The 144,179-nt window shown below is 39.5% G+C and overlaps 1 long non-coding RNA gene across 1 annotated transcript; it reads left to right on the plus strand.

Annotated features, from left to right (window-relative positions):
• The first annotated feature begins 20,856 nt into the window (after positions 1-20,856).
• Positions 20,857-68,661, plus strand: LOC138224043 (uncharacterized). The gene is made up of 4 exons (XR_011182394.1): positions 20,857-20,947; positions 38,786-38,880; positions 65,850-66,354; positions 68,214-68,661. It is a non-coding gene; the product is annotated as an uncharacterized lncRNA (long non-coding RNA).
• The last annotated feature ends 75,518 nt before the right edge of the window (positions 68,662-144,179 follow it).

Consider the following 144,179-nt stretch of genomic DNA (forward strand, 5'->3'; position numbering starts at 1 on the left):
TATACCGAAAAATAACCATATTATGTACCCTATATCATTCTATGTGGGACTGTGACAGGAGAATACACGTTGTATTTATTAGTGTTGTTGTTGTTGCTGCTGCACCCACTGAGCTTCGAGCTTTGAGTTGCCTACTTCTTCTTCTTCTAGCTTACAGAGAAAGTAATTGCCCTGCTTTTTGTCTATCACTTAATAAAAACTTACATAGTACAATTGGAAACAAATATGTGATCAGATAAATAAAATGCTTTGAAGAAAGAGAGCTCTTTTCCTCTGGTTTTACACTCGGTGCAGCAATAAAACAATCATATTAAACAAGAGACTGTGACATTATTTTTTGTCAATGAAAAGTATTTTCGTGTTAATTTAAGTGTCAGTTGGAAATGCATTATTAGCATGAAACATCTCAGGGTTTTTATTATAATTTATTATTATCCAATCTCTCAATTCGTTCACTTGTGGTTATTTTGGAAAAATTTGGACATGTTTTTTTTAATACATTGCTGTTGATACTGTCACAATAGACAATTAAATGCTGTTTGTAATGTCGTTCGCTCTGAACAAGTTAATCTTTGATACAGTACAAATAAATTGATTTTCCACAAGCTATTTCCCACATCGCACTGTATGTATTTGGCACGTCTTTGTTCAAGTTCTACAACTACAGTATGAAAACTGTGTTTTTAGAAAAAAACAGGACATTTGATTGCTGATTACCTTATTGACCTTATTTTTTAATGACAACAAAGGGTGTGCTACTGAAAATTCATCCCAAAACTGGGAGTTTAGGAGTCCACATTCTACTTATGGTCCAGTGGGTATTCTTAAAGATGTTGTCCCACCTTTCGGCTATTTCTATGGTGTCACGTAAAACAGGAGGTGTCCGTTCTAAAATTCTCTCATGCCAGGTCTGGAGACCAAGTCAGTGACCTTAGGCCAGAGCAGCATATTTACAAAATCAATTAAAAAAAGTGAGTGGGACTATTTTACAAAAATAACTTTACACAATTCAACATATGAAAAATAGTTTATTATTCTACTGTAGCATGTTGTGAACTGATGTGCAACTTCCAGGCTTACATCCACATTAAGATCATCAATATTGTGCCTTAATGTGAATTTCAGCAATGAGTAATCAGGATAATTTAACTTTAAATTTTGATTATGAAAAATATATTTCAGAATATGGTACTGGCTTTTAAGCCATATAGTCTCACCCATAATATGTACCTGATGTACATACAATAGATGGTATTAGTAGCTAAATATAAAAAGTACAATGTACACACAGCATTCCACCGTCTTCATAAACATTTTATGCATCAAAATCTTTAACTTGGTAAAAAGGATATTTTTTTATCCTTTTTGAAGAATATGTAATAAGAACACTTGCTGTTATTATTGTAAAAAATAACTGATTTATTTTGTTGTAATACTGATCTAATACCACATGATAGAGAATAGTAATGTAAGCTTAGGTCCCGTTTTTTTGTTCAGTTGAGCAGTTTGAAATGTTTTAAGTTGTGTGGAGATCTTCTTCACTTTATGGTGTCATCACAGTAATGTAAACCGAGAGTTGGAACTGTGTTACCTTAAAAATCAAATAAAAAATATAAATGTCTCTAAATTATGTAAAAATAAAAAACAAAACATTTGTTTATATAAGTAACCAAAATATCAATTATTATATTATTCAGGTGGGTAGCTGCGTCAGCATGCATAGGCTGCAAAGGAACAAGTAATAGGTTTATTCCATGCTGAAAAAAAGAAGAGAGAAAACACAACGGAGCCTTCTTCAGGTGACACCTGAAGAAGGCTCCATGGCTGAAACGTTGTGTTTTCTCACCTGAAGAAGGCTCCACGGCCGAAACGTTGTGTTTTCTCTCTTCTTTTTTTCAGCATGGAATAAACCTTGCATTATATTATTCAAGTTTGTCTTAAACATTCAGGGAACATAGAACTTAGCTACATGCAGTCAGTTGATAAAAATGTTATTATCAACAAACTAGTAATGCTAACAACAATACCAACAGGATCAGTACCTCTAACAAGTACTACTTCAAAGATACTCAATTACGTATTAGTGTAGAAAAAAGGAAGTTTTACTTCACATTTTCGATTAACTATGCCATTGTCAATTAACTACACCAACTGCAGAGAGAAAGCCTGGTTTTCAGCGACCGGCTTAGGCATTCGGCGTCTTCCTGCAAAACAAACTCCAAAACCAGACGACTAACCACCTGGCTTGGGCAGGATAAGGACATTCTCCAACAGTGCATCTTACAAAGGGTGAGTGATGATTATGTCTTCCACCGAGAGCACTCCTGTGTTTTGCGAGTCCTGCGGCATGTACAGCATAGACTGTTCCACCAGCAATATACAGTAGATCATTTTAAATGCCAGAAATGTTTAGTTAAAGTTGGAGGAGAGAATTTGTGTTGGAGAGGCGCATTAGCACACTATTAGATATTAAACAGATTGAGGGATGGGATTCAGCTCAGTCGGAGCACTCAGTCAATTCAGAATTGGCTGCAGTCCCTCCCGGCCCAGCCGTCTCCAGCTTGGCGCCGGCACCGGCAGCAACCACACACGAGCCCTGGGTCACGGTCAGACGGGGGTCTAAGAACTCAAAGACTAGACCTCCTGCACACCAGTCACCAAGCCGACTCAGCAACAGGTTCTCTGCTTTAGGCAGCGCATATTTCGATGCGGATAAGGTGCTCATAATTAGCAACTCGATAATCAGGAATGCTAGAATTCCTAACCATCAAAAAGCAGCAGTCTCTGTAAAATGCCTCCCTGGGGCCAGAGTTTCTGACATTGAGGTGAATCTAGACACATTTTCCAGCAATGAAGTCTCCATCTTGGTTGTTCATGCTGGAACTAATGATATAAAGTACCAACAATCCAATGTGTTAAAGAGCAACTTCATTTCTATGTGCAAAAGAGCACAAAGAAAATGTTGGAATGTAATTGTGTCTGGTCCCTATACAATCCTATACAGAGAGGATGTACCTTATAGTAGGCTATACTCCCTAAATCACTGGTTAGAGACTTGGTCTGCATCCAATAGAATAACCTTTATTAATAATTCTGACATTTTTTGGGAACAGCCTGGCTTTCATAAACGGGATGGTCTCCACTTTAACCACAGGGTATTATTAATTTTATCCCAAAATATAGCAGAGAAGTTGCTTGCTTGACTACTAAGAGCACCACCCAGGTCTCAGGCGTGTGATCTTAAATCACGTGCTGTCTGTACTCTCACCTCTAGTTCACCTCCTTTACCAACCCAGGTTCTCTACCACACAGCATATTACTATTACTGTTACTATTCAGAACCAGGCATGAGTGTGAATAGTATTGCAGCTATCACTAGACCTAGATTAAAATTCAGATTCCCTTAGGGGCTCCTGTGTTGACAATTTAATCTTCATTCCACTGGTAAACCTAAATCAGTTAAAAATGAAAACAACCATAAAATGCTCACTGTTAAATGTTTGCTCACTAGGCAACAAATCAGTTCTGGTTAATGATATGGTGCTTGACACCAACTCTGACCTGTGCCTACTAACAGAAACCTGGGTTAGACCCACTGATACTATTCCTTTAGTTGAAGCCTCACCTAATGGCTATACTTTTTTACAGAAAGCTCATTGCCCAGGACGTGGAGGTGGCCTAGCAGCCATCTTCAATGAGTCTCTGAGAATTGGATTAAAAGCTACTAATACACATTTGAAGCGATGATTCTTAAAATAGCGCCCGAATCATCTACATACAGTACATTATTTTAGTGTACAGACCCCCAGGACCACATGCATTGTTTCTTGCCAAATTTGGTTAACATTCATTCATATGCTTATGACACTCAAATATACAGTACATTTTGTTAACACCAAACGACAACTATTCTATTATCACTTCAGTTAATTTTACACACTTCAATGAAGTAACTTGGATGTGTGAAAACTTTTTGTTACTCAACTCTGATAAAACTGAGGTTCTGTTGTTTGGAGTAAAAAATACTGATAGGACTACAAAGGAACAAGTAATAGGTTTATTCCATGCTGAAAAAAAAGAAGAAAGAAAACACAACGTTTCAGCCTGAAGAAGGCTCCACGGCCGAAACATTGTGTTTTCTTTCTTCTTTTTTTACTTGTTACCTATTACTTGTTCCTTTGCAGCCTACCCATGCTGACGCAGATACCCACCTGAACTGATAGGACAACTATAACTTCAGGACTTAACTGGGAGGATTTAAAAATTTGCCTCAAAGACTCAGCACGTAACCTAGGCGTCAAATTAGACAAAGCGCTCATTTAACTCTCATGTTAAAATAGTATCTAAAACATGCTTCCTACAGTTATTCCAAAACTATGGCAGTTTCTCTCCACTCAAGACACAGAGAAATTAATACATACTCTTGCACACAGTAGGTTAGACTACTGCAATGCCCTACTATCAGGGAGCACCCACCACTCTTTCAATACCTTACAGCGAATTCAGAATGCAGCAGCTAAAATTGTTACTAGGAGCAGAAAATACTACCATTTAACCCCCATACTTAGCTTTCTTCATTGGCTTCCTGTCAGGTACAGGGCGGACTTCAAAATCCTTCTACTTACTTACAAGTCTCTCAGAGGTCAGGCACCTGTCTATCTAATGGAGCTTATTAATGTTTACCATTCAAGTCACCTGCTTAGATCACAGAATGCAGGTCTTCTTCAAATTCCATGAATTAATAAAATAACGGTTGGCGGTAAAGCTTTTAGTTACAGGGACCCTAGCTTATGGAACAGTCTCCCACCCCATATTTGGGATGATCAATCTCAGTATTCAAATCCAGACTGATGACCTACATGTATCACTTCAGCCTAGCCTACTCACACCTTACATTATAGCCTGCTGCAACCATGGCTGCTGGTGCTGCTGTACATGTCATTGTGTGTCTCTATGTTGGTCCACCAAGAAGATGAATCTGTTCTGACAAAATTATTCTATTCTCCTCCCCACATGTCCAGATGGTGCCCGGGCTGGGTACCATCTGAGTTGGATGCTGCATCACTGCCATGGATCCAAGAGGGACATAGTAGACATAGCTATCTTTTAGGAGGAATTTACTGGTCTAGAGATCTGCATGGAGTACTAACACTTCGGCCAGCAGCCATATCACCCTGCAACTCACAATTAGCAGCCCACTGAAGCTAAGCAGGTGTGAGCCTGGTGTGAGCCTGGTCAGTACCTGGATGGGAGACCTCCAGTGGGGTCAGCAGGGGGTGCTCACCCTGTGGTCTGTGTGGATCCTAATGCCTCAGTATGGTGACGGAGACACTATATCGTAAATAGACGCTGTCCTTTGGATGAGACGTAAAACCAAGGTTCTGACTCTCTGTGGTCATTAAAAATCCCAGGGCGTTTCTCAAAAAGAGTAGGGGTGTAACCCCGGCATCCTGGCCAAATTTCCCATTGGCCCTTACCAATCACGGCCTAATAATCCCCATTACTTCGTTACTCTACTCTCCTCCCCACAAATGGCTGATGTGTGGTGAGCGTTCTGGTGCACTTTGGCTTCTATCGCATCATCCAGGTGGGGCTGCACATTGGTGGGGTGGAGGGGAGTCCCCATTACCTGTAGAGCGCTTTGAGTGAAGTGTCCAGAAAAGCACTATATAAGTGTAAGCAATGAATTAACACACAGAAGACATGATGGATGGATGGATTAATACCCTTATTCATTTATTTCCTTTTTTAAAATATATAATGTTAGCATGCCCAAGGGGGTTGGGCAACCAGTTGACCTTGGACCCCTAGAGGTTTTCTCTCCTCCATTGTCTTCTGGTCTTCTCTGGTCTTCTCTTCTGTATGGACAAAATGTATGTTTCTTGCATTGTTAAGCACCTTGAGGCAACCCTGTTGTGAAAGGCGCTAAATGAAAATACATTGAATTTAATTGAATACAGAAATGACACAGAGTACCAGTGCGATTCAAAGTATGAGTTGAGGTTATATAGACACACAGTTACAGAAGATGAAAGGGTTTCCTGGTAAGTAGCTCCAGCACCCTCCCCAATTGACACATTTGTACATCAAAGGAGAACACCTGGGAAAACAGACTGTTTGTTTATGACCACCCTACCAGTCCTGGAGCATCTTGTTATGTTTGTGTTTCTGTCCTGCTGGCCACTGCCAGAGGGTATGCCTAATTTTACATGTTATTTCTCAAACAGCCCAGCAACAGTTAAGGGCTCCTGGGAGGACTTAACCCTTTTCTTCATTAGTTATCAGTTAAACTACTTTGGCAGACATTTCAAGGACTTTCTAGTCATGTGCTGTTGATGCAAAAAGGGTAAAAAGTTTTGCCCATTCACATTTTAGTAATCCTCTTACAATGTTACTTTTCACAATGTGACATCCAGGGCTACTAAAAACTGGACACAATTTGCATTCCCAGCAACTGTTAGACAGGAGGTGTATTACAGGTAACATAATTTATGACACTGCAATTGGATACAAACATCCTACAGATGTTGCAAAGAGATGTTTTTCTCTGCTAACAGGCCACATTGAGACAATGCCCCAAGTTTTAGCCTGCAATGCTATAAGGTGCACTATCCAATTGCAACTTAGCTTTACTTTTGCCAACATCACTACCAAATTAAATGTCATAACTAAGCTAGAATTCACAATGACATACCCGACAGAACTGCACAGAGGAAACTTGAACACAATGAAGTCACTGAAGCACTTTCCAACCCATCATGCTACACTCCTTTCCACTGTAAATTGGGACTAGGAGGAGTTAATAGATATGTAGCCAAATTCATAGAACATATCTCTAACAAACACTTTCATAAATTAGGACTTTAACAGGGTTCATAATGTCCATACCCAACTCCCCCAAGGGCAGTATTGAGGAAAACCATTCTAAATGTCTGTATGAGATGCTTGGACTCAGAACATAGGGAGCATGTATCGATAGTGAAAAGCTTTTAAGATAAATGTGTTATGAATATCTACCTTTGAAAATATTTTTGATTTACTGGAATGATTATGTAAATTGTTAAAAAGAGCATTAGTTTCTCCTTATTTTATTTACATATAAATAAGAAAGTCAGGTGTTAGCATAAACTATTAGTAATCAATAATAATACATTTGCAATGTAATAATTTGTTGCACTTCTTCCACATCTTGTAAGAACATTAATTTACAAGATTTTGTTCAAATATACATTGAATCTGACTGTCAGAAAATAAGCAAAATACAAATTTATAAAGTAAAAAAATGAAGACATTAAGGTAAAATATAATTTGAAATTAAGACAGGATACACTTTTTTCTGTGTCTCTTACTTCTCTCTCTCTCACCTGCTTTGATTCGGACACAAAATGATTTCAAAATGGAAGGGAATGTTTTATGCTAGCCAGCGCATTATCATCATATGGAAGCCCGATTCTGTCAGGGAGTAAAAAAAAATGCGCTATGGTATCTCAGAATTGCGACTTAGTAAATCAGAATTCCAACTTTATATCTCGCAATTGCGACTTTTTATCTCACATTTGCGAATTCGAAATCCCACATTTCATTGTCTGTCCTTTTGTTATTGTAACGAATTCGGTTTCTAGGGCTTGTGCCCTCGCCGCTCCCACACTACTTCATGCCTCACTGCAAGTGAGGACACAGGCCCTAGAACCCGAATCGGTTACAATAACAAAAGGACAGACAATGAAATGTGGGCTATTTCGAAGTTGCAAATGTGAGATATAAAGTTGCAATTACGAGATATAAAGTCGTAATTCTGAATTTTTAAATTGCAATTCTGAGATATTATGTTGGAATTCTGAGTTACTTAGTCACAATTCCAAGATACTAAGTCACAATTCTGAGATAATAAGTCGCAATTCTGAGTTACTAAGTTGCAATTCTGAGATACTAAGTCACAATTCTGAGTTACTAAGTTGGAATTCTGAGATACCAAGTTGCAATTCTGAGATACAAAGTCGCAATTCTGAGTTACCATAGCATGTTTTTTTTTTACTCCTTGGCGGAAACGGGCTTCCATAGTAACAACTTGTCACATTTCACTTCCTTGCATAAAAATCATGAGGTTCTCATCCAATCAAAGGTTTGATGTTTTTTCAGTTCGAAACCATGATGTGTGAAGCAGATTTAACAGCAAAAATGTTATTAATAATATCTTAGTTCGCATTAACATTGGAATGTTCTTACAAGTGTAAAAATAGGCGATACACAATGTGTCTCCTCTAAACTAAACAGTTGCAGGCTGTTGCTGTCCAATCCGCGCTCTCTGGCTCGGTGCCAGGCTGTGCTGTGCGGCTTGCGACAGTGCGCTGCTGATGCTCACTGACCGGCTAGTTAGTGTTGGCTTTAACTAGCAAATTTTGCACACAGGAGAAAAGATGACTGTGGGTCCCAGAAAGTCAGGGAGAAGACCGGTTCGTTCCTGATGAAGAGCTAGTTCTGAATAGTGATTCAGCTGTCTACAGTTCCGACCTGTTCACGAGGCCTGCTGCTGGTGCTAACCTCGGGTGGATCCTTTGGTTACTCTCTGGCAACCTCCGCTCTAGACTCTTAGAACAAAGGAAAGTTCTGGCACTTGGACACACTGGCCGTTCCGTGGTTGTCCGGGCTGAGTCTCAGGATGGTCAGGAGGCGCGCTGCGAGAATGTCCTGCCCTTGGGAGCCTTCTGCTCCTGGGCTGTCCTGCCCTGGAATTCTCCTTTGAATTCCCTTTAGAATAGTCCACAGAAGTCCACTGAATCTCCTCTCAGGCCCTCTGTGTTGCCTGTTTATACCTGGAGGAACTTCAGCTCGTTGACTGGCTGAAAGTTCCATGGGCATCAGAGTGCCACGTGGGTTACTCGGCCCTACCAGTCCCTGATTGGTTGATCAAGGTGAGATATGAGTCACTTACTCCTGACACTTAGGAATGCAGTCCAGATGTCCATCTGGCACTCCCTAGACAGATAGGCGCCAATGGATGACCATTGATCATGATAGCCAGGCTTAGCTAAGTGCATCCCCCTGTGGGAGCTGTCCTTATCAAAATAAAACATCTTGCATGAATAGTTTCTCTGTGGCTGCACCACAGAGATGAACAGAGAAATGGGGCCTCATTTGGGAAGCTCAGAAACACTTAATTCTGCCTTATTATTAAGCCTCACCGCTACATATCCCCCCTTTTTGAAGGCCACGAGGTCCCGAGGCATTGTTGCCTTCAAAACAAAACAGAGTTAAGTGATGTCCCTTGCCATTAGAACATTAACCTTAAATGTCCACATTACTCCTCGAGAATTCATACCGGAACCAGCATTGGATACAAACAGGATGAATAACATCTGGAGTATGTATAAACACGGTAGGAGACATTATCTCAGTCTAGGAATTACACATGAGGAAGTTCACTGTCAATATCTGATACCTCTGTAGTAGATATTTGGGGAGAAGTCACTTCCTTTCTTTTGACATGCTACCTTTGACTCATTCATGCTACCCAGAGTACATTTTGATGCAAGAGTACTGCATTCAGAGTACACTGTCAGTCATGATCCAGCTACTCGGCAGTAGTGCTACAATAACAACAGTTCCTGTTCCCAGCCCCCGATAAACCACAACACCTGTGTTGGGTATCTGCTAGGGTCGTTTGGAGGTTTGTTCCATTAAAGCAAACTCAACTACCTGTACCTCCTCAGGGCTTACTGTTTCTTGGATTTCTATCCAATTCAATAATGTGGCACCTGAAGGCATCCAAGACCTCAAGTTTGGTCTTATATTGTCTGGTTCCAGACCGTACAGTATTAAGTCACCATGCTGTACTATGGCCTCCTCGGGAACTTACAGGAAAACTATTGGTTAGGTAGCTGCATTGCGGTAGCTGTATCATGCCTGTCACAAGTCATAGTGTCAGTTAAATGTGGTGTGCTGACCAGCCATTTACTTCCCACCTGCTTAGCTAAGTGCATCCCCCTGTGGGAGCTGTCCTTATCAAAAGAAAATATCTTGCATGAATAGTTTCTCTGTGGCTGCACCACAGAGATGAACAGAGAAAAGGGGCCTCATTTGGGAAGCTCAGAAACACTTAATTCTGCCTTATTATTAAGCCTCACCGCTACACTTTCTATAGTGTATCTATAAAAGTTAGCGATTGTTACGAAGTGTCTTTCAGGACATATGCAGACGACACAATCCGGAAGGGAGTGAACACACACAGGGAGGAGACAAGGAACAGGGCTGGTAGACGAACATGGGGGGGCGTGCCAAAGGTGCTACGAGGGGCGTGGTCCAGGCGAACTGTCCAAAAAGGGAGTCTGCAGGAAAGTCGTGCAGGCAGATGTCCAGAGCCGGGTGATCGATCCAAGACGAACTAGACAAAGTTAAAAGCCGAAGCGGGATCCGGCGAGGGGTTGTAGACAGACGAGACAAAGTTAAAAACCGGAGCGGGATCCGACGGAGGCTCGGGGGGAAAAAGAGGGAACGGAACCAGGCACTCCAGGTCCCGGACTCGGCTGGTTCAGGACACCTAAGAGGCGAAAGCCACCCGAGCCGCGGATGTAGGGCGACTCGGTGGAAGGCGAGGCTCCGGGCGTCCGTGTTCCAATGATTGTTTTATTGCTGTACTGATTGTTAAACCAGAGGAAAAGAGCTCTCTTTCTTCAAAGCATTTCATTTATCTGATCACATATTTGTTTCCAATTGTACTATGTAAGTTTCTATTAAGTGATAGACAAAAAGCAGGGCAATTACTTTCTCTGTAAGCTAGAAGAAGAAGAAGTAGGCAAGTCAAAGCTCGAAGCCCAGTGGGTACAGCAGCAGCAACAGCACTAATAAATACCATGTGTATTCTCCTGTCACTGTCCCACATAGAATGATATAGGGTACATAACATGGTTATTTTTCGGTAAAGTTTGTAAATGTTCCGATAATTGTATAGGCTTTTGGGAACACTTTCGTTTTCGAGCGGGTAATGGCTCACTTCTGCTGTTGTACAGTGTGATGGAATCCACATGCACTCCCCGCATAGTTATTGACAAAATGTCTATGAAATACGCATACTTCTGTAGCACATTAAAATTGGAACATTTTTACAAGTGTAAAAAGAGGCAATAAACAATGTGTTTATTAAACAACAGCTTTTTAAAAACAGCACCCATGATGTTCAAACTGATTTGTTTACACAGAAGACTGACACAGTTTTGCATTGTGAATCTCTTTTTCTCATGGTTTTATTTAATGTGGCACTATGACACAGGCAATGCACTGGGATATAGGGATGCTGTTCACGAGCCAATAGCATTTAAACCACAACACCCACAATGCTGCAACTAAGTGTTTTACACACTAGGCTTTGGTTTCTGAAAGTGCATCTCCGTCTGGGGGCTTGTTCCTTATCAAAAGAAAACATCTTAAATCAGCCTGCATGAATACTTTCTCTGTGGCTGCACCACAGAGATGGAGGGTGAGATGGGGCCTCCTTTAGGAAAGCATACCAACGCTTAATTCTTTCTTATTAATAAGCCTCGCCGCTACACCTCTAAGGCCAGGTTTGTCTTGGCAACATATTTCTGACTGGTGAGTAACTGCAGAAAACTGCACTAAACAACATCACAGCCTCCCTTGGGGCTCTTCAGCTTGCATACCTCTCTAGACATAGTGAAGACCCTGGGTGCCCAACCTTTTTTAATGTAAGATCTACTTTTTAATTCCAGTCCAGTACGATCTACCTGCGTGAATTTGGAGCTCTGATATGGGAAAAACAGACTATGGGCACATCAGTACAATAATGATACCCATCACTAAAATGACAGCAAATACAAGCAAGTGACTAATGCTACAGTGAACATGTTCCCCATTTTAGGACAAAGAATATCCTACTTTAATGTGATCATTGGCACTGAGAAGCAACTGCTAGTTTTTCATAGTCAGGGCAGTAGCAGCTGGATGCGAATCTCAGGCAGACCAGAAGGGTTTCATCTGTCATAGTAGATCTGTACTTTGATGTAATCATTTTAATGTGAGAGAATGCAGACTCACACAAATAAGGTGATTCCAAAAAAGCAGACAAGTAAAAGGCATATCTTCTTATGTTGAGATATTTCTCCTCCATCAGCAGCTCCCAGAACTCCCTCTTCATCTCAGTAGTTGCCCTGGCTTTCATCTAACTGGCATTTTGCAGAGTGAGAATCTACTTCTCCACTGCTGTTGTGTCGAGGTGAAAGAGTGATCCCACTTTGAGAGGCTATATCATCCACATCTAAATCTGGGCATAATGGGAAGCACATGTGTGAGGCAACAGGCTCCAGAAATGTCAGTGAAATGTGTGTGGAACTCGGATGAGAGCTCCTGAACTTGTTCAATGTAACGTGCTGTCAAGCTGTGCTGTATCTTTGCCCTGATGCTCAAGCTCTGAATGCACATGATTAGTGTAGCACAGGTCTTGGCACTGTTGCTTACTGGAGAACACTTGTAATTTTCTATTGAACGTGTTGACACTGTTGATTATGTCGATGGCATTTTTATTTTGTCCCTGCAGCTCAACATTCAGCTCATTCAGGCCAGCATGTTTAGACGACTTGAGAAACAGTTCTCTGAACCTCATCAAAAATTTACCTCTGCTGAGACATTGCATGTCAGTGTGCAGCAACAAGTCTATGTGGTCTGCGTCTGCCTCCTCCAGGTGGAAATCACAATGTCCATTATGTCTCTCATAAAATCTTCCCACACAATGTTTGCTGATGAATTATGCAGTGATAATGAATAAAATCCAGAAAAGTTTCACTGTTTGCACAGTGCAATGAATCCACTGGTGCGGCCAGCCATCGCCGGTGCTCTTTCACCATTGCTTCACATCGCCTTGTTACAGTATTTCTTCACAATTGAATGTCCTTGATGGCAGCTGAGATTTCATTTTTTTTAATCTCCAAACAGCAAGTCAGCTGCCTCAGCACATGCTTCTTTTATGACCTCTCCATCGCTAAATTACTTTTTGTGTTTATCACAGAGCGATGCAATGATTTCCGCTTTTCACTCTTGTATTGGACCTTGTGAAAACCGACTCCTGTGCTGCTAGTTGAGATTGTAACACTTCCACTTTTCTTTTCCGTAACTCACTTTTAGCAGGAAAGTCCACATCATACATTTTGTGTGAAGTTTTGAAATGTTGTTTTATGTTTCCCTTTCTTTCGTGTAGATGCTAGCATTGCAGATTAGACACACAAACTTTGAATGCAAAAGTACAAAAAATAATCATGCTCCCATTCCCTGTGGTAATGGTAAGTTTCCGTTCTTTATTATTATTACTTATTTTTGCTCAAACACAACAACTATCAAATAGGCAACAAACTTATCAAACTGTTGGTGAATTTATCATTGCCAGACTGTTTCGCTCCTTATGCACTGTAGCAGATGTAGGGTGCATTTGGAAGTAACACTTTTTTTATTTATAGATGCAGCCATTCAAAGTTCGTGGTACAGACACGTACCGGAGGTAATTGGCTACGGCGTCGCGCATTGTGATGCAAGATGACGCGCGGTACTGCGGTACGTGATTGGTTGACCGACAGGGGCACTCGTGGTTTACAGTAAACGTCTTTACTGTGCCCGTTGTAGTATTGAATATTCGTATGGAATTTTACCACTGAAGGGAAATCTTAGTAGCTGAGCATAAAAAGAATAGGAGCATACTGTAACGAGTGTGAAGGCCATAAACGATATTAATTTTGGAACATAAACATACAGTATATGGCTGGTCTTGGTACTTTAAAGAAAAAATACACACCAGTATTCCATTTCTCCCTAAACATTTTAAGCATCGAAGTCTTTAACTAAAGAGATACTGGAGTCAACAAGCATACTTTTAGAATTTGATTAAAAGGGAATATAATATGGAATCACGTATCTAAAGAAATGAATAACGATACAATTCTATTCATGTACCACAACACAAGAATAGTACACGCTTTACATTGTCTGTCAATAATGTTTCTGTAGTGCTTTTTCAGCATTCTGCACGTGACCGCACTGGTGGTGCTGTGGGTTAGGTTCTTGACTCCCATATCACATGGTCTGTGATCAAATCCCACTGGAACTATGACCTCACTTGCACCAAACAAATGTATATTTCTAAATATCACAACATGATAGAATTTAAGTCTTTTTAATAACAATGAATAGTCACCTATGCGTTTCAAGATTTAAATCGTAAACGCGTGTTTAAATATATGTGTTTAAAGGCGATATATAAAAGTGCTGATTCTTATGGAATGTGTTCCGCCGGGGATTCAAAAAATTTATTTTTTTTAATCGCGTATCTAAGGAAAATTGCAGTATAACTTTGTTCATGCACAAACAGTGGCATGTTACATTATTAATTTGGGTGTCTCCTCTTGCCAGAAAGCTCTAAATTGCATTTTGAGTGCGGTTTTTTACCTTTTCTAAATTGCAACCCATAAATAAAGCCGATACAGTTTAGACTTACTGTATTTTAAACTGTATTACAGCAGCACATTGGACAATGCAACGTAAATTGCAAAAATGCACTTGGAATGTCCAAGCCTTACTTTATCAGGCATCTTCTTTTACTGCAACGGACATAAAAACTCTCTTGCTTTTAACAAAGCGTTTCATAATTTCTAACTACAAAAATTATTTAAACTGCTACACTTATCATTCATTCCATTCCATTATCAGTCTTCCATTTCTCCCTAAACATCATTATATCTTACATATGAAAAATACATAATATAGCTCCCAAACAAACGCAAACATGTTTTTAATAAGATGCTTTTATTCGTTCATAATCCGACGATTTCAGGAAGCTTTCTGGAGCAGCACTGTCAGACCTGAGCGCTGACAGTCAATCTGGACAAGACCAGAGTTATGGTTTTCCAGAAAAAAAGCCAGACCTCCAGAAAGCTTCCTGAAATAATATATATATTATATATAGAAAGATATAATGATCTGTTCCTGCTTACACATCGCACGACTTAGCCAGAAAAACAGGTTTCGATTCATATTATCTGGTGAGCCTTGTTTTGTAAAAAAAAAAAACAGACATTGTGTGGTACAGCACGGAGCTCAGTCAATTCAAACAAATTCAGTTTAAAAAAACTGCAACGGACATAAAAACTCCCTTGCTTTTAACAGAGTGTTTCATTATTGCCAACTACGAAATTTATTTAAACTTTATTTAAACTGCGACACTTATCATTCAACTTTAAATAAACTTTATTTTATATAGCGTTTTAAACGAATAAGTAATTAGATTGCTCATAAACCTAATCGCCTTTTCTACATAAAAAGAATGCCACTTTTAAAGGTGATATGTAAAATAATGTTTTTTTTATTATTGTTATAGAGAAACATGATCAGATTTTCCCCGGTTCAGAAAAAAAGATCTAAAGTATACTAGTTAAGGAAAATAAATCTAAACAGGGAGAAAGCTATGCTGAAAGTTTATTAAGATACTTAGAAGACAAAGATATCAATTTATTTTAGTTAAAATTTTATATATCACCTTTAAAAGTGGAATCTCAAAGCAAAGTAAATACCCAACACTGATTGTACCCATCTGTCATGCTAAAAAAACACCTTGAATTGAATTGAATTGAGGGAGAGAGGGGGGGTGGGCGAGCGAGATAACCACGACGTAAGGCAAATAAGATACACTCCACAGACATTCACAACAGCGACATATGAAACATTTGCACATACAGTTAAGTTATTACTTGGTTTTCAAAGTGCAATGAAATACAATATTGTTGTTGTTGCTGTTCTTGTTGTTTTTATCCTGTAAAGCGTTTTGAGAAGCCACCTTTAAAGGCGATATATACTGTAAAAGCGCTGATTCTTATGGAATGTGTTTTATTTATTTTTTAATCGCGTATCTAAGGAAATCTCAGTATAACTTTGTTCATGCACAAACAGTGGCATGTTACATTATTAATGTGGGTGTCTCCTCTTGCCAGAAAGCTCTAAATTGCATTTTGAGTGCGGTTTTTTACTTTTTCTAAATTGCAACCCATAAATAAACTGTGACATTTTAAACTGCGACACTTATCATTCAACCAGAGCTCGAAATATCACAAGGACCCTCAAGAGCACAGCAAAGACTGTATTAAAAGAATCGCGTATCTAAAGAATATAATAAGATATAATTATATTGTACGTTACACCTAAGCAAGACCGCTACGCCGCCCTCGTGTTTCGAAATCTTGTGACTTTTGAAATTTACTGGGGGTGGACCACGCCTGTAAATTTCGATGGGTCCAGAGGCAAAAGTGCCTTGCAATCTCCGGGAAACCATTAGTAGCATGGTGAATTGGAGATTCTCAACCCTTACTTCGTGCGACTGGAAAATAATTCGTGATCGGATCAACGAAATGCTTCGTAGAAGGAGGCGCTCTTTTCCTCTAGCCTAACAGTCTGTCCACAAACAAAACATTCCTGTTAGACAAGAGGAATTGAAAAAAAACAATTACTTTTGTCAATGGAAACCAGTGTGTGTGTCTCTCTCTGCTGGATGTCCCTCTCATTCTCTGCTGAATGAATAAAAGCATTTTATTAAAAACGCATTTGCGTTTGTCTGGTATTTACTTTGGTCCCTTTTAACTGTTTTTCCATCTACTGTATTGCTTTGAGATGCCACTTTTAAAGGTGATCTAAAGATCTAAAGTGCTACACCTAACTTTCTTAATTCGATGTATTTAAAGCGGTGAACTACTGTAGGTGTAACATAACATTCAGAAATACAATCGAGAATAGTTTTGTGGTGTTTGTTTAGATGAAACGTTCCTAAAACGTATAACGTAACAAAATTAAAGACGATTAAAATCTGTAATCTTTCAACTTGTACTGTATGTCAACAGAAAATACAAGAAGTTTCTGCTTTGTGTAAGGATGGTATCAAAAAGTAATCTTAAGTGGTGAGAAAGCTGTGCTCAATGTATTTAAGGGACTTTAAAGTAAAAGGAGATGCTTCATATTGCTTGACTAATTTTAAAAAATAAGTTATAAATGCAGACGCTCCCTCGGTGCTGCACCGGGTGTAAATATCAAAATATACATTCGTCACGGGCAGAGGCCGAAGAGCGCCCGGCTGGGGTGCGCGGGGAAGAGCAGGACAGGGGTGAAAGTGGTCAGGGCGGGGTTTAGGAAGGCATACAGTCTGGGCAGGTATAGATTACACTTTTCTAAAACGTATTTGAAAAATAAAAACGATTACAATCTAATCCTTCCACGTTTGATCCCAAAATCCCAAGAAAAATAAATCTAAACGGGTAGAAAGCTATGCTGAAAGTTTATGAAGATACTTAGAAGACAAAGATACTGTATCAATTTATGTTGTATTAGTCTGATTATGATTTAAAAAAACACATATAATTAATCACGCGTTTGCGATTTAAATCAAAACACGATTTAAAACAATATAAATGTTTATATTGTAACTTATACTGTCCAGCCTCCATTACTCTAGAAAAAATTACTCTATTACACACACACAATAGAAGCAGGAAGCAGAAGCAGGGACCATTTCAGAAGGGAAGAAGGTGACTATTCATTGTCATCAAAAATGACTTAGAATCTATCTTGTTGCGATATATTGAAATATAAAAGTCAATTAATTGTCCATAATATTACTATTCTATTCTATTCTAGAAATGTTTGTTAAAAGAGAAATCCAGCACCAGCTGGATTTGAACACACAACCCATGAAATGGTAATCGGGCACGTAGTCCAGTGAGCTACAAGTGAAGTCACATGAAGAGAGAGGCGAAATAGCCCTACACAGCCCTGTCGCAGTACACGAATATAATCATATCGTTATTAAATTCTTTAGATACGCAATTCCATATTATATTAGCAGAAAAGCTTAAAACTACCACTTTTTCACACGCTATTTCACATGTTAGTTAAATACTTCGATGCTTAAAATGTTTAGGGAGAAATGGAATATCGGTGTGTATTTTTCCTTTAAAGTACCGATTCCTGGAATCTGACTGGCTGACACCCTTCTGAAGTGGTTCCATAATATCTGGTATACGGAAAAGAAAGCGTTGATAAAAAAGCCTGGATTCTCATGTATCTCAAACAAGTATCTTTTAATAAAGTCTTTGCTGTGCTCTTGTGGATCCTTGTGATATTTTGAGCTCTAGTTGAATGATAAGTGTTGCATTTTAAATCATTTTCGTAGTTATAAATTATGGAACGCTCTGTTAAAAGCAAGGGAGTTTTTATGCCCGTTGAAGTAAAAGAAAATGCCTGACAAAGTATGGCTTGGACAGATTCCAAGTGCTTTTTACAAATGTGCTAAAGAAATTATACTTTGAGTATACAGCTTGTCCAAAGTCATTCATTATTAATACTATTAGTAATATCTTCGGTAAAGGCTTTGATGCATAAATATTTCTGATAAAGGTAGGTTGTGTACTTTTGTCCAACTGAGCAATCTTGCTTTCATAAAATATACCAACATTTTAATGATTGATGATTAACATGCTGTAATACACAGTTCAAATTTAAAAGCTCAAATGCTGTACATGAGAGGTTAAGCCCCCCCTGGCGGTTTTACAAGGTGATGCCAGTTACTTTCCGGCATGACATCAAATGACGCGATTAACCGCGTGATACTGCATGATACTGCGTGATACCGTGACACGCCCACCGGGGTATGCCGCGAAATACCCCACCCATTTTGAATGGCTGCATCTGTATGGGTCTATTAAATGAATGATTCGTGTAAGGTAGGGGTGTCAGCTGACTGCTGCAACTTACTGAAGTTTAACTTTTATATTTTTTACACTGTTAGTGGAGTGAAATACTGTAGATGTTAACTTGGTTGGTTTATGATACACCCTGCTAGCAGGCTGTGAACCCTAACTATAGGTAACTATAGGTATAAAAATCAAGGAAACGACAACATGAAGTGTATTAATAAGGTGTAGGGCCACAATGTGACACCAGAACAGCTTCAATGTGCCTTGGCATAGATTCTACAAAGATCTGGAACTCCACTGGAGAGATCTGACAGTTATTCAGCATGATTTTGTAATTATTGTAATAATTGGCATTTATCTTGTCCTTTTGTCCTCTAGGGGGATTGAGTGGCCCTTAACCATGTCTGGAAAAAGCACCCCACACAATACCAGAGCCACCAGAATCCTTCACCATGGAAAACAAGCACTTTGGCCTGTTGACTTCTTTTGGAGTAATCTTCTTTTCAGTAATTCATTGTTTATCCTTTAAGATTTATTTTTAGATTTAAGAATTATTGTTAGGTGTAGTTAAACACTTCATATCCCTGACATAATTCAAATATACGAGATTGTTCACAGATTACAACATAAAAAAACTTTTACTGCTTATTTTCCAACATGCATCATTACATTAACTTTCACCATTTGGTTTTGTATTGCAGCTGCAACAGTCACAGATTTTTGCACAGGGACTATTCTAGCTATTATTTTAGCATTCACAGCCACCTCTTGGACTGTTGACAATAACAATAGAAGATTTGGTGCACAGTTCCAGTAGTCCATTAGATATAGTCAGTTAAGTAAAATAGTTTACAAGGAAAAACTACAATAACAACTCAAATTTACAAAGTGTTGGGTATGTATTTTACTAACAATCAGTGCATTTCTCAGATTAAAAAAAATGTTTTCTCTGACAATTAAATCATTATGCTTACCTTTGTTAACACTGTTAACAAACATGTGTTTTCCTGCACCACATGAGTTCTGGGAAGAGAAGAGATTTTAAATATATAATTGTGTTTATTCTTCATTTATTGGTCTCACTTTGTAACAAAGGAATGTGAAACTGGTTAATGTTTAAGCTCTTTCCTCTAAAATGTTCAGTTTGCTTCTTAGCAGAATCAGGAAATCATGTGAACATTGAAAGAATTCCATTCCATTCTTGGGAAAGAAACTCAAAAGGATATCAAATTTCGATAGAGTTAGGAACACTCAGATGCTGTAAAAAAACAGTACAGATAGGGAAACAGAACATACAGTATAAATAATGAAGAGATACAATATGCAATTCAGACCTGCTCATATAAAAGCAAACATATCAAGCATGCATTCAAACTGCCTGATAGTGATAGACAGACAATAGCAATCCATTGCTGCGCAAGACTTCTGTGTTACTGTACTTTTACACTGTACATTGGTCTTCTTTTTATCTATAAAACTTTATATATACTTTATCATTGTTCTGTGATTCAAACACAATATCGATAAGCTGTTGACATCAATTACTGACTGAATCATGCAGTATTCATCCTGTCCTTTTCTACACTTCTTTACAATCTACAGTTCTTTACGGTCTGCTTTCCTGACTTTGTAAACCTTTAATATGGGCTGTATCTCAGATTCAAAACATACTGTATTTTAATTACTTTTATCTTAATGTTTCTCCAAGCTCGGTTTCCCCCCATAGATAGAATATTCTGTATATTTAAAAAGGAGAAGTCTCAAGGAAGTTTAAGTAAAATGTTCATTAATGTAAAAATAGTAAAGTACAGCATCAGCCCTTAGCTAGAAATCATTCCCTGCTTTATAAATTGTATTAAATGTACAGTCATAAATAAAAATCTAATTGTATTAAGTTTATAATTACATATTGCAACTTAAGAAATGTTTTTAGGTAACTTAAAAGTGTATTCTTCTTTCCAAATGCTACAGTTAAACATTAAACATTAAATCAAAATAAATTCTTAAAAGTTAAAAGTCATGGAATATGTAAGTTAATACACAGCTCCTATTACAGGAAATTGAAAGTGAAAGTGCATCTCTCTAATATAAAAGCTCTGCAGCTTTGTATCGGCATTGTGTGCAGTACTGGGAACTGAATCACTCAGCCAGAAGGCCACAGAAGCACAAGACCTATCTACAGATTACACTACTCACAGATCTTTACAGTGTTAACAAAGGTAAGCAACAACAATTCAATTGTCAGAGAAAACTTTTTTTTTTAATTTGAGAAATGCACTGATTGTTAGTAAAATACATACCCAACACTTTTTGAGTAAATTTGAGTTGTTATTGTAGTTTTCCTTGTAAACTATTTTACTTAACTGACTATATCTAATGAACTACTGGAACTGTGCACCAAATCTTCTCCTGTTATTGTCGACAGTCCAAGAGGTGGCTGTGAATGCTAAAATAATAGTGTAATGCTACAGGGTTCAGGTGGACGCCCTTGCCACTGCTGCATCAGGTCAGCTCCCAACCATCAGGGACTCAAACCCAGGCCATCGGCGTCACTCGACAGGGACCCTGCCTCTTGAGCCAAAGGGAGATCTCCCTTCAGCCCAGTGGCTGCGGTCCCTGCTATTCACAGGTGAGGGCGGTGATATCACCGCTCTGGTAAGCCAGCTCAGCTCAGCTTAGCTTAGCTCTCACAAGCAATGGAGGCCATATGCGTTACAATAGCTAGAACAGTCCTTGTGCAAAAATCTGTGACTTGCAGCTGCAATACAAAATCAAATGGTGAAAGTTAAAGCAATGATGCATGTTGGAAAATAAGCAGTAAAAGTTTTTTATGTCGTAATCTGTGAACAATCTTGTATATTTTAATTATGTCAGGGATATGAAGTGTTTAACTACACCTAACAATAATTCTTAAATTTAAAAATAAATCTTAAAGGGTAAACAATGAATTACTGAAGTGTTTATCAGGCTAGAACTCAACAGGTATCCTATATCTTGTCAATTAAGGTAGCTAGAAGAGTCCAGGCTGCCTGGAAATTATTATTATTAAGTTTGAGCCAGAATCAGAATCAATCGTTCTTTTTGGACAATCATTTTGATTGCATTATATTCTAACAAAAATACATATTGGATAATTTTCTTATAAAATATTTTTTTTCAGAATGTGCAAATTGTTAGTACAGTGTTTGGTAAAAGGGAAATACAGAATTCCTTCCATTCTAATGCCCCCCAAAACGGGTAGAAGACACACAAAAAAACGGAATAGCAAAATACTCACTATGTTGAACAGTTTCTAAGCATGAAAAATAGTGTAAAGTCAGCCCTACCAGGTTTCATCTGCATAACAGACTGGGTGTAGAAAGGAGACTGAAATGTTCATAGTTTTTCTAGCAATAGATTTACAGTAGATGTATGTAAGAGCTGTATTATCAACAGATGCAGCCATTCAAAATGCACGGATAAACCCGTACCACACGCAACTACCCACAAGCCACTGCGTTGTACCACGGTACGTGATTGGCTGGCCAAAATGACTGAAAGGGGCACTTGTGGTGCATTGGTCATTAGTGAAAAGATTTAATCATTTAATCTCTTTCCTGTGCATGTTTTAATCCACTTAGTATTGAATATTTATATGGAATTTTACAACTAAAGGGAAATTTTAGTAGCTGTGCATAAAAAGAAGAGAAGCATAATGATGGCCATAAACGATATTAATTTACAAGCATAAATTAGTATTCCATTTTCTTCCTAAACATTTTAAGCCTCAAAGTCTTGCATTCAGTTACATACTGAGGTTATTTTGGAAAAGTTTTTACGTGCTCCTTCTGACCATATTAAGTTTATATACTTTGTAAAAAATTATAATGTTTTAACCTTTTCTGCAAATACGCTTATTATTGCAGTAAACAAAAGCTTACTTTTCAGAATTTGATTAATAGGGAATATAATGTGGAATCGCGTATCTAAAGAAATTAATAACGATAAAGTTATATTCATGTACTGTAGCTCAACTAGTAGTATAATACACTTTTTATGTGTGCTTCAGTTTCAGTACTACCCATGTGAGTATGTCTGTGGTGTGATGGCTTAAGTGTGTGACTTATAAGCTTGAGGTCTGGTGGTCTGTTGCCGTGAGTTTTCTCTTAAATAAACATTTCTTTGAAAAACTAAAATAACAAATGTTATGGAGACAACTGTATATTGACATTTTTTATATTTCTAAATATCACAACATGTTCAAAGCTAAGTCATTTATTTATAACAACGAATAATTTGAAGCTGTGCCTACTGTCTTTATTACTGATAATAAATATTATTGACACTATATTGAATTTGTTTGTCTTTCTAAATATCACAAAACGTTCAAAGTTAAGTGAGTTAAGTGATTACCATTTTCCATGAATACTTTCGCTCGTTATCACAGTAAAAGTAACTCATACTTTTCAGAATTTAATTATTTAAGCAATAAGTCACAAGAGGCTGTGCTATATTGTGGATATAGTCACAGTTAAAAGGTGTTGTTAGGCCCGACGTGATGCGGAGGGCTGGCAACCCTTTTAACTGTGGCTATATCCATGATATAGCACAGGCCTCGAGTGTCTTATTGCTTTTATAAAATGGTCCCCAAATATGCGATTGCTGTATAGAATGAATTTTAATTTAAAAAAATGTATTTAAATAGCTTTTAAAATCATGCAATGTCTAAGTTAAGCAAGAACACATCATTTTATCTCATTTATTATAAATGAGCTTGTCAGCGTGGTGACGTCACCGACTTTGCCTCTGAATAGCTAGCAGGGACCTCAGCCGCCAGAGTAAGGAGAGATTGTCCTTTAGCTCAGCTGGCTGATACAGCTGGTAGTGATATTAAAGGCCCGGGTTTGAGTCCCCGGCTGATTACTGTATTCTACTTTCTTTGTAAACATGTTATATTTTTAATTTGACTCATTCACGCATGATGAACCATGATCTTGATATGCAGATGTGGAGGTATGTAGGTCTGAAGTAAAGTTAACAGCTTCAGATTTAAAAGGTTATTAATAATATCTTCAGTGTCGCATTAACATTGGAATGTTCTTCCAAGTGTAAAAAGAGGTGATACACTATGAGTCTCCTCTATAAATTTTCAGTTTACAGACCATCCAAGATCATTTATTATGAATAATGTCTTCTGTATTGCATTAAAATTGGAATGCTTTTCAGAGGTGTAAATCCACCTATTTTCTAACAGCTTTATCCAGGGCAGGTAACATTTTCACCCCTCCCCTTCCCTCTTTTTACCCCTTCTGTGCCTGAATCGCAGTGGGTGAGAAAAGAGGAAAAAAGGGAAGCCTGTTTTTTTATGGTCTGTAGGACAGGCTGTGCTCCCAATACCAGGGATATTGAACCCGCCCGTCATCCCAGGGAACCAGCCAGTATTATTAATCCCTAATAACTGTAATGTTGGCCATACGGTGTACACGTTACTGAAGCTGAAAGTTTAGCCTTTGTCACTAATGAAACCACTAAATAAAGACATAAATATAGAAATCCCTACATTGTAAACTCAAAGTGCATCATTCTGTCTACTGCTTAAATATCGACAGCAGTGCAGCAGTTACAGCAGTTACAAGGGACACATCAAAATGTTTCCAAAATAACCAAATTTTAACGATTTGAGGGTTTTGATAATAATAGTAAAAAGTTATAATGTTTTAACCTTTTCTGCGAATACGCTCATTATCGGAGTAAACCAAAGCATGCTTTTAGAATTTGATTAATAGTGAATAAAATATGGAATAGTGTATCTAAAGAATTGAATAACGATATAATTATATTCATGTACTGTAGCTCAAATAATAGGCAGTGAATAGGCAGTGAAAACATTTGTCAGTCTGTCCATGGGGGGAAGTGGGACTGTCTTTCATTGGAAGGTTCGCCTATTCTACTCTGAGAATTAGAGGGGGAGGAAAAGTGCCCACGGTCATTTTTTTTCACTGACAAAGTTGTGTGAACAAAAACTACAGTATGCTTAAGAGCTGTTAAACTGGTTTAATTCAAAACACTTTATTCAGTGGGGCAATTTAACAGACACCTCAAGCCTTTGAAAGGCTTCCTTGAAAAACTAAAATAGCAAATATTATGGACACAATATTGACATTTTTAGAATTTGATTAATAGGGAATATAATATGGAATCGCATATCTAAAGAAATTAATAACGATATAATTATATTCATATACTGTAGCTCAAATCCTGTTAAACTAAAAATTAGACACAAGAAGAGTATTATTGGACAATGTTGTGAGGCTCTGGTGGAATTTCTCTGTAAACTGAAGAGTTAAAGAGGAGACACATTGTGTATCGCCTCTTTTTACACTTGTAAATAGGAACATTCCAATGTTAATGCGACACAGAAGATATTATTAATAATGTAGCACTTTCAGGGTCACGTGGGTTTGCGCTCTACACCCTGTGGGACCGCTGTGTACATACATTCACAATGCGAGAAATACTGCTCAATACAAGTTCATGCGAACAACCCGCATAGGTGATATTTAGAAATATTTATTGTAGTATTTTCGGGTTCGGCGAGGACGGGCACAGTGATTCAGACGGCGCTTTTATTTTTCGGCACAGCCAGCCCTCCCGAGCCACACAGACACCAGCTAGCCTCAAGACAGCACTGCTAGAGCACCACAACTCACATTCAACCACATTATAGATCACAGATCAGTCCCAGAGTGTGTGATATTGCTGTTTGATCTGTGCTTGATCTTTGATCTGAGCTTTAATAGAGAGCTTATCTCTATTAATATAACTATCAAGTGGTATTAAATGCAACTTTTTTGTATAGATGACACTTTTCTAAAATGTATTTAAAAATAAAAACGATCACAATTGGCACGCCTGTAGCTTTTTCACGAAACTGTCTAGAGTTACGAAAACACTTGCTGTGTGTACAAAGTACATTGTGACTGTTTTCACAGCCTTCACTATGTCGTTTTTATATTTTTCTGTCCATATCTTTGGAAGGGAAATTTTAATACTAATTAAATGACCGCGGGCACTTTCCACCCCCACGACTTTCCATGACTTGTGAAAATTTTCACAGCCTCCACATAAAACTATCAGTGAACTAATTCGATTTTTTTAAACCTCCGGTTTTTCATCAATGCGTAATTACGCACTCACTGGAACCTTTGGGGACTGCTGTGTACACACGTTCACAACGTGGGAAATACTGCTCAATACGGCTTTGTGCGAAAAACCCGTATATCACCAGGGAATAAAGCTTTGTTTGATTTCTGAAACCCTTTATTTATGTCCTATTTTCATTCAAGTAAGGGTCAACTATATACACAATACTGCTGAGAGCAGGAAAATTCAAACATGCTTTACTCAGCAGCTTATTAGCACCTGCACAATGCTGCAAGTGTTTTACACATTAAGCAGATCCTCTGACCTTTCCAAATCTTGCTTGGGGTTGTGAAACTGTTTTTGTTATCTTTTTTAGGATTTTTTTGAAGATGACACTACAGGTAATACACTGGAATAGGGGGGTCTTCTTCATGACTCAATAGCATTTACACTCCAGACAACCCCCCTCACCTTATACAACCTTGCTTTGGGTTTTGAAATTGTTCTTTATGTTTTAAGATTAGACGTTTTTTTTTATTTTTAAGATAACACTGCAGGTAATACACTGGGATTTCCAGTAATCTCTGGGTTTCCTGTGTTTTATTTCAGTTTTGCATTGGTTCTGAAAGTTAACACTTATGCAAGACATACTGTTTTGGGTCATATTGAAACTGTTACTTTGCTTTCTTTGTGATGGGGAGTTATCCTAAGAAAAGATGTACTTTTCTTTACTGTTTTCTTGATTTTCAAACATAGATATTATGCTATACTGTGCAGTATGTGGTGGCTGTTTACTTATCAATAGTGCCTGGAATCTAAAACCATTAGAAGGGTAACAAACAACAGGAGGCCATTCACTCAATCTAGCTAATGTAGTAGTTAATAATATATTAATCTGAGGACCTTATCCTGCTTTTTTTTTAAGGAAGCCCAAGTAAAACTTCAGTTGTTCTTCTGTATTAAACCTAGTTCACTCAGAAGTTTAAACTAAGTGTAAAGTGCTATGAAGAAGAATGTATGAAGATACTCTCACATTTTTATGAAAGCTATAGTTTTTTTTAATCTTTTAAATAATGGGTGCTCCTACAGTTGAGAGGATTGCATAAAGGACCAAAAGAATCTAAAAGCTTTACAGCTCAAGGGCAAAGTATCCATAGATTTTGAATCAAATGGCTTTTTTATTCCTTTTAGGAACATACTTATAGCAAACAAATTATGCCTAGGGATGTTTTTTTACAGGAGGAAATTATGTTATATCTGTACAACTGAACACATTTTGGAGTACTTTCACAATGCTTTCCTATTTTAATTAATCCAAACATTTCTGGCTCCAGCATGCCAAACAACATGGTCTTTAACATCATCCCTGAAGATATGGTCTTCCCCCCTTTGTTTTAATATTACTGGATAGAACACTGAATTGCATACATATTTTATCATCAAATCTGTCGCATCTGATTTCCATCATTGCAGTGGTTGTGCTTGCATGTAATAAGAAATACAACAATTAAAAAAAGATTTGATTTATCGATAAACACTTCTGTGTTTCCTTTTTGTAATGCTGTTGGATTCCTTTTCCCTAGTTTACAGAACCAATACTCCTGCAGATAAACTTATAGTCCTTCCACTGAACTATGCTTTATTTCTTTCAAATCTATCACTACATTTCCTGCTTGCAAAATCTACTACTGTAACATTATGCATACCACACCCTCATCAGACCAGGGTTTGAAAAATGTACATATCCAGGTATCTGAAGCAATAGCCAGGTATCTGACAGGAAGGCTTTACATATCAAAGCAAGCTTGTGATGGGTCAGTGGGCATGCCTAGTGTGTAAAACCCTTGGTTGCAACATATTGAGTATGGTTGTGCAAAAGCAATTGACTTGTAAAGAGCACCCCCCTATCCTCATGTACTGTCTGTCTAATGGTGAAATTTATATGTATTGAAAAAATCTTAAAAAAATAAAGAAAAGTTTCACAACCTAAAGCAAGGTTGTATAAGGTGAGGGGGCCTGCTTAGTGTGTAAAACGCTTTCAGCATTGTGAATGTTGTGCTTGAAAAGCTATTGACTTGTGAATAGCACCCCCCTATCCCCATGCACTGTCTGTCTAATGGTGCCTTATGAAAAAAAATAAGGAAAAGTTTCACAACCCAAAGCAATGCTGTGAAAGGTGAGACGGCCTGCCTAATGTGTAAAACACTTGGTTGCAACATTGTGAAAGTTATGCTTAAAAAGCTATTGAGTCATTAAGAAGACCCTCCCCCCTCATTCCAGTGCATTACCTGTGGTGTTATCTTCAAAAAATCATTAAAAAATAAAGAACAGTTTCACAACCCAAAATAAAGCTGGGAAAGGTCAAAGGACCTGCCTAGTGTGTAATACACTTGGTTGCTGCATTGTGGGTGCTGTGGTTTAAATGCTATTGGCTCATAAACAGCATCCCCCTATCCCAGAACATAGTGCCACATTCAATAAAACTACGAGAAAAAGAGATTCACAACCCAAAGCTGTGTCAGTCTTCTGTGTAAAAAAAATCATGGACATCATTATTTGAACATCATGGGTGCTGTTTTTAAAAAGCTGTTGAGTAAAGAATAGGAATTTTCCTGCTGAATGAAAACAGGAAATAAAGAAAGGGTGTCAGAAATAAAACACAGCTTTATTCATGTGCTTACAGTCTGCGTAATTGGAGACTGTGCTGTTCTGCTTCCTATGGTCATAAAAGGGTTTTTCACATGAAACTCTATTGAGCAGTATTTCTCGTGCTGTGAAACCCTGATTGTCCAAAAAAAAAAACAATAGTTCACTGATACATTCCTGTAGGGGTTGTGAAAACTTTCACAAGTCGTGGTCTTTAAAATGCATTTAGTTTGAAGGCTTTCTGTGTTTTCCTCATGAAGATATGGACATAAGAATATGGTGGTAAAAAAGTGGTCATAAAAATTGCATAAAAATGACAAAGTGAAGGCTGTGAAAATATTCACAATATACTTTTCACACAAAGCAAGTGTTCTCCCAACTCTAGGAGGTTTCATGAAAACGATACAGGCATGCCAAAATCGTTTTCGAACTTCAAGCTAACTTTACCCCGGTGGCTGCAGGTTTCTCTATCATCAGAGACTGTGAATAAACCTGACGATTGATAGTAGAGAACAGTGCACACAGGATACCCATTATTCTCACCAGACCGTCTAATTTTGTTTTAGTAAGGACTCAATCTATTTTACCGTTTTGTTGCAGGCAAACCTGTTTTTTTTACTGACTTTACTTTTACCATCCAGTATTTCTTTGAAAAAAAAGATTGTGAAATAACTAAATTTTGGGAATTCATCGTTTCTCCACTTAACAAGTGCACCAACGATTTTTTTGGTTTAAGAGACTCAGTAAGTTTCTTTATAGTGAATATTGTTTTTGGTTTCTCTAATGGTTATTTATATATACAGTATATATGTTTTTGTTTTGTGAGAAATTTCACAATGCAGGGTGGTCTATACAGTTTGTGTTTTTCAAGTTTAAATTACAGAAAGTAAGGAGGATATTTGTTTATTGTAATATACTGCACAGTAAAGGTTAAAACAGGGCAACAAGCCTTGTGAAGTCATTTTGTGATCACTGGTAGGATTACGGTTGAAATTCCTGAAAAGCTTAACAGAGTCACAGATTGATTCAGGGCTGTTTCAGGTGGAGGCACTGCCAAATTAAAAGTGTCATTTTGTTGTGCAATTGACCGAAGTGGGACACAATATCGACCACATTAAGAACCTAGATCATCTCATGTATTATATTCTGTATGAATTTACTGTTATACCTCTGGTTATGGTTACAATTCTGTGCTGAGAAACAGGCACACTTTCTCTGCTATAGCACCTGCTCCAGCCTGACACCCATGTTGAGTCTCTTCTCTAACCTTAGTCTGGCCTTCAGCAGCCCTGCTGTTGTGTTCAGGGTGAGTTATGTCAAGAAGAAGAGAATTGTATCCAGTGCACTTTCTTCTGGGCCAGACCCAACTCCTCTTCAACAAGAGCAGGATAAACACAGTCTCAGGTGGGGGATCAGTAGAGGAGGAGAGTGAGGGATTGATGAAGAGCAGGATCTCTCTTGAATTCCTCAAGTAAAACTGTAGAGATTCTTATGTGAAGGTGTCAGTGTGTTGTGACCATGTGAGAGTCTCTGTAGAGAGTCTTTCATGTGTAAAAAGTGTGCAGTGTTGTATATTTTTGGGAGGAGTGGGGTTTGTTAAGTTTCATTATCATTTTCTTTATTTTTAGGGGGTTCAGTATAGTATGTACTGTAGGGTTTGTCTGTATGCCAGTTATTGCTTCATATTATTATTATTATTATTATTATTATTATTTTATTTTATTTTATGTGTTGTTATAAAACCCCTGCTTGTTTTTTTTCTTCAAATAGTTTATTTTCTTCAAATGGTAATGTTGTTTTTTTCAACATATCTACAAATAACAATAAAAAGTCTCCAGTTGACTTACTCCAGTGTTGCTAATTTACATTGGGATTAATAAACCATTTGAATAAAAAAAAAAAAACAACAACAACCAGTGCTATAATCATAAGAAGATGACATAATAATAAAATATAATAATACATGTGAAGCAATTTTGTTATAGTCAAAATCTCTTTCCTTTTTCCACTCGCTGTAGCTCCATTTGTCTCCGTTTCCCTTCCTGACAGTTTCTTCTCATTATTCTTCTTCCTTCTGGAACCCAAAATTTCTGGTGTTTGTCCCAGAATGAAAAGGACTGCTATGGAGGAATTTTTTTATATTTCTTCAAGAATCTTTCCCCAATTTATTTTCATACCATAAAATGTTTAGGATATGCCAGGTGTCCTTGGCCATTTTTCCAACTGTTTGTGCTCCCAGAAGTATCATATTTGGCTTGTAATTGGTGTTTTTACAATATTGAATATGAATGTTTTACTCACATTCTCTCCATGAATGTGAATTGGTGGATTTATGCAGATTTGAATGGTTTTAGATTCTTCAATTGCTTTGGAAGTGCCAACCTCCTTTTCTCATTTGCATTTTACTCTTAACTCATATATTCATCCTGTTATTTCTAATATTCTTTATACACCTGAAAGGATGTAGCTGTGGAAGTAAGTTAGTTATGTAAAATTTGTCAATTTGTTAATCTCTCATCTTAGAATCTGATGTACTTTTTCTAACCTTTCCCCAGTGTTTTCTCTTTGTCTCTGTGCTTTGACCTTGCCTGTTTGACCATGTCTTGGACTGATCCCTGTGCTTTGAACCCTGCATGTTAAACGACTCTCCTTCCCAGTTGTGAGTTGCAGGGTGATATGGCTGCTGGCTGCCATTGAGACAACATTGAGACAAATATGAAAAAAAATCTATATAATTTTTGTAAAGAGAGGACCTGAAATGATAATGTTCACATACCCAGAAATTGTTTTTAAAAATATTGAAGAAAATTAAAAGCTATAATAGCTATTGCAATTACTATATAATCCTCTAGGGAGTGCTTGAGGAGTTTTAATTTTTTTTTTAACTGTCAGCTTATCAGCAGGAGTGAGGTGTTGACAATAAATGACCCCTGGTTGCTAAGTAAACAAACTGTAAACAAAGTGGTTGATATATAAAAAAGCCTGGCTGAGAGCTTGTTTTTCTTTCATGAGTTACAGAGACAGTGACATCTCCTAGGTCTCTGAATGGTCAATAATGAATGACAGCACTTTGAACCAATTAGACCCTCTTTTTTCAGACTTGTTCATAGAATTAGCCAAACAAATTTACTCTTTCAGTTTCTAGGTATGTAACCTGTTTTTCAGTGCATATTACATCATCCTGACCAAATTTGCCATTGGCCTTTACCAATCATGGCCTCATAATGAATTGGTTTAATCATTCTGCTCTCCTCCCCACAAAGAGCTGGTGTGTGGGGAGTGTACTGGTGCACTCTGGCTGCCGGTGTATCATCCAGGTGGGGCTGCACACTGCTGGGGTTGGAGGGGATCCCCATTACCTGTAAAGTGCTCTGAGTGTAGTGTCCAGAAAAGTGCTATACTGTATAAGTATAAGCAATTATTATTATCTAATTTTATGGTTTTCTAAGCTTTAGATTTTTAGGTTGTATTTTGGTGTGTAAGATTGCTGTTAATATCAGTTTATGATGACAGCATGTGTACATCTGTAGTAAACATGCTTTTTATGTCTGTTCTGGTCTCGCGGTTTGTTTTAGAAGATATTGAAGATCACTTGTAAGTTGTAAAAACTAACCTGCTTAATTATGATTAAGATTAATTTTTGTTTTAGTGTGCAGCAGGGGCCCTAGCACCCTGAACTGATAAAGCATCTTATTCAGTATATAACATGAAGGTTTTCAGGAAGGATGAGGCCTTCCGTTTGACTTCGGTCCTGCTTCGCTTTGCTTCACTTTGCGTGTGTGTGTTCGTATAGCTTCGGCTTTGTTGTTTTGTCGGTTTGTGTTTGTCTCTTTGTACTTTTTTTTTTGTGTGTTTATCCTTGTTTCTCCATTACCTTGCCGTAACGTGTTATGTTCAACATTTGTGTTCGTTTGTACCCTGTTCCTGTTGATTACTCTCGTTTTCCATTATTTGTATTCCTAGTTCACTTGTGTTTTTTGTGAACTTTTGTGTATAAGGTTAGTTTAGGTTGTTGGGTACATTTTGCACACGTAGTTGATTTTGTATTAGTCACACTAGTTTAGTACGGGTGAAGTCTTTTTTTCTTGTATGGTTTTGGGTAGTCAGTGAAGGTTAACTAGGGTGTCTGCAGATGCCGAAGACCGTGTGTTTCGGGTTTTCTTTTGTAGTTAGGTCAGCTTCCCCTCACTTTATTAGCCAGCTCCATTTTGTTGTTGTTTTCTTTTCTTTGGCACCGCTCAAGTTCCCTCTTCCTGTGTGTTATTGTGTCTTATTTCATACTAGTCACTTATTCACCTTAAAGTGATTTGCACCAACACTTGTTGTAACGCTTCATAAGTCCCTCACCAGAACCCACCTGCATCCAAAAATTATTCTAAATGTTACACCCCTTTACCTCTAGACACTTTGGGTCATAACAGTAGGCCATTGATTACAGATGCAGCCATTCAAAGTGCGCGGTACAGACACGTACCACAGGTAATTAGCTGCGGTGTCGCGTATCATGACGCAAGATGACGCGGTACGTGATTGGTTGACCGACAGGGGCACTCGTGGTCCGTTGGTCTGTCGTAGAAAGACTTACTGTAAACATCTTTACTGTGCCCGTTGTAGATATTGAATTTTATCACTGAAGGGAAATCTTAGTAGCTGAGCATAAAAAGAATAGGAGCATACTGTAACGCGTGTGAAGGCCATAAACGATATTAATTTTGGACCATAAACATACAGTATATAGCTGGTCTTGGTACTTTAAAGAAAAAAATACACACCAGTATTCCATTTCTCCCTAAACATTTTAAGCTTCGAAGTCTTTAACTAACGTGATACCGGAGTCAACAAGCATACTTTTAGAATTTGATTAAAAGGGAATATAATATGGAATCGCGTATCTAAAGAATTTAATAATGGTATGATTATATTCATGTACTGCGACAGGGCTGTGTAAGGCTGTTTCGCCTCCCTGTTCATGCGAGCTGTCTTGTAGCCTACTCGTCTAGGTGTGTGACTAACAATGCACAGGTTGTGTGTTCTAATCCAGCTGGTGCTGGACTTTTCTTTTAACAAACATTTCTTCGACAAAATAGAATAGCGATATTATGGACAATCAATTGACTTTTATATTTCAAAATATCGCAACATGATCGATATTTGCGATATTTTGAACATATCTTCCCTTCTGACAGCGGTTCCTGCTTCTATTGTGTGTGTGTGTGCAACAGAGTAAATTTTTATAGAGAAATGGAGGCTGGACAGTATGCATTACAATATAAACATTTATATTGATTTAAATCGTGTTCTGATTTAAATCGCAAACGCGTGTTTAATTATGTGTTTTTTAATCATAATCAGACTAATGCATTTCTACATTTTCTGTATGAACCAGCTTAGAGGTTCATACAGAAAGACAGCTTGTGTTTAAATTGAGTGTAAGGTAATTTATGCTTCTAAAGTCATGGTCAGCATTTATTATTGTACTGTGCTGTAAACTTCTTCTGTGCCTAGGCACATTATTTTATAGCGTTTTTATTGCGTTATTAAATCCGGTGGTGCTGTGTGTTAGTTTCCTGACTCCCATCTCACATGGTCTGTGATTGAATCCCATGGAACTATGACTTTATTTTTTAACAAACATTTCTTATTCTCAGTGAGATGCTGCCATTTCATAGTGGGTTTCTAACACTGTGTATAGTTCCATCCACACAGTGCCTTTACTTTTATCCATTTCTAATCTCTTTATCCAGTACAGAGGATTTGGAGCCTATCCCAGTAAGCGACGGACACAAGGCAGAATCCACCCTGGACATAGCGCCAGTCCATCACAGGAGAGACAGACACAAACACACACACACCAGGGCAGTTTTCCCATAAACCAATTAACTTACCAGTATGTTTTGGAGTGCGAGAGGGAGTCATATCACACATATGGAGAAAAACCATGTAACCCAGAGAGAACATGCAAACCCCACACACACAGGATGGCAGGAATTGAACCTAGGACCCCAGTGCTGCAAGATAGCAATGCTAACCACTTTGCCACCATTATAAATGGATGGATATCTTAGTTATCTTTCTAGTTCACAGGTTTGCATGCATAATTTAATTTTGAAAGCCACTGAGACATCAGGTACTATTGTATTTATGAAAAACAAAACAAAACAAAAAGCATACTAACAACTGTGCCATCCTACTCTTTAGTTAATACAATGTATTATTTATAAACAGTTAACATTGTTAGCAAAATATTTTGAATTATATTTAACCCTATTTTTTCTTTAGTTTTGTATTTAACTTATTATATGATAGTCAGATTGAATGTATATTTGAACAATGAAAATATATTTTTACAAGATGCGGGGGAAAGTGCAACAACTTATTACAGTGCTAAATTTAATATTATTGCTAATAGTTTATGCTAACATCTAACTTTCTTAATTAGATGTATTTAAAACAGTGAACTAAGTGTAACATATCATTCAGAAATACAATAGAGAATAGTTTTGTGGTGTTTGTATGGATGAAACTTTTCTAAAATGTATAAATCTGATTGAATCCCATGGAACTATGACTTTATTTTTTAACAAACATTTCTTTGAAAAAATGAAACGTTTCCCTTGGTCAGAGATTAAATAAAACCTCACTCGCACCAAACAAATTTATATTTCTAAATATCACATCGAATTTAAGTCTTTTTAATAACAATGAATAGTCACCTATGCGTTACAAAATATATATTTATATTGCTTTGAATCGCGTTTTGATTTAAATCGTAAACGCGTGTTTAAATATATGTGTTTAAAGGCGATATACTGTATAAAAGCGCTGATTCCTATGGAGTGTGTTCCGCCGGGGATTCAAAAATGTATGGAAAAATGTATTTTATGTAAACCATGTTTTCCCTGGTTCAGATAAAAAGATCTAAAGCATACTAGTTTGTCACTCTTCTCATTCCCTTTGCTAAATAACTTTTCATACTAATCTGATCAATCTAACTGCCTGTTTTCTGTGCTTTCTCTATCCTGCTAGATTTGCAATTATTCTGAAAATTTTAATCTTGAAATAACTCATTTCTAAATACTTTTTTTCACTGTTAACATCTTGCAGCAACCCTGCAACAAAATATACACTTAGCACAGTTCATCCTGCTACCAACATTGAATAAAAAAATCTTATGATTTCTATATTTATGTCTTTATTTAGTGGTTTCATTAGTGACAAAGGCTAAACTTTCTTGGAAAAATGTATTTTATGTGTTGCGGAAAAAACTGACTTGCTTTAACAAAGTATGGTTACAAATCCTTTCACCTGGCAATCTACCTGAATGCCCAACTATCTGAGAAGCCCTCCATGAAACCATGGTTGCTATTAATTCATTTAGGGCTCATTGACAGATTTGCTGTTTTTTATGCATGCTAATTCCTCACTCTGTTTCATGTTTATAGATAAGACTTTATTGATCGCGAAGGGAAATTGATGTACATGTTCATGTACATGATGAACATGTTTGCATGTTCTTGTGTAACATACACCTTTTTGTGATTTTTTTGTATATCTAAGCAAGTGTTCCTGCATCCCTCTTCTGCACTATAGGCATGGCTTTTTTTCTGTTTGCTCCATTTCTAAAACTTTTTGCTCATGTGCATTTTGGTATATTTTTTTACACCTCTAGCACTTTAACGTCCTGAATTTTCATTTGCCTTAATTTGTAGAATGAATTTGAGTTTTAGCGTTAAAAATCTTAAGTTTTCACTATCTTTTGTTTCTTGTCCTACAACTGTTATTATTGATCACCGAATTATTGTACTTGACATGAATTCATTCTGCCTTTCCTGAACGTCTATGACAGGCAGAGAGAGTGCTGTTTCTGGTGCGATCTTTTGCAGCTGACATTTCACTGTTTTAAACTAACAAGAAATTAGATTGCTCATAAATCCCTTATCTTATATAGAAACAGCGTAATTGCCCTCCGAAAATCCTCTTTTTCTTGTTCGTTTTAGAGACCTTGATCGAAACTGATTTTAGATGTCAGAAAGGATTTCTTTTCTCTGTATTTCCTACATTGCTTTGTCGAGATTTTAACTTTATATTTAGGCTCAGATTTCAACTATAAATCGTACACTAATTAATAGCAGTAAATACTGATGTTTTGCTCCCTCTTATCACAAAAATATATATGTTTTGTAGCTGGGATTAACTTTATTTCGTACGCGTAGCTACTACCATTCAGACACGAAGCGGTTAAAGATGGCGGCAAATCAGACACCCAGAGAGGGGGGGGGGCGTCTTCTCTCCTCCATAACTAAAATGCCAAATAGGAGTGGCTTAAGCGACATACACAGTCATGTAATTGACAGTTTGAGGTAGCCTATCGTGTAAATTTCGCTTTGTTGCTGATAGGTTAAGCTTTCGAAAAGTCATGTGACTGATTTATCGCCCTGTTTCGTTGGTTAAACGCAATGATCACAAGCACCACCATGGTAACTGGGATGTGTAGTTTTTAATTCCGTTTGAATTATAACTGTACGTACTGTCTTCATATTTGGCCAGGGCTTTTAAGAGAAGGCGCGCCAAAAACTTTCGGTGCCGTCGTCTCCGCTTTAAAGGTACCCCCGTGCTGGAAGAATTTGACCTCGGAACATTTGCCCAGCGTACTCCTAGGTACTGTAACTGTCGTGTGGATAGTTTCACAAGAATCAGACAAAGGTTTAAGCATCGCTTGTTCTAGGTAAAACTGCAAAAAAAACAAAACAACAACCCATAATGTACTTCTTTGCGGCTCTGTTTGCCCAAATCATATATTCACAACGTGAAATCTAGAAAATAATATTACGTAACCAAAATCCGCAATATGGAAACAGAACCTGTGTAATTGTTGATAGATGATGTACTCGTAACATTTTTACAAGACGAACTACAACATTTAAAAAATGACTTGTATGTACTTGATATCTCTAATCAATCCACGGGGACATTGTTAAAAGCAGAGTCCCAGCACAAAACGAAACTAAAACGCATACCGTTTCGCGCTTCTTATTAGTTGCACAAAAGTAATTTGACCGTATGAAATGCATAATATAAACCTACAAACATATACGTGAGCAGTATTTACGCACTGTAGTATCGGTGTTAAGACACACCTCTCAAATACTATAAATCAAGTTAAAAATATCTCAAGACCGATTCTGGTCATAATGAAACCATGTTTCGTGTATGTTTTCTTTAAAATACCGAGACCAGCCATATACTGTATGTTTATGTTCCAAAATTAATATCATTTATGGCCTTCACACGCGTTGCAGTATGCTCCTATTCTTTTTATGCTCAGTTACTAAGATTTCCCTTCAGTGGTAAAATTAGATATGAATATTCAATACTTAAACGGGCACAGTTAAGACATTAAATATACATATACATACTGTATACAGTACAGTTTGCATACGGTAATATGTTTATGTTCCTAAATCAATCTCTTTTATGAGCATGTGAAAGGCATGGTGAATCACTGTACTTTGCATGATTGGAAACAAATGCGTGATTGCGAAATGCTGTGGTGTTACTTTTACAAAGACGGTCAATGAAAACAAGAATGTTGACCAGGGCAATACTTTGAGTTTACACTTACAGCTTGTCCAAGGTCATTCATTATTAATACTATTAGTAATATCTTCGTTAAAGACTGATGGCCACAGCTCAAACATGAGAGGTTGAGCTTTATTAGCTCCACCTTGCGGAAATTCCGGATACTATTATTTTGCTTGTCGTATTATAGGAGAATTTACGGTAACTCGCGGTATTTACCGGTAACTCGCGGTATTTACCGGTAGCTTGCGGTAGACTGCATACAGCGTACCGGAAAATAATGCGGTATCGCCCGCGCATTTTGAATTACTTTTACAAATCATTTTATTGACTTGACATGATTGGCTTTTTTGAGAGTTCCGGCTGACAACAAGGTGAGCTGCGTGCTATAACTGAAAGTCTTTGACTTCCTTACTGAGCTTCCAAGACTATCAAAGAGGGCATAACCTTATTTTTCTAATATCTAATTATTGCTTTGTGACTGTATGTGCACATACTGTACAGCAGAACGCTCTTGTTCTTTAAATGTTAGTTTTTAATAAAGAAATGTATATACAGTATGCAAATACTTCAGATGAAGACGCATAACCAGCTGTGCATTATTCTATTAATTTTAATGTAATGAAATAAGTGCAGGTACACTTGAATTTGATCATGGATTTATTATTATTACATTTCCAACATTGTACTATTTTAAAATTATTTTTCAGATCTGCAAGATACCAGCACTCTGTGTGGGGAGAGACCATCCTCAACAAGACTTACATCTGCAATCATCTTTTTTTGTGTGGGGAAAAGACAAAATGTAAGTGTTTACTTACTGTAGATGCATTTGTCTTCAGGTTTCTGCTTTTATTCTGGATGTAATATTTTCTTACAGTGACATAATTTAATCATTTTGTTAATTAATTATGAATTAATAAACAGTAAAATAAAGTCCAGTATTTGTTTATCTTATTCCTCAGAAAAGTTTTAATATATACAGATTTTCATTGAAATGTGCGATTGGGGTTTTGCAGACTTTTGGATAAATACACCTCATAATTGATCTGGGCCTGGAGGTGAGCTTTCTGCTTCTTAACATTTAAAAAAAAACATATTAATGATACATGATAATGATATGAATTACCAATTTTCCAGGAGATATTAGAAAAAAAATGTAGATCTTGTATGTTGAGCAACACATAGAAAAATATTTTAACTTACTGTTGGGTGCTTGATTATTGACATTTTTTTTCTAATTTCCATTCAATACATTCTGTATCCACATCACAACTCTCATTTATAGCTGTAGATCTGTCTGTACAGTTTTTAGGAACACGGATGTTTCATCAGAGTGGAATGCCCTTCTCTTTCCCAATAAATGAAATATCTGCATATCCCTGCAACCCCTATACCCCACTCTCACTGGTGAACTTCCTGCTCTCTTTAAAGACCTCTGATGTGCTCTCCAAGGCTAGAATTATCATACTTTGTCTAAGGACAGTCAGAATTATCCTGATACAGGTTCTTTTTATTAGGCTGAATTTAATTTAATGAGGGATTTTTTTCTACCTTCCATCTCCTTTACTCTGGAGGTCATACCCACTACCACCTTTCATTAAAGTAGATTTTATACATCTTGCCTTTATCTCCTGTTTCTGCAGGATTGAGACATCTCCAGTACATTCTCTTTCCCATACTATCAGCTGCTAGATTTGTTAAAAATATGGTGTGTGTGAGAACTCTCGAATACTGAAATAAAGGGACAGGCAATATGCAAAATGTTCCTTGTATGTGACCACTAAGCTCTGGTGTGCTTTCCAAGTGTTTCTTCTGCTGTCCAGTATTAATTCTTGGTGATTTTAATACTGTTGCCTCCTTAGACTGTAAATTTGCTTCTGATTTTTTAACTGCTGTGGACTGATAAACTGTCCAACCAACACCTGTCATCACAGCCTTGATCTTCTTTGTGCTTCTGCCCAGACTGACTCAAAAATCATAAAGCTCTATTTGTTGTTTGTATCCCTCTTTCTTCAGTAAGAAGTTTGAAATTTTAAATCTGTGAACCACACTTATTTCTCCCCTTTTACTAGACAGTTCATCTTTGACTGCTGACCTATTCAGTGATTTAAACAATACATTGACTAGTACCTTGATTAAGATCTGCTCCCCTAAAACTTGCACATTTTCCTTCAAGTGCTGTTCTCCATGGTATACGCCTGAACTTCGTTCTTTGAAACTAACTGGATATTATCTGGAGCACTTAAGTAAAAAATCTGGTCTAGTGGTTCACAGTCAGGCTTATAAAGAACACCTGCAAATCTACAGCGCTGCTGTGGCACCTGCCAGATCCTCCTATATCTCAGATATAATCAACTCTGAACTAGTGTAGGAAATCAAATTGTTTTCTATTATTAACACAATCACTAACCTCCCTGAAAACTCTACTGTCTCTTATACCTCTGACCTCTGTCTCAATTTTTTGCTATTCTCTCAGTCCAAGATAGATGCTATAAATCTTTAATTATCTGTATCAAGCCTTTGTCCTAACATCTACCCATTAATTGTCAACAACATTAAACTGTCACCTTTCTATTAGTGTTGTTTGCAACAATCGCTCCAATAGTAAATAAGCCTGGATTAGATTCTTATATAATGATGAACTACAGACCAATTTCTAATTTACCATTCTATAGCACTGTGTTGTCAGGGTTGTGAATGATTTATGTATTGCATCTGATTTGGGGGCTGTAAGTATTGTGATGCCACTAGGGTTTTGGCTGCCACTCTGGGCATGGAATAGGCATGTCCACCACTCTGGACATGCAGGTTCTCGCTCTTTTTCTACTTTTTTTACATGCACACTCCTCTGAAACCCACTTATTGGATTAACAGGACACATGGCACACTCATTCCAAGATCTACCTGTAGATTAAGCCGGTTCAGGGACGCCAAATATGTAATCATAGTGGCTCTCTGAAGGCACCAGTTCTGTAGGGTTTGGGCATTTACTGAGACAATTATTAATTGTAGCAGTAAATCACAAAGTTGATTCTTTTGATGGCTTTAGAATCCAACCATGCGACATAACTCAAACAAGGCGCACACACAGGTACTAATACACGAGGATACATTTATTAATACATAGAATATGCATATAAACCTAACAGATCTTATCGAGAGGGTTATCAGAATACAAAAGATATATATTCAATCAGTTACAAAGAGTTACACATCAAGAGGACATACGTTCAGTATATCATTCATTAAGACCGTTTCGTAAAGTGAACTTGGTTACAACTTCTACATTAGATACTCAAACAAGTACATAACTCTTAGGAATTAAATTGATATCAACTGGTTGGGATAACAATTGAATTCTCGAGCTGTAATGCATTGAAGTTGAATACTCATCCAATCTTTGGGGATTCAGATCTCCTGCGGGCACAAAGAAACAGTTGCAGGCTGTTGCTGTCCAATCCGCGCTCTCTGGCTCCGTGCCAGGCTGTGCTGTGCGGCTTGCGACGGTGCGCTGCTGATGCTCACTGTTGGCTTTAACTAGCAAAGTTTGTGCACAGGAGAAAAGATGACTGTGGGTCCCAGCAAGTCAGGAAGAGGACCGGTTCGTTCCTGATGAAGAGCTAGTTCTGAATAGTAATTCAGCTGTCCACAGTTCCGACCTGTTCACGAGGCCTGCTGCTGGTTACTCTCTAGCAACCTCCACTCTAGACTCTTAGAACAAAGGAAAGTTCTGGCACTCGGACACACTGGCCGTTCCGTGGTTGTCCGGGCTGAGTCTCAGGATGGTCAGGAGGCGCGCTGCGAGAATGTCCTGCCCTTGGGATTCTCCTTTGAATTCCCTTTAGAATTGTTGAATCTGAATCTGAATCTTGTTGAATCTCTCAGGCTCTCTGTGTTGCCTGTTTTTACCTGGAAGAACTTCAGCTCATTGATTGGCTGAAAGTTCCATGGGCATCAGAGTCCCACGTGGGTTACTCGGCCCTACCGGTCCCTGATTGGTTGATCAAGGTGAGATATGAGTCACTTAGTCCTGACACTTAGGAATGCAATCCAGATGTCCAACTCGCACTCCCTAGACAGATAGGCGCCAATGGGTGACCATTGATCATGATAGCCAGGCTTAGCTAAGTGCATCCCCCTTTGGGAGCTGTCCTTGGACCTTAAATCACCATGCATGAATGGTTTCTCTGTGGCTGCACCACAGAGATGAACAGAGAAATGAGGCCTAATTTGGGAAAGCTCAGAAACACTTAATTCTGCCTTATTTTTAAGCCTCGCCGCTACATATCCCCCCTTTTTGAAGGTCACGAGGTCCTGAGGCGTTGTTGCCTTCAAAACAAAACAGAGTTAAGTGATGTCCCTTGCCATTAGAACATTAATCTTAAATGTCTACATTACTCCTCGAGAATTCATACCGGAACCAGCATTGGATACAAACAGGATGAATAACATCTGGAGTATGTATAAACACGGTAGGAGACATTATCTCAGTCTAGGAATTACACATCAGGAAGTTCACTGTCAATATCTGATACCTCTGTGGTAGATATTTGGGGAGAAGTCACTTCCTTTCTTTTGACATGCTACCTTTGACTCATTCATGCTACCCAGAGTACATCTTGATGTGAGAGTACATCATTCAGAGTACACTGTCAGTCATGATCCAGCTACCTGGCAGTAGTGTTACAATAAGAACAGTTCCTGTTCCCAGCCCCCGATAAACCACAACACCTGTGTTGGGTATCTGCTAGGGTGGTTTGGAGGTTTGTTCCATTAAAGCAAACTAACTACCTGTACCTCTTCAGGGCTTACTGTTTCTTGGATTTCTATCCAATTGAATAGTGTGGCACCTGAAGGCATCTTAGACCTCAAGTTTGGTCTTATATTGTCTGGTTCCAGACCGTACAGTGTTAAGTTACCATGCTGTACTATGGCCTCCTCGGGAACTTACAGGAAAACTATTGGTTAGATAGCTGCATTGTGGTAGCTGTATCATGCCCGTCACAAGTCATAGTGTCAGTTAAATGTGGTGTGCTGACCAGCCATTTACTTCCCACCTGCTCTTCATGGGGTTCATTAACCTCCCTCTGCTCGTTAGTAGCTTTACACCCTTCATTGGTGAATCGTTTAGACACAGCCAATGGATAGCTTTGGTAGCCATACCCATCTCAAGATTTGGAACCGAATTCAATCTTGGATTGCCTTCTGGGTGAGCTATGAGCGATGGGGTTAATGTCACACACTCCTCTACTGAGAAGAGTGGAATCAAGTGGGTTGGGATTTGTGCCGTGGTTAGACTGGCTACAGTGGCACTAAACTCCCATAACAGGTCTTGTGTCAACATTCTGGCCTGTTGCACACAAGCATAAACCCACTGTATAACACCAACAATCATGTCCACTGGTTGGGGAATAAGGTTTAACCCTGTTGCATAGGAAGTTGCCTGTAGGGTTTCCCCTAAGCTTTCCAACTTTTGCTGCTGTTGATACAGTCTGTCACTACCCTCTGGCATCTCTGACACCTGCCTTCTTGGGGCAGTCAGGGTGAGAGTGCCAGTAGCACACAAACCTACCAGAAATAGCAAATGCACAACAGTGGTGGCAGCAATCAGTCCTCCCAAAAGTCTTTTCGGGTGGCTGATCCCAGTCATCTCCTTCTGAGTGACTGTTGCCTTTCTAAGCTGGCGCAGCATGTACATGGTGTCTTTCTCAGTATGCCCTGTGGCATCTTGGGCACCAACATCCTGGAAATCTGGGGAGATCTGACGCAGCGGCTGATGCTGCTCCTCCGTTTCCAGGGCATCTGCTTTTTCGATTTGTTCATGCCTGTGCTCTAGGAACCCTGCAGGGGGCGGTGCAGCGGTGGAGCATGCCTGACCCTCGGCTGAGTGGTCAGCTGGAGCACCTGAGTGATCTGGGATTGTTACCCTATTCTCACTGTTCAGGTCCACCCTGCACACCTCCTGATTGAGGAATCCCTCTATCGGCATGTTTACAATCGTTCGCTGGGCATGGGTGTAGGACACCTGCTCGCTCCCCCCTTCCCTCGCTAGGGGTTCAGGGAGCTGCCCCAGCAGTGGGATAGCTAGTTCACTGTCTTTGAACTCACTATCACTCACCAGGCCCATGTCAGTGCAGGCGGGGATTCTGACACCCCTCTTTGCGATGTCCTGCACTGGCAGGCGGGTGACTTGACCATCCAGCTCCAGTCTGGCTGAACCACTGTTGGTCAGACTCAGACTGACAGACTGAGCTGGTGGCTGTAAGAAAACCGGCTCGGCTTTCATTCCCTGTCCCTTCTGGGGGACTGGGTGTTTTGGCAACCCTGCCGTTGAGGCAGGAACAATCAGGTCAGTCTCACTCACTACCTGGTAGTTGTGAGAAATAATGTTACCTGACTGCAGGTTCCCTGGGTCAAAGCAGAGGGAATCGGCATCTGGGATCAGGTGTGTCCACAGCGCAGTAGTCTCAGCGTCGAGCTGGACCTCCTGTCTAACCTGTGAATGTTGCACCAGGGGCACCTGGCGGTGGCCCTGTGACAGCTGCTCAAGCAGATCCTCACTAATAGAGGACCTCTCAGGGCTAAGGGTGAGGGCTACATCACCAACCTGCTCTCCTGCCATCTGGATCCCTTCCACCACTGCAGGGTGGTGGTCCTGACCCCTCTTGGGTGCCAGGGTGTACAGGGAAAGCTCCTTTTCATCGCCAGGTGGGGAGATCTGCTCCTCTTTAGGGATGTAAAAGGGGTGTGCTTTACCTGGTGGATCAGGCGGCTGCTCGGAGCAGCGCTCCTGTGGCAGGGAGGCTGTTGGGACCTCAGCCGGGACACGACTTCCCTGTATATCTGGGGAACAAGGAAATATTTTTATTTCTTGTCCAGAGGGAACAGAAGGAATCTCCGCATAGGCTTCTGTGTTCGGTGGGCACTGTGTGAGCACAGTCTGCCTCTTGGCCCCCCTTTCCTTCTGTACAGAAGGCTTAGGAGCCTTGACCTGTTTCCACACCTTGCCTTTCTGGTGATCCACCAAAGGTTCCTCTCTGAGTCGCATGCCCTTTTCTTTTTCTACCCGTTTGAGCTTGCCGTGTGACTTCAAACACCTTTCAACCTCAGTGTCAATCAGTGTCTCACTGGGTAAGACATCTCCCATGGCAGCCTTGAGGTAAAAGCTTCTTGCTTTTCCTCTGCGTTTTACTGCCTGCTCTGTGACTTCAGGGGTGGAGTCAGCACTTACTTGGGAGTGGCTGACCTTATCCAGGCAGGACCCCTTCCGCTCAATCAGATAGACTGAGGGAGGGAGAGGGGGCGGGTCTCCGCCTCCTCCAGTGGAGAGTATCAGCTCATTCACGCTTCCGGCAGCCTTGGGGAGCGGTTGTCCCTGTCCTAATAAAGCTTGTTCAAGCCTGGCCAGGCGGGCGGCTACTGAATCCTTTTGTTCAGCTTTTTCTAGCCCTTTCCCTCCCCCGGTGTTCTCATGGCACTTAGGACGCTGGGTGCGGTCCTGTGTGAGTGCTTTGGAACGGGGCTTAGCCAGCTCAGGAGCCTGTGCTCCTTCGAGCAGGGGGGAATTAACCCTGCTGGCTCTGACGGCGAACGCAGTCGCTTTAGCAACTTTTTGCTCAGAGCGACTTTGGACATCATACTCCCAGGCTTTCTGCACGAATCTCTTGATATCAGTCATTTTCATGGTCTGTGCATCTGTATGCATTAAGATCATCTTTCTGACTGACGGGTGGAGATTCGCAATGAATAAACCCTTGAAATGTGTGTTCTCTTCGCAACCCTCATCATTTCGCCCTGCAAAATAAGTTCGTCTAAGACTCTCGTAATATTCACGAGGGGACTCTGCTCTCTTGTGCTTAATGTTAAGAGCTGCGGCTATCGCAGTAGTCGGGTCAATAAACGCACTGTATTCTTCGATAAGTGCTTGACAAAGCTGCTCAAAATCATTACAGACTTCTTTCATCTGCCTAGCCATCCACTCATGTACAGCTCTGCTGGTAGTTTTCCTGACCAGAAACACTTTCTCCTGTTCTGTGGCGTTTGGCAGGTACTGCAGGTTATACCTGAGGTCCTGAATATAACTCTCGATATTATTCTCTGACACTGCGGGGTCAAATCTCTCTATGTCCTTCGCTAGCTCTCTCAGAGAATGGAGATTTATCCTAGCTTCTCCGCTGACGGAGATATGGAAGAGATCGTGGTCAGACCTGTCGCTGCTAGAGAGAGTGCTTAATAGCGACTCGAATTCAGACCTTTTAGCAACCATCGTTAAACTTAAAGAGTATTACTTTTAAGTACGAAATCACGGTTTTACCACAGAAAACCACAAGATCAAGTATGCAATCAACCCGGTAGATCGCAAAAGATCACAAAACAATCAAGCACTGCTTAAAGAGCAAAGGGAACTTTTTTTCTTTCTGCTTTCAGCACACTGTATTGTCGTGTATGAAACCCGCGGCGTTTTATATTGGATTATTCCGCTTGGTTGACTCATTTCAGTCTTGCCACGCCCACCCAGGGACGCCAAATAATGTAGATTAAGCCGGTTCAGGGACGCCAAATATGTAATCATAGTGGCTCTCTGAAGGCACCAGTTCTGTAGGGTTTGGGCATTTACTGAGACAATTATTAATTGTAGCAGTAAATCACAAAGTTGATTCTTTTGATGGCTTTAGAATCCAACCATGCGACATAACTCAAACAAGGCGCACACACAGGTACTAATACACGAGGATACATTTATTAATACATAGAATATGCATATAAACCTAACAGATCTTATCGAGAGGGTTATCAGAATACAAAAGATATATATTCAATCAGTTACAAAGAGTTACACATCAAGAGGACATACGTTCAGTATATCATTCATTAAGACCGTTTCGTAAAGTGAACTTGGTTACAACTTCTACATTAGATACTCAAACAAGTACATAACTCTTAGGAATTAAATTGATATCAACTGGTTGGGATAACAATTGAATTCTCGAGCTGTAATGCATTGAAGTTGAATACTCATCCAATCTGGGGATTCAGATCTCCTGCGGGCACAAAGAAACAGTTGCAGGCTGTTGCTGTCCAATCCGCGCTCTCTGGCTCCGTGCCAGGCTGTGCTGTGCGGCTTGCGACGGTGCGCTGCTGATGCTCACTGTTGGCTTTAACTAGCAAAGTTTGTGCACAGGAGAAAAGATGACTGTGGGTCCCAGCAAGTCAGGAAGAGGACCGGTTCGTTCCTGATGAAGAGTTAGTTCTGAATAGTAATTCAGCTGTCCACAGTTCCGACTTGTTCACGAGGCCTGCTGCTGGTTACTCTCTGGCAACCTCCACTCTAGACTCTTAGAACAAAGGAAAGTTCTGGCACTCGGACACACTGGCCGTTCCGTGGTTGTCCGGGCTGAGTCTCAGGATGGTCAGGAGGCGCGCTGCGAGAATGTCCTGCCCTTGGGATTCTCCTTTGAATTCCCTTTAGAATTGTTGAATCTGAATCTGAATCTTGTTGAATCTCTCAGGCTCTCTGTGTTGCCTGTTTTTACCTGGAGGAACTTCAGCTCATTGATTGGCTGAAAGTTCCATGGGCATCAGAGTCCCATGTGGGTTACTCGGCCCTACCGGTCCCTGATTGGTTGATCAAGGTGAGATATGAGTCACTTAGTCCTGACACTTAGGAATGCAATCCAGATGTCCAACTCGCACTCCCTAGACAGATAGGCGCCAATGGGTGACCATTGATCATGATAGCCAGGCTTAGCTAAGTGCATCCCCCTTTGGGAGCTGTCCTTGGACCTTAAATCACCTTGCATGAATGGTTTCTCTGTGGCTGCACCACAGAGATGAACAGAGAAATGAGGCCTAATTTGGGAAAGCTCAGAAACACTTAATTCTGCCTTATTATTAAGCCTCGCCGCTACATACCCATTCTGCCACCTTTACCTAACCAGCAGGTCGACAAAGCAATGACCAAGGCTCCTTGTCTTCAAATCCTTCAAATCCTTTCCTGCAATGATATTCCTGCTAGGATCTTGCTTTCTCCTAGCCAGCACTCATGGAGCCATCCCCAGAAGAGGGAGTTTTATTTTCACCGGCAGTCCAGGAGGGGATTATACCTGCGTAAGGTGTTTTTGTTGTTCTTTTCTTTTTGCCTGTCCCGTCACATATCTTAACCGGGGTAGGCAGAGTTTTTATTTCATTTTAGCCTTACGCACCCTGCTTTTCCAGACTGAACGCCGTTAAAATCCAGTCTGGTCGCAGCTGTGGCTAAGCAGCTTCTTTTTCCCAGGCTCAACCCCTGGTTGCACTTATTTTCACACAAAGATATTGAATTCTGGCTGATATATATTTTTAATAAATAATAAGTAGGTTTTTCTGTATTATTTGTCAAATGAAGTTAGTTTTAACTACTACCATTTTGTACAATTTTAGAATAATAGCGTTTTTGTGCTCTATCCCCCTATTTATATATGTATTGTGACAATTGAATGCCAAGTGTTTCTTGTTGGTCAGGTGCTTCCAGTATCATTGATTAGACATTCAAAGCTGTTTTATGTGTGATAGCATTGGATTTAACCTTTGCTCTTCACTTGTGTCTCTGGTGTTATCACTTTATGTGATATGTTTATGTTCTAGCTGCAATGAATTCAGTAGTAAATCAAGTGTTGGTAAAGGGGCAAATTAACTTGTACTGTATGAACAAAAAAATTGGTCACTTGAATTGATGTTTTTACTTTTGGCTTGTATTTGTTAAAAATTTAAGAAAGAAGACATTGCACAAATTTCAGTCATATATTTTCTATTTTTCTTGTATTTTGGGTGATATGTTGACCATGACATCTTACTTTCTCGTCTTGAGACTGTGTTTGGAGTTTCTGACACTGCTCTCAAATGGTTCCAGTCTTACTTCACCGATCGCTGTCACTTTGTCTCTTAATGGGTATAGGTCTGAAATTGGTCTTGTTAAGTCTGGTGTTCCTCAGGGCTCAATACTGGGTCCCTTGCTCTTCAGCATTTACATGTTTCCACTTGGTCAGCTTTTAAGATCACATGGTCTCAGCTATCATTTCTACGCTGATAATACTCACATATACAGTACATCCATACCAAACCTGACACTGATGTGGCTGTCTCCATTCTAATTGCATATCTGACATGATGACTCAGAATTTCCTTCATCTTAACTGTGACAAGACTGAAGTCATGCTTATTGGCAACCCCCGTCAACTTCGTAAAGCCAGTCCTGTAACCCTATCTGTAGATGGTTCTGTACTTGAGCTTCAGTCTAAATTGAAAAACCTTGGGGTTATATTCGATTCTGGCTTAACATTCGACCCATGTTTGCAGCATATTGTCAAAACATCTTTTTTTCACCACAGAAATATAGCTATACTACACCCTGTGCTATCACTAACTGTGGCTGAAAAGCTGATCAACACATTTGTGTTCTCTCGAATTGACTACTGAAATGCTCTACTCCCTGGGGTATCTAAATCTACTCTGAACAAACTGCAGTATGTCCAAAATTCAGCAGCCAGAATCCTGACTAGGTCTAGTGCAAATGATCACATTACTCCTATCCTGTCCTTGCACTGGCTTCCTGTCAAATTCCGTGTGGACTTTAAAATCCTCATGCTCACCTATAAGGCTCTGCATGGCTTGGCACCTCAGTACCTGTCTGAACTTTTATTGCTCTACTCACCACCTCGCAACCTTTGCTCTTCTAATTCTGGTCTCCTAACTGTCCCCCAAGTCCGTCTACACTCTGTGGGTGACAGGGCCTTCTCCTGTTATTTCCCCAAGCTCTGGAACTCTCTGCCCAAGAATATCAAAGAGTCACCTTCTCTAAACTCCTTCAAATCCAGACTCAAAACCCTCTTCTTCAGAAAAGCCTTTACTTAACTGGTGCCATTCTTCACCCCTCTGCTTTTCTTAGTACCACCATCCACGGTCTCCTCTGTATATTGTAATTGTGTTTTATCTTGTGTATTCTTTTTTTTTGTCATTCTGTAAAGCGCTTTGAGAAGCCACCTTTAAAGGCGCTATATAAAATCAAGTTTATTATTATAATATATTTAAGTGAATGTAAATTTTAATCCTAGATAACATTCAATATTGAATTTTAGTGTTAATAATGTATACAGTATAAATAGAATAAGTAGCATGACCTTTTATATAGTTGTAGGGGTTTTGTGCATGTACTGGGACAATTATTAATTGTAGCAGTAAATCACAAAATGATTCTTTGATGGCTATTAGAAAATCGACCTTGCGGAAAAACTCAGCAACGCACACACACGGATACTAATACACGAGAATACATTTATTGATACATAAAAAGTGCATATAAACATAACAGATCTTATAGTGAGGGTTAGCAGAATACAAAAGGTATATATTCAATCATGAAGAGTTACAAATTCTAAGAGACACACACATTCAGTATGCCATTCATTTATACCATTTGATACATAATGAGCTTTAATTACAACTTCTATACAAGATACTCAAAAGCAAGTACATAACTCATAGGAATTAAATTGACATCAACTGGGATTGAGGTAACAATTGAATTCTCGAGCTGTAATGCAGAATGGTGAATACTCATCCAATCTATGTGGATTCAGATCTCCCGCTGACACAAGGGAACAGCAATCGGTGTCCTCTGGCCCGGTGCCAGGCAGTGCTGGTCAGACGTGAGGTGTGGGAGAAGGAGGGAGAGATTGTTGCTGCGGCGCACTGGCAGTGACTCTCTGAAGACCGGCTAGTTAGTCCTGGCTGAACTAGCAGAGTTTGTGGACATGAAAAGTGACTGGGGATCCAAGTCACACTCTTTAGACGGGTAGAAGACCAGTTTGTTCACGATGTAGCGCTAGTTCTGAATACTGAGATTCAGCTGTTGACAGTTCCGACTGTAGTTCACTCGTTGATCAGGCAAGCATTCACGGTGGGTTAACGGTGGTTCACGAGGCTTGCTGCTGGGCTAACCTCGGGCGGATCCTTTGGTTACGCACGGGTGACCTCTGGTCTCAACTCTTAGAACAAATTAAAGTCCTGGCACTCGGACACACTGGCCGTCACGTGATTGTCCAAGATGAGTCTGAGAATGTCCTGGAGGGGCACCTTTTGGGCCCTGTGCTGCCTCTTTTATCTGGAGGAACTATGGTCGTTCATTGGTTGAAGGTTTCACGGGCATTCGAGACCCACGTGGCATTACCCTGCCCTACGAGTTCCTGATTGGCTGATCAAGGTGGAGGATGACTAACAATGTTCTTTAACCTCAGGGTTGTAAACACTTTGGGATGAGACTCCATTGGAATCTCCCAGACAGAAACGCGCCAGTGATGACCATCCATTAGGGTGGTTGGAGAATCTCAGCCTTGGGAGTTGTTCCTTATCAGGAAACTCCCAGACAGAAAAACACCTTAAATCTGTCCCACATGGAATGGCCTGTCTGTGTCCAGCGCCACTGAGATGAGACAGAGAGACTGGCAAGGGAGCAGGAAACTTAATTCCTGTATTATTAATAAGCCTTGCCGCTACATAGTTCTTGTATTGAAAACCCAAATAATAGTATGTAAATCACTGTGCTGTTTAGTTTTCATGTCAGTAGCTATGTGCCTATATCTGCTGCCTTTTACAAAACAGATCTTTGAAACAAGCAATACAAACTAAATTCCAAGTTTTAGCTCTTTGATCTAAAAGTGTTAAACATATGCAACATGGAAATCAGAAATATACAGAAAAACACAAAACAAATTCAGGAAGTATTTTTTTGTCTTCAAAGATCAATTTTTTGAAGTTGTTGCCCTGTCAAATAACTGAAAATGCTTGTAGGTTGAACAAAAATTAAAAGAAAATCTACATTATTTCAGGATAGGATATTACTCGCATACCCCAATTTTGTTTTTAATATAAAATTAAATATAAATTTGTAAAAGCCATTGCAATTACTATAGAAAGCCTCTAGGCACTGCTCGAAAGTCATTTTTTGCTCTAAGGCTGTGAAAACAACCTTAATTTGAGGAGTGAACTCATGACCACTGATAAGAATCTGATTGATTATCACCTGCTGTGTCAATAATTGATAGCTAGAATACAGCCAAAGCCCCATGGAGGAAGTCCTTTCCATAAAAGGCTTTGATTGGCTGAAAGCACAATGAATCACAGCAATTTCAAACAATTAGACCAGCTTTTTCAAGACAGTCAGTTTCAAAATACAGCTCCACTAGCCAATAAGTCTCGGTTTCCTCCATGCCTGGAGATGAGTAAGTTTAGCCACATGTGGGTTTATTTTGGTTCCTACAAAGAACAAGGTAAAAACATGGATAAAACAAGTATGTTTTTGCCAAGTTTTTTTTGCTTTTGCAGTCATGTTTTGCTGGTTATTGATTACTTATCGACACACTTTGGAACTTTGCTGAACTGTGTCATCTGATACAAACTGTAATTGCGACCAAGTGCTTTGTTGCATTATGGATGGAAAACAGTCAGTTCTGTGAAGCTCTGGTTGTCTTGATTCTTTTGCCATAAAGTCTTTCCTTGAAGTTCTTTGTTTTGTTGGTGAAAATATATTAAATGTGCTGTGTGGGATTTATTATTTATTTTCGGTATATTATGATGTTTTTAAAAAAAATAGTTTTACAATGGTAAAAAAGACTGTGGTTTCTGCATACATGGTTAGATTCAACAGATATTACAGAACACTTGTAATTTGTTAAACTTTACTGCAGGTATTAACAATGAGGTGTTTATCTTAAGTAAATATTGAGTAAAGGCCCATTGTGAGTTCAGATCCCTTGGTGTTTCTGAAGCACTCTACATAACAGGCTAAAATATTTTACATTTTTCAGTTACAGGGTCCTAATTCAGTCTGGTAGTTGGTGTGCCATTTTGCAATTACTAGATTAACAAAACCTGATTGCAAATCTCATTAGTTCTTCTTTTCAATTAAAATGTCTGTAGTAGCACATTCAATATGGTGATTACTCATTACCAAACAAAGTTTTGTTTGAAAAGAATTATTATTGATGTGATTTATCATTAGATTTGTGAATTTATTTCAATATTAAAGGCAGGGAGACAAATCGATAAAAAATTAATTGTACAAATTAAAAAAGAATACCTTGAAACTAAAGCTTTTCATTTTTATAGGAATCACATCATGACAACCAACTGTCTGTCTAAAATGAATGATGGACTCAGGAAGATCTACAGAGCTCAAGATGTCAGGGAGGAGACTGAACTGAAAATGAGATCATATGCCAACTGGGGGGAGTTCTTAGTACCAGGTCCAATTTCTATTGCCATTCTGGGTGAACTAGTATTCATATCTTCTGCATGTGATTTTCCAATAAATAAGCACACACCTGATAAAACATACACATACATAAGACACCCTGAGTCATTCAGAGCCTGTTTGATGCAGGTGTGCAATGATGGATGGAAAGCATTCAACACAGCCCATAAAAACATGGATCAAATTCGTCTCTACAGCTTAAACATACCCAAGGATGTCAAAATGATTGTTCAGACACTCATGCAAGATAATAAAGAAATTGTTGAGACCATGCTTCCTGTTCAGCTCAGAAAAATAAAATTTGTGGCAGATAAATGCTTCAAGCTTGCTCAGAATGTTGAGAATGACTACCAGGGATTAATCAGCTTGATTTCTGAGCTTCTAGAGAACTGCACGAGTGCCAAATCATCTTATCAAGAAAATCTGAAAGAGGTTGAGAGGGCTATAAAGGATGCAGAACAAAGAAAGAAATCTGCAGAAAAAGCAAAAGAAATGGCCAACATGTATCATGAAGACATAAACAGGCAACTCAAAGAAGCTCAAGAGGCATACAAAGATGCCATTGATTCCATGCCAACTGGATCTGAATTGGTTGGACTCTCATTTGCAGATGCAGCAATGAAAGTAGTCACCTGTATTCCTCAACTTTTGCTGAGTTCAAAAACAGATTCACATAAAACTGGAAATGAAACAGAAGAAAACATGAAACAGTGTAACATGAGTGCAACAAGAAACATTGTGGCAAGAACTGAAGAGCTACTTTCATTTTCAAAAAACCTGTTGAACTATACTTCTGAGAGTAAAAGCATTGATGTGAAAAAACTTTATGATCAGAGAAGTAAAATGGTAGAAACAAATTGGACAAGGGATAAGGGATTCAGAAAACTGAAATCACTGGTAGAGAAAGAAGATGATTGTGAAATTAAATCATGCTTTATTAAGTTATGTAACAAAGGCATTCAGATCTGTGATGATTTGGAGAAGGCAGTGGTGCCAGGACAGATGGACGAACAAAAGTTAAAGAACTTACTAACCAAGATTCAAAAGTTGAATACAAAAACACAGGAATTTCACATCGCAAGTAGTCAACTAGCAAGTACTCCTGCAATCAGTCCAAGTGCACCTCATGTGTCGAAAACATTTGCAGGAATGGATGAGTCTGGGAGCCTTGTGCAATCAACCATACAACTGAGTCAAATGAAAATCGCACAGAGCAAACAACAGCTCCAACAAAGCAGAGAAGAGTACCACAAAACCTTTGAGAATCTAAAGAAATGTAACCAAGAGTTTGATGAAGTATTGATTGAAATGAGAAAGCTTCAAGTGGACAAGATAGACTTTGACACCACGATTAAGATGCTTGTCAAAGGGCTGGATGCATTAGGTCGTGTGAGAGAACAGTGGACCAAGATGGTCCAGTTCTTCCAAATGATCACCAATCTAATTGAAACTTGTCTCAACCAAAACATCTCTGAATTTGTTGACAGCTGTGAATCTGTCAGGTCTATTCCCAACTACAGTCACTTGGATTTTATTAAAGATATGATATATGGTCCAGCATTCCAAGCAAGTAATGTTGCTCACCTTGTTCACATGATCTCAGAAACATATGTCCAGGTCTCCCGTTTGTACCTCATGGACAGAATGAGCAGTCTGACCACTCTCATGTCTCTTGAGCCAAATGATCCCAAATTTGTCGAAATCCGCAGAGAACTGGAAGCTGGATGTAACGAGGCACAGAGAGGCATTGAAGATCTTGTAGAGAAAAACCGTGAAGAATTTGATGCCAGTATCCAGAAGAGAGTTGATGCCATCAACAAAAACCTTGAGTCGGTGCTGCCTGCTCCTTCTGAAGAAACATCTAAAGCCATTGAGCAATGTATCCGAAAGAATCCTGTGATGGCCATAAAGGAGCTTTCGGAGGATGATGCGGATCAGTTTGCCTAAGCAAATAAAAATAACACAATTCCAAATTAGAGAACCACATTAATGGGAAATGTATTAAAAACATTTGTAGATTATATTATTCAAAATCATGAATTTAATGGAAAAACTTCAATTTAGCAAAGACAAACTGCAAACACAGTATAAATAAGTATATTACCTCTTTTATATATTCATGAAAACACAAGAGCAGGGATCCCCAGTGCTAGTCTGGGACAACCACTGTCTCTACAGCTTGTCATTCTATCACAGCTCTTAACCCATCTTATTTCTTATTCTCAATTGGTTTAGTCTGCTTCATTTGGTGGCTACAGTTATTTGGCTAATGTTGTTTGGCTGTAATTCTGCTACAAGATGCTATCAATATTTTTAAAAGCTGACCACCTCGTATTATTTACAAAAGAAGAAATTAGAATGTTAACAGTTTTCCATGTAAAAATTCCTAAAAGTATTTTCAGTGTACCGCTGTTAACAGATTTAAAGAATTGATTTACTGTACGTCTCAATTTAGGAATTATTTAGTTTATTTTTTAATACAGTATTTGTGTCTATGTAAAGTAGTCTTCTTTCATAGATTAATCTCAGTAAATTTACTTTATTATACATGTGTAGAGGTTATCCTTAACACTGAAAATATGGACATTCACACTTTGTGGTTGTCTTGCCCTTGTATCATTCTGAAACATTTCTTCAAAGTTTGAAACTGCTCAGACAAGACAAGAAATGTTAACAATATAAGATGTGAGTAGTTTTGTTTTCTTAATAATTAAAAATCATTATCATCCAGTTATTCATTTTTAATTGATATTGTGTACCAATAAAATACTGAAATGTGGCTCCAGTTGCAAATTCTTTCTGAGTATGCTGCTTATTAATCTTGGTAAATTTGAAATAATGGGGTCTATCTGCAATATTTGCAGGACACAAATCACAAGCAGAGCTAAGGAAACTCATTTTTATAGATTTTATTTTAATACCTTAAAACTTTTGATGGTGTTACAATGACTTACACAGTCAATTTTCTGCTTAGCACCTGGCTCAAAGGTTCCAGTGAAACGGTTATTTCCTCAGTCCAGCATGATCCAGTCCGGTAGTGCTTAGTGTACTCCTGGCTCTATGCCTTAACAAATCTACCTTGTTTTGTTGCCTCTCTAACCTTTTAGTATTTTGCTGCTGTCAAAGACATTCAAAGGCAATTTCCGCTTAGAATGATGTCTCAAATCTTTTGTAATATCTCTGTAAATATAATAATAATTAATAATTCCTTACACTTATACAGTATAGCACTTTTCTGGACACTCCACTCAAAGCGCTTTACAGAAAGTAATGGGGATCCCCTCCACCACCACCACTGTGCAGCCCCACCTGGATGATGTGACGGCAGACAGAGTGCACCAATACTTTCACCACACAGTGGGGATGAGAACAGAGTGATGAAGCCAGATAGGGATTATTAGGAGGCCATGATTGGATAAATTTCCCGTTGGCCCGTAACACCCCTACTCTTTTCAAGAAATGCCCTGAGATTTTTAATGACCACAGAGAGTCAGGACTTTGGTTTTCCCACTTCAGTGCCTGTTTACAGCATAATATCCCTGTCACTATACTGGGGCATTAGGACCCACACAGACCGCAGGATGAGTGCTCCCTACTGGCACCTCTAATCCCTCTTCCAGCAGCAGCCTTAGTTTTTTTCCCCAGTAAGTCTCCCATCCAGATACTGACCAGGCTCATCTACTAAGCTTTAGTAGGGTGCCAGACATGAGTTGCAGGGTGATATAGCTGCTGGCTTATAGACAGTAGAAGACTAGAAGCCTAGTTCTGGTTTAAATGGAAGCTATGCCCTTGCATTAAGTGTAAGCCATCATATTTCTTATATATTTCACTGTATCTACTCACCAGCCTTCCTGGGAAAAAAAGAAACAGATTGTTTTTGCTTTCTGCAAAGATCAACTTTAAGTTGTGGACCTAAAAAAAGGTTCCAAATGCTTGATTTTTTTGTGAAGCTAGGACCTGTAATGGTATTGATTGCATACCCAGAAAATGTATACATTATTTTCAAAATAATAATAATAATAAACACTATAATAGCTATTGTGATTTATAGAAAGCACCACTAGTAAGCTTTTTACTACATTTAGGCAGTGAAAAAGGATCTGATAAGAATCTTTGTTGATTATTAGCTCATACAATATGCAAATAAATAGAAACAGAACCTCCTCCCTGGGCAAGACACAGGAAGTACAGTGCCTTCAGAAAGTATTCACCTCCTTGAATTTTTTCACAGTTCATTCCTGTTACACCTCCAAATTTTTACACATTTAATTTTTTTTCTCCCTTCAATTACACAATAAATTCAACTCATTTATGAATCAAAAATGTAATTTTTCTTCAAGAACATTTGTTTCTCCAGAATGAAAGTATTCACCCCCCCAGTCAATACCATTCCTTGATAGTTTTTGCCATGTGCTTTGGGTCATTGTCCTTCTGGAAAAAAAGCTTTGCCCTAAACACAGATCTCTATCTCTGGCTGACTGAAACAGTTTCTCCTCAAGGATTTGCCTGTATTTGGCTCCATCCATTGATGCCCTTGATGGCAACAAGCCTTCCCGTTCCTCCTGCTGAAAAGCAACCCCAGAGCATGATGCTGCCACCACCATGCTTGACAGTAGGGATGGTGTTACCTTGGGCTGTATTTGGTTTGCGTCAAACACAGCACTTTGCTCAACTTTAGTCTCATCAGTCCACAAAATTTCCTTCCAAAAGGTTTCAGGTTTTGTCACATGGCTTCCAGCAAACTCCAGGCATGACTTAATGTTGGCCGTTCTCAGAAGTGGCTTCCTTCTAGCCACTCTCCCAAGGAGGCCGAATCTGTGAAGTGCTGAAGAGATTGTTGATCTCCAGACAGTTGCTCCCATTTCAGCCAAAGAGCTCTGCATCTCTGTCAGTGCTGTAGCTGGCCTCTTGGTCACTTCTCTGGCAATTGCCCTTCTTATCCAGTTGCTCAGTTTGGTAGGACGGCCTGATCTCAGTAGTATCTGGCTTGTGCCGTGTTTTTTCCATTTGGTTACGATGGACTTCACGGTGCTCCTAGGAAGGTTCAAAGCTTTGTCAATCTTTTTATAACCTTCTCCAGGTTTTTTCCTCCTAACAACTTCTTATCAAAGTTCCACAGGCAGCTCCTTGGTCTTCATGACAACAGGACTTATCTGATTTGCTGTTTTAGTTTGCTGTTTATATCACAGTCAGTGATATTTATTGTGCAATCAAGCAATTGAACACAGGTGGATTTAAAATGAACACAGGTGTACCTTGTTAATATATTTAGTGTGATCTCTCAAGATAATTGAATACCTCATCCAATTTAGGTTGTTAAAACAAAGGGGGTGAATACTTATCAATGAAGTAATTTTCAGATTTTTATTTTTAATATAATTCTGAAGACTTCTAAATGCTTTATTTCATTTAAATATTATAGAGAATTACTTCTACAGGATAGGAAACAGTCCTATTAAAATATGCTGTAATTTGACTTTGTAACACAGCAGAATGAGAAATAATCAATGGGGGATGAATACTTTCTGAAGGCACTGTACATTCATCAGGCCTCTGAATGGTTAAAAACACAATAAATGATAATAATAATAATAATAATAATAATAATAATAATAATAATAATAATAATAATAATAATAATAGTAATAATTCCTTACCCTTATATTGCACTTATCTGGACACTTCACATAAAGTACTTAAAGGTAATGGGGGCTCCCCTTCACCATCACCAGTGTGTAGCCCCCACCTGGATGATGTGACAGTAACCATAGTGCACCAGTACACTCCCCACACATGCGCTCTCAGTGGGGAGAAGAGCAGAGTGATTAAGTTAATTCATAGACAGGGATTGTTAGGACACCATGACTAGTGAAGACCAATGGGAAATTCAGCCAGGATGCTGGTTAACACCATCTTTTCAAGAAACACCCTGAGATTTTTAATGACCTCAGAGAGTCAAGACGTTGATTTTATTTCTTATCCAAAGGACTGCACCTTTTTAAAGTATAGTATCCCTGTCAGTATACAGAGGCATTAGGACCCACACAGACTACAGTTTGAGTGCCCCCTCCTGGCTCCTCTAAAACCTCTTCCAGCAACAACCTTAGCTTTCCCAGGAGGTCTCCCATCCAGGTATTGACCAGGCTCACACCAGCTTATATGTGGATTTTATATATTTTGGTGAGATGTTGTTGTCTGTGGTTGTTGTTAATATTGGTTAATGATCACAATATTTACTATGGTGAAAAAAGACTTTTTGTCTGTTCTGCTTTCATTATTTAATTTAAAAGACATTGGGGATCACTTGCAAAGTGTTGAATTTTTTGGCTAGTATCCTGTCTGGACTATCCCTATTTAGCAGGGTCCAGACTAGAAGAAATGGAGTGCGAGACCAAAACAAAACACAATCCGCCCTGGTGAATTATCACAGTAGGACAGACGTAAAGAAAAAGAAAATAAAAAGAAGCAAAAACTCAGCTTCAGCGCTTGCATCACAATCCCTTCTGGGACTGTCGCTGGAATATTCTCCCCTTGCGGGGGTTTGCTTGTTCCTCTGGGGAGGTGCTTAGTATGTTCTTAAAGGGCTGCCACTGCTGCGGCTCGTCCTTAATTAGCCAGGACAGCTGTGGTATTTAAGGCAACAAGTCTCCGCCTCAACACAGAACATGCCCTTGTAGCTCAAAGTCTTGAACATTGATTCACCACATCACAATTTGCATCTTTGTACTGGATTCCTGTTACTTTACATTTTGAGAACAGTGGCTTCACTTGCACACTCAACTCAATTACACACTAATTTTCCCAATCTTAAGGGGACATTCAAGAAACCTACCCTCTGTTTTACTAGGATATTAAAGACTGTTATATTCTTGTTGTGCCTTTATATATCTCATACACAAGGTTAATTAGCATGGCAGTTGCATTATGCAAGCAAAAGAAAACCTTCAGCCTTCCATGCAGTCAGCAATTGGTAGCAAATTGAAACTAAAATTGAATATTTCATTTTTTTCACAAAATTGCCACAGACTTTGGAATTCAACTGTGTGGCTGGGAAGCCTGGTACAGATACTTACAGTAAATAGATATGTAAAAAAGCTTCCTATACTCTGTCCTGCATGGATTCCATCTTAGGTACTGATTGTTATCCACAGTCCTATTTTTAATACTAATGCCAAAAACCAGTACTCTAGGCTGACCATATCTATATACAGTGCCTTTAGAAATTTACATCCCCTTGTAATTTTTCACATTTTCCTTATATACTTATAAGGTGCTTTCCTGAACATTTCACTCAAAGCACTTTACAGGTAGCGCTTCATACATTTTGCTGTTGATGCCTCAGATTCATGCGTATAAATTGGGATCATTGGGTTATTATTTCAGTTTTGTATTTTTAATAAAATCTAATTGGATAACTGTCCACCACCCTGAGTTAGTACATGGTGGAAGCACCTGTGGTAACAATCACAGCTGTGAGGCTGGTGGGACAGGTCTTTATCAGCTTTGCACACCTATATTCGGCAACCTTTGAAAATTGTCTTTACAAAACTGATCATGCTATGGAGTGTTGATTGAGAGCGATCTTCAAGGCATACCAGGATTTTGCAATTGGATTTAGATCAGGGCTGTGAATGGGCCACTCAAGGACATTTACCGTTTTACCTCATTTACCTAAGCTCCTCCAGTGAAGCTTTGTCTGTCTGTTTTGGGTTGTTCTTCAACTAAAAGGTGAACTTCCATCCAAATTTCAGCTGTCTTGCAGATTGCAACAGCTTTTTTTCAAGGATATTTCTGTGCTTTGCTCCATTCAGTTTTCCTTCTGCCCTGATAATTGCCTATGTCAATGTGAGACACAGTTATGTGAGAAACATCCCATAGCATGATGACGCCACCTCTATGCTGTACAGTAGTGATGGTTTTCTTTGGGTGATGCAATGTGTTTGTGGAAAATTTTGCTTAAGCCATTTTTGTTGTGTCAGATCACAAAACCTGTTTATGCTATCACTTAAATGTTTTGTTGCAAGCTCCATGTGGGGTTTCAGGTGGATTTGCCACTCTGTAATACAGACCAGATTGTAGAGTGCTTGGGATATTGTTGTCTCACTCTGATCAGTCCTCATTGTACTTGGCCATCCAGTTTGGAAGAAAGGTCTGATTTATGCAAGGGAACAAGTAAAGGACTATTCCATGCTGAAAATAAAACACAACATTTCAGCTGAAGAGCCTTCTACAGGTGTAGGGAAGAGAGGAAAACTGGCAGTAAATAAAGCATTAGAGTATAAAACCTGGGAGGGGAGAGGAGGCTGGAGCAGAAGAGAAGCAGTAGTAATACTCAAGTGGTGTGAAGCCAAGTGTGGTGTGAAGTCAAAACCTGCCGATGAATAGAGAAGATTAGAAGGAAATGGGTTGGTCATTGAGAGAAGGGGAAAGATGTGATTCTAGTTTCAGGATAATTTTGGTTCAGACATCTTTCTAAAATAGAAGTTCTGAAACCCCCTCTGTGAGAATGCAAAAGGAGAGATCAGAATGATCATGGCCGTTTGAGGTGAAATGGGAAACTATAGGCTAAGAGCAATCTTTGATCCTCACAGCACTGACATGTTCCCTGAAACAGTCTCCCAGTCTCATTCCTGTTTCACCAACATAAATAGCTGGGAGAGTACAGGAGTTAGCTGTGTGAATCTGTGAATTTGTAATAGACAGAAGTATAGAGTCATGGATGGTTAATGGATAAGTTTATGCCAGAAACAGAAGAGTAGTGGAAGATATGTTAACTGTATTTTTGGATGGATGGAAGTTGGTGAAGTGATGCAGAAAATGCTCTAGCTGGCCATTAGAGAATGTGGCGGTGTGAACGCAGTCATTGGGTATCGCCTGTAGAGGCCAGGGACAAAGCCAGTGTAGGAAACAAAGAATTGTTCTTCTACCTAGAGCTGGCAGACACAGTGCAGATGTTGTTCCTCACTTAACAGGAGAGAACTGTTCTGCCTGTGTCTATTGAGAGAAAAGTAGCATAGCCTTACTAAAGACAGCAGTGCTGAGTTTTGAAGTCCTGGGGTCTCTGTGTTGACAGATTTGACCAGCAGTCTGGACTCAGAGAAAGACTGACAGCAGCCTTTGTCAGTGTCAGACCAGATTCTTTGCAACACCCTGGCTACCCCGAAGAACAGGGGGAGCTGTGAAACACAATCAGATGCTGAGGCATATAAACCTGTTGACTTTGTGAACTCCTGGTGTAGCACAAAGAGTTACGTGTAGGGGACTGACTACTGGGTAACACTGTAATGTAATGCTGTAGCTGAGAAGGTGCTGCACTGGCCCAGAAGCAGAAGAGAGGGCAGGAGAAAAGGCAAGGTTAAAGAACATAAAGGAAAGAATGCAGCATGAGGCTTGAGATTCAGAGGAATGAGTTTAAACAAGATAAAACAAGAGGAAGCAGAATCAAGAAAAACAAATACAAACTGATAAAGAATGCAGAAAGAAGAAACAAACATAGGATGGAGATGTAACAGATGGTCCTGGGGTTTGCGGGGACAGTGTCTCAAAGGCTCTTCTGTCCTGTTGTGTGCTGACTGACAGCATCACCAGAAGCAGAAGCTTGCTGAATAACCACAATTTATTTACGAACTTCAAAGCTTTCTTACTGTTGGTGCATTTCAATTAATCAGGTTTGCGAGAAAGCAGAAAAGTGGCATATTTCTTTTTCTTCATTCTGCACTTTCCTTACTTGTTCGAAGCACAGTCCACATATAGAGAATGAATGCAAACATCGCGAGAATAAAGTGGGAGGCAAATGTGATACAGTCAATATATTTTTTTACTTTCCTGAATGTTATTCGGAGCATGATCCAATGAATGTGAGGAAAGGCTCAGCAGCTCAGCAGACACTGGCAGCTCAGGTCTTTGTACCAGACTGAAGTGTAGGATTGCTGATGATATCATCGGGAGATGCTGGTTTTTTGGAATCCCAGGACTTGTTTATTGTATACTTTTGATAGCTAAAAAGAAACAATACTCCTAAATGTATATTGTGAATAAAACACTGTTAATGGAGAATGTGCTGGTGTTTTCCTTCAGCCAAAATGTTAATGGCAGGGAAGATTTCAAAACAGACAAGACATGGTTTGCAAATGTCAGAGCAAGTTTGCTTTTATCTAGAACAGCCTGATTTTACGGGACAAATAAGATGGTCATGTAGCTAGCGGTTGTGAAAAAGACAGGTGTAAGAGGACCCGGTGAAGGGTCATTTATAACCGGTATTTCTGAAAATACTCGATGTAGACCTGGGCGAGATGGCCGCCAAGGATAACCAGTTGACCCGCTGTTGGAAAAGGCCTATGCAGCGAAACAAGGAGACACAGCTGAACTACATCAGGAAATAGGATATAAATGCCCCAGAAGCAGTGAGCCGGCGTGGAAGCCGATAAGGTGAATGCATTTTGGAGGAGAGAGAAGAGTTGGATTGTGCTTGATAGGAATAAGGAAGAACAGACTGTGGACTACGGACTACGGACTACGGACTACAGACTATGGATTACGGTTTACGACTACGATTTACGGATTTCGACTTGGTAACGATATGGATTGGTGTGGACATACGGACTTTGAAACTTGGATTGCTTAAGGATACTGGAAACGGATTACGGATCGGAATTGAGAAACGGACGGACAAAGAACGGAGAAGATCAGTGTGGTGTGAGTAACATCCCTTTTATACCTGCTTTTCCCCCGGTGACACCACACAGGATAAAAATGGCCGATCCCTGCATAAAATTGGTACAGGCTTGAACATGAGGATCCAGAGATTCTTGGCCGAGATTAAAAACTATCTGCTGGAGCAGCAAACAAGAATATCCATTCCAGTTGAAAAAATAAAGGAAAAGCAGGGTCATAGCACACATCATACAAAAAGACGTATGTGAGGGAGAGAACGAAATATTATAGGGTTTCGGGAAAGGAGTGATTGCAAATTACTGACAGTGGAGTCTGATTGAACTTGATTGTTGTCATCCCTCTTAATCTTTCATTATGAACTCCATTAAATCTATTTTATTTATGTATTATTTTCAACTGATATTAATGTGAATTAATATCGCATCTGGAATCCTTATCACTTTTCTCCCGTTCCTGCCATAAACTCCAGCCTGTTGCTTAAAAGTCCAGTCCTTGTGCAGAAAGGACTTTAGTTAAACCCCTTCTTCACAACTTGTATCTTTCTTCACTCCTGACAACTTATCAACACTTTCGCCTATCATCCTCTTCTATAAGATCCTACCACTAACCACCAAAAGGAAGTGGTAACCACCATCTCTCTTCTCATCAGCAATAAGGAACTCCCCCAGGAAGCAAACTGTCTCATTGTTGAACACCCTCAGATATCCCAATTTTACCTCATTCCAAAAATCCACAAACCCAATACCCCAGAACATCTCATCATGCAACTCATGCATCTCATCATCTGAGCGTGTAACTGTCCCAAAACTCACGTCTCAGCCTTTCTTGACACCCTTATGACACCACTGGTTTAAGGTCTTCCTTCTTACTAAATGAGTGCTAAATTATCTACTATTGCTAGAGAGTACAGGTTTCATAGGACTTGTATACATTTTTGGTCACTACGATTTCTGTTTACGATTTCTTAAGAAAGATAAGGGTATGAGAAATAAATAGTACACATATAATATGACTATGGTTTGTGTAATCGTTCTGCTTGTCCGAGCTGACCCGTGAAATTCTCTGCTTAATGCTAGACACTAAGGAGTCCTTCTGCAAACTGTTGGATCACACAGACTCTTTCATTCTTTTTCTTACAACTCATAACATAATTCAGTTTTACCTTTTGAGTGCCCTACTGTACCTCCTACACCACTTCACCTTTTTCTGAAGTAAAAAAAAAGTGAGTTATCGTTTAATTATGAAAATATGAACTTGTTATAATGAGATAGTAAATGGTCTTGTAATTACAGGATATCAATGCTCATCTGTATTACAAGATATAAATGATCACCTGAGTGTATGAACTGGGGATTACAGCACATAGAAGTTACCAGCTGTGACTTTAGTGTTCGTGACCATGTGCAATGCTATAGAAAGTGCATGGACATAATTTCCACTGGGGTTTATAGTATTTAATTAGTACCTATTGTGAACACAAATTTCACCATAAGGACACTCACAGGGATTCTTAAACAAGAACCAGTGTACCGTGGAATTTATTCCATTGCTTAAAGCTCAAATTCAAATAAAGTATGACATTTCTGCTACTGTGTGATGATCATATCAAGTATGCATTTTGTACTTTCTTGTAATTATGAAAATAATTTGCAATTTATTTTGATGGCAGCAATGCGCTTCTGTAGTAAACTGATTTAAGGTTTTGAATTGTTTCAGCCTAGTAGGCTTTAAATACTAATGTGGATTGCAATATCTAACATATTAGTATATTAAGATAATTAATAGAATGTTTTTAACTGTTCCTGTTTCAGTAAACTATTATGGAGGTGGTGGTTTCTGGCTGTTCTGAAGACTTCAGACGTGTTGTTTTTCTCCCTTTGAAGGAGGGCTTGACTGCCATCGCGTCCCTCAAGGACACCATTGCCATGATCAACCCCTCCTGTGTCACAGCAGCAGCTTGTGAGACAGTAAAAAAGCTTATAGCTACAGCTCATGAAAAGACAAGTGAGGCTGAAAAGTCTGCCCTTAAAGAAGTGGAACAAATTAACACAACCTGTGAACAGCTAACCGCTGAAAAGCTCAAACTTAACAATGAAATGAAAGACAAAGAAATGGAATTTGAAAGTTTGAAGAAAAAAGAAAAAGGTCTTGAGAAAGACAAAAGTAATCTGTTGATTAAAATGAGAGAAATAGAAAAGGAACTTGAAAAGGCAAAGAAAGAAGTAGCAAAAGCCCAGGATAAAAAGAAGGAAGCAGAGACAGCAACCATAACAGGCCTGGCTTTAATGCTAATACCAGTGATTGGGTGGATAGCAGGTAAGTCTGTCAGCTGTATTTTCCCAGATTTTCCATTTTCAGAAATAAAAAACGTTGGAGTGATAACAGTGGAGGTCAAAATTTATAGCATTGTATACATTTTCACATCTAGTTAATATGAAAGCCCATTTCTGCCAGGGAGTAAAAAAAAAAAACGCACTATGGTATCTTGCAGTTTCGACTTTAGATCTCAAAATTTCGACTTTATTTCTTGCAATTGTGACATTGCATCTCAGAATTACAAGTTTTTATCTCGCAATTGCAACTCTCTATCTCAAACTTTGTCATAATTATGACTTCGTATCTCACAATTGCGACTTGAAATCTCATAGTTCCGACTTCATTTCTTGTATTTACGACATTATATCTCATAATTGCGACTTGATATCCCACAATTTTGATGTCACTTCTAACTCCAGCAATGAACATAGCCAGGCCAGGTTGCTCATTTGGCAAAAGAAGCCCGGCGTCCACTATTCCATCCAGGTACTATGGAAGCCTCCCTGGCAGAAATGGGCTTCCACAAACATTAGTGTAGACCTACAGTACATTAATTTGATTTTTTCAGGGCACTTGACAAGACAAGTCTTCAGGCCTATAGATCCCATGATCCTGTATGATTTATGAATAAAGTGTAACGGAATGGCCAACATACAGGTTGTACGATCTAGTTGCAGTGCGATGATGGCACTGCCCTCCCCTGCGCATAACAAGGATGTTGGCCGCCGGGGCTTAAGAAGGTCTTCTTTAGCTCAGCCGGCAAGACCCTTGTTGAACAATGCTGGAGACCTGGGTTTAAGCCCATGCTGTGAGTGATGAACTAGGGTGGGAGTGGTGAGGGCTGAGGTCCTGCTGCATCTTTCCCCCTTTAAACCACTTCTACACCTGCCGCTCATTCACTTATTCACGTCAGGTGTGGTTTACATGGCAATGCGTCTTCCCTAATCCAGGGCTCCGCCCCCCACACCAGACACTCCCTAAATTTTACCGCAGTAGTTTACCACAGGGTTTCATTTTTTAAAGTACCCAGGTTTTCCCAACACGGCTAGGTAGATTATTCCAGATTCCCACTATCATTTCTGTAAAAATTCCTCCTTCTGTGCTTTAAATTCCAACTCCTTGTCATTTTCAATTGATTTCTCTTGTTTGTGCTTAAGTGTGGAATCTGAAGTATCAACAGAGTTAGTAAAAGCTTTGAGATATCTTAAACACAATCAGGTCTCCTTGGAGTTTTCTCTTGTTAAAGACTACAAAAGTTTTGTTCTTTATGTGTCAGTGTTGGACATTTGAGAGTTGTTTGCCAAATCTTGACCTGTAGCAATATATTTAAACATTCTGTACTTATACTATTTACACATTACTCTTTACAGCTTCTGTGCTTACTCTTGCATTTTGGTATTGTCTGCAAACATGCCTAGTTTTTAATTATACTTGTTTTTACCTAAAAACTAGGATTAGTAATGTTCCTAATCCAGATACATTGGCTACTCCACTAATTACACCTCAGTTTGAACAGTCACTCCTCACATTTGTGCTCTGTTCTGTACGTTGACCAGTTTTAATTCCCAAAGTAAAAATTATCTTGAATGCTTACTGCTTCTTACTTGAAGATCAATCTCTTGCACAAGAACAAGCACATTTGGCTCAACACAAATATTGTATCACCTATTTAATCACCACACTTAAAAATACAAGTGCTGTTATATTAATAATGACCTGATTTTACACTTTAACAATGTGTGTTGATCAGTACCTATTTATGAAAATGCCTTCAGTGTTCAATTAATTACAGGTAGATATCAAGGTATTGATATGCAGGTTTAAGAATTTCCTTTTAATCTTTTAATCTTTATTTCCAGGGGGTATTACAGCAGGAGTCTCTGCTAGCTTCCTTATAGCAGCAGAGAACAAAGAAAAGGAATTACAAGCTTTGGTCTCCGAACATCGGCAGACTATTTCTACAGTTGAAGAAAGCCTGAGAAAATGCAGAGAAGAACTAGAAGGTACAGAGACAGAAGTTAACAAGATAAACAACGATCTTAAAACTGTGACTGAAAAACTGCAAAATACAAAGTCACTCATCAAACAGATGACATCAGTGCAGAAGAAGATCAAAGACTGCACCACAGTTCTGAGTACACTCTCTGGAAGAGTAGAGTACATGAATGATATTTCTGAATACATAATCGATTTGAATGAACTAAAATCTGGGCTGGATGATATTATTAATCATTTGGTACCACGAACCACCTTGCTTGCAATTCATTTTAAAAAATAACTAGATTAATATCTAGCCCCCAATATCAATAATAAAGAATCTGTGATATGTGTTATACATTTGTAGACTCAAAACCTCATTTGCCATTTTCCACTTTATATTATCTAATATCTAGAACCAAAACGGTTGTCAGCAAGACCATTGACCTTGTAATGGCACTGACACCTCTGTAATCCAAATGCCTTCCTGGCTGCTCACAGCTGATATTGCCATCACATCACACTCAGACATCCTCCACAATTACGATTCAGTCATTCACGGCACAAGCTGCCCTTGTCTTGGAGAGGAAACCCAACAGACCTGAAAAAAAAACTATTTTCAGCCCCCTGTGTCCACAGTTCTTTCAGTAACCATCCAAAGCTCATGACCATTGATGTGGATGGGAACAGACAGAGTTGTAAACCAACAGCCTTGAAAAACTATTCCTATGCATTGAGTTTCAAATTGGAGCTTATGCTCGTCGTGACTGCTTGCATAAAAGGATCAAAGAAGGTCCAAGCTGCTCACAGACACAAGAACGATTATAAATGAGGAGGCTAGTGGTCCTTCTTGCTTTCTCTGTTACAGTTAGTTAATTGGAAGGCTGAGGGTTGAAATCCCATCTAGACCACTGCTGTTGTGCCCTTTCAGCCTGTACTTCATGTAGATTGCTCCAGTAAAATACTTGTTGACAGCTAAATAAACTGCTGATTCTTGATGATCCAAGATGCTCATATTGCATGTTCTTGAATAGGATCACCTTCAACTGATACAGCTTGTTCCACTTCTGTGCCTCCAATTTCCTCCTGTTCTCAATAAAGCTCTTTAACTCCCATTTCTTTCTCCATATCCAGCCTTGATCCAGTTGTAGATCTTGACATTGAATATTTGATTAACTTAGACCCTTTCTGGATATTGAATTTTCAATCCCTCCTGATTCCTCTCCTGTGTTCTCTGTTTTCACTGTGAATAATGTCTGCAGTGCATTCAACTTCATTCAACATGTGTCACTAGGTAATCAGTAGCATCTGGTGATAGGAGAGGTCGGACCCAATGCGGTGCTGAGAAGGTAGACATCAGGAATCCAAAAGGGCGAGAGAGAGTGATGTGAGGTCGGGTTGTCAGCCAGGGTCAGGTACAGGTAAGAGAGAGTGAAGAAGGTAGCCGGGGACGAAGCAGGGTCGGTAACCAGAAGTCAAGTTGCCGAAGAGCATCAGGGTCGAAATCCAGAAGTCAGTAGAAAAAAACGCGCACAAGAGAAGGTTTAAGACAATCTCAACAGTAAGTGAATGAAGGAATGAACAGAGTGAAGGGGTTTATATGTGAAAGCGGGGAGTGACGGACTAATTACTAAATGCGGCACAGGTGTGTACTCCGGGAGGTGCACGCGGGAGTAAGATTCATGACAACATGTTTTTGCCACAATATTTCACCAGAAGCTACTTTGCTGTCACACACAGGACAAGGGGATGGTGTCCTTAAAGAAAAACAAGGCTGTCTAACAGGTGGCGAACCTTTGCAGAAAGAGCTCAAGAAAGCAACACCTGCTTTGAAGTGCTTTATTTGTTTTAGTAAATGTACAGTACATCAGGAATATTGGAGGTGCATTTCTAAACCAATACATTTTTCCATCTCCAGAACTCACTGATCTTGTGCTAAAAAACCCTTTTAGCACCAGTTGTGTTTTTGCTTTTAAGGAGATTTTTTCCCTAACACTATGTTCCACCTGAAGCATCTTAAATCCTGCAGAGCAACATGATCTGTGGGTGTCTTGACATGAAAACAGAGTATTATTACAAGTGGTGGGGTTTCGAAAATGGTGAATAACAGGAATTGAGTGAATGAATAAAGCAATAAGTAAAATAAATAATCATAACCCCCAGCTTGTAAGGATTTCTTAAAGAATTAACCAGAGTGGTTGGTATGATTAGTTACATAAATTATTTGTTTTCTGTTTTGATGAAAACAGTAAAAATTCAGGCACACTGGGTTAAACAAATATTAACAATGACAATACAAACTGTACACTACACACATCATAAACATACAAAACACAAGTTACTGTATTTTTCAAGTATGCAGACTAGGCCTACATCCAGACCACCCAGATAACCCCAAACTGCTACTGAATACCTGGCTCTTTAATAATGCCAACAGAGGCCAAAGAAAAGATAAGCTGCCTTCTAAACTAAACAGAATACAGCCTACACTTAGATCTCTCCCTACACATCCAGATGCCACAGAATAAATGGGAGCCCATCTCTCTATTCTGAAATGCACCCGATAAGCAGGAGAGGCAGTTTTAAACTGAGGGACTTTTCACTCAGGAACTCCATGTTTCCTAAAAGCTACAGAATAGCAAGCTCTCTTAGCAAGATTCAGATACTGAGCTCAAATCAGGACTTTTCAGATGATCTTGAAGTAGGGATTCTTTCCTGGCACATGTTTCCAGTTCCATCTGTTCCTGTTCTCTTTCCTTTGGTGTCCTCGTTAACCCTTTTCATCTTTTCTGTCCTTCTCTTGATCGGATCTTATATGGTGTCATTCTGGACTTTTGATTGACACTTCACTCATTTACTCAGAACTTAATTAAGGTAAACCGAGGTTAACTTTATGACTGCTTTGATCACAGAATCTGGACTCTCTATGTCTCAGCAAACATCCCTCCTGCTTTGAAGCTGGAAATGTTTACACTGCCAGGTGTTAGACACTTTATCTAGATTCTTAGATACCTCCATTGTCCACAACCTCAGCCTCTAACAATATTTACAAAAAACAAGAATGCAAATTTTATTTATTTTAACACAAACAATTTTAATATATGTCATAATATGTCAAGGATGATGAGCCCTAAATGCAGTTTTCTAGCAGACTGACTGCACCACCAGACACCTTGAAGGGCACAAAGACCCCTTTACCTCTGTAACAGGCCCTGAAAGACTGTTGCCTATCTGTCATTGAGAACACTGCTGAGAGAAAAGCTATTTTGTTTTTTTCTGTTTCTAGTTTAAAAATGGGGAAGTTGCTCCATTTTACTGTCATTCTGAACTCGTGTCTCTCGCTTAAGCATATTTGTTCCTGTACTGTGTGTTGATCTGAACCCAGACTGAACATTTCCAAGCCTGTAACTGAACAGCTCAGTGACCAACTACCAGCCCCTCTATCAAGTGTACAGGGTTTCTCAAAATAAAGGGAACACGATTGAGAAAAAAGGTGTCAGTTTGATTATGTCGATGTCCCATTAAATGTGATCTTTGTGAAGAATTGATTATTTCAATATTTGTTTTATACAGAAATTATTAAATAAAACCTCAGAAATAAGTTACCAGATTCCAGAGTCAGGATCACTGCCTAATGCATGCAGGCTGTGGGATGGGCTTTAGATGTGCCCTGTCATACCTCCTCCTCCCTATCCAACCACCTCTCAAATCTTTCCACCCTTGTTGAGCCCCAGACAGTGCAGAAGTCTCCTGCTGTAGGAGACCCAGTCTTCTGGAGAAGCAGAGCTCTCTGCTGTCTGGGAAGTGGTAATGATCTCTGAGCCCTCAAGTGACATGATCACATCTAGGCAGGGGAAGAGCTGCTCTCAATGCAGTTATTTTATATTGGTTGAGCTCAAGGGTTACTAAAAAATAGAAAAATATATGTCACAAGTAACAACAGTTGAAGAAAGGCAAAGGCTCAGGAGATCAATTGAGTTTGAACACAGTATATAGTGGCCAGTGATTTTTTCAGTTCAGGGATGTTTGTCTTTCTCCAATGTGTCTGTTTCCTCTTCCTAATCAAAGTCTTCAAAAGTAAAAACTGGGGCAGGTGAAGATTAAAAAATGTGTCACTGAGGGACATACAGTACTGAGCCCATCCAGCTGTGGTAGGTCTGCAGTTGACCTCTGCTTCAGTTTTCTGTGGTTCCTGTTGATGAGCCAGAGCAGCTCTTGTACAGGGTTACATTATAAACAGGTTCATATTTGAAACACTTAAAATTACATGTTTTTAATAGGAACGTGATTTTGTTGCCAATGATGACAACAAATGATGACCAGGGGTCTTGTCTGTCTTGGTGGGGTTTACACTGGTGAACGTGGTGGGTGTCCCCAGGGTTATAGAGAGCCGACTCTGAAGTGAAGGCTTGGAAAGGATGTGGATTAGCTCAATCTTGGATTGGCATAGTGGTCGGTCATCATGGAGGAGATGTCTGCTTGACAAGCTGTGATGTGGAAGGAGATCTGTGTCTCAGAGGGTGACTGAGGGCTGACTTGACACCCTTCACTCCTCTCCTGTGTGTTTAACTGGACTCAGTGTCAAGGTCAGACATGAGGTAAAGAAGCTTCTGTCTGTATGTCATAAAAACATTTCAAACTCAATTTGATTTTTCAAAGATTAATGTACTTAGTTAATTCTGTAACCCTGCTTTTATCAACAGATATTTGCTATTTGTGTGGAAGTTCCACAAATATGTTTAAAGAATTTAATTATAGATGTTCAATTTTATTTTTGTGTATTATTTTACATTTTTTTCATCATCTTTATTCATAAGAAAAATGTTCCTTATAAGTTCCAACTCATGTACAGCTACATCATTATTGAGCTTGGTGCAGCTTTTGTACAGTAACATTGTTAATGAAGATCTGTGTTTGACTCAGGTCAGTTCCTCAACAGGCTGGGTCCTGTGTCTTTGTCTTCACTCTCAGCACCTGGAGGAGGGCCCAGCTCTCTGTGCTGTCCTGCTGAAGGAGGTTTTTGTACAGCTATGTAACACTGTGTGAATATAGGGCCGCTTTGGTAACCCTGACAGTAATAATCTGCTGCATCTTCGTCCTGGATTCCTGTGATGGTCAGAGTGAAGTTAGTCCCAGATTCACTGCTACTGAAACGCTCTGGGATCCCAGTGTGACGGATGTGAGCTTCATGTATCAGGAGTTTGGGAACTTCCCCAGGTTTCTGCTGGTACCAAGATAAGTAGTGTGTATTAGCATGAACATCAACTGCACTGCTGGCTCTACAGTTCATAGTGACTGTCCAGGGAGGACAGATTTCACTGGAGGATGAGTCACAGTAATCTGTCCAGTGGATTCTGAAAGATAAAAAGAAAAAAATATATATTTCTCCAGCTGTCATCTTGTCACATTATTTCTTGCTTTGTTTAATTCTTCTAGATTTACTGAACGTGCCTTACCATGAGTACTGATGGTAAGAGTCCAAATGAAGATTCTTATTATAGTCATTATACAGATGCAGCCATTCAAAGTGCGCGGTACACACACGTACCGGAGGTAATTGGCTACGGCGTCGCGCATTGTGACGCACGATGACGCACGGTACCGCGGTATGTGATTGGTTGACCGACAGGGGCACTCGTGGTCCATTGGTCTGTCGTAGAAAGATTTACAGTAAACGTCTTTACTGTGCCCGTTGTAGTATTGAATATTTATATGGAATTTTACCACTGAAGGGAAATCTTAGTGCCTGAGCATAAAAAGAATAGGAGCATACTGCAATGCGTGTGAAGGCCATAAACTATATTAATTTTGGAACTTAAACATACAGTATATGGCTGGTCTCGGTACTTTAAAGAAAACATACACACCAGTATTCCATTTCTCCCTAAACATTTTAAGCATCGAATTCTTTAACTAACGTGATACCGGAGTCAAGCATACTTTTAGAATTTGATTAAAAGGGAATATAATATGGAATCGCGTATCTCAAGAAATTAATAACAATATAATTATATTCATGTTGCAAAAAAACTGCAACGGACATAAAAATTCCCTTGCTTTTAACAGAGCGGTTTAATTCGTCACAGCCAGCCCTCCCGCAGAGAGGGGGGTTGTACTCGTTAATGTCTTAGCACAAAGCAGAAACTTCTTGTATTTTCAGATGACATACAAGTGGAAAGATTACAGATTTTAATCGTCTTTTTTCTGAACCAGGGAAAATCTGATCATGTTCTCTATAACAATAATAAAAAACTTTATTTTACATATCACCTTTAAAAGTGGCATCTCGAAACAATACAGTAGATGTAAACCACAGATTACAAAGTAAATACCCAGACAAAAGCAAACGCGTTTTTAATAAGATGCTTTTATTCGTTCATAATCCGACGATCTCAGGAAGACTAATGGGGGTCTGGCTTTTTTTCCTGGAAAACCATAACTCTGGACTCTTGTCCAGATTGACTGTCAGCGCCCAGGTCTGACAGTGCTGCTCCAGCCTCTGTTCTGTGGGCGACAGCAGAACCATATCGTCTGCAAAGAGGAGGAACTCGATTTCTGTAATTAATGCAGATCAGTAAATCAAGGGACAAAACAGTTATTGCGCCCGGCTCCTCAATGGGCTTTGACGTGCTAATGCATTGGTTTAACAGTCCGGGTGTGGCAATGTTTTTTATTATTGTTATAGAGAAACATGATCAGATTTTCCCCGGTTCAGAAAAAAATATCTGAAGTACTGTACTGTATACTAGTTTGTCACTCTTCCCATCTCTTCTTTGCTAAATGGCTTTTGAATACAGTCACATGAAGACAGAGGTGAAACAGCCCTACACAGCCCTGTCGCAGTACACGAATATAATTATATCTTATTAATTTCTTGAGATACGAGATTCTTTTAATACAGTCTTTGCTGTGCTCTAGAAGATCCTTGTGATATTTCGAACTCTGGTTGAATGATAAGTGTCGCAGTTTAAATCATTTTCGTAGTTAGAAATTATGTAACACTCTGTTAAAAGCAAGGGAGTTTTTATGTCCGTTGCAGTTTTTTTGCAACATGAATATAATTATATCGTTATTAATTTCTTGAGATACGCGATTCCATATTATATTCCCTTTTAATCAAATTCTAAAAGTATGCTTGTTGACTCCGGTATCACGTTAGTTAAAGACTTCGATGCTTAAAATCTTTAGGGAGAAATGGAATACTGGTGTGTATGTTTTCTTTAAAGTACCGAGACCAGCCATATACTGTATGTTTAAGTTCCAAAATTAATATCGTTTATGGCCTTCACACGCATTGCAGTATGCTCCTATTCTTTTTATGCTCAGGCACTAAGATTTCCCTTCAGTGGTAAAATTCCATATAAATATTCAATACTTAAACGGGCACAGTTAAGACATTAAATATACATATACACACTGTATACAGTACAGTTTGCATACAGTAATATGTTTATGTTCCTAAATCAATCTCTTTTATGAGCATGTGAAAGGCATGGTGAATCGATTCTCAAAAATTACTGTACTTTGCATGATTGGAAACAAATGCGTGATTGCAAAATGCTGTGGTGTTACTTTTACAAAGACGGTCAATGAAAAAAAGAATGTTGACCAGGGCAATACTTTGAGTTTACACTTACAGCTTGTCCAAGGTCATTCATTATTAATACTATTAGTAATTTCTTCGTTAAAGACTTTGATGGAGACAGCTCAAACATGAGAGGTTGAGCTTTATTAGCTCCACCTTGCGGAAATTCCGGATACTATTATTTTGCTTGTCGTATTATAGGAGAATTTACGGTAACTAGCGGTATTTACCGGTAACTCACGGTATTTACCAGTAACTCGCGGTAGACTGCATACAGCGTACCGGAAAATAATGCAGTATCGCCCGCGCATTTTGAATGGCTGCATCTGTACAGTACTTATGGATTTCGTTGCTATAAAAAGTAAAAGGCAGCTATCAGTTATTAAATGTAAAACTCACAGGGCTATCAACACCCCCAGAACACTGAAGCATGTGCTGCCAATGAAAAGTGTCTCTTCCACGCAAATTGGTTTCCTCTGTAGTGAAGCAAATGTCTGCAAACTCCAGTAGATCATGGAGCGTTATTATAGCAGTGTAATGAAAGCATTCTTTCCGGACCCTATGCAGACGACACAATCCAGGGATGAGTGAGGAAAACACAGGGAAAAAAACATGCGGGAGTCAGGAATTCAAACAGGGGGAGTGTCCATGGTGATCGGGGAAGGTGTGGCCGAGGCAAACAATCCAGAGCTGAGTCCAAAAGGGGTATTCAAGACGGGGCAAAAGTCCAAAGCCAGGCGATCCATCCAAGACAGACGAGATTAAAACAAGAACCAGGTCAGAACCGGCACAGGAACGGGAACAGGAACAGAAACTAAATCCTTGACGAGACCAGCCACTTCCAGGTCCCGGACTCGCCTGGTACGGGGACCAATGCAGACCCCGGAACAGAGTCAGTATCTGGCTTTTAAGGGAAACTGAAAAGGGGGCTGGAACAGGGAGCAGGTGCGGGAGATGAGCAAAAAACCAGGAAGGGCTGGAGCGTCCTTAAGAGGAGGGGTTTACGATCGTGATAAGCAGTTGCTTGGAGCAGGGGGTTCGGCTAAAGGACGATAGCTACCTTTTTTTATACAAATCCAAAAGTGTGTGACACGGATAGTTCTATATAATCAGTCAGAGTCCGAATCAGTCCCTTCCACAGATTGTCTTTCTCTTATTATAATACCAATAAAATGGACAGCACTGTGGCTCAGTGGTTGCTAATGTGTATTGTGTAGTGGTTAATAGTGGATACTATTGCTGCCTCACAGCACTTGAGCCCTGTGTTCAGTTCCTGGGGTGCTATCTGCATGGAGTTGGTTTGTTTTCACCATGTTTGACTGGGTTTCCTCTGGGTGCTTTAGTTTCTTCAAACAGTCTTAAAAGCCATGCTGATAGGCTAATTGGCTTCTGGGAAACCTGGCTCTGATGTGAGTGTTTGTGTCTGTCTTGCCTGCGATGGACTGCATTCATGTACAGGGTATACCTGCCCTGTTTGCTTGCTGGGAGAGACTCCAGTTCCACTGCAACCCTGAACTGGATGCAGCAGTTAGAAAACGGATGGATGGAATGTCGGTAAAGTCTAACAACATAAAAAGTCTTTTCAAATGCCTTACTGCTGATAATTGTTCATTATCATGATTTAATTACTCTGTATTTTCTGTAGTTATAGTGATCCCTTGTTTGTGTTTTGTACACTCAGCCCCAGAAACACACAGTCAGTGAATCAGTGCTGTCTTTATTCTCTGCAGTGTGGGACAGGGAGTAGTCAGGGGATTTAGGGAAACTTTGATTTTTGGAGGTGTTTCAAGCATTCCTCCTGTAGCGGCGAGACTTATTAATAAGAAAGAATTAAGTGTTCTGAGCCTTCCCAAATGAGGCCCCATTTCTCTGTTCATCTCTGTGGTGCAGCCACAGAGAAACCATTCATGCAAGATGTTTTCTTTTGATAAGGACAGCTCCCAAAGGGGGATGCACTTAGCTAAGCCTGGCTATCATGATCAATGGTCATCCATTGGCGCCTATCTGTCTAGGGAGTGCCAGTTGGACATCTGGACTGCATTACTAAGTGTCAGGACTAAGTGACTCATATCTCACCTTGATCAACCAATCAGGGACTGGTAGGGCCGAGTAACCCACGTGGGACTCTGATGCCCATGGAACTAACTAGCCAATCAATGAGCTGAAGTTCCTCCAGGTAAAAACAGGCAACACAGAGATTCAACAAGATTCAGAAGGGATTCTGGAGAGGATTCTGTGGACTGTTCTAAAGGGAATTCAAAGGAGAATTCCAGGGCAGGACGGCCCAGGAGCAGAAGGCTCCCAAGGGCAGGACATCCTCGCAGGGCGCCTCCTGACCATCCTGAGACTCAGCACGGACAACCACAGAACGGCCAGTGTGTCCGAGTGCCAGAACTTTCCTTTGTTCTAAGAGTCTAGAGTGGAGGTTGCCAGAGAGTAACCAGCAGCAGGCCTCATGAACAGGTCGGAACTGTGGACAGCTGAATCACTATTCAGAACTAGCTCTTCATTAGGAACGAACCGGTCCTCTTCCTGACTTGCTGGGACCCACAGTCATCTTTTCTCCTGTGCACAAACTTTGCTAGTTAAAGCCAACAGTGAGCATCAGCAGCGCACCGTCGCAAGCCGCACAGCACAGCCTGGCACGGAGCCAGAGAGCGCGGATTGGACAGCAACAAGCCTGAAACTGTTTCTTTGTGCCCGCAGGAGATCTGAATCCCCAGAGATTGGATAAGTATTCAACTTCAATGCATTACAGCTCGAGAATTCAATTGTTATCCCAACCAGTTGATATAAATTTAATTCCTAAGAGTTATGTACTTGTTTCGAGTATCTAATGTAGAAGTTATAACCAAGTTCATTTATGAAACGGTCTTAACGAATGATATACTGAACGTATGTCCTCTTGATATATGTAACTCTTTGTAACTGATTGAATATACAGTGCCTTGCGAAAGTATTCGGCCCCCTTGAACTTTTCAACCTTTTGCCACATTTCAGGCTTCAAACATAAAGATATAATTTTTTTTATTTTATGTGAAGAATCACCAACAAGTGGGACACAATTGTGAAGTGGAACGAAATCTATTGGATTTTTGAAACTTTTTTAACTAATAAAAAAATGAAAAGTGGGGCGTGCAAAATTATTCGGCCCCCTTGCGTTAATACTTTGTAGAGCCACCTTTTGCTGCGATTACAGCTGCAAGTCGCTTGGGGTATGTCTCTATCAGTTTTGCACATCGAGAGACTGAAATTCTTGCCCATTCTTCCTTGCAAAACAGCTCGAGCTCAGTGAGGTTGGATGGAGAGCGTTTGTGAACAGCAGTTTTCAGCTCTTTCCACAGATTCTCGATTGGATTCAGGTCTGGACTTTGACTTGGCCATTCAAACACCTGGATACGTTTATTTGTGAACCATTCCTTTGTAGATTTTGCTGTATGTTTGGGATCATTGTCTTGTTGGAAGATAAATCTCCGTCCCAGTTTCAGGTCTTTTGTAGACTCCAACAGGTTTTCATCCAGAATGGTCCTGTATTTGGCTGCATCCATCTTCCCCTCAATTTTAACCATCTTCCCTGTCCCTGCTGAAGAAAAGCAGGCCCAAACCATGATGCTGCCACCACCATGTTTGACAGTGGGGATGGTGTTTTGAGGGTGATGAGCTGTGTTGCTTTTACGCCAAACATATCGTTTTGCATTGTGGCCAAAAAGTTCGATTTTGGTTTCATCTGACCAGAGCACCTTCTTCCACATGTTTGGGGTGTCTCCCAGGTGGCTTGTGGCAAACTTTAGACGAGACTTTTTATGGATATCTTTGAGAAATGGCTTTCTTCTTGCCACTCTTCCATAAAGGCCAGATGTGTGCAGTGTAAGACTGATTGTTGTCCTATGGACAGACTCTCCCACCTCAGCTGTAGTTCTCTGCAGTTTATCCAGAGTGATCATGGGCCTCTTGGGTGCATCTCTGATCAGTCTTCTCCTTGTCTTTCAAGCAGAATGAGACCATGTGTGTCAGTGAATTGCTGTTCTGAACACTTTTAAGACACACAGTGTTGATCAGTCACTGTCCAGCCTTTTAGAGTCACTGAGGACAGTTAAATTAATGAAAAATGTATCACATGTATTTTCTCAGTGTTGCAAGCTGGTTAAAAATAATGAGTGCAACTGGACATAATCCTTCTCTCTCTCTGTATTTTTCTCAGTCTCTTTCAGATCTGTCCCACAGAGTGCAGGAGTGCACCTTCTCTAGCTCTCCTGCCTGCCTCACACCCTGCTGACAAGAGGCCAACTCTTGTATAACAACTGACAGCTGACTCCTCTTAGGCAGTGACTCATCTGACTGCCTATCACACTCAGGTTATTTCCATTGTTTATACCGTAAATATTCACAATCCATCAACATTTATAAATTATTTTAAATCACTTTCCTCTCGGAGTCCAGATTGTTCTGACTCTCCAGCACAGACTGGTGTTCCAAGAGGCACTATCTCTATCAGCTGCACAGCCAGCAGCTGCTCTGGTACCTGGAAACCCAGCTGAAGATGCACTAGATTACTGCCTCACTACTGTTAGCTGCTGTTGTGGGTAAGACAGTTATCCAAGTCTGTCCAAAAACCCCACTCACCTCTAAATGAGCTTAAACAATCAGGACAGGGGACTGAGGCTGAGAAGAGTTGCAGAACTGTTACAGATGGACTGAACAGAGCTGGGTTTTAACATAATTTGCAAACATTGGTTAAAAAAACACATTACATTTATATTTTAGAAATGAGCAACTTGTACTTTTTTACAAGACAAAATTACAAAAATTACAAATAACTTGAGTTTCTCTGCAATGAATTAACATATACATAGAAGTTAAAAAAATGTTTTAGTTACTAAGACCTTTCATCCATGATGAACAAGCCTCAACTCTATACATTGTTGAACAAAGTATTGCTGCTCTGCAGCTGTTCTCAGCCTCAGTCCCCTGTGTTTACAGTTTATGAACAGAGCAGATCCAGCTGAGTTGAAGAAGGTTTTTGTACAGGCGTGTATCACTTTGTGAGAGGAGTATGTGCACCCTGTCCACAGTAGTAATCTGCTGCATCTTCTGCCTGGACTCCACTGATGGTCAGACTGTAGTCCAGTCCAGGTCCTCTGCCAGTGAAACGCTCTGGGACCCCATACTGACGTTCAGTTGCCCAGTAAATGAGGAGTTTTGGAGCTTCTCCAGGTTTCTGTTGGTACCAGTTCAGGTAGTTATAATACCCAGTAATTGAGCTACTGGCTTTACAGTGGATTGTGACACTTCCTCCAGAGAGGACGGAGAGAGCTGGAGGAGTCTGAGTCATCTCAGCCTGCCCAGAGGACTCTGAAAGAAACAAATATTAAAACAGGCGGGACTTTTAAATCAAAATCAGTGATCGGTTTGTAAAGAAAGATATAAAAGAACGCATGAGATGTGTTCAGTATTACAAATAATAATAATAAAAGTCCTCACCTGGGATCCAGATGAGTAGCGTCCAGAGGAAGATGGTGATGAAGGTCATTGTTGCTGTGGGTTCTGTTGCCATGAAGGGCAGCTCTCAGTCATGAAGTGTTAAACTCACAGGGCTATAAACACGCCCAGAGCACTGAAGCATGTGCTGCCAATGCAAAGTGTCTCTTTTATGCAAATTGTCTTCCTCTGTCTGTAGAAAATGGAGAAGATCACTTGCTGTAGTTGTGGCTCTGGTATGCAAAGCACCTTCTTCTACTGTGTATAAATCCTGTTTCAGACCAATCAATGTGATCTGAGCTGGGAACAGAGGTAGGACTTGAAAATGGATAGATAGTTTTCCTCTGTTTTGCATCATTCATTAATCACAGGGTTTTTATAAAGATGAGAGAGAAGGGCTTTCTGTCGGATCCCTGACTGAATTTAAAAAAGACATTGAGCAACGTGAGACCCCAGTAGGTGAGGGCCAGGGAGAGATCACATCATCTCACTCTCTACAACATCTCCCTCTGCTGGGGACTTTGGGGAGAGCATTATCATTACAACCCTGCTCTCCTCATGATCTTAACCCAGGAGGAGGAATTTCTCACACAGCCTGCTCTCAGCCTCCAGGGGACAGCAGTTCCCTGTAGAAGAGAGCAGGTACTTGTAGCCTCCAGTTGACAGCAGAGGGAGCTACACTGAGGGGGCTGTTCTTTCCACTTGCTGGAGGGTAGAGTTCACACTTTCACACACCGGTCTGATGAAGTGTTTTTTTTTATATACAGATAATTCAAGATGGAGGTTGGTGTTGGGTTTTGAAGAGCCTCCAAAGGAAAGTTTTGCTTTATTAAAAACTCCTTGCACTGTAATTATTCTGCAATTGCAAGTTTAAATGTGCCAAGGCCGCATGATCCGCATGTCATGAACCGTATTCCCGCGTGCACCTCTCGCCGTCAACACCTGCGCACTAGTTAAGCTATTATCACTTCTCACACCTTTTCCTATTTATACCCTCTCACTCCTCTCAGTCCCCGCTCACTGTTCAGCTCGACTTTTGACTTTCTCTTGTGTACATACCTTTCTGACCTGACTTCTGGATGTCCGACCCCGTTCAATCTTTGGCTTCGATTTCGTCTCTGTCTAGCGTCTTTTGGATTTGGATACCTTTCTGACCTGACTTCTGGATACCCGACCCTGTTCAATTTCTGGCTTCGACTTCGTCTCTGTCTAATATCTTTTGGATTTGGATACTCTCGACCTGACGCTCAGGAAACCCGACCCAGCCTTCCTACCCCGACCTCGTATTCTTCCTTTCGCTTCTGGGATTTGGACGCCAAACTCATTCAAACTACTCTCTCAGCACCGCATAGGGTCCGAGCAGTTATTCTCACACATCCCTAGTGACAACATTGACACCGCAGGTATTTTCAGTAGGTTGAAGCAGATATTTTTTCACAAGCAGATATTTTTTATAGCCAATCACAATACTGCTGGGCTTTTGCACAGTGCTGCTGTCTGAATGCTAGTGGACATTGCAGCTGTTTTACTTCTAATTTATACTACCGCTATTGTGTTCTGTATTAATTACATCCATATTCCTGCAAACCACAGTTTTATTTTGTTTTATTTTATACTATTATGTTGTTGTCACACATTCCATTATGTTCCTGTCTCCCACAATCTGTGCTGTGATCTGTTATGTCATGAGTGAGGAAACAGTCAAGTAAGCATTTCATTGTAATCAGGTACACATGACAATAAACCAATGACAAAAAAAAACACATGAAAAATTTTATTTTGTTCAGTGCTAGTAGTATAAGAGTACTGTATTTTTAGAATAGTTTAAAGGAAGCTTCAATATCTTAAATATCAAGATTTCTGTCATATGATGTTGTTCGTTCCTGTTTTATCTGGGGAATGAATATAGCTGGAGCCACTGTGTCTAATTATTGAACTCCATATTACTGCAGATATGTCATTCATGAAATTCAGTGTGTTTGTGTGCAGTTGAGTTCTATTTCATTGTCTTCACTCTCAGCACCTGCAGGAGGTCCCAGCTGCAGCAGTTAATTCGCTGTACAGTCCTACTGAGGGAGGTTTTTGTATGGCTGTGTAACACTGTGTGCTTGGCTAGTTACTGTTGATGTTGTGTTCACTCTGACAGTAATAATCTCCTGCATCTTCAGGCTGGACACCAGTGATGGTCAGAAAGAAGTCAGTCCCAGATCCACTGCCACTGAAACGACTTAGGGTCCCAGAGTTTAGTTTATTTACAAGATAAATCAAAAGTTTAGGAGCTTCTTCAGATTTTTGATGGTACCAGGCCATGCGTTCACCATAGCTATCACTGTAAACTGCAGGACTGGTCTCACAGCTCACAGAGACTGTCTGTCCAGAGAGAAAAGATTTCACTGATGGAGTCTGAGTCACAGTAACCTGTCCACAGGACTCTGAAAGGAACAAAACAGAACAAGAAACACTGAAAGTTATACTAGAATATTGTTCAAATATTTAGTACAATATTTGTTTACATATATCATCCACAAAATCTTTCTGCTGTATATCATTCTTACCTTGAATGCAGAGAAAGAGAACAAAGATGAAGATGGTGATGAAGGTCATTGCTGCTGTGGGCTTTGTTGCCATGAAGGGCAGCTCTCAGTCATGAAGTGTTAAACTCACAGGGCTATAAACACTCCCAGAGCACTGAAGCATGTGCTGCCAATGCAAAGTGCCTCTTCTATGCAAATTGTTTTCATTTGAATCAGCAACAATTCTAGAAAATATTTTGTCTTTGAATGGACTAAGATTAGCATTAAAACATCCATGAAGAAAACAATTGATCCTGATTTATATGGAGAACATGATATGGCAAAATCGGTTGAGATCATACTGTATTTGTTGAGGTATGAGAACTAATTAATTTCTTGATAAATGATTTTGAGAAATTGTTTGTGACTTGATTACATTTTTAGCTGAAACCTGTTCTTATACTGTACATTCTGTATTTATGGTTCCGTTGTGAAGATTAAAGAATGAAGGAGGTAAATACAAAAATTATGAGAATTTATAATTTTATTGCAATACAACAGATTCCTATTCTTAAAAATACGTACAGTATGATATCGCTGTCTGTTGAGTTGTGATTAAAAGGGCAGTAAGAATAAAATACAGACTGAGTTACACCTCAAAGCAACTTAACCAGAGCCTGTAGATACACTGTTGGCCACACCTGAGAGGGAAAGTCAATTCTAGTGTTGATTCTACTGGAGAGGAGGTGATTTGACAATCAGACACCAGCAGTGAGATCACTTAACAGAGCTGTCTGTTGAGGCACAATGAGGCAGCAAATGTTTTTTTCACTGTACGGTGCTCAGACACTGGTGGCTGATGTTACTTTTATATTTCTGCCAGGTTGCTTGTGAGTCAAAGCTGTGCCATAGTCACTGCCTGTGTGTAATCAAAATGGAGCAGCTTGACTTCCTTAGAAATACATCTTTCTCTTTAATAGATATTTGATGTTAAGTCATAAATGTCAAAGCAGTGTAACAAATAATCAAGAAGAATTAGGTTTTGGACCAAATTAGGGATGAAGTGTTCAAATGGCACAGATCAGAAGATTTCTTTTCTCTTTAAGTACAGTGACATTTATCATTATGTACTGAATTGTGCATCACCCAGACCCCTATATAAAACTCCTGCTTCTCCTGCTGCTCAGTGTGGAAGAGGGAAGTGATTTGAAATGCCAATGTGAAGTTGTTCTGTGTCTGAGCCTGGAGTCATTGTTCACACATTGACTTAATTCTAGTCTCTATAGATACAGTAACTCATTTGTATGGGTAGAAATGGACTAAGTCTGTGAAATTATAGAGGAAATCATATTTGACTTACCCAATAAATTAAAAATGAGCAGAAAATGAACTTTTCATTAGCACAATAACCCGAAGCTCAAGTCCAGAGCCACACTGAAGAGGTCTGACAGGAAAAGACTGAATGTCCTTGAGTGTTCCAGTCCCAGTCAAAGCCCAGACTTGAATCCCATAGAAAAGTGATGGAGAGGCTTGACAGCTGAAGTTCATAATCAGTCCCCAACAGACCAAGTGAGGACTGAAGCAGTTTTACCAGGAAGAACAAACACAACTACACCATCCTGCTGTTCACATCTGAGGGAGATGTACTGTATCCAGGAATGTTGACAACAGTAATTACTGCTAAATTTGCTTCTCTGCAACGACTGCCTTAGAGGACTGAATACTGATGTAAATTTGACTGTCTATATCATCCTTGAAGGTTTCACTGGCATTTAATCTTCTACACCTATAACAGAGTTCATTTAAAACTCAATGAAAAGAAATGCTTGAAAAAAAAGAATTAGACATTATTTGGAATTCAACAAAGTGTCTATATCATGAAGTATACTGTAATTTATAATACTACAGTATTACTTGAAGTTAATACCATTCATTTATACGTGTAAGTAGGAAAGCTTTGAAGTACATACAGTATGGAGAAAAAGCAGTTATTTTCAAGTGCAAGAAAGTAATAATGTATTTCAGTCATTTAAAACTGAAAATCACTTGAATCACAAGTCCAAACTACAATTACAGACCTGAAACTCATGAAAAAGATTAATTGTGTTGCACTTTTTGCACTGTAAATCAATGATAGACGATATATTATACTCTGTGAATTGTCTGTATCTTTATAGTTTTTTACTTCTTGTATTGACATGTTTTATCTAAACAAAGGTATTCAGAATGTGGGAAGCTGCCTAATGTGCAGAAAGACCTAATTTCATAAACATAACAATATTTGAAACAAATGCCACAATATCAGAAATAAAATGGATAAATTAGTCTTTTATGTGACATTAATAACTATGGATAAGACTGGGGATTGCTTACAATGACACTAAGTCACTAAATAAGTAGAATACAGTATGAATATGAAAAAATCTTTTAATTTTGTTAATTCTGTTTTGATGTTTGAACATGTGCATGAAACTTTTATTTTCCATGTTGTTTGCAAATAGTATAAATATGAAATTCTTCCATTACACTAATATTTTTTCTTCAATGTCAATCAAACCCCATCTACACACTGTTCTGATTGACTGAGTGTGGACTGTGGGCTCAGGATGATCTGGGATATTACAAACGGTCACTGAGATCTCAGACAGTAGAGACAGGGCATTTCAGGAATCCTTCTTCAGGTGCTTAGAAAGAAAGGTAACCATTGGCACTGAGGAGATAAATGCCAACAATCTGCAATGAACCTTAATGTGTTTTTTGGCTTTATCCATGTTCTATTGAACAGCGCAGGAATCGTTGATCTGTCTTCCTCTTGTGGTCAGAGTTGAAAACTGCAGTCTTCAATGATTGTGTTTCTATGTGAAAATAAACACACCAGAAGGAGACTCATCAAGACCTTCAGTGTCTTCTGGCTCCTGATTCGTCTGATTGTCATTCTAACAGTTTCAGTGTTCTGTGAACAGGCAGTCCCATATGTTAATAAGAAATTAACTCTACTGCCTGAACAGCAGTTTTTTCTTTCTCTTCTCAGTGATGGAAGCTATCATTGGAATAAACATAAACAATATATAATATTGTTTAAAATGCTAAACAGATGCACTTTTAAATCTTATCAAGAATGAATAACATATTGTCTACTTACTGTAGTTGGTCAAAGCACAAATCATTAATTAATTAATCATTAATTTTTCATTTTCAATTTCATTTAATAATGTGGATACATGTAGAAGTAATTTGGGTAAAAAAATGACTATAACGTTAATCTAAAAGTTTAATACATTATGTACAAATTTATTGGTGCTCAGTTCACATGTAGCAGGTCTGCAGCTGTTCTTAGTCTCAGTCCTCTGTGGTTCCTGTTGATGAGCCAGAGCAGCTCCTGTAGAGCTGAGGGAGGTTTTTGTACAGACATGTATCACTGTGTGAGAGGGAAGCTTCTACCCTGCTGACAGTAATAATCTCCTGCATCTTCAGCCTGGACTCCAGTGATTGTCAGTGTAAAGGCTGTTCCAGACCCACTGCCAGTGAATCGATCGGGAACCCCAGACTGACGGTTTGTTGCACCATAGACCAGGAGCTGTGGAGCCTTACCAGGTTTCTGCAGGTACCAGTGCAGGTAGCTGTAACTACCACTGGTAACAGAGCTGCTGGCTGTACAGCTGATAGAGACAGAGCTTCCTGGGAGAACAGACTGAGCTGGAGACTGAGTCAGAACAATCTGCCCACTGGACTCTGGAGGTGAAGTGGAAACAAAGAAAGAGTATACTTGCTTGTTATAAATGTTTGCTGTTTTTACACACTGAACTTCTAAAACTTTGGTTAAATATTTTGACACAATAATTAAAATCAATACTGCTTCATCACACATTATGAAAGAAGTTTATTTTTTAATCCTCACCTTGAGCAAAGAGCCCCAGTGTCCCCAGCAGTAGAATCAGTGGCATCATTGTCCTGTGTGTGTCAGTGACTCTGAAAGTGCTGAACAATGACTGATCCACACTGTGAGTCTTTAAGTGTTGAGAGCAGTGAGGCGGCACAGGTATGCAAAGCTCCTTCCTGTATACAAATCCTCTTACAGACAGTTAGATTAGATCTGAGCTGTGAAAACAGATGGGGCTTGTTAGGGTTTTGTGTCAGTTAATGTTTTGCTCTGTTTATCCCAGTCAAAGATGGGATACTAATCTCTAACATGCTAAAAACACAGTTTATCATATTACAGCTTGATCCTTGTACTGTATATTAAATACTAAAAATACATTGCCACAATACATTGTGTTGTGTCCAGTTCAGAAATATGCAATACATTTCTTTCTTTAATATCACCACAATGTTTGGCTAAACTTGCGACCGCTGAACCTAAGCAAGGCTGGTCCTGGTCAGGACTGCAATGGGAAATCAATAATATGATTGTGTTACTGTGAATGGTGTTTGTGGATCAGGAGTCTGCAGACCTTCTTCTGTATCAGGAATTCATTAGCTGCCCTCTAGGAGGTCCTGTCCCATTAATAGGGTCTGCGACACAGCGGTCGTTTTTTCACCTGAAGTCCCGCTAAACACCACTAGAGGGCACTGGGGAACCAAGAACTGCACTCGATCCCCAGATCTCTGATTGCTGTGTGGGAATTCCGCCTTAACAAAATAATTAATAATAATTGCTTAAACTTATATAGTGCTTTTCTGGACACTCCACTCAAAGCGCTTTTACAGGTAATGGGGACTCCCCTCCACCACCACCAATGTGCAGCCCCCACCTGGATGATGCGAAGGCACCCATAGTGCACCAGAACGCTCACTACACAACAGCTATCAGTGGGGAGGAGAGCAGAGTAATGAAACCAATTCATAAATGACTGGCAACTGCTTTTCTTGATAGGTGCAGCGCTAAAAGATGCTCATGTGACTGCTCAGTGTTTATTATACAGTAGAACCTCACCTCTGACCTTTAGACGCAGGAATAATTTTCCTTTTCACAAGAAGAGCAAATTGTGTTCTGTTTTCTTTCTTGTGAACAGTACGAGCTTGGCTTGTCACATTTCCTTTAAACCTCGAAATAATTAAATGAAAGATCCCTGAGCTGCTCCTCTGGCTCTCACTCAAGGGGTATTGATCTGAGACCATTGTCGACCAGGACCAGCGTTATTCCAGCACCACAACCCTGTTACATGTGTTCAGTCAAATTCTTGAGCTGCTGGTTATTTAAGACCCATGACACTTTTAGAATGTTCACCTCAGTATCCAATGATGTGAATTTGCACAAAAAATAGTACCTCCATATTTACTTATCTTACATTCTGAATAAGTTGACTGATTGACCGTACAAAGTAGAGCATAACAGATAGTGTAGTTCAAGTTCAAGTTCAAAACTGTATTCACAGAACAACTAATTGCATAGAATTTGGTTTGGTGAGTTCATACAATTAAATACATACAATGCAATTTCAACATAAAGCCATTAACACAATACATCTACCCAGCACATTCACAAACCATCCAAACTATATTGCATGTTCTTCATGTATTTTGATATATTTGATGGTGTATTTCTTACTTTGACCTTGTTAAAATATTTCTTTGTCATTCCAGAGTGACCAGTTAACCATTTGGAAAAACACATCAATTCATACAGCATACACTGTATACAGCAGAAACAGATCCTCCTTGAGGTATCATGAATAAAAGGCATTTTGCAGATAAACCCCAAATTGTCTCTGTTTTACTGAAGGTTTCCCAAGCTCAGACAGGAACAAATTCAGTGTTCTTTTCCATGCCCTCGTTGTATTTGGTCTTGAACCTTCATTTCTCTTTCATAACTCAGATTTTTACACCTTTAATAACCTGTAGTTCAGCCCAGCAGACACTGTTGGGCCCAAGGCTGCTGATACAGTACATGTGATATAATGAATGACGCAAAGTACTGGCAAATCCTATAGCAGAACATGTTTGACTACTAAACTAAAAGATGAGTAGAAAATTCACTCTTCATTGTAAATAGTGAGGTGAAGCACAAGACCAAAGCAACACTGAAGAGGTCTGACAAGAAGAGGCTGAATGTCCTTGAGTGTTCCAGTCCTGGTCAAAGCCCAGGCTTGATTCCCATAGAAAAGTGATGAATTGAGATGGACTGACATATGTGGATTATTAATTTTGTCAAGAATAATGGACACAATTACACTATCCCTCAGCGCAAATCCAGTACAGACCTGTCCAAACCTGTAACTTGTGTAATATCTGAGCTGAAAGGAGCACAGTGGTCTGGGCTGGTGATGAATCCTACATGCAGGCAGGCAGATGAGTGAGCAGGAGGGCAGAGAGGCGAACAGGCAGTAGACTGCAAGTACGCTGGGCAAACATTCCAAGGTCAAATTCTTCCAGCACGGGGTTACCTTTAAAGCGGAGACGACGGCACCGAAATTTTTTGGCGCGCCTTCTCTTTAAAGCCCTGGCCAAATATGAAGACAGTACGTACAGTTATAATTCAAACGGAATTAAAAACTACACATCCCAGTAACCATGTTGGTGCTTGTGATCATTGCATTTAACCAATGAAACAGGGCGAAAAATCAGTCACATGACTTTGGGGCAGAGTTTCGAAAGCTTAACCTATCAGCAACAAAGCGAAATTTACACGATAGGCTACCTCAAACTGTCAGTTACACGACTGTGTATGTCGCTTAAGCCACTCCTATTTGGCATTTTAGTTATGGAGGCGAGAAGAGCCCCCCCCCTCTCTGGGTGCCTGATTTGCCGCCATCTTTAACCGCTTCGTGTCCAAATCGCAGTAGCTACGCGTACGAAATTAAGTTCATCCCAGCTACAAAACATATATATTTTTGTGGTAAGAGGGAGCAAAACATCAGTATTTACTGCTTTTAATTAGTGTACGATTTATAGTTGAAATCTGAGCCTAAATATAAAGTTAAAATCTCGACAAAGCAATGTAGGAAATACAGAGAAAAGAAATCCTTTCTGACATCTAAAATCAGTTTCGATCAAGGTCTCTAAAATGAACAAGAAAAAGAGGATTTTCGGAGGGCAATTACGCTGTATTTATACAGAATAAGTGATTTATGAGCAATCTAATTTCTTGTTCGTTTAAAACAGTGAAATGTCAGCTGCAAAAGATCGCACCAGAAACAGCACTCTCTCTGCCTGTCATAGACGTTCAGGAAAGGCTGAATGAAGTCATGGTGATCAATAATAACAGTTGTAGGACAAGAAACAAAAGATAGTGAAAACTTAAGATTTTTAAGGCTAAAACTCAAATTCATTCTACAAATTAAGGCAAATGAAAATTCAGGACGTTAAAGTGCTAGAGGTGTAAAAAAAATACAAAAATGCACATGAGCAAAAAGTTTTAGAAATGGAGCAAACAGAATAAAAGCCATGCCTATAGTGCAGAAGAGGGATGCAGGAACACTTGCTTAGATATACAAAAAAATTACAAAAAGCTGTATGTTAAAAAAAAAAACATGTAAACATGTACATCAATTTCCCTTCGCGATCAATAGTCTTATCTATAAACATGAAACAGAGTGAGGAATCGGAAATTAGCATGCATAAAAAACAGCAATTCTGTCGGTGAGCCCTAAATGAATTAATAGCAACTATGGTTTCATGGAGGGCTTCTCAGATAGTTGGGCATTTAGGTAAACTGCCAGGTGAAAGGACTTGTAAACATATTTTGTTAAAGCAAGTCAGTTTTTTCCGCAACACATAAAAGAAATTTTTCCAAGAAAGTTTAGCCTTTGTCACTAATGAAACCACTAAATAAAGACATAAATATAGAAATCTTAAGATTTGTTTTATTTAATGTTGGTAGCAGGATGAACTGTCAGGTTGAGCTAAGTGTATATTTTGTCGCAGAGTTGCTATAAGATGTTAACAGTAAAAATGGTATTTAGAAATGAGTTATTTCAAGATGAAAATTTTCAGAATAATTGCAAATCTAGCAGGATAGAGAAAGCACAGAGAACTGGCAGTTAGATTGATCAGATTAGTATGAAAAGTCATTTAGCAAAGGGAATGAGAAGAGTGACAAACTAGTATACTTTAGATCTTTTTTTCTGAACCAGGGAAAATCTGATCATCTTTCCCTATAACAATAATAAAAAACTTTATTTTATATATTACCATTAAAGGTGGCATCTCAAAGCAATACAGTAGATGTAAAAACAGATAAAAGGACCACAGATTACAAAGTAAATACATATAAGAAAGACAAGCAGTTAGAGGTGCTACCAAAATTAGAAAATGAAGCAGATACAGACACTAAGTCTTCTGAAAAGAAAGGTTCTGAGGTTAGATTTAAATGCACTCAGGGTACGTGACTGATATCACTGGGAATACAAATTGAGAGCTCTGGGGTGCAGCTAGAGAAGACCCTGTCACCCACAGAATGTAGATGTTCTTGAGGACAGCTAGAAGACCAGAGTCAGACGGACAAAGGTGGGGGAGTAGACAGACAATAAGCCATATACTGTAGGTACAGAATGAAGATGAGGAATTTGAAGTTGACTCGAAACCTGATAGGTAACCAGTGCAAGGACTTGAAAACAGGTGTAATGCATCCCTGATAGGATTCTCGCTGTCATATTCTGAACATATTGAAGATTGCTCAGTGTGGATTTAATTTCCCCAGTGAACAGGATGTGCATTTATTAATTCTAGGAAAAAAAAGCCTTTCTTAATTTCTCTAGTTCTTAGTTTCTCTAGTCCCCTTTAAAATAAACTATTATCCCACAATGCAGAGTATTAAATGGCCAGTATTTACACATGATATTTGTGATTTAAAGAAATTAACACAAGCAGCTTTTGGGGATTTAAGTGTTGGCTGAGTTATTGCAGGATAAAAGACTAGAGATGTTGGTAAGAAGAAGATAATTTTGGGAAAGCTAAGGAATACACTGATAACAAGAACACTTCCTAATGGGGTTAGGCATACTTTTGATGAAGATGATGAAGTTAACAGACTGTATGTTTACATAGATACTGAAATGAGGATTGTATTTTAGATTTTGTGCAGTTACTAGTATTGAACTGTGTGTTGGATGCACATGAATTGAAGGAATGGGCAAACATAGCTGATGCGGATCCACAGAGCCAGCATATTAAGATGTTTATAATTAGAGGTAACTAGGTATGGATACTGATGTGCAAGAGAGGTGAAAAGGCCAGCACTATAAAATATTTTATTCTCAGTGAGATGCTGCCATTTCATAGTGGGTTTCTAACACTGTGTATAGTTCCATCTATTTCTAATCTCTTTATCCAGTACAGAAGATTTGGAGATTATCCCAGTAAGCAACGGACACAAGGCAGAATACACCCTGGACATAGCGCCAGTCCATCACAGGACAGACACAAACACACACACACCAGGGCCAGTTTTCCCATAAACCAATTAACTTACCAGTATGTTTTGGAGTGCGAGAGGGAGTCATATCACACATATGGAGAAAAACCATGTAACCCAGAGAGAACATGCAAACCCCACACACACAGGATGGCAGGAATTGAATCTAGGACCCCAGTGCTCCAAGATAGCAATGCTAACCACTTTGCCACCATTATAAATGGATGGATATCTTAGTTATCTTTCTAGTTCACAGGTTTGCATGCATAATTTAATTTTGAAAGGCGCTGAGACATCAGGTACTACTGTTGTATTTATGAAAAAGAAACAAAACAAAAAGCATACTAACAACTGTGCCATCCTACTCTTTAGTTAATACAATTTATTATTTATAAACAGTTAGCATTGTTAGCAAAATATTTTGAATTATATTTAACCCTATTTCTTCTTTAGTTTTGTATTTAACTTATTATATGATAGTCAGATTGAATGTATATTTGAACAATGAAAATATATTTTTACAAGATGCGGGGGAAAGTGCAACAACTTATTACAGTGCTAAATTTAATATTATTGCTAATAGTTTATGCTAACATCTAACTTAATTAGGTGTAATTAAAACAGTGAACTAAGTGTAACATACCATTCAGAAATACAATCGAGAATAGTTTTGTGGTGTTTGTATGGATGAAACGTTTCTATTAAATTCTGTAATCTTTCAAATTGTAATGTCATTAGACAGAACAAGAAGTTTCTGCTTTGTCTAAGGATGGTATCAAAAAGTAGTCTAGGTGGTGAGAAAGCTGTGCTTAATGATAATTAAGTGACTTAAAAGTAAAAAGAGTTGCTTCATATTGCTTGATTAATTTTAAAAACGAAGTTATAAATGCAGACGCGATCGCTGCCAGTAGAACGTTCGTTCTGTAGTGCTGCGCTCCGCGCCTCCTCCCTCTCTCGGTGCCGCGCCCCTCTCTGACGGAGCGCAGTGGGCGGTACGCTATTTTCAGAGCCTCTGTATGGGAAAAAAAGACCTGCTGATGAGTTTCACACAACAGGAAGAGAAAAGAATGGGATTTTTTCTCTTCAGAACGTGTGTTGTCTTTATGAAATTCGTGTATTTTAAACGTTTAATTAAGAAGTAAAAACCTTACAGCGTACACAGAGATTCTGAGCTGATCACGAGGAAGAAAAATCACCAATTTTTCGCGCATAAAAAGTGGTTTTTAACTCTCGAAACCTATTTTTATAGGTTTTAAAGTCGTGCAATGTCTAAGTTAACCAGGAACACATCATTATATCTCATTTTTTATTTCTTTTTAAAAAATTTTAAAAATCGTTTGCCCAGCCTACCAGTGCAAGCAGGTGGGAAACATTCAGCAGCCAGAGAAACACAGTCATGTGGCTATGCTGTGGTCATGCAAACAGGCTTTGAAGGATTAGAATCAATGCGCACACACAAAAGAAGTATAGTCAGGTGAAATGGGAAAGTCTGTAGCACAGTAGAGAATCCAGACAAGGTAGAAATTGTCTGAATCAAAGACAGGGGAAACAAGCACAGAACAAGGGAGATCTGAAACATAGTGTTACAGCCAAGGTGTTTTGGCTGTATTACATTGCAGTGTTATGATCCCTGCCTCTCAGCAACGAAAGAGGCAGAAGAAGGCGTAGCCTTAGTTCATCAGTCCACCTATCAGTGTACACTTTCACCACCACACCTCCGTCTCATCTGGTATTTAAGCATTAGTCTTTCCCTACTCCCTCGCTCAGTATTGGTTTCCCTTTCAAGCTACTTAGTTGCGCTACGCCTTCTACCTCCTCGTACTGTTCTGGTTCCGACTTTGGTTTTTCCCCTTTTACTACGTCTTTTGGATTACGGCTCGGCTACGGTTGCTTTCTCCTAGTTTGGTTCTCTGGCTTCCCCTGGACTCTCGGCTCTCTCCTTCGTCTACGGTTTTGGATTACGGTCTGGCTTTGGCTACTCTCTCCCTGTTTGGATCACTGGCTTCCCCTGGTCTCTTGGCTCTCTCCTTCGGCTACGGTATTTGGATCACGACTCGTCTCTGTCGGCTCCCGCAAGTGGGTTCACTACTTGGTTTCGGTTTCACTGGCCGAATCCGTAACATGCAGTTGATAAGAAAGCTCGGCTTATCTTTGATGACCCATCCCGACCTCTTCATTCCCATTTCCAAGAGCTTCCTGCAGGGAGGCAGTTTAGAAAGCCTGTGGCCAAGAAATCCACTGTTTCCTGAGGAGTCAGTATACTAAACACAGCTCAGTGTCTGTTTCCTGTATGGAGTTATGGAAATATGTGTAATGGTAGGGGAGCTGGTTTCAGCACGGTGACATCTTGGCCCTCCGTGCGCAAAGCAGGGACCTCGGCCGGCTGGGCTGAGGGAGGTCTCCTTTAGCTCACTCGACTGGTTCCCTGTTGTGTTATGCCGGAGACCTGGGTTTGTGTCCAGGTATTGCGGGATGAACCAGCAGGGGGGAGCGGCAAGGGCACAGGCCCGCACAGAACCACGATGGTCACATAATCGTAGTGAAGTATGGGCAGAGCAAGACGTGTGTACTGTATACAATACATATTTTTGCATGCCTCGGAATATTGTTTGTATTTAATGTATACTGATTTAATTTTGAGTATTGTGTTTTTTTTGTTTTGTATGGTGATGCCAAAGACAAATTTCCATCCTTTTGGAGATAAAATAAAGTTATATCTTAACTTATATCATCAATGAATTTCACTTTTTTATCAGTTCAATTGCTTCATACAGTAAACTGTGTTCTGTTTCATCTGTCTTCATCACAGTAGGTCCCAGCTGTAGCAGTACAGTCGCTGTGCAGTCCTGCTGAGGGAGGTTTTTGTACGGCTGTGTAACACTGTGTGAACAGATATTTACTGTTGATGTAGTGAACACTCTGACAGTAATAATCTGCTGCATCTTCAGCCTGGACTCCTGTGATGGTCAGAGTGAAGTCAGTCCCAGATCCACTGCCACTGAAATGCTCTGGGATTCCAGTCTCACGGTTAGTTGCATAATAGATTAGGAGTTTAGGAGCTTCTCCAGGTTTCTGTTGGTACCAGGATAGGCAGTCATTGCTTGAAGCGCAGCTGTCTACTGCTGTGCTGCTTTCTGACCTTGAGTTACATGTTTCACTGATGGAGTCTGAGTCACAGTAATCTGTCCTCTGGATTCTGAAAATAAAAAACATCATTATATTTTTGCATTGTTCAATGTATTATACTTCAATTATATCTTCCCCCCCAAAATAAAAATAAATAATGAAATAATATCTTACCCTGAGTGCAGACGATGAGTGTCCAGATGAAGATGGTGATGAAGGTCATTGTTGTTGTGAGTTCTGTTGCCATGCAGGGCAGCTCTCAGTCATGAAGTGTTAAACTCACAGGGCTATAAACACTCCCAGAGCACTGAAGCATGTGCTGCCAATTCAAAGTGTCTCTTCTATGCAAATTGGTTTTCTTGGTCAGTAAACCGTAGACTGTTATTATAGCAGTTGCTTAGAGCAGGGAGTTTTTTCTGAAGTATGAAACAGCCTTATTTTATACATACTGTATCTATATTGTAGGACAAAAAGAGTTATGATCTGCTTGAAGAGTGAAAGTTCAGTCTGCACCACAGATTGTCTTTCTCTTATTGCAGATAAAAACAGATGACACAGTGGCTGCTATCGCTGCCTCACAGCACTTGAGCACTGGGTTGAATTCCTATGGTGCTCTCTGCATGACTTTTGTATGATTTCACCTGGTTCAAATGGGTTTTCTCCTGGTGCTTTAGTTTCATTCCACAGTCTAAAGGACATACCAGGCTTATTGTCTTCTGGGAAAGTGGTTTGACTCTGAACATGTTTGTTTCTGTGTCTGCCGTGTGGTGGGCTGCTGTCACGTACTGTACAGGGTGTATCCTGCCCTGTGCTGTTTGCTGGCTGGGAGAGACTCTGGCTCCCTCGTGACCATGGATTGGATCAAGCGGCTAGAAAATGGATGGATGGAATACCTATAAAGTCTAACACCGAAACGTGTTTTCAAATGACATAGAATGATAATCATTAATCATCATGAGGTAAGAACTCATTTATTTGTAATTCTTCACTAAGCCTTAGAAAAACACGTTGAGTGACTCAGTACTGTCTTTATTCTCTGCAGTGTGGGACAGGGTGTAGTCAGAGGATTTTTACAGGTGTTACAATCCTTCCTCCTACCCCTGTGTGATCAAAGAGATCCCAGAGAGGAGGAACACTCTAACATAACAAGTGTAGCTGATACTGGACTGGTGAGATGAGTGAGTCACAAGTTGTGACCACACTGGAACAGCAGACATACAAAAGACTTTGAAGACAAGGGAGGACCCACTCCAGATCTCCAGCACTGTCTTTCTGCTGTCTCTGTATTAAAATATTTCCTGAAGAAATAAAGTTGCCCATGATTTCAAAAATTGTTTAGTTTTGAATGTTTCAAAAAAGCATTTAGAAGATGCAAAAAGAGAGAGGACACACCCTGAGTCCTTCCACAGGTGGGATTCAAACCAGAAAAAAAATCCATGAGCAGTCAAAGATGTCCAAGTGTCCTTCAATAAATTTGGTTTCCATACATCCTAAATTCATTGTAGTTTAATTCCTTCTCTGTCTTGAGCCTCGTCTGACCACCTAAATGTTCCCATATTATGCCAATACAGATGCAATATTAATAATTCTATTGCTTCTCATTGCAATGCATTTCTCATTGCATTGTCACTGTGCAAAGTGTCATTTGACAAATGTATAGACTCTTTGCAAATATTATAATTTTCAGAAGAAATCAGGGATTTAAAAGTGTCCCATTTCTTCATTCGCAAGTACAGGTAAAGATAGCCACAGTTAAGCTTTTCATTACTGTCCTATAATGTTCTGTGAAAAGTACAAGTATAAGAAGATAAAATACGCCCAGTGTGAGAGGGGACAGGAGATGAGGAGATGAGCCTGATAGAGCTGGAGAGGAGAGTAAGAAGACTGATAGGCTGGAACCCACTCAGGCCAGGTAGAGACAGAAACGGAGCAGCTCTGTGATATTGATACTGTATGTTGATTCTGTCAATGAGCGCCATCTTGTGGGTATTGCAAGACCTTTTTAAGTGTAATAGTGTGATGGGCTGGAGCCACAGGTGTTGGTGCAGACAGCATGATGAGTGAGGAAACATGCCTTCATTGATAACAGGTTATAACATCACTGGAGACTAAAAAGCCTTGATAGATTTCCTCTACAGACAGCTGCACAGCAGTGCAGTGCTCTCACTGCTGAGATATTCTGAATAATAATTTAAAATAAAGGTGGGTAGCTATATTTGTCACATTGTTAGAGTTTTGACAAAACACACAAACAAACAGTTGTAACTGAACCTCAGCAGGTTTCTGTTCTCACTCGCAACATTTTACCTGAGTTTTTTAACTGTAATTGTGTGTATCTTTGTGTGAACCTGTGCAAGTATCTATCTCCACAGGTTTTATGCAAAGTCGGTGTCTGATTCACTAACACTGCAATAAGGTGGGATCAGTGGCAGATTAAGGTGATCAGAGGCCCCTAGGCTACACGTTGTGTAGCCCCCTCCCCATTCCATTACCAGAAAAAAGGGAGAGAAAATACTGTAATAATTCAGTGATGCATTCGGAGTATGAGCTGCTACCGCCTATTCAAATGGAATCTACTGTAAGGTGACACACATGTACACAGGGAGCCCAAATACACACACACTACAAAAGCCTGTAATGTAAGTACAGCAATGCAACCAATAAATCAGATTCACAGCCAGTCTGCGAGCTGACAACAGAAATCATGCACACGCTTACTTTGAAACCAAAGATACACAACAAGATCAGCACAGCAGAGACCAATGACCACCCTGTTTGAGCGCATTATTTCAAGAACAGCAGGGCACTCCCAACTCGTGCAAGTCCATTGCAGCCAATAGATTCAAATCAGTCAATACACTGCATTGATGATTAGATATTTTTCTATGTGGGCTTTCAAGAAGGGATCAAACTCACTGATAACTTCAAGGACACCCATAAAGTTCCTTTTGTTGGGGCGCCTGAATGTTTCGCTGCATCCCATAAAGACAGCCCTCGCTCTGCTAAACACTTCACCACTGCAACCACGCTTTTCAAGACGTTAGTCCAATACTCATATTCATTGTCAAACTGTCTCTTTAGTTCTGAATCTATTTGACCATTATCAGCACAGCGCATAACGTATGCAACCATAGCCTTTTTATGGCTCTCCAACACTTGTTCAACCAAGCATGCGGCGGCATTTTTCCAGTCGCTATAGCCTACAGTCAGTCTGGACTGATTATCGCCGTCCTCAAATAATTTACATTCGAAACAAAACACTGCGTCTTTCGAAGGGGAACACAGCAGCCATTCTCTTGACACACACTCGCCATTTCCGAGTTTTCTTTTGAAGAGGGTTTTAGAGAAATACCTCTTTTGGTGTTTATGTTGTCTTTCTGATGCTGCAACATCCGCGTCTTGGTTTTGACATGATTTTGGACCCAACCTAACCCAGTATGCCCACATCTGTTCATATATTTTACCCCAGCATGCTGGGTCTGACCTATACGAGTTGTTAGCTCCATGGCAGCAAGTGCAACAGCCATTGCGGCGGCTCGGATATGGCTCGTTGATCATATGGAGATGGTGGTGGCGTTTCATATGGCTCTGCCTCTGACTCATGTTCCTGTGATTCCGTTGCGGGAGCTGGCTTGTCCTCATGATTGCCGTTGATGTAGACTGAGCCCAGGCTAGAGCTCGCTGCAGCTAACTTTTCAACCGCGGTTGCTGTAGCACTGGGTGTAACGTTAGCCGTAAACTCAGGATCGAGGTCCGGCTCAGCAAACTTGAAATAACCAGTCAATCTGGGGATCTTTCTAAGTAGATCCTGCTCACACTGCTCTGTTAGGAGCCATGCTTTTCGTCTTTGCGCCCCACTATCATATTTTCTATCACACATTTTGAGGCTAGTGAAGTACAAGTAAAGATGGGGGTTAAATTAAGTTCTTTCTGCTTGAAGTCTAGACTTCTAAGCAACAGGAGTTTATGGCAGGAAAGGGAGAACAGATAAGGATTCCAGATGCGAGCTAGGAGAGCTAGGGAACTCCCTGGGGACTCCCTGACCATTTGGCCAAAAAGCTGTAAACTGGCCAAACACGTGACCTCCCCCCTTTACCATAATAACGAGTGACGTCAGAAACGGAAAGAAAAGGATATATCAACCTAAAGTTTGTACCAGCACTTGGAACAATATTTAGGTTTTGTTGTTTAACTTCATCTCAGGATCCAGAACCCTATTCTTTCTGTTACAACACTAGCTACCGTAAACTTGTTCTAGAGGTCAACCGATGAATCTGACAAAATGAATTTGAACTGAGAAACCATTGCATCTAACCAATCATTGGTTCACAAATTATTAAACGTTTTTATGGACCAATGGGGGCCCACAGGTCCATTTAAAAAAATATCCTGGCCAATCAGGGGCCCCAGATCAGGCCCACAGGTCCGTTAAAAAAAATACTCTGGCCAATCGGGGGCCCCGGATTGATCAGGCTACAGCCTATGCTAGCCTGTTCTTTAATCCACCCCTGCTTACTGGCACAGGCGGACATCAGGGCCTTACAGTCACTTACAAAACGGTGTTTATAAGCTTTAAGGTGAAAAGTGTACTTTTCCTTCATAAAAACTCTAGTCTGTGACCTTGTGTTTATCATAATTCATAGCTCATCAGTAAACCAGGACCTGGTGCAGTCCACCCTCGGTTTAACAATCACAGTGGAGGAAAGGCATGTCTGTTATTGTTGAATGTCCATTAAATCAGGAATGATGATGTTTCAGCCCCAAAACACACTATTACATGAGAAATATATACAGTATATACTATATATACAATATATGCTTCTGGATCTTTTGACTTATTTTTAACAATCGCAATTACCAATCAACAAAACTGTTCCTGTGCCTTTTTTAATATAAATATACAAATTATTTTTTTGTGTCATAATATGTCACTGTTGGGCAACATCCTTTTTAAAACGTCTGAAGTTTACAAAGTTGTCATAAATATAAAAATTCACTGTAAAAAATGAAACAGAAGCCTCACATCCATTGAAAAACATCCTGTATGCTGGGACCATATGCCACTGCAACAAAAATCCAAAAAGATAAGAAAATAGAGAAGAGAAAAAGTTTAGAAAAAGTAGAAAAATAGCAAAGGTAGAAGCATCAGCTCATTTGCAGCTGTGTACTCTCCCTATCCCACCGGAAAGATGACCTGGTAAGTTAGTTCCCTACTTCAGTAACTCTAATGGGCAGCTGGCGTTATTTTGGGTTTCTTGCAACTGAGAACAGGTTTAGTACGGTGCTGTGGGCTAATTTCAGCGGTCAAGATTGTTGCAATTAAGTTGCACACACGGAGCTGTGTACTCACCATGGGTTCAACTACTATAATTATATAGAGAGAGGAATTAAGAGAGAATAAGAATCACATAACACGTTCAGTGAAAACTCGGAAAAACTTGGGTTCAATTACATCAATATTTATTAGAGATTTCAACTTTCCAAGTGCTAGAAACGGAGGAAATGAACACAACAAACCTTCTTCATTACCACCTGAAACAGAATCATAGTACAGTAAGAGATCCCAAATTAGAAGAATATGTCTTTTCAACTACAAATGCGCACAAAATTCCTCCATAAAGAAAATAAAACTAAAAAGCAGTGAAAATCCTGTTAATAAAAAATACTAAAGATTGTACCATTAATCTACGAAGAACATACAAAAAGACACTAAATTCCAAACGAATTGAACTGAAAAACAATGATCGCTGCTCGGGTCCTCGGTTCGATAGCAAATCGAGTGCTGTGGTTTTTAAACTTTTTGGAAAGCGAGTGCAAATACTCAATTAGCGAGAAGCGCAGGCAGAAGTAGCCGCCCGTTCCCTCTGTGACTTCACTCTGTTCCCGTGTTCAAAACTCTCAGCAACATGAATCACTTTCCAGGGGGAACCGCCTCGGAGACAGTCGTTCGCATTGAAGGCGCCTCTCTGAGCAACGCGCTCCACTTCAGGAGCGCCGTGCCCGCGGCTGAGCCAATCGCCCAGGCTCATGCGCGCTCTTGGTCACAGAGGGGCTGTGATTTTCTCGAGGGGGCAGAACGCGTTTTGTGGTCTCTGACCCGAGTTATAGCGGCTTGGATTCATCTCTGGGAACGTGTGAAACCGGTCCTCGTCATCATTAGCGTCCTGCCTGATGCTGCTCCTTCCTTGCAAGTATGAAACAGACGCAGGTTTCTGTCCTGCAAGAGACGACCCGAGCCAGCGGGACTTTCCGAACCGGCCGAACTCACAGCCTGACTGATGTCCCATCAATTGCCTTTACTTAAAGATCCCATTGAATATCCGTCATTTAGTCGTTTCTGTGAAGTTTATTATTAAAGTAACTGTGAAATTGTTCTTTTTTTATCGAAGTCAATAATTTTCAATACCAAAAATTCCCAGCACAGATCCCAGGGAACGTCTGTATCTCCTGGTTTCTCTCCAGTCTTAATCGCTGTTTGAGATTTCTAACGGGCATCATCCCTGTACAAGCTCTGAATTTCAGAACTTTAATTACAGCCCGGCTCATGCCCAATTCTCTGTCAAGTTATGTTTTTATTCAAATAGATTTAATTCCACCTATTTTTAATCAATGTCTTTTTCCTTGTTCCTGTCAGCTGGTAATGCTCTAATTGTCTTTATGCTTTCTCAAAGGAATGTCACCACTTAATTTTTGTACAGTATCTTGTGACAGACGGATCTGGTAGTTTGGGAATAATCTCTATGAAAAAGACGACTTAAGCCTGTCTGTTGAATCTGTCTGTACCGATTACAGCAAGACAAAAGATATGTGCTGAAGTCAGAGGAACTAATCTAGGATAAACTGTGGCAAAGAGTGAAAGAGGAACACAAAGCTTAACAAAGCAGGAAAATTTTCAAAATACTGGAGATAGATACAGTATGTGATCTTTCAGAAAGTTCTTTTATTTAATTGAATGTGAAAAGTATAATATCTCTGCTTTCCCAGAAAATGGAGGTATTAGACATCCTACCAAGTATTTTACCTGCTGTAAATACACATACAGTACTGTACTGTAGCGATAATATTTTACTGCACTCAGTGGGTAGAAAAAAGCTATTATTCTCAGAAAAAAAATTGCCACGTTTCAGATTGTGTATGATTATTCCAGGCTGTATTGAGATTAATGTAGTTTTGAAGCTGAGGTAGCCGACTGCAATTCTTTGTGCTGGAAGTGACTCAGCAGAGTTACCAGCAGTGGCAGGAGAATTGAAGGAGTCTTCGGTCTGTACACTTGCATTTCAGATGCAGTATATACAGTACCTTATTATACACAACTAAGACTCACATCACATAAATTACAATCCACAGGGAGTTTTGGGATAAATAAACCTTTATTTTTCTGTCTGCTTCTCCTTCAACTGTAACTTACCTTTTTACAGTTTACTGTTGCTTTTTAAGTAAACTGTCAGAATTTGCATTCTGATTTAAATTATAAATTAAATGCCCAGATGTTGCACGTGTAATAGTAACAATCACATTTACAGTTTTGCACTTAGATAAAGAAATAAAGATTTACTTTAAAAGTCATACAGATGCAGCCATTCAAAGTGAGCGGTACAGACACGTACCGCAGGTAAGATGACACGGGGTACCGCGGTGCGTGATTGGTTGACCGACAGGGGCACTCGTGGTCCGTTGGTCTGTCGTAGAAAGACTTACTGTAATCGTCTTTACTGTGCCCGTTGTAGATATTGAATTTTACCACTGAAGGGAAATCTTAGTAGCTGAAAAGAATAGGAGCATACTGTAACGCGTTTGAAGGCCATAAACGATATTAATTTTGGAACTTAAACATACAGTATATAGCTGATCTTGGTACTTTAAAGAAAAAAATACACACCAGTATTCCATTTCTCCCTAAACATTGTAAGCTTCGAAGTCTTTAACTAACGTGATACCGGAGTCAACAAGCATACTTTTAGAATTTGCTTAAAAGGGAATATAATATGGAATCGCGTATCTAAAGAATTTAATAACGGTATGATTATATCCGTGTACTGCGACAGGGCTGTGTAGGGCTGTTTCGCCTGCCTGTTCATGCAAGCTGTCTTGTAGCCTACTGGTCTAGGTGTGTGCCTACTAACTGGCAGGTTGTGTGTTTGAACCCAGCTGGTGCTGAACTTTTCTTTTAACAAACATTTCTTCGAAAAAATAGGTAAGCGATATTATGGACAATCAATTGACTTTTATATTTCAAAATATCGCAACATGATCGATATTTGCGATATTTTGAACATATCTTCCCTTCTGACAGCGGTTCCTGCTTCTAGTGTGTGAGTGTGCAACAGAGTAAATTTTTATAGAGAAATGGAGGCTGGACAGTATGCGTTACAATATAAACATTTATATTGATTTAAATCGTGTTCTGATTTAAATCGCAAACGCGTGTTTAATTATGTGTTTTTTAATCATAATCAGGCTAATGCATTTCTACATTTTCTGTATGAACCAGCTTAGAGGTTAATACAGAAAGACAGCTTGTGTTTAAATTGAGTGTAAGGTAATTTATGCTTCTAAAGTCATGGTCAGCATTTATTATTGTACTGTGCTGTAAACTTTTTCTGTGCCTAGTCACATTATTTTATAGCGTTTTTATTGCGTTATTAAATCCGGTGGCGCTGTGTGTTAGTTTCCTGACTCCCATTATTTAAACTGCGACATACGAGACATGTATTGCATTTACACACAATAGTTAATTGTGAACAATATTGCCTACTGTATTAATACTGTAGCACTACAGGGTTCACGTGGGTGCCCTTGCCACTGCCGCATCAGATGAACCCAGACTTGAACCCAAGCCTCTAGTGTCACTCAACAGGGACCCAGCCTCTTGAGCCGAAGGGAAATCTCCCCCTCAGCCCTACGGCTGCCGGCCCTGCTATTCACAGGGGAGGGCGGTGACGTCACCACTCTGGTAAGCCAGCTCAGTAAGCAATGGAGACCGCATGCGTTACAATACTGAATACAGCATTGAACTGTATATTGTAATGAGATGGGATCAGCGAGGATGGAGACAGGAACTCGGGCTCTTTTAAAACCACAGCGCTTTATAGTCAGACGTGCATCCGGCTCAGCACCAGCAATAGAGAAAGTGAGAAAAGAGAGAAACGGTATAATACGCTGGGGTCATTTCATGTACAGTACGTGGTATAGAGTGGTAAGTGGGTACAGATATAAAAGTGGCTGCACCCCGGCAACCTATGCAGGGTGTACACCCTTTCAGAATGGTCAGCAGCAATGGCCGCCCTGACCACCAGTACTAGTCCCGTCCTGCCCCTTGCCGCGCACCCCAGCCTGGAGCTCTTCGGACGTAACGCCAGGCGAGGACGCCACACTATGAAATAATATCGTGCCCTGCAAAGTAGCATTGACTTAAACAACAGCAAATTGCCCATTTTACGAGATTACGAGATAGCAATGATTACTTCAGTGTATACACAACCTGTTGTGTTGTGCACTGAACGCATGTACTGTAGAAGCTACCGTGAGCTTGGCTGGCACTTTCGGTTTAATGATCGTGTCAATGTCCAGCGCTGCAGAATTTGTACGTATTTACTTTCAACTGGGGTTTAGTCATAATAAAGTCATGAAATTTTGAGCAAATATAAACAGAATCATTATAAGCATCGCAACCAGGTGTGTGGGATTTAGAGATCAAAGCAATGATTGCTCCGTTATGCACAGTTATACCTGCAGTCAGCTCCACTGCTTAAAACTAAGTCTGCACGGAGTGATAGAGGTATTATATGGTGATCATGCTGTCGCTTGATCACATAAAGTACGCGAGAATTACTATCTCGTACGAGAAAATTCCTTATCCAGGATTTTGTTTTCCTTAGTGGCAGCAAAGCGCTTCTGTAAGTAAGCATTCCCAGGTTCAACGCGTATCGTTTTCGCCGTTTCTGTCGTCACGGCTTTCCAAACTTTCAATATGTTCTTCTTGATGTGAAGCTGCAGAAACATGTCCCCTACATAGGTTGTACATTGCCTCCTCTTTAAACATTGAACGCAATACGTTCACTTGACTTGATAGTAAGACTGATGCGATAATCAATGTTATCGCTGGAAACAGAAAACGGAACGCCAACCGTGTGTTGTGTTGTCTGCCGTCCTGGAATTCTTCTTTTTCTTAAGTTTTTGTTTGGCATTACCCTGTCTCTGTACACATGCACATCTGTGCACACGGACACACAAATACTGTTTCTTCTCCCATCAAAATGCACTTTTCCTGCATTTTGCTATGTAAATCCAAATTCAAATTCATTTGATGTCAGCATACTCATACTGTAGTCTAAAAGCTTTTAATAATTAATAATTAATAATAATTCCTTACACTTATACTGTTCTGTATAATGATTAATTTTTTGTAAAAGGCTGCACAGGGATTACTGTATTATTAGTCAACAGAGGGCAGCACTGAAAACTGAATTGAGAGTCTCAGTCTCTGCTAGCAAACGCTGCTGCTCTTCTTACTGATGTGACTCTTGTCTCAGTGTAATTGCCGTATTACTGACACTAGAGTAAGCAATACTGGGGTAAACGTGTGTTTGTCGCCGTTACTGTGACAAGTAGAAATGACACGGCTTTCCAAACGTACTGTATGTTATTCTTGTTGTGAAACAATACCTGCAGGGATTATTAACCAGGTTAGATTGTGCTCAGAGTGATACTGTTAATACAAAACAGTAAAGAAAACCAATACTGAGTTGAGCTCTGAATGTCTGAAGCACATTGAGAACCCAGAAATCCTCTGAAGACACCTCCCACATTCAGGCTGTCCCTGTGAGTGTGAAGGGATCAGAGCCCAGTGGTACTGGTCTGTTTTACAGCTCAGAACCGGGGCTGGTGAACTCAGAGAAGAGTTGTGTAGCTGCACAACCCCGTATTGTCCAACACTTCTCTACTTACAAGAAAACATATATGTTGACTCAGAGATAATAATCTTGCCAGACCTTCGCAGCATATCACTCTTATTGTGGATGGTGGTGCTGTACATTGGTGTTGTTGGATACCGATTACCTGTAAAGCACTTTGAGTGTCCAGAAAAGAGCTATATATGTGTCTGAAATTATTATTATTATTATTATTATTATTATTATTATTATTATTATTGAGGGCTGGTTTCTAAGGATGCCCCTTCAGCTGTAATCTTAAAGCATAATTATTTTACTGCAAGGTTAATCATTTTTTGTTATGAGCTGCAGATTCAAATGCTGTTCTTACTCCAATACGGAAACTGATGAAACAGAGTGAAACGGATGAAAATCCAAAAGTACAAAGAAGACGTGTTAGACAACAAAGCTTCTCAGACAGGTTCACAGGTGAGGTTTCAAAATATCAGGCAGACTGGATTCTTAGGAGAGGTTGTATTGATACAATGAAACAACCTGTCGGAAAGGCAGGGTGAAATTAAGGAACAGCACTGTTCTCACACACAGACATGAGTCACAGTAAGAGGAGCAGAGCAGTGTTTCTTGGGAAGACACTCTCATTTTGGTGTTCAGTGCTGCCCTCTAGTGTCAGTAATACCGGAATTACACTGAGACAAGTGTCACATCAGTAAAAGGAGCAGCAGTTTGCTAGCAGAGACTGACTCTCAATTCAGTATTCAGTGCTGCCCTCTGTTGACTAATAATACAGTAATCCCTGTGCAGCCTTTTACAAAAAAAATCATTATACAGAACAGTCTTATGTGCAAAACTCTTAATACAACTAATTAAATTATTCAAAACAGGAGCAAAATTTCTATAATTCTGTAAAAGGAAGCGATTAATTTAGTCAACATTGTAGATTTTAATTATTCAAACAAAAAAAAGGAAAATGACCACTTTTAAATTGACTTGTCAGACATAAAATCACATGCTCCAAAGTACAGTTTACTGTACATTTGTCACATTGTTGTGCAAATCAATCCCAGAACCTCTTGGAAGACAGGAAGACCTCTTGGCCTATTTAGGCATTATGTATTATACTGCATAATTAGGCAGTTGTTGCAGCTCTAATTGCATTTGAGACAGTGACATATCTGTGCTGTTGACCTCAACCTCACAAACAAGTCTGACTTCGCCCTCCCATCCATGAGCATCTTCAGGTTCCATGATGTCATGAGCTGCTGGGAGCTAGTAGCTTTCATATTCCTTTGTCTTGATGACCAATATTTCAGCCCAGCAGTTATGTCACATAGAGTACATGGTGGTCTGAAATGAGCCATATGTGTGACTGGATGCTGTGCACAGCTGGCAAATAGCATTTGAGTTTGGTTTTAAATGTGGGCCAGAGTCCTTTAGGAACCTGACTAGTTTGCATTTAATAATTAACAATGATGTAAACTGTATCTAAAGCCTCGAGGTTTGCAGTTCAGTTTGGTTTATTGTATTAAGAGCGTGTTCATAAGAAGACTGTTGTGTATAATTAGTCAAATCATTTGTAAAAACTGAAATAAGACCACCTGGCCTTTTGATTTGGCTTCAGTAATAGGGTGACTACATTTCTCTTAAATTAAAATAACATATCTGTGTTATCAGAAGCCAGATTGGAGGGATTCAAAAAGGTCATTTGTAATGATTGGGTTATTTAACCGAATTGTAACAATGTGTTCTAGAACTAAAACTAAATACTAGAAGCATAAAACTAAAACACTAAAGCAATAGATGCAGATGGGGAGAATGAAGAGGTGCTCTGCCATAACTCAAACTTCATTAAAACACAAAGGCAACAGAAGGGTATAGCCAAGGAGAATGAATGGAAATTTTGCCCTTTCGGCAGACCCTCAAGCCAGCCAAGCCGACTAGGCTGGTGATCGCCCCATTACTGACACACACAGTCCCCTTAACAGGTGGTGAAACCCCAATACCTAGAACCAACATACAACTCCCTCCTCCCACTATTTAAAGCTTGGAGTTCTTAACAGTGCTCCTAGGGGGAGCACCTTCATAGAGAACACAACCATATTCTTTCCTCTGAGTTAAACAGCGGAGACTTGCTTTGAGAAAGATGATTAGGTCAGCCCGCGGACCACCTGGTGCATGCTCCTGGACCACTGGTGGTCTGCGGACCACACTTTGAGAACCACTGCTCTAGAGGGTCAGAGGAAGAGAAACAAGATAAGGAGAATAGAACAGAATTTGTGAACCTAGGCTGATCACCTGATCACCAGTTGTGGAAATTTACAGAGCGTGATGGGGAAGTGTTAGAAACAGGTAATTCAGGATTGAAAAAGATAGCTAAGTGGTCAGAGAGGTCTAGTTCAAGGGAACAGAAGTGGGAAACACAAGAGTCATTTGCAACGATTAAATATAGGGTGTGTCCTTTGTTATGTGTTGGGCTAAGAACAAACTGGGTTAAATCAAAGCATCTCAACAGAGCTAGAAAATCCTTAGCCAAACTGGAAAAACTTGAGTCAATATGTATACTAATGTCCCCAAGAACAAGGATCCTTTTAAATCTGAGGCATATAAATGAAAGTAAATCAGCAAACTCACCTAAAAAGGCTGATAACTAGCTAATAATTAAAGCAGGTAGAAGAGAGCAAGAGTGTCTCTTTGAGAAAAGGAAAAAAAGACAGAGAAAAGATACAAGTTATATTTAAACAGGTGTTATTGTTTGGGTTTTTTGAGGTTTGTAACAAGGCCTGTCTCATTTGTCATAAGGTAAAACATTGTTTAAAATGTAGTTGCTTTAGAACTCCAGTAAGGAGTATGGCTTTTGTTTTAACTGTTTTTATATAAAAAAGGATTTCTCCGGCCTGTCAACAGTTGGAAGACTGGTTATTGGTGTAACTTTAAAAACAGACACTTTATTAATTGAACATTAGTATATTGAGATGAATGAGTGCTCAGTTTATGTGTGACCAGTTTATTCTATTTAAATATCCTGTAGTGACATCTATAGTCGATACTGAGAACTGAAAGTGAGCTGGTCTCTGGAGTTGATTTGCACAATATTACATGTAATCACCTGTAAGGTGCAGAGTATTTTTAATCTGTATGGCCTGGCGATGTTTGCTCTGAGGAAGGAATGAGTTGCCACTGAACTGAAATGGGGGTGTGTTAATTAGAACTGTTTACTTTAGGAATATTTACAAAGGACCACAAGGTGATCACCATAAGCCTGCTAAGGTAAATCTGTTGGTAAAATACTACAGTACATATGAACCAGACATCTGCTCAAATCCTAACTCTGATTCCTCTGTCTATCAATTGGATTGCTGTGCAAATTATAAATCAATGATCAATTATATCTCAATGAGCCATATGATTAATGTTTTGATGTACCTTTCCAACACATACAGAATAAGTCATATTTGAACATATTCTTATCATACAACATAGGTCATTTTTGAATATTCTGATCATATTCAGTAGTTGAAATCTACAGGTACCACAGAAGGAATTAAAGTAATGTAATAATAATATTATAATATGTTGTTCTGCAATGATATGTTAGTCTGGTAATTTTCCACAAGATGTTCTGTAATATTACCGTCTTCTTGTTCCCTGGTGGCATCAAATGATTAAAGTCCCAGTGATGTTTACCATGAAGATAATTGCTTCAGTCTGTTTCACACAGTAATAATGACATTACATACACAAAAACAAGACAAGCTATCTCACAATACCTAGGAGAGAGATAGATATTCTGCACCCTTCTACTTTGATTGAAATCTAAACAGGACAATCACTATTTTCAGCATTGAACTTCATCAAAGTTCTGTATACGACCAACTTATTGCTTAGAGGCCAGCCATTCCTCTTCCCTCTGCCTCTCCTGGTGTAAATCAGGGATGGTTCAATGTTTTAGCCAGAAAATGATTTTTCTTCCTTAGGCTGTGTGTGAGACATTTGCTTTTATACATTAAACATGTAGATAGCTGTGTCTTTGCAGTAAGACTACTGTAGCAGTCCCTGTGTCCCAGTCCCAGGAAGCAGCGATTCCATGAGGTAGTCATGAAGATAGCGAAGATTAGAAATGTGAAGATTAGAAGAGGTTTTGTGGGGAACAGACCTCACGCTTCAATGTGAATAACCCAGAGACATCATGTGCATAATGTCCTTTCATTTAGTGTGGACTGGAGTCAAGACGTGAACTGACAACACATTTTTGAGCTTTCTTTTTTTAAAGAGTAATTATCTTTTATTACCATGTCTAAAACACTTCTCCAAATTTATAAAGAGAAAAATATGGTTTATTATAATGATTCCTTCAGGAGATCACTGATGAAATCATAGTGTTGTTACAGTGGAGACAGCAATGACCTGGTCCGTCTCCCTCTTGTGGTCAGCATTAGTAACTGCAGTCTGCGTTTCTTGTGGCAATGTTTGAAACATCTGAACGTGTTCAACAACAGGCTCAACAGTTCTTTTAGATTGAATGGAGTATACAGTATTAACTCGTAGTGTAAACATGCAGTCAGTAGACACAGAGCTACAGGGAAGTATTTCCTTTTTCCAATTAATCATAATTATCTTCGGATTTAAGCTGTTTAAATTAAATCTGTTTAAAACTAAATCTGTTTAAGCTGTTTAAATCACAGCTTCTGTGATGTGTCTGTAGATCTGGAGTATATTGCTCCACATGTTTATTTTACATAAACAATAAATATCACAACATAAATATAGATATATAGTTATGAGAACTGAATGTTTGATGGCATTTATTAGCTATAATGCTAATTAACATAATTTATTTAATTTGTAATTTTCAGTTTCATAGCCTATTTATCTTAATACACCTACAGATTATTTCTGTGTGTTTAGTATGCAGCATTTATTAATGATGTACAAATCCAGCCCTGTTCAGTGTTGTAGCAGCTCTGCAGCTGTTCTCAGCCTCAGTCCTCTGTGGTTCTTGTTGATGAGCCAGACCAGCTCCTGTAGAGCTGAGGGAGGTTTTTGTACACACGTGTATCACTGTGTGAGAGAGTAGCTGTAGCCCTGGTGACAGTAATAATCTCCTGCATCTTCAGCCTGGACTCCAGTGATGGTTAGTTTGTACTGTGACCCAGACCCACTGCCAGTGAATCGATCAGGAACCCCAGACTGACGGTTTGTTGCCAAATACACCAGGAGCTGTGGAACCTGACCAGGTTTCTGCAGGTACCAGTGCAGGTTGCTGCTAACAGACTGACTGGCTGTACAGCTGATAGAGACAGAGCTTCCTGGGAGAACAGTCTGAGTTGGAGACTGAGTTAGAACAATCTGTGCACTGGACTCTGCAGGTGAAACAGCAACAAGAATGAATTATTAATACATAGTTCTTGTAAACATTTGTATATATATATTTACCTCAGAAAACACATGCGATTATCTTAAAACATAGGTAAAAATTTTTAAATTAATGTTAATAAAATAATAGAATTTGAGAAGTATGTTCTTCAATCCTCACCTTGAGCAAATAGCCCCAGTGTCCCCAGCAGTAGAATCAGTTTCATCATTGTCCATTGTGTATCAGTGACTCTGAAAGGGCTGAACAGTGACTGATCCACACTGTGAGTCTTAAAGTGTTTGGAACAGTGAGGCGGCACAGGTATGCAAAGCTCCTTCCTATATACAAATCCTGTCACAGACAGTTAGATGTGATCTGAGCTGTGAAAACAGATGGAGTTTTTATGGGAGTCTGTGTCTTTGAATTTCCTCTGTTCTACCCCAGTCAAAGAGTAAGCTCAACGCTTGTGGAGCTCTTGAGTTTTGTGGAATACTACAACTGAAATATTTGTATGATATGATAAATATTAATTATATGATAAATTATAAATCTAGTGATTTTTATATGTTAGGATCATTAATATAAATACTGAGACAGCCTCTATGCTGTTACGTTTTCATTTATTTCTATCCGTCCATTTTCTAACTGCTTCATCCAATAAAGGGTTATGGGCAGCCAGAGCCTTTCCCAGCAGGAAATGGCCACAAGACAGGATACACCCTGGATGGGACACCAGTCCATTGCAGGACTCGCACAGACACACAAACCTACTCAAATTGTGGCCAATTTTCCCAGAAACCAATAAATGTACCAGTACAGATGCAGCCATTCAAAATGAGCGGTAAAAACCCGCGGTACAGTAACCAACCCGCAGGGCACCGCGGTAAGTGATTGGCTGGCCAAAATGACCGACAGGGGCACTCGTGGTGCATTGGTTGGTAGTGAAAAGATTTAATCATTTAATGTCTTTACTGTGCACATTTCAATCCGCTTAGTTTTGAATATTTATATGGAATTTTACCACTAAAGGGAAATTTTAGTAGCTGAGCTTAAAAAGAAGAGGAGCATAACGCATCTGAAGGTCATAAACGATATTAATTTTGGAACATAAACATACAGTATATAGCTGGTCTTGGTAATTTAAAGAAAAAAATTCACACCAGTATTCCATTTCTCCCTAAACATTTGTAGGAAAACCAACTCAGGGACGCCAAATATGTAATCATAGTGGCTCTCTGAAGGCACCAGTTCTGTAGGGTTTGGGCATTTACTGAGACAATTATTAATTGTAGCAGTAAATCACAAAGTTGATTCTTTTGATGGCTTTAGAACCCAACCATGCGATATAACTCAAACAACGCACACACACAGGTACTAATACACGAGGATACATTTATTAATACATAGAATATGCATGTAAACCTAACAGATCTTATTGAGAGGGTTATCAGAATACAAAATATATATATTCAATCAGTTACGAAGTGTTACACATATATCAAGAGGACATACGTTCAGTATATCATTCATTAAGACCGTTTCATAAATGAACTTGGTTATAACTTCTAAATCAGATACTCAAAACAAGTACATAACTCTTAGGAATTAAATTGATATCAACTGGTTGAGATAACAATTGAATTCTCGAGCTGTAATGCATTGAAGTTAAATACTCATCCAATCTTTGGGGATTCAGATCTCCTGTGGGCACAAAAAAACAGTTGCAGGCTGTTGCTGTCCAATCCGCATGGATTTAAATGGATTCATATTCTCAATAAGATTTTGTGCTCAGTAACATGACTTAGAAAATGACAAAAGACATACGTATCATGCTTATCCTTCTATTTTTCATAATCGTAAACTCCTTAAGGCAGTTACATTTTCTCTGTTCTGACCTGGAGTTACAGAGAAATTTAAATTCTAATAAGAGATTTGTAATGAGGAAAGTCATACCAATCACTCATACAGTACCAGGATTTGCAATTACAATACAAATTCTTTCTGTATGTGTTTATTTTGCAGTTTGAGTCTATGGCATTCCTTTGGGGGTCTATACTCCAAGGCATGACTTTTTTATGTATAAACATCAGTATTTACTGCTATTAATTACTGTATGATTTATAGTTGAAATCTGAGCCTAGATATAAAGTTAGATATAAAGTTAAAATCTCGACAAAGCAATGTAGGAAATACAGAGAAAATAAATCCTTTCTGACATCTAAAATCAGTTTTGATCAAGGTCTCTAAAACGAACAAGAAAAAGAGGATTTTCGGAGGGCAATTATGCTGTGTTTATATAGAATAAGTGATTTATGAGCAATCTAATTTCTTGTTCGTTTAAAACAGTGAAGTGTCAGCTGCAAAAGATCGCACCAGAAACAGCACTCTCTCTGCCTGTCATAGACGTTCAGGAAAGGCTGAATGAAGTCATGTCAAGTACAATAATTCGGAGATCAATAATAACAGATGTAGGACAGTATATAAGGAGGATAAAGATTTTGAAGTTGACTCGAAATCTGATAGGTAACCAGTGCAAGGACTTGAAAACAGGTGTAATGCATCCCTGATAGGATTCTTGCTGTCATATTCTGAACATATTGAAGATTGCTCAGTATGGATTTAATTTCCCCAGTGAACAGGATGTGCATTTATTAATTCTAGAAAAAAAGCCTTTCTTGATTTCTCTAGTTCTTAGTTTCTCTAGTTCCCTTTAAAATAAACTATTATTCCACAATGCAGAGTATTACACGGCCAGTATTTACACATGATATTTGTGATTTAAAGAAATTAACACAAGCAGCTTTTGGAGATTTAAGTGTTGGCTGAGTTATTGCAGGATAAAAGACTAGAGATGTTGGCAAGAAGATGATAATTTGGGGAAAGCTGAGGAATATACTTATAACAAGAAAACTTCCTAATGGGGTTAGGCATACTTTTAATGAAGATGATGAAGTTAACAGACTATATGTTTACATAGATACTGAAATAAGGATTGTATTTTAGATTATGTGTAGTTGCTGGCATTGAACTGTGTGTTGGATGCACATGAATTGAAGGAATGGGCAAACATACCTGATGCGGATCCACAGAGCCAGCATATTAAGATGTTTATAATTATAGGCAATTTGTTTAAATAACTAGGTATGGATACTGATGTTCAAGAGAGGTGGAAAGGCTGTTTCCTTAAGCCAGCACTATAAAATATTTTATTCTCAGTGAGATGCTGCCATTTCATAGTGGGTTTCTAACACTGTGTATAGTTCCATCCACACAGTGCCTTTACTTCCATTTCTAATCTCTTTATCCAGTACAGAGGATTTGGAGCCTATCCCAGTAAGCAACGGACACAAGGCAGAATACACCCTGGACATAGCCCCAGTCCATCACAGGACAGACAGACACAAACACACACACACCAGGGCCAGTTTTCCCATAAACCAATTAACTTACCAGTATGTTTTGGAGTGCGAGAGGGAGTCATATCACACATATGGAGAAAAACTATGTAACCCAGAGAGAACATTTAAACCCCACACACACAGGATGGCAGGAATTGAACCTAGGACCCCAGTGCTGCAAGATAGCAATGCTAACCACTTTGCCACCATTATAAATGGATGGATATCTTAGTTATCTTTCTAGTTCACAGGTTTGCGTGCATAATTTAATTTTGAAAGCCACTGAGACATCAGGTACTACTGTTGTATTTATGAAAAGGAAACAAAACAAAAAGCATACTAACAACTGTGCCATCCTACTCCTTAGTTAATACATTTTACTATTCATAAACAGTTAACATTGTTAGCAAAATATTTTGAATTATATTTAACCCTATTTTTTCTTTAGTTTTGTATTTAACTTATTATATGATAGTCAGACTTAATGTATATTTGAACAATGAAAATATATTTTTACAAGATTTTACATTAAGCACTTAAAATTAATATGGTTAATAATAGTAAAAAGATCGGTTAAACTGCGAAGAAAATGCTTTCAGAGAAAATGTTTCAGGTGTGAAGAACATAGATCTCCAATGCAATTTCAACCAAACCTGTTCCCACACACCCTGCCCCCACTACCATTAGAATATACACAAAGCACTCAAATATTTCGAGCTAATGATCAGGTGACCCGAAAGAGAGCGAGAGAAACACCAAGGGGTGCGGAACCAGGGAACTATTTACATGGAAAACGGGCGATCTCCCCAGACTGTCCGCCCGTTTCACTGTTACCTGGATACCTCTTTATTTAGAACTCACTAACACTGATTTTTAGTTTAGAAGGATTCAAGTAGGGTTTTAGATGAAAGGCAGCGACCTTAATCAAGCCCAAATCATAATTGAACCCATTCAGAGCCTACATGTCTTTCGTTGGAAATCTCGCCTGCTTCTACTTTACAATCGGAGTGCTGGCTGTGACGAATTAAACCGGTTTCACATGTTTCAATCACAGACCATGTGACATGGGAGTCAGGAAACTAACACACAGCGCCACCGGATTTGATAACGCTATAAAAACGCTATAAAATAATGTGACTTGGCACAGAACAAGTTTACAGCACAGTACAATAATAAATGCTGACCATGACTTTAGAAGCATAAATTGCCTTACACTCAATTTAAACACAAGCTGTCTTTAGCCCTCTAAGCTGGTTCATACAGAAATGTAGAGATCCAGGCTTAGAACACACAGCTTCATTAGCGAATACATATGCAGGACAACTAGAGAAGACATTTTACAGAGGATGGATTTTTAGAAACATCCCATCAGTGACATCACTGAAGTCAACTCCTAGGTACTGTAACTGTCGTGTGGATAGTTTCACAAGAATCAGACAAAGGTTTAAGCATCGCTTGTTCTAGATAAAACTGCAAAAAAAAAACAACAACCCATAATGTACTTCTTTGTGGCTCTGTTTGCCCAAATCATATATTCACAACGTGAAATCTAGAAAATAATATTACGTAACCAAAATCCGCAATATGGAAACAGAACCTGTGTAATTGTTGATAGATGATGTACTCGTAACATTTTTTCAAGACAGACTACAACATTTAAAAAATGACTTGTATGTACTTGATATCTCTAATCAATCCATGGGTCCCAGCACAAAACGAAACTAAAACACATACCGTTTCGCGCTTCTTATTAGTTGCTCAAAAGTAATTTGACCGTATGAAATGCATAATATAAACCTAGAAACATATACGTGAGCAGTACTTAAGCACTGTAGTATCGGTGTTAAGACATACCTCTCAAATACTGTAAATCAAGTTAAAAATATCTCAAGACCGATTCTGGTCATAATGAAACCATGTTTCGTGTATGTTTTCTTTAAAGTACCGAGACCAGCCATATACTGTATGTTTATGTTCCAAAGTTAATATCGTTTATGGCGTTCACACGCGTTGCAGTATGCTCCTATTCTTTTTATGCTAAGCTACTAAGATTTCCCTTCAGTGGTAAAATTAGATATGAATATTCAATACTTAAACGGGCACAGTTAAGACATTAAATATACATATACATACTGTATACAGTACAGTTTGCATACGGTAATATGTTTATGTTCCTAAATCAATCTCTTTTATGAGCATGTGAAAGGCATGGTGAATCACTGTACTTTGCATGATTGGAAACAAATACGTGATTGCGAAATGCTGTGGTGTTACTTTTACAAAGACGGTCAATGAAAAAAAGAATGTTGACCAGGGCAATACTTTGAGTTTACACTTACAGCTTGTCCAAGGTCATTCATTATTAATACTATTAGTAATATCTTCGTTAAAGACTTTGATGGCCACAGCTCAAACATGAGAGGTTGAGCTTTATTAGCTCCACCTTGCGGAAATTCCGGATATTATTATTTTGCTTGTCGTATTATAGGAGAATTTACGGTAACTCGCGGTATTTACCGGTAACTCGCGGTATTTACCGGTAGCTTGCAGTAGACTGCGTACAGCGTACCGCAAAATAATGCGGTATCGCCCGCTCATTTTGAATGGCTGCATCTATATGTGTTTGACTGTGGGAGAAAACCAGACCTCCTAGAGAAAGCCTATGCAAACCCCAGGCTGTCAGGACCCCAGCTCCTGAATCAAACCCTGGGCCTCAGCACTAATGGGCACAAAGGCCAAACACTTCTCCACTGCGCTGCCATTATTCACTTGTTTTTGAAATTTCAATACTTATTTCCTGAGCAGCTTCAGCATTGTAAAGGTGCTGCAATGGAGGACCAAAGAACTGTCCTCATGGCTTCTGTCGTGTAGAGTAGCAGGATACTCACTTCATGTACTTAGTTTTATATGTTTTTAAGAGGAACGTGACTTTGTTGCCAATGACGACACCAGGGCTCTTGTCTGTCTTCGTGGGTTTACACTGGTGAACGTGGTGGGTGTCCCCAGGGTTATAGAGAGCCGACTCTGAAGTGAAGGCTTGGCGAGGATGTGGATTAGCTCAGTCATGGAGAGGCTGAGTGGGAGATGGTGGTCGGTCATCATGGAGGAGATGTCTGCTGGACAAGCTGTGATGTGGAAGGAGATCTGTGTCTCAGAGGGTGACTGAGTGCCGACTTGACACATTTCACTCTTCTCAGTGTGTTTAACTGGACTCAGTGTCAGGCCAGACATGAGATAAAGAAGCTTCTGTCTGTAAGTCATAAAAACATTTCAAACTCAATTTGATTTTTCAATGAATAATATACTTAGTTAATTCTGAAACCCTCCTTTTATTAACAGATATTTGCTATTTGTCTGAAAGTTACACAAATATTTTCAAATAATATAATTATATATTTTTTGTGTATTTTTTTCATCACCTTTAGTCATAGGAAAAATGTTCCTTGTAAGTTCCAACTCATGTACAGCTACTGTACATCATTGTTGAGCTTGGTGCATCTACAGTAAAATTGTTAATGAAGATCAGTGTTTGTGTGCAGTTGAGCTCCTCCTCAGGCTGGGTCCTGTGTCTTTGTCTTCACCTTCAGCCCCTGCAGGAGGTCCCACCTGCAGCAATACAGTCGCTGTCCTGCTTGAGGGAGGTTTTTGTACGGCTGTGTAACACTGTGTGTGTGGCAGGTAAAGGTTGATGTTGTGTAAACTCTGACTTTAATAATATGCTGCATCTTCAGACTGGACTCCTTTGATGGTCAGAGTGAAGTCAGTCTCAGATCCACTGCCACTGGAACACTCTGGGAACCAAAAGTTTAGTTTATTTCTTAGATTAATCAGAAGTCTAGGAGCTCCTTCAGATTTTTGATGGTACCAGGCCATGCGTTCACCTGATGAGCTACTGTAAATTGGACTGCTGGTCTTACAGCTAACAGTGACTATCTGTCCTGGGAGAACTGATATCACTGATGGAGTCTGAGTCACAGTAACCTGTCCACTGGACTCTGAACGAACAAGACAGAACAAGAAATACTGAAGGTTATACTAGAATATTGTTGAAATATTTGTTTACATACAATATATCTGTTACAAAATCTTTCTGCTGTATAGCATTCTTATCTTGAAAGCAGAGAAAGAGAATAGCGACAAAGATGATGATAACAGTCATCGTTGCTGTGGGTTCTGTTGCCATGAAGGGCAGCTCTCAGTCATGAAGTGTTAAACTCACAGGGCTATAAACACTCCCAGACCACTGAAGCATGGGCTGCTAATGCAAAGTGTCTCTTCTATGCAAATTGGTTTCATCTGAATCAGGGACACATCAAGAAATTATTTTATCTTTGAATGGAGTAAGATAAGCATTACAATTTCCATGAACAAAAGTGTTGATCCTGACAGGATTTATATGGAGAACATGATCAGGTAAAATCAGCTGAGGACATATTGTGTTTGTTGAGGTACTAGGACTACTTTTTTCTGATGTTATTTTGAGAAATGGTTTGTGACTTGATTACATTTTTAGCTGAAACCTGTTCTTATACTGTGCAGTACATACTGTACTGAATGTATGGAGCTCCTGTCCTCTCAGTTGTGATGATTAAAGTATGAAAGAGGTGAATATTGAAATTATGAAAATGTATCATTTTATTGCAATACATCAGAGTCCTATTATTTTCAATATGTATAGTATGATGTCGCTGTCTGTTAAGTTGTTATTATAAGGGCAGTAAGAATAAATAAATACAAGACTGAGTTACACCTCAAGCAACTTAACCAGAGCCTGTAGATACACTGTTGGCCACACCTGAGAGGGAAAGTCAATTCTAGTGTTGATTCTACTGGAGAGGATGTTTCTCACTGTAAGGTGCTCAGACACTGGTGGCTGATGTTACTTTTACATTTCTGCCAGGTTGCTTGTGAGTCATATTTATGCCATGATCACTGCCTGTGTGTAATCAAAATTAATTTTCTTTTAAATACATCTTTCTCTTTAATAGATATTTAATGTTAAGTCATAAATGACAAAGCAGAGTGACAAATAATCAACAAAGAAGAATTAGGTTTTGGACCAAATTAGGAATAAAGTAAAAGGCACAGATCAGAAGATTATTTTTCTCTTTAAGTACAGTGTGTCATGGAAATATAACTATCAAGGAAGCCACAAGAGAGAGTTCTCACCTGAGTAAGGTCTTTATTTCAATATTGCAATATTGGGAGCCCTGCTGCCACTTCGCCAAGTGCAACCAGAGACTCAATTTGTTACAAGCAGTACAGGGTTTTTATAAGACGTTGCGCTGTAAAAAGTTCAGCACTTGGTCCCTTCTAAAACTTCCCCTTTCTCTAAGAGAAAACAGATTACATCATAGAGCGAGAGAAGAAAAACTAGATTTGTTATTCAAAGCTTATCAGTTACTTTCAGCTAATTCTAATGACCCAGACAGCATATATTGTTTTGGTACATTGTCTTCTAAACTAACCTAAACAGTGTACTTTGTTGACGAACTGTTTTCTAAAATTCTGCACGTACTGTAGCATAGCAGTTATATCCTTGAAATATTATCTAAAAGCACCAATATATTTTTTTTTCAAAGCTCTCTACATTTTTAAGAATCAATTAACTCATTAGATTTCCACTACAATTCCCTCCTTTTTATTCTTGAAAATGATTAAAAGTTAGATTCTTCATATGGACTCCCAGGAGGCTCCCATACTTCAGATTCTTCCGTTTTTATCAGAACATACTGATGCGCAAACATATTAATTACCATATTTCAAAGCATTGGAATAATATATTTTGTACAGCAACACAAAAACAGAAATACAAGTATCACCGCTACTATAATTGGTGTTAGTAACTTAAAGAAAAACATTCCCCCTGGCCCAAACAGTGATTCTAACCAGGAGAGAAATGGGTGAGGCTGTAGAATGAGGCATTAAAGCACATACATAACAAGATGCATTAAATTTCTTTAACTTTACAGTATGATTTATAAATTTGTACCACAAATTACTCATATCCCCCTCATTATCAGTTTCATTCAGCCAGTTTGTATACAAAGAGGCTTCGCGTTTAGATTCTTCCTCTTTCTGGGTGGTGACAGGCTTCCACATAAAAAGGAAAAAGGCTGTGCACATCAGTCCCAAGCATGTGATTCCCATCTATCCCTGTGGAGACATCACTCCTGCTCTTTGCTCAGTTCGTTTGTGACCTTTTTACAGTGGGAAGCATGAATTCAGGGCACCTGGCACGGCCCCCTCCACCTGAGTGAACACCATTTCTTTTTCCTGTCTTTCACCAGAATCCAGTCTCCTTATTCACGCATTAGTTCTTACAGCACAGGTAAATCCCTGTGGGCTGGAGCCTAGCATTTTTCTTAGGGTTTTTTTTACAAGATTGGTCAACAGCTGGGTAATAACTCTTAGAAAAATCTACACATTGTTCCACTGCCTCAGCTGTGCCGTTTTGCAGAACAATTCTAGCTGAAGTTGTAAAATTTCTCTTTGGTCCGTTCCTGCAAAACATCTTATTATAAACAAACAAACCATAATAATAATGTGCATCTATGGGAATCACTCCCAAGGGTAACTCCCCTTAAAACTATATTGTTCTACCCATCAGGTTCTGCCACTAGATAGGAGAACCTTTCTTTTTACCTTCATGATCCCTTCAGGGCGTACAATTAGCACAGAAGCAGCAGCTTTAGTCCACATGTTTTTCAAGCAGGATATTAACAGTATGATCATAACGAATAATACCAGACACACAAATATGTATTGAACCAGAGACCCTCTCCAGGTTCCTAGCACAGACTGTAGCCATGCACCAATGCCCCAATCATCTGGATTATAATTGTGATATATATATTTTTCTTCATCATAGATGTGCTTTGCTAAGTCATTAATTTGCTAATAATTGTCTAGAATACAAGTACTGTTTAGTCTTTGCTCACCTAAACAGCTGTCTATCACCCTAATAGAGAATGGCCTAAAACTGTGATTATAGCGAGGAGCATACAGTTATTTCCATTTTAATATATCTGAGTTACACTCAGACTAAAAGCAGGGCTATTTACCCATGCCAATAAACCTAAATAATCACCTCTATCAAAGGGGATTACTCCCATGAGCATCTTTTATAGCAATACAATCCCAACATGAGCTCTGATTATTATTTGTGGCTGACTGATAAAGTATTGATTCCATATCCCCATTTTATCAAAGTAAAACTCATTACACTTAACAGGTACACTGTCGCCCCCCCTCAGGAAGCTCAACAAACACAGAAACAGTGACAATATAATAATTAATGTTCACTCAGTCTCTGGTGCAGTGGTTCGGTGTCGGCGCAATGCGTAGATCCAGCGATCTCGTCCTGTCACTCAGATGGCAGAGTCGGTAGTCAGTTGCACTTGATATGGTCCTTCCCAGCAGGGTTGCAACATCTGGCAGGGTATATCTTCCTCACCACACCCACTCGCCAGGTATCAGGTCGTGTCTTCCCTCTACTGGAGGTCACCAAGCGTCCAGCACCTATTCACCAGCCCCATGCACCACTTCAATTAACAACCTACAATACTACAATAGAGAATTAGCAAATTCAACAATCCATTAGCCAAATTCATCCCTCCAGGAAGTTTTGTTGATTGGCTTGTGATGATATCAAACAGGCTCTATTACACAGTTCTGTTTGATCCATCCCGCATTCCATGGCGTTCCTTCAGTCTGATGTCTAGTCGATCTTTTAGAGTTCTGTTCCTTCATTCCACTGTTCCAGCAGACTGAGGGTGATCTCAGTCCATCTCACCCCGAATAATCCAGCCACAGCCTGTCCCTTGATCATAATACAAGCGGTAGGTCAGTGCCCACCGAGGGCTTATCTCCATCATCAAGTGTTTGGTAGACACAGAGGCAGTGACAGCAACCCACTGGGAAAACAGATTATAAGAGCCAAGGTTTCCCTTTACAAATGTAAATTGTAAACATTTGCTACTGCATGAAAGGTTTCTCAGGAGCAGGCCTTTTGAGCTGTAGCACCTGCACCTGAACTGTAGTTGAGTTCCTTTGATAAGCATCACATTGAGATACCACATAAGTGGCTACTGCTTCAAACACGGTCCCCACCCAGGTTTGGGTAACCGGCACACCATTTGACTCACACCCAGGTGTCCGACAGAGTGCATTTGTCGAGCTACAAAGGGCATTAGGCTGTGAGGGCCTGCAGAGTGTCCAGTGTGCTGGCAGCACCACACTCTTTTCTAACCATGTCCTTTTCTCTGCTTTAGAGGCCTCAGCCTGAATATCCTGCAGCTGTCCCCTTTTCCCCAACAGAGGTCTCACAGGGGTCTCAGACTCCTGTTCTACAAGTACTGCTCACCTGACAGCTACATCTGCAAAGTTGTTCCCTCGAGTTACTGGAAACATTTCTTTATTATGTGATTTACACTTTACCACAGCTACTTCAGTCAGCAGCTGCAAAGCTTCTAACAGTTCAGAGACAAACCCAGCATTCTTAACTGGAGTCCCTGCCATGTTCCAAATCCCTATTCCTTCACTGCCATCCAAAATTGTGGCATACACCAAATGTATATATACAGTCTATATAAATTGCTACAATTTTCCATTTAGCATATTTACAAGTTTCAATTAAATCTTTTCATTCGGTCTGCTAGTTCTACACCAGATTATTCACAGTTTATACAGCCAGGCAGGTAGCCTGCACAACACATAAACACGGCCCCTTGGCCACCGCATCAAGGGGTCCTGAATAATAATAACCCACCAGACGATGCCTATCTCCATGCCTCCTGCACCAGCACAACAGCTCACGATCCATTTCTTTCACTTACACACAGATTACATACAGATGATCCGTCTGAGGGAATCCAGTCCAGGGCCAGTGCCTGCAAGAAAGCTTGTTTCAAAACATCAAAAACGGTTTCTGCTGCAGGGGTCAAGGCAATTTTGTCTTTAGACTGCACTACCCCCCTTAAACCAATACGTCATTAGACAAGCTCGTTCTGAGAAGGCATTCACCCTGGCTTTATCATGTAGCTTGTTTTATACTCCTTTTTCTTCCTCTCAAGATCCAATACTTGGAGTAGCCCGGCCTTATGGATTCCCTCATTAGGTAAAACAATCACAATATCACATAACTCTTTCGAGGTAGTTCACATAAATGCTATTTCATACAGAAATTCCTTATAAAATGCTGCAGTCTGGGCCTAAAATAGGTCTGGGGTGTCCCCCACCCACATCAGTAGTTGAAACTGTACATATTTTCCCAAGTAGACTGTGACAGCTTATATTTGCTTTAAACACAACCCTTACACCCCTTCTCCTGTAGCCTCCTGTTACCTGTTAGAAAACGTTATATCACATCTTTATGCTGTTTTAGTCTAAAACCAGGACAGCTGTGCTCCTGTGCCCCACAGTTACTGCACACTGTAAGATTATTTCACTTTTATTGAAATCCTGAGATAAATTTAGGAAGGCTACAGAGGGGTTTACTAGATTAAAACTGTTAGTTCACACACGGCTCTCGTTTCAGCTTCTGACAAGTTCTTTAATTGTGAAATCAAGCCTCTTTCTTACAATTTCTCCAAAAAACACATTTTTTTAGTAACTGCACACCAGCTTATTAGTAGTTTTGTCTTTGAGGTTTTATATCTCGGTATAACATTAAAGTCGCACAATAATTTCGACAAACTGGCGGCTCCCTTTTCTCCTCCTTGGGAGTCTTTTTACCACCCATTTGCAGCGCTCGCACTTCTGCATGCATGCTTCGCGAGTTATTAAATCACATCTGTCTCTGTTCGTAATATCAGGAAAGCATAGTTGCACATTCTTGGCAACATCAGGTTTTAACCCACTCAAGTAAATTTGTTTTATTACTGTGGAAGTATCTTCATTCACTTCCTTTTCATCGGCTAACCCCGAGTATACTATCCATAAAGCTATAAACCTTTCTGTAAAATCTGAAAACATCCTCACTTCCTTCTGCTGACATGCTGTTACTTTTCTCTAATCAGTTTTCGGTGGGTAATGCTCTTTCAAAAATCTCCACACTAATTCCCACCCTTCTCCCAGATTCTCTCTTAAGGCGTTCTATTTCTTCTTTTGCTTTTTCTTTTTCTACATATACAACTTCGTTTCGTTCAGCCATTGCTTTTAGCTTTTCCATCAGGGATTTTTGCGTCTCATCTATGATATTCTGTTGAATTCTCAAATATTCCTCTAAATATTTTTATCCAAAGGTTCATACACTTTTCTACATTCCTGTTCAGCCTAAATTCCGTCTGACAGTCAATATTTCTTTTAAGTTTCACTTTGGATTAATCAAACTTTTTTTTTTCCCCTTCACACCAAACCATTTTCACGTCTCCCACGCGCCCCGCGGAATCCCCCAGTCGAGACAAACTGACGAACTATCACAATTCGGGAACACGGACCAGGTTCCAAATCCTGGCTTTAAACACACAGTTGAATCGAGTTACCATTTTCGGCTCTTCTGCGAGTACAATTCTGGTTACTACCTTCAGCCGTACTGCAGTCGTGTACCAGGATGCAACACCTGGATTTTTTCGCACGGGCAGGGCGAGATGCTATTCCTTCAGCAATCCCTCCTTTTCTACCCCACCTTCACAAAACAGGCATCTAAAACACATACACCATTAACTCATTTTTCTGTTGTACTCGCTTCAGCTTCAGGAAAACCCTGAACCCACCACAGCAACATGGAGAGGACAAGGGACTTTTTAGAAAAGAGGAGTCCTTACCTCTTTTTAGAAGCGGCCGCCTAACTTTTCCTCTCCATGTCCGTGTGGTTTAATTTAGATGGATACTTCTTCATCATTTGGGTCACGTATCCGCCAATCTGCCTCCTCCTTTTTAGAGGACGTTGTAAACCTTTAGGAACAATATGATCTAGCAACAAGGTTATGTCACTGTAATTAGGCTTAAGACAATCAAGAACAAGGCGCTTGCCTTTCTTCTAAATTCTTTACGATCATCAGGCAATTAAGGAAAAGACTTAACTAATGCAAATAATTCACTAGGAGACCAATGTCAATGTACTGTACAAATGCTGGAGTTCCTTCTGGACCTGGAAAAGTGCACATTGGCATTTCACAAACAAGTGGCTCCGGACCGCTTTCTAATTTCGGTGGAGACTTTTTCTTTTTAGTACGCATGGCCATGACTTTAGCTGCAGCTTGCTGTTCTTTAGTTTCAAGACTAGTCTTTTTTAAGCTTCCCATTATTTCTGTGATTCCTCTTTCCATTAAATAAGTTTTCCAATTCATTTTCTTTCATTTCTTCTCCTTCTCTTCTAAGTTTCCCCTTCTTCAGGAAACTTCTTTTTCCTAATTCAACTTTCCTCTGTCCATTCTGATTCACTTACAAAGATCCTTCATAGTTATGGGCCCCTAATTATCATATATAAATTATGTGCAAGTTCCCTTACACCTATTACCCTAGCTTTACAGTTCATGAACAGATTTTTTTTACTCTAACCCAGGCTATAATTGTTTCTCCGAATTTGTCGTGCATGTACTTTTGCTGGACTGCTCGGTCCCATTTTCGTCTTTGAATTTTAATTTCCCATTTTTACCGATCGGTGCCTTACTTAGAACCTTATCACATTAACTACTCCGCAGAGCAAAAACCACACGTCTGTGTTAAGATAAGTTCTTTATATGAGTCCCAGACTCATCAAACCCGCGTGAGAACACCCCTGTGGCTCGCTTCTCAAACTATTAATTTTAAAGGATCACTTACTGACGTCAGACAGCTGCCAATTCTCCAGACGCGTCTCTGGAAGGATAAACAGTTTATCCTCCGAGGTTCGTCCAATTTGCTAAAATTGTCCGGGTCCGGATGGAGTTTCAGCAGCCGTTCGCGTTCAGGTTTGTGATCCCGGACGAGCCCCCAAACTGTCATGGAAATATAACTATCAAGGAAGCCACAAGAGAGAGTTCTCACCTGAGTAAGGTCTTTATTTCAATATTGCAATATTGGGAGCCCTGCTGCCACTTCGCCAAGTGCAACCAGAGACTCAATTTGTTACAAGCAGTACAGGGTTTTTATAAGACGTTGCGCTGTAAAAAGTTCAGCACTTGGTCCCTTCTAAAACTTCCCCTTTCTCTAAGAGAAAACAGATTACATCATAGAGCGAGAGAAGAAAAACTAGATTTGTTATTCAAAGCTTATCAGTTACTTTCAGCTAATTCTAATGACCCAGACAGCATATATTGTTTTGGTACATTGTCTTCTAAACTAACCTAAACAGTGTACTTTGTTGACGAACTGTTTTCTAAAATTCTGCACGTACTGTAGCATAGCAGTTATATCCTTGAAATATTATCTAAAAGCACCAATATATTTTTTTTTCAAAGCTCTCTACATTTTTAAGAATCAATTAACTCATTAGATTTCCACTACAAGTGACATTCATCATTATGTCCTGGAATGTGCTTCATATCACCCAGACCCCTAGATAAGACTCCTGCTTCTCCTGCTGTTCAGTGTGGAAGAGGGAAGTGATTAGAAATGCCACTGTAAAGCTGTTCTGTGTCTGAGCCTGGAGTCATTGTTCACACATTGACAATATTCGAATCTCTACAGATACAGTAACTAATTTGTATGGGCAGAAATTAAAAATAAGTAGAAAATTAACTTTTCATTAGCACAATGACCCAAAGCTCAAGACTAGAGCCACACTGAAGAGGTCTGACAGGATGAGACTGAATGTCCTTCAGTGTTCCAGTCCCCGTCAAAGCCCAGACTTGAATCCCATAGAAAAGTGATGGAGAGGCTTGACAGCTGAAGTTCATAATCAATCCCCAACAGACCAAGTGAGGACTTAAGCAGTTTTACCAGGAAGAACAAACACAATTACACCATCCTGCTGTTCACATCTGAGGGAAACATACTGTATCCAGGAATGTTGAGAACAGTATTTACTGCCAAATTTGCTTCTCAACAATGACTGCCTTAGGGGACTGAATACTGATGCTTCAGGAAATTTCACTGTCTATATCATCCTTGAAGGTTTCACTGGCATTTAACCTCCTACACCTATAATAGAGTTCATTTAAAACTCAATGAAAATAGCTGCTTGAAAAAAAAAGAATTAGACACATTACTTGGAATTCCACAAAGTGTCTATATCATGAAGTATAAGATAAGATCACTGTATTGGCCATATACAATTTCTTGTTTAAAATAATTATATAATACATTTCTTTTTGCATACCCCAGCTTGCTCTCCATGAGACACACAGGCAGGGAGAGAAAAGCTTGGGGTCAGAGCGCAGGGTCAGACATTTTATACCCCCTGGAGCAGTTGGGGTCAAGGGCTTTGCCCAGGGGCCATAAACCTGGGGTTTAAAAACTGAAAATCACATGAATCACAAGTCCAAACTACAATCACAGACCTGAAACTCACAAAAAAAATTGTGTTTTATGATTACTTTGTCACTTTTTGTACTGTAAATCAATATATAGACTATATATTAAACTCTGTGAATTGTCTGTACCTGTATAGTTTTTTACTTATTGTATTGACATGTTGTATCTAAACAAAGGTGATCAGAATGTGGGAAACTGCCTAATTTGCAGAAAAACCTAATTTCATAAACATGACAATATTTGAAACAGATGCCACGATATCAGAAAAAAATGAATAAATTTATATTTTATGTGAATTAATAACTATGGATAAGACTGGGGATTTCTTATAATGACAGTAAATAAGTAACAGAATACAGTACGAATATGAAAAAAATATTTTAATATTAAAAATATTTTAATTTCTCACTTTGTTAATTATGTTTTCATGTTTGAACATGTGCATGAAACTTTTCTTTTCCCTGTTGTTTGAAAATAGTATAAATATGAAATTTTTGCATTACTCTTAATATTTACTCTTCAATGTCAATCAAACCCCATCTACACACCGTTCTTATTGACTGAGTTTGGACTGTGGGCTCAGGATGATCTGGAATATTACACAGGGTCACTATAAGCACAGACAGTAGAGACAGTGAGAGACTGTAGGTGTGATATGGGGACTTTAATTACATCACTGTTCTTTTTCAAACAGACTTTCAGATTTATAAGCTGGGCTTTACGATCTTGTGTTTGAGCTTTCCTTCTGTTACGGAGTGCATGACCGATTATTTTCAAATGAACACAATTGAATTAAGTGTATGAAATACATTATAGAGTTTGCAAACACAAATGTTAATCTTACACCTAAATCTTTTTTGTATATTTTATACTGTGTTTAAAATGTTATAATTTAGGGCATTTCAGGAATCCTTCTTAAGATGCTCACAGAGGAGACAAATGCCAACAATCTGCAATGAACTACAATGCGTTTTGTTGGCTTTATTGATGTGCTGTTGCACAGTGCAGGTAGCAGTGATCTGTCCCTCTTGTGGTCAGTTTTGAAAACTGCAGTCTGTAATGATTGTGTTTCTATGTGAGAATAAACACACCAGAAGGAGAATCAAGATATTCAGTGTCATCAGGCTCCTGATTCATCTGATTGTCATTCTAACAGATCCAGTGTCCTGTGAAAAGGCAGTCCCACATGTTAATAAAAAATTAACTCTACTGCCTGAACAGCAGCTTTTGCTTTCTCTTCTCAGTGATGGAAGTTATCATTGGAATAAACATAAACCATATATAATATTGTTTAAAATGCTAAAAAGATGTACTTTTAAATTTTGTCAAGAATGAATAACATATTAGCTGCTTACTGTAGTTGTTCAAAGCACAAGTCATTAATTATTTTTCATTTTCAATTTCATTTAATAATGTGGATACATGTAGAAGTAATTTGGGTAAAAAATGACTATAACATTAATATAATAGTTTAATACATTATGTACAAACTTAGTGGTGCTCAGTTCACTTGCAGCAGCTCTGCAGCTATTCTCAGTCTCAGTCCTCTGTGGTTCCTGTTGATGAGCCAGAGCAGCTCCTGTAGAGCTGAGGGAGGTTTTTGTACAGACGTGTATCACTGTGTTACCCGCTATAGCTCTGCTGACAGTAATAGTCTCCTGCATCTTCAGCCTGGACTCCAGTGATTGTCAGTGTAAAGGCTGTTCCAGACCCACTGCCAGTGAATCTATCAGGAACCCCAGTATAACGGTTTGTTGCACCATAAACCAGGAGCTGTGGAGCCCGACCAGGTTTCTGCAGGTACCAGTGCAGGTTGCTGCTGACAGAGCTGCTGGCTGAACAGCTGATCGAGACAGAGCTTCCTAGCAGAACAGTCTGAGCTGGAGACTGAGTCAGAACAATCTGCCCACTGGACTCTGGAGTTGAAATGGAAAAAAGAGAGTATTAATACTTGCTTGTTATAAACGTTTGCTGTTTTTACACACTGATCTTCTAAAAATTAGGTTAAATATTTTGACACAATAATGAAAATTACGACTGCTTCATCACACATTAGAAACTAAGTTTATTTTTGAATCCCCACCTTGAGCAAAGAGCCCCAGTGTCCCCAGCAGTAGAATCAGTGGCATCATTGTCCTGTGTGTGTCAGTGACTCTGATAGGGCTGAACAGTGACTGATCCACACTGTGAGTCTTAAAGTGTTTGGAGCAGTGAGGCGGCACAGGTATGCAAAGCTCCTTCCTGTGTACAAATCCTGTCACAGACAGTTAGATGAGTTCTGAGCTGTGAAAACCGATGGGGCTTGTTAGTGTTTTGTGTCAGTCAATGTTTTGCTGTGTTCATCACAGTTAAAGAAGGGGTACTATTCTCTAACATGCTAAAAAATACAACTCATTTTATTACAGCTTGATCCTTATACTGCAAAAAACATTATTACAATGTACCAGTACTTTAAGTTTCAATTCACATTTTATAACAAGTTCTAGTATTACTGTATAAAGATGCTTCGATGGAGAACCAGTAAAGTAAGAGTGAAATTCATGTCCTCAATGGCACCTCAGTGTGATGGAGACCTGGGAATATTATCCACCTGGATAACTGACTCCTGTTAAAAAGAGATGTGGGGGAATAATCATGTTTTTCTGAAAGACATTGAGTTCAGTACTGTATATCAGGAAAAAATTAGATCTGTATATTCAACTTCAGTAATGAGCTCAGATAGAATTAAATTAACTGGAACATAGGGTAATTGATTAAATTGATTACGTTGTTTCAAATAAACACTTTGACTGTGCTGTGTCCAGTTAAAAAATGTACAATAAATATCTTTCTTAAATATCACCACGATGTTTGGCTAAACTTGTGACCTCTGAACCTAAGCATGAGTGTCCTTGTCAGGTCTGTAATGAGAAACCAATAATAACATTGTTTCTGTGAGTGGTGCTTGTAGAGCAGGAGTCTGCAGACCTTCCTCTGTATCAGGGATCCATTAGCTGTCCTGTAGGAGGTGCTCTCCTATTAATAGGGTCTGCGACACAGCGGTCGTTTTTTCACCTGAAGTCCCGCTAGTCACAACTAGGGGGCACCAGAGGACGAATAACTGCACTCTCAATGCTCAGTGAACTAATTATAATTAATAATTGCTTATACTTATATAGCGCTTTTCTGGACACTCCACTCAAAGCACTTTACAGGTAATGGGGACTCCCCTCCACCACCACCAATGTGCAGCATCCACCTGGATGAAGCAATGGCAGTCATAGTGCGCCAGAACGCTCACCACACACCAGCTCTCAGTGGGGAGGAGGGCAGAGTGATGAACCAATTCAAAGATGGGGATTTTAGGAGGCCATGACTGGTAAGGCCTAATGGGAAATTTGGCCAGGACGCCAGGGTTAAACCCCTACTCTTTTCGAGAAACACGCTGGGATTTTTAATGACCACAGAGAGTCAGGACCTCGGTTTTACATCTCATCCGAAGGACGGCGCCTATTTACAGTATAGTGTCCCCATCACTATACTGGGGCATTAGGACCCACATGGACCACAGGGTGAGTGCCCCGCCTGGCCCCACTAACACCTCTTCCAGCAGCAACCTTAGTTTTTCCCAGGAGGTCTCCCAGCCAGGTACTGGCCAGGCTCAAACCTGCTTAGCCTCAGTGGTTTGCCAGTTATAATAATAATAATAATAATAATAATAATAATAATAATAATAATAATAATAATAATAATAAACTTTATTTTATATAGCGCCTTTAAAGTTGGCTTCTCAAAGCGCTTTATAGGATGACAATAACAATAAATAAGAAGAATACACAAGATAAGACACAATATTACAACAATACAACAATTACAATAGAGGAGACCGTGGAAGGTGGTACTAAGAAGAGCAGAGGGTTGAAGAATGGAACTAGTTAAGTAAAGGCTTTTCTGAAGAAGAAGGTTTTGAGTCTGGATTTGAAGGAGTTTAGAGAAGGTGACTCTCTGATATCCTTGGGCAAATAGTTCCAGAGCTTGGGGGCATAACAGGAGAAGGCCCTGTCACCCATACAATGTAGACGGGCTTGGGGGACAGTAAGGAGGGCAGAATTTGAAGAGCGGAGGTTGCGAGGTGGGGAGTAGGGCGATAATAGTTCAGACAGTTATTGAGGTGCCAAGCCATGTAGAGCCTTATAGGTGAGCATGAGGTTTTTAAAGTCTACATGGAATTTGACCGGAAGCCAGTGCAAGGACTCCAGGATAGGAGTAATGTGAAAACTTGCACTAGACCTGGTCAGGATTCTGGCTGCTGAATTTTGGGCATACTGCAATTTATTCAGAGTAGATTTAGATACCCCAGCATTGCAGTAGTCAATTCGAGAGAATACAAATATGTTGATCAGCTTTTCAGCCACAGTTAATGATAGCATAGGGCGTAGTCTTGCGATATTTCTAAGGTGAAAAAAATATGTTTTGACAGTTTGCTGCACATGTGGGTCTAATGTTAAGCCAGAATCGAATATAACCCCAAGGTTTTTCCATTTTGATTGAAGCTCAAGTACAGAGCAATCTACAGATAGGGTTACAGGACTGACTTTACGAAGTTGATGGGGGGTGCCAATAAGCATGACTTCAGTCTTGTCGCAGTTAAGATGAAGGAAGTTTTGAGTCATCCAAATTTTTATGTCAGAGATGCAATTTGATAGAATAGAGACATCCACATCAGTGTCAGGTTTGGTATGGATGTATATTTGAGTATCGTCAGCGTAAAAATGAAAGCTGAGGCCATGTGATCTTAAAAGCTGACCAAGTGGGAACATGTAAATGCTGAAGAGCAAGGGGCCCAGTATTGAGCTGCAGAGTGATATGGCTGCTGGTACTGAACTGCACTATCCCAGTGCTCTGAGAGCCGTGTGGGAATTCTGTCTAAACGAAATGACCGGCAACTGGACCTGTTGACAGGGGCACCTACAAAAGATTCTCACACGGCTGCTTCAGTGTTCAGTACAGAACCTCACCTCTGCTCTTCAGACACAGGCGTAATTTTCCATTTCACAAGAAGAACAAAGGTCTTCTGTCTTCTTTGTCGAGACTAGTACTACCTTGGCTTGTGGCATTTCCTTTAAGCCTCAAAATAATTAAACGAAAGATCCCTAAGCTGGTCCTCTGGCTCTCACTCAAGGGGTATTGATCTGAGCACCACAACCCTGTTACAGGTGTTCAGTTAAATTCTTGAGCTGCTGGTTATTAAAGACCTGTGACACTTTAAGAATGTTTACCACGGCATCCAATAATATGAATTTGCACAAACAATAATAACTCTATATTTACTTATCTCGAAGAGTATGAATCCTGAGTAAGGGGACTGATTGATCCTGCAAGTTAGACCAGTGTAGTTCAACTTCAAGCTCAAAACTATTTGCCATAACAAATAGTTGCATGAAATTTGGTTTGGAAAGCTCACACAACTAAATGCATGCAATAAAAATACTACATAAACCCAATAACACAAAATACATCAACCCAACATATGTATTTTATGTGGGTAGCTGCGTCAGCATGCGTAGGCTGCAAAGGAACAAGTAATAGGTTTATTCCATGCTGAAAAAAAGAAGAGAGAAAAAACACAACGTTTCGGCCATGGAGCCTTCTTCAGGTGTTTTTTCTTATTTTGAGCATATTACAATATTTCTTTGTGATTCCTGAGTGACTAATCAGCCTTTTGCATAAAACACAACAATTCATACAGCATATATACAGCAGTAACAGATCCTCCTTGAGTTGTCATGAATAGAAAGGATTTTGCAGATAAACCCCAAATCTTCTCTGTTTTACTGAGGTTTTCCCAAGCTCAGGCAGTAACAAATTCAGTGTTATTATCCCTGCCCTCATGTTATTTGGTCTTTATCCTTCATTTTTCTTGCCTCACTCTCTTGTAGATGTTTTTACATCTCTAATAACCCGGAGTTTAGCCCAGCAGACACTGTTGGGCCCAATACATGTGATATAATGAATGACATAAAGTACTGGCAAATCCTACAGCAAAACATTTTTGACTCACTAAACAATGGGTAAAAATTCACTCTCCATTATGAATAGTGACCTTAAGCACAAGGCCAAAACCTCACTGAAGAGGTCTGACAAGAAAAGATTGATTGTCCTTGAGTGTTCCAGTCCCAGTCAAAGCCCAGACTTGAATCCCATAGAAAAGTGATGGAGAAGCTTGACAAGTTTGGATCATTAACTAATTCTGCCAAGAAGAATGACAACATGTACAGTACACTATCACACAGTGCAAATCCAGAACAGACTTGTCCAAACCTGTAACCTACTGTATGTAATAACTGAGCTGAAAGGAGCACAGTGGTCTGGGCTGGTGATGAATTCTACATGCAGGCAGGTAGACAAGTGAGCAGGAAGGCAGACAAGAAAACAGGCAGTAGACTGCAAGCAGGCAGGAAACATTCAGCAGCCAGAGAAACACAGTCATGTAGCCATGTTGTGGTCACGCAATGGGATTTCAAGGATAAGCAATGTGTACACACAAAAAGAAACCCACAAGTATAGTCAGGTGAAATAAGAAGGTCTGTAGCACAGAAGAGAATCCAGACGAGGTAGAAACTGTCTGAATCAAAGACAGGGGAAACAAGCAAAGCACAACCGAGATCTGAAATTATACTGCAGTTCAGAAGAAAGCTCAGCTTATCCTTGATGACCCATCCCAACCTCTTCATTCCTATTTCCAAGAGCTGCCTGCAGGGAGGTGGTTCAAAAAGCCTGTGGCCAAGAAAAATGTCTACAAGAAATCCTCTGTTATCTGAGGAGTCGGTATATTAAACACAGCTCAGTGACTGTTTCCTGTATGGAGCTATGGGAATATGTGTAATGGTAGTGTAGTAGAGCAAGATGTGTGTACTATATATTGTATACTGTGCATATTTGTGCACACCTAGGACCATTGTTTGTATTTAATGTGGTTTGATTTTGTGTTGTTTAGTTTTGTATGGTGATGCCAAAAGACAAATGTCCACCCTTTTGGAAGGAAAATAAAGGTATATCTTATCTTATATTATTAATGAAATTCAGCTTTTGTCTCAGTTCAATTGCTTCTTTATGCAGTAGACTATGTTCTGTTTCACTGTCTTCATCTCAGGAGGCCCCAGCTTCAGCAGCGCAGTCGCTGTGCAGTCCTGCTGAGGAAGGTTTTTGTACAGCTGTGTAACACTGTATGAACAGATTTTTACTGTTAATGTAGTGGTAACTCTGACAGTAATAATCTGCTGCATCTTCAGGCTGGGCTCCTGTGATGCTCAGTGTGAAGCCACTCCCAGATCCACTGCCACTGAAACAACTTGGGGTTCCAGAGCTCAGGGAACTTTCTAAATAAATCAGAAATCTAGGAGCTCCTTCAGATTTTTGATGGTATCAGGTCATATGTTTACCTAGTGAGTTACTGTAAACTGGACTGCTGGTCTTACAGCTCACAGTGACTGTCTGTCCTGGGAGAACTGATCTCACTGATGGAGTCTGAGTCACAGTAACCTGTCCACTGGACTTTACATGTTCCGCAACTTTTGTATCTATTTCCAGTAAGCCTATCTTACCTTGAATGCAGAGAAATAGAACAAAGATGAAGATGGAGGTGAAAGTCATGGTTGCTGTGGGTTTTGTTGGCATGAAAAGCAGCTCTCAGTCATGAAGTGTTAAACTCACAGGGCTATAAACACTCCCAGAGCACTGAAGCATGTGCTGCCAATGCAAACTGTCATTCTTAGAATAGTAGACCTTTGTAGAAATGCAGTTATCAGAAACTGATTACAAGACAACAAAAACAATTGGGGGTAAATTAGTCTTACAGTATATAAGTTTCAGCATTGTGCCTAATTTCTTGAAATCAGGTGAAAAGCTTGTGTGGAGGATCACACACAGGAGATAACTGTCACGAAACAGTTCTTTCTGGGCCCTATGCAGATGACACGATCCGGAATTGTGAGGAAACACTGGGGAAAAAGTCATACAGGAGAGGGTATGGAGACAGGGGGCTTGTCCAAGGGGTGCAGGTGTCCAGGGAGAGTGATTCCGGGGCGAACAATCCATGAGAGAATCCAAATGGGTAATCTAAGACAGAAGGTAGAGTCCAAGGCGAGGGTATCCATCCAGAGAATAAAACCATGAACCAGGTCTGGACCGGCGGGGCGGGGAATCTGGAACAGAAAGTTAAAACCATAATGGAGCCAGACACAGCAGGACCCCGGGCTCTCACGAAGCAGAATTCAATGAGGAACCAGGAGTGACGTCTGCATCTGGCTTTTAAGGTGGAACGGAAATAAGAAACAGGTGCAGGTAATGGGGCAGAACAAGGAAGGGCTAGAGCGCCCTTAAGAGGAAGAGTAGCAATTGTGACAATAACTTTGGGGAACAGAGGAGGGCATCTTGTGATGCCACTATGTAACTAAAAGAATACAAGTATGAAACGATACAGTCTTAAATGTATGTGTGAATCTCTTTGAATCTTTTTCCCTAATTACTTGAAAACAGAAATAGAATAAAATATTCCAAGAAATTATATTTTCCTCCAATCTCAGACAAACCCCACCTACTGTATCTATTGTTGTGATTTATGGAGTGTGGGCTGTGGGCTCAGGATGAGCTGGCATATTACAGAGGGTCACTGTGGGCACAGACAGCAGTGGATCCTCAGAGAGACAGTGAGAGACCATACTGTTATGAGATGAAGACAATAATAACATTACTGTACTTTTTCACACCAGCTCATATAAATATTTAGAAGTATATATAGTATATGGACTTTATGTTTGTTATTTAAACAATATTTAATGTGAACATACAGCAAGTGAGTGAACTTTTTGTTACAGTGCAAAACCAGATACTTTTCAAATTAAAAGAATTTACTTGAGTGTAAAAAATCCATGATGTAATTTACTCAAAAGGACAATTTAATGGTGTACCCAAGACTCAGAACACAAAAAAGTATGTTAATACAATTTCAGAGAAGAGTCCTTCTTCACATGATTAGAAATAAATGTAATCACTGGCTTAGAAGAGAAAATTCCAACAACGGGAACTCTTGTATGCTATGAGAACTACAGGGTTATTTTCTTTGCTTTATGAATGTGCTCTTCCAATAAAGAGGCAGTGATCTGTCTCCCTCTTTTGGCCAGCATTGTCATTGATAAGAAATAACCATTCTAACTAAGTGTGCATAAATTATTAGTCTTTTCACCAAACCTGTGCCTGTGATCAAAGAATTCTAGATGAAATTTCCAGGGTGGTTACTGATAGGGACCAGAAGGGGAGGTCAACTCAAAGAGTATGAGTGAACACCAGAGGACAGATGTGGACCTGTTCCTGCGGCTGAGCTGGAGGAGACTGAGCCCTTACAGCAGGGTGCTGACGGAACTGGCTGTTTTGCTGAAGGTCCAGGAGGTGCCTGAGGAGATGGTAGTGAAAGAGGTTTACTGACTCTTTAAAGCCAAAGGGCCAACATTTACTAGAAGAGGTGCTATCTGGATGCCCGTGGCCAAACTGCCGTACTAGTGATACAGTACCTGTCACTCAGAAATGCCCAGTAAAGAAGGTCCAGACCCTCTGCTGCAGGTACAAGCAGGGGCAGCTTTGGAATATGAGGGAGTAGAATAGAGCAACATGGTGTCTGTGCACAGAGGGCTGGGATATCACAACATCAAGATGGCCTATGTCATGAAGAGCCTGGGGTGGTTAGGCTACACATTCTGAGGACACTGAGTAGAGCAGACTCTTTCTTTCAGAAGTATGACCTCAGATCGCTATGTACTCAGCTCTACCAAGAAATTAGGGTTCCAGTTTGGCCAAACTGCACCTAGAGGAAGGATCCATTCAACAACGACTAATTGGGTTCTGGTTCTTATTCTCAGTCCACACCTGGTCTAGGATATACCTTCTACATGTAGCCGTGGATGTTACTGGATACTGAGCAATGGGATAAGGACTAAAGCTACTTAAAATAGAGAAAGACAGAGAATGTGAGGATTGAACGAGACAGATGAGTGGTGAGGTATTCTGTAAAGGTCTACACCTTCTTAAAGGGGACGAATGAGAAGCTGGAAACATAACATGGAAAGCTAGAATTTAACAACATATCTGAATCATCTATAGAAGCCATTTCTGAGAGAGATGTTATCGAAGGCTGGTTGAGAGATAGGGGTGGAATAAAAATGTTTATTAGACCTGTGGTGATCAATAGGACAGAGGGTGGTGCTGTCCTATGTGATATCACATAAAGGTGATATGTAAAATAATGTTTTTTTATTATTGTTATAGAGAAACATGATCAGATTTTCCCCGGTTCAGAAAAAAATATCTAAAGTATACTAGTTAAGAAAAATAAATCTAAACGGGGAGAAAGCTATGCTGAAAGTTTATTAAAATACTTAGAAGACAAAGATATCAATTTATTTTAGTTAAAATTGTATATATCACCTTTAAAAGTGGAATCTCAAAGCAAAGTACATACCCAACACTGATTGTACCCATCTGTCATGCTAATAAAACACCTTGAATTTAATTGAATTGAGGGAGAGAGGGGGGGAGGGCGAGCGAGATAACCAGGACGTAAGGCAAATAAGATACACTCCACAGACATTCACAACAGCGACATATCATAAAACGTTTGCACATATAGTTAAGTTATTACTTGGTTTTCAAAGTGCAATGAAATACAATATTGTTGTTGTTGCTGTTCTTGTTGTTTTTATCCTGTAAAGCGTTTTGAGAAGCCACCTTTAAAGGCGATATATACTGTAAAAGCGCTGATTCTTATGGAATGTGTTCTGCCGGGGATTCACATTTTTTTTTATTTTTTTTAATCACTTATCTAAGGAGATCTCAGTGTAACTTTGTTCATGCACAAACAGTGGCATGTTACATTATTAATTTGGGTGTCTCCTCTTGCCAGAAAGCTCTAAATTGCATTTTGAGTGTCACAGTTTAAATAATTTTCGGTGTTGGAAATTATGAAACGCTCTGTTAAAAGCAAGGGAATTTTTGTGTCCGTTACAGTAAAAGAAAATGCCTGATAGAGTAGGGCTTGGACAGATTCCAAGTGCATTTTTGCAATCGGCCTTATTTATGGGTTGCAATTTAAAAAATGTCAAAAACCGCGCTCAAAATGCAATTTAGAGCTTTCTGGCAAGAGGAGACACCCAAATTAATAATGTAACATGCCACTGTCTGTGCATCAACAGGGTTATACTGCTATTCCCTTAGATACCCGATTAAAAAAATAAATAAAAAATGTTTTGAATCCCCGGCGGAACCGGGCATCCATATGAATCAAGTAACAGGTTTATTCCATGCTGAAAAAAAGAAGAAAGAAAAAACATTCCATAAGAATTGACTGAGCTCCGCTCTGTACCACACAATGATCCCCCTAGAGTCTCTGCCCCGGGTTATTTGGTTTTTTTGACAGAGGGTAAAAAACTCTCTCTCTCCCTGTGTATTGTCCATTTTTTTGGCTGTCCTTTGACAAAACAAGGCTCGCCAGCTAATGTAAATTGAAACCTGTTTTCCTAGCTTTTAAAGTCGTGCGATGTGTAAGCCACAATTCAAATAGAGAAAAAAGAGCTGACTGACAAGATTTAAGATGTGGCTGTAAATGTTGGATTAAAAAAAACACATTGCCCGACATTTGTTGCATTGCTTGAAAAATAACTTTATTTCGAGAGACTGGATAAGTAATTCAAGTGTTTTTTTTAACTTCCTGAAAAACAACTAATAATTTAACTATATGTGCAAACGTTTTATGATATGTCGCCGTTGTGAATGTCTGTGGACATGTGCTGGCTGGACAGGAGGCTCTATTGTACAAAGAGAGGGGCGGGAGGAGGGGACAAGCCGATACATACTCTTAGAGTTTGATTAATAGGGAATATAATACAAAAATATAGTACTAAAAATAAGATACACTCTACAGACATTCACAACGGCGACTGTCAGAAGATAGGACACAGCAGCTCAGGCACCTGCTGAATGGAAAAGGGGCACTTTAATGTTCTGTATGGCTAATACTAAAGCCAATACTTCAATACTTTAATATTCTTTTCTGTATGTTTAACAATAGTGGGTACTGGCCTAATTCGTCCCTGCTCCTGTTGTTAGGTGTTAATGTGTTGTTAAGTGTGAATTTGTACCTGTTTCCCTGAGGTCTGGCTTTTTTTCTGGAAAACCATAACTATGGACTTGTCCAGATTGACTGTCACCGCCCAGGTCTGACAGTGCTGCTCCAGCAGTGCCAAGTTCTGGCGCAGCCTCTGTTCTGTGGGCGACAGCAGGACCAGGTCGTCTGCAAAGAGCAGGAACTCGATTTCCATAATTAATGCAGATCAGTAAATCAAGGGACAAAAAAATTATTGCGCCCGGGTCCTCAATGGGCTTTGACGTGCTAATGCGTTGGTTTAACACTCCGGGTGTGGCAAGCCTCTAATGTCTCCCGACTTCGGCAAAAGGCACCCGCCTTTCATTGGAAGACAATGAACATTCTAGCTGTACATGTGAATATAGCATAAATACACCAAGGGATTGGGTGAGCTCCCATCACAAAAAAAACTGCGAACCTGCACTACAGTGACCACAGTACAGTATGGAGACCAAGACCTTTTAAGGGAAGAGACGGGGTGCTTCTACCGCCCCAGCTTCCAAAGAGCGAAGGGTAAGCAAATACAGCAGACTTCATCTGAAATACGCGATTACAGCGCATATTACAAGGTATTATTGCCGTTTTGAATTTTAAATTCAATTTTAATTATTTCTTCGTAGCCTGTTCTTCAAGAAAACACCGCACGGGCAAAACGATCTTCGAAATCTACCACCAGGACAGTAAAAAAGAAAGCAGTAAGACGGAAAAAAAGAAAAGTTTATTTTGACGTCTGTTCCGTGACTGATGAATACTACTGTGTGACTTTATTTCTTACATTAATTATGTTATTTTGCCACAGGCCGTGGGTCTCCGCTCTCGGCCACTGGCCAGGGTGCCAACATGTAGAAGCAGCATCTGTGTGGAGACATTTCGGCAGCAGCGGGAGCAGTACGATGCATTACTGGGGAGGATTGGGAGGCTAGATACACTCCTGAAAATGCAGAGGAAGGAGACAGTATGTTCCAGCAGTCAAACAGTTGAGCAGCTGTCTCCCGAAAAGTGCCTCTCCCCGCTGCACAGGTTGCAATGCCTGGCGGAAGCTGTTCCCACCCGCAGAGCACACACCGCCTCAGGACACTCCATCCCGGCCTCTCCGCTCACCACCGCGCAGGAATTTGTTGATGCTGTCCCCGCCGTCTATCTCCCCCCAGGAAGCACCGTTCACAGAGCGGAATTCACAGACGCCAGTGGGACGAATAATTCTCCCAGATATCCAACTGCTACCCATCACTCAGGAGATGGAGGGGGGGTTGTACTTGCAGTGCATCGGCATAGACGGGAAAGCAAGAGCCGACCGCTACGCCGCCCTCGTTTTCGAAATCTTGTGACTTTTGAAATTTACTGGGGGTGGACCACGTCTGTAAATTTCAATGGGTCCAGAGGCAAAAGTGCCTTGCCTTGCAATCTCTGGGAAACCATTAGTACGATGGTTAACCCTTACTTCGTGCGACTGGAAAAGAATTCGTGATCGGATCAACGAAATGCTTCGTACAAGGAGGCGCTCTTTTCCTCTAGTCTAACAGTCTGTCCACAAACAAAACATTCCTGTTAGACAAGAGGAATTGAAAAAAAACAATTTTGTCAATGGAAACCAGTGTGTGTGTCTCTCTCTGCTGGATGTCCCTCTCAATCTCTGCTGAATGAATAAAAGCATTTTATTAAAAACGCATTTGCGTTTGTCTGGTATTTACTTTGGTCCCTTTTAACTGTTTTTCGATCTACTGTATTGCTTTGAGATGCCACTTTTAAAGGTGATATGTAAAATAAAGTTTTTTATTATTGTTATAGAGAAACATGATCAGATTTTGACTGGTTCAGAAAAAAAGATCTAAAGTGCTACACCTAACATTCTTAATTCGATCTATTTAAAGCAGTGAACTACTGTAGGTGTAACAGAACATTCAGAAATACAATCGAGAATAGTTTTGTGGTGTTTGTTTAGATGAGATATTCCTAAAACGTATAACGTAACAAAATTAAAGACGATTAAAATCTGTAATCTTTCCACTTGTACCGTATGTCATCGGAATGTTTCTGCATTGTGTAAGGATGGTATCAAAAAAGTAATCTTAAGTGGTGAAAAAGCTGTGCTCAATGTATTTAAGGGACTTAAAAGTAAAAGGAGATGCTTCATATTGCTTGACTAATTTTAAAAACTAAGTTATAAATGCAGACGCTCCCTCGGTGCCGCGCCGGGTGTAAATATCAAAATATACATTCGTCCCGGGCACAGGCCGAAGAGCGCCCGGCTGGGGTGCGCGGGGAAGAGCCGGACACTAGTGAAAGGCGGGGTTTAGGAAGGCGTACAGTCTGGGCAGGTATAGATTACACTTTTCTAAAACGTATTTGAAAAATAAAAACGATTATAATCTAATCCTTCCACGTTTGATCCTAAAATCCCAAGAAATATAAATCTAAACAGGTAGAAAGCTATGCTGAAAGTTTATTAAGATACCTAGAAGACAGAGATACTGTATCAATTTATGTTGCATTAGCCTGATTAAGATAAAAAAAAACACATATAATTAAACACGCATTTGCGATTTAAATCAAAACACGATTTAAATCAATATAAATGTTTACA

Source organism: Lepisosteus oculatus, chromosome 18 (assembly GCF_040954835.1).
Source record: "Lepisosteus oculatus isolate fLepOcu1 chromosome 18, fLepOcu1.hap2, whole genome shotgun sequence".
Lineage (NCBI taxonomy): Eukaryota > Metazoa > Chordata > Actinopteri > Semionotiformes > Lepisosteidae > Lepisosteus > Lepisosteus oculatus.